Genomic DNA, 144179 nt, shown 5'->3' on the forward strand with positions numbered 1-144179 from the left:
GCAGCTCCCTCCTCAGCTGACTTCCATGTATAAGATGCCCCTCGATTTTCAGTCTAATGATTTTAGAAAAAATAGTGTCTTATACACAGAAAAATACGGTAGATTTCATAGTTTGTCGTTACAGTTCTTCTTTTAAAATGCCCTCAACTCCCTTGCTCATCCTTCCAGTCATTATAGTCACATGACAACAGACCAAACTGGAATGAGCCCAACTTTTCCTTCCTTACAACTTCACCCAAGAGGCTAAATGTGCTGAAGAAATCACTGGTTGTCTTTTTACCCCATTTATGCATTCATTCACCAAATATGTGTTGAGTGTCTGGCATTGTTTTATTATTTTGTTGTTGTTGTTAATCCTCACCCGAGGATATTTTTCTATTGACTTTTTAAAGAGAGTAGAAGAGAGAAGGAGAGACAGGAAGAAACATCGATGTGAGAGACACATCGATTGGTTGCCTCCTGCACACACCCTGACCAGGGCCAGAAAACCTGCAACCAAGGTATGTGCCCTTGACCAGAGTCAAACCCAGGATCCTTCAGTCTGTAGGCTGACGCTCTATCCAATGAGCCAAACCAGCTAGGACATGGCATTGTTTTAGATGCTGGAGAGGCAGAAATGAATATGAGGCCTACATTCTAAATCTGAGTTCCAAGAGGGCAAAGACCATGCTTATGTTTTTCATGTGTTTTCCAAGTGCCTGACACCTACTAGAAGCCCGTAAGTAGTTGTTGAATGACGTGGGTTATAAGGAGGTAGGAAAAAACCAGAGGTCTCAACAGATAAAGGAGAGAGAGGAGCCAGCAGGGAGAAGCTGCTGGACTCCTTCCTTCCAGCAGTTTAGGACTTTCTAAATTCTTTGGCCCCATCAATATTTCAGGGCCTGATAGATCCAGGACTGGTACCTCCTTCCTTCCCCTCCTTATACCCCATAGTCCTCTCCACCTCTTCCCCCAGGGCTTTTCAATCCTGCAAGGCCAGACTGCCATGCCAGCCTGGTTATGAAAGGTTTAAGCATCCAGGCAGCCCTGTTTCAGCAGCTGAGTCCCCAAGCCTTGGCCTTCACCCCAGCCCTTGGCTGCCCCCCAGCCCACTTGGGGTGATGACAGGAAGGCAGCCGTGGTGACTGCCAACTTCTTGTTCCTCCGCTGGTGCACTGCTGGGGTCTCTGTGACTCAGACCCCCCACATACAAAGCTGACCTCTGCTCCCAGCTTCCCAGGGCCTGAGCCCAGGCCACTCCGAACTAGAGGAAATGGCTGTTGCTGCTATGGCAACGAGGCTCTGCACTGTCTGCCCTGAACAAAGAGGGTTTTCTTGTCCCTCTTTAGGTCCCAGAATGGGGGGGAGCAGCTGCTGTAGGGCAGAGGCTGGGAGGATGCTCCATGCTGTCTGACGAGCCCTTTGCCCAGCATGCTGAGAGCACCAGACAGCTAAGAGGAGCCCACTCCCTCCCATTCACTCTGGACACTCGGAACCTGGGAACAACAAATCTCTAGTTGTCTGCCCTCTCTTGTGGCAGACCTCGGAGTAGCATGAGAAAGAGAATGCCGAGTATACAGAAGGCAGCCCCTTCCTCTAGTCCAGCCAATCAAAGACGTGTGACGGGACCCTAGCTCATCCCACAGAACATTCAGAGAGAGGCAGGAATTCTCCTTAAGTCACAGCCAACTTCAACTGGGCTGGAGCTGGCAACTGTTTCTCCTGACTCTCAGTCCAGTCCCCAGCCCAAGCACCCTCCCATCTCCTTCCAGGCACTGATGCCTATGATTCAGTCTCAAGGTCCTTCCTCTGGTTGTCACAGTAACCAGGTGGCTCCTGGACATCCATCCTGACACTGAAGATCCCTGAGGGCCTTGCAGTGCTAGCCAATGCTGACCTCTGAGCATCTAGCACATGCCCCGCTTTGGAACATTATCCAAGTCAGGCAGCGGTGATCCCAAGCGCAGGACAGCCAAGAAGTCCTTGGGTCCAAAAGAGTCACGAGGCAGAAGGATCAAAGATAAGGCCTGAACCTGGAATTGAGGACTGGTGGCAGGATGAGATCCAGAAACCATACAGGAGGTCATCGGGCCCGGGGGGAGCCAGCATGAGCTGCGAGCATTCTGAGTCGGGGGCAGGCTCCACCTCCCTCCAGGCCTCACCTGGTTGCACCAGCCGCCCCCCCAGCCACTGATGGGCAAGAGGCTTCCTTCTGGCACCAATCAAGAGAACTCCGCAGGGAACCCCTGTAAGTGTCTAATTTTGAATGCATGGACAGGAATCGATCCTCTTCTATGATGTTTCTCTGTTGTTTCTAAGTAAACTGCACAGTGAGAAGTTTTCCTGAGCTCTCGTGAAAATAGCAGACCGCTGTGAAACAGGAGAGCATGGTTCCTGCAGCCCCACGCGCATGCTTACGTCACGGCAGCTCTTCCTCGAACTTGCTCATGACTGTGGACAAGACAATTCTTCCCTCGGCCTCATTTTCCTCATCTGTTACATGCAAAGGCCCAGGCGATCGCCTAACTCCCTCCCAGCTCTGAAATTCTGTGGGGCCAGGATTCCAATTGTTTCATTTACAGTTAAAAGTTAAATGATTCAGGTCTGTTTGGGGAACAGTGCCTTAGTATTTAGCTAGGCTGTCTCAAATATTTATATAGTCCTGGGCTTAGGAAATAAACAAATATATGTATTCTCCATACCCCTTCTCTCAGAGGCAACAGCCCATGGGTTCTGAAGTCTGAGCTCATAGCCCGAGTCACTCACTTTCTGGACACATGACCTTGGGCAAATTCACCTTGATCTAATGGGCCTCATTGCCTTCATCTTATTGAATGCAGCTAATGGTGGCTGGCTCACTGGGAGGTCGTGTTTTCAATGTAGTAAAGTAGGTGAAGTTCTCAGCCCAATGTTTGGCAGATAGCAAGCACTCCATAAATAAGAGTGTGACATTCAACACATGTTTAATGAATGAGTGAGGACACTAGGGTCATGGGGTGCTTTGTTGCTAACCCCCACACCTGCAGCTTGGCTCAGGCAGGTAGGACTCTGGGGTGTAACTTCTCCTTCAGGGCTCCCCTATGGGATCAGACTGAAGCCACCCTCTGAGGATTGTGCCTGATGCCACACCTTCCTTTGGCTTCCTCCCTGCCTTGCCCTCCTTCTCCCCTTCCCTTCCTGAAGGGCTCGGGCCTGTTTCTGGATCCTCTGACCCAAGACTCCTTGGCTCAAGGGGCACCCCCCAGCTGCCGTGCATGAGAGAGAACCGCAGAAGGGAGACCCGGCAGGGAGGACCTCAGTGGATGGGTGGGATGGGTGGGGCCCAAGTCACAGAAGTCCAAGGAGGGAAAAGGAAGCCCTATGCCCTGGGGACTGTTCATCACCCTGTGGGTGGGCCACACCCAGTGCCTGTAGGGACAGTCAGACGACCCAAGCGTGGGCAAACGCGTTCTCTCTCCTGAGAAACAGGACTTGGGGATTAGGGCCAGCTAGTTACTTTCTTCACATGTCTGGAACTATATCTGGGGTAAATGAACATCAGACAGGGGCCTGGCAGGGTGGTCAGCCAGGGCACTGAAGCAGGAATTCTGGGGCACAATGCACATGGAGGCCCAGGTGCTGGTCAGAGCCTCCACATGTGGACAGGGGGTCAAGGGCAGGATCCTGAGCCCAGGAAGGAGAGATGGGCAACACAGAGGGAGGCCAGCGGGGGCCTGGGGACAAGGCAGAGTCTCCATGCTAGAACTGGGAAAAAATGCCTAATGTGTCCAAGAGCCTGAGGACCTGGGCTGGGACACAGGGAGAGCCTGGGAGGCCCCACAACCAGGGGACAATGCATGAGTGCTGGTGCCCAACCACCAGGCTCTGGAGTCCTGGGGCAGAGCGGGGCAGAGCCGTCTGTGAGAGGGGGCAGAGCAGCCCCTGGTGCAGAGAGGAGGCTCCAGGGCCAGGACAGGCAGGGAGCCTGAGGATGTCCCCGGCCAGGTGAGACAGCCTGGCCGTCTGGCTCGGGCTGCCTCCTCGGCCCTCCAGGGTCCTCAGCCCAACAGCCTGGAATTATCCTGCCATTAGTGGTGATCCATCCCTTCTGAGCACTGTGCCATTTCATCACACCATCTCAGCATCCAACATTAGGAGATAACTGCGCTCACAACATATGTCATTACTCATTAAGGGACTTTTTCTGGATTATGGCTGGGGCTTAATGACTTGTTAAAGATGTTTAACACTTACAATTTTGTTTTTAATTTAGGAAGCAGCATGATCAAACTGCGCCCTGAGACTCTCTCCTCGATTTGGTGAAATCTGGAGATGGGCCGGCTCCGAGGCTGCCTGTGCAGGGGAGGTGATCTTAAATTGAATTGCAGCCCTCCGAGGGGTGTTTGCCCCGTCAGCGGCTGCCAGGAGCTGACATGTTAATGGGGCTGAGGAAACAATGGGTTTCAGAGGTAATTGCTGAAGCAATGACTTCCAGGCAACATTTGACTTAAAAAGAAGTGTTGCTGCTGCCGCTGCTGCCTCTGCCGCGGCGGGGAGGGGCGGGCCTGTCTCCTGCTCCCAGCCAGGTTTGCTTACCTGCAGAGCCCGGTGGGCTGCCCTCCACGGCAGCCAGGTGCTGGCAGGCAGCTTCTTTCCCACCGGCCTTTGTTCTGTCTGTTGTCCACACTGGGGGTTGTTTCTCAGGGACTGTCCCACAGATGGGGCTGGAATATAAAGTTCCGGTGAAGCCCTCCATAAGGAGTGAGCTCAGATCCAGCAGGGACCGAGTCCCCACTTGTCCCCACTGAGCGGGAGTTACCTCGGTGGGTTGGGTGGGTTGGTTTAAGCTACGTCGTCTCCCAGGCCTCCGTGGGACTCACCTGGTCGCTCCATGGATTTGCTGTGAGGGTTCAGTGCGACCCGCTAGTCAGATGCGTAGCTGTAGATCTGTGCCGTGGTAAGTACGCAGCGAATGATAGGAATGGCCAGCATTTCGGGAGCACTTTCTAGCTCCCGAAGTCCTGTCTGAGCGCTTTGTACATATTAACTCACTGAATCTACCCAGAAACTCTCTGAGGTAGGAAGTAGCATGTCCATTTTACAGGTGAGGTACCCGAGGCTCAGGTGCTGAAGCCAGAAGCCCGCTGACTCCCACGTCCTCGGCCAGCACATTCCAACGGCTATTAGTCAGACTTACTGGTTACGTGGCTCCGGCCAAGCCACTTGGTTTGTCTCCACATCAGGGCAATGGTTAGGCCACAGGCTGGTCCTCCTCACTGTCAGGGCGTGTCAGGGCCTCTTGTAGAGCCCCTGGCCAGCCAGGGGCACCGGGCCTCTGATGGAAGAGCAATCTGGGGTCTTTTCTTTATACTCAGAAAGAAAAAATCTGGGGAAGAAATGTCAGCCGACGTGCAGCGGCCTGCAATAGGAGCTGGGCCAGAAGGACGTCCTGGGCATCAGTGAGTTCACATCGGCCTTAGACAAGGAGATGGGGACGAGGAAAGGACCCGGAGCCTGGCTCCTGGGAACGATGTGCCAGAGTCAAGTTCAGAGGAGCAGACTGGGTTGAGATGAAGGCCCTGAGCGAATCTGAGGCTCACTGGAGACGCGGGAGGAAAAATTCATTAAACCGTTCACATGTGCATTTGGGCATTCATTCGATGAATAGTCACCCTGTACCGACTAAGCATGTGACTCTCTACTGGGCAATGGGAGAAAGGCAGAGGTCCCTGCACTCCTGCAGTCACAGCCTCCCAGCAACCCGCGCTCCCTACGGGCCAATTCCTCCTCACTCTTCTCCTGAGCCTGTCTCGTGCACCTGCCAAGGCCTCAGAGATCGCAGCGATGGCCATGGAGTTTGATGGTCATAGGCCCCCTCACACCCACTGCCCAGAAGAGGAGGAAGTGACTCTTCACCACGATGGCAGCGACCTCCCAGGGCTCGGGTCCAGGCCTGAGGAAAAGTGGGGGAGGTGGCCTCTCAGGGCCCCTCTCCCTTCTTGCTGCCGCTAAGGAGAGGCTACTGGGAACATCAAGGCTGGGACCCAGTTCCAGAGACCTCTGGGTGCGCTTTTCTCTGCCCTGAGCGATGCGGGCGAAGGAGAGCCGCCAGCTTCCCCGCTGTGGGAGCCGCCATCCCATGGATGGCCCAGCCGTGCTTGATGAATCCAAAGGAATTCTCCCAGGTCTCAGGAGACACCACCAAATGAAAGAGTCATGGGTGGTGCCTTCGTGGGGCCTGAACGCTCGAAGCACCCAGGGCAGGGGATCCAGTGGAGGATTCCCTGGAGGAACCCAGACAGAGCCAAACTTCCGGAGGCAGAGGGCAGGGCGGTCCCCATCCATATGCTAACCTCTTCAGGCCCAGTCCCCACCATGCACACACACACACATATACGCACAGATATGCACGCGCATACACATATACACAGGCATGCTCACACCAGACATACATACAGGGACACACACAGACAGACAGACACACAACCACAGACACACAAGCTTAGCGTCTATGCTTTCGTACCTGCTTTCTTTCTTCCTGGGGAGCTTCACTCCCCCTCAGCCACTCCCCGCTCCAGCCACAACTTGATGTCCCCTCCTCTGTGAAGCCTTCCCTGCCCCTGCCTCCTCTGGGTTTTCCTAGGCCTTTGCACCAACATCCGTGACAGGATGTGGCTGTTGGCTTGCAAGCTCACCCCTCCTTCAAGACTCAATCTCCGTGAGAGCAAAGCCCTCACCTTGTCTTTATAGCTCAAGCATCAAGCACAGGCAAACCTGTGTGAAGGAGGCGGGAGGGGAGAAGGAAGGATGCATGGAAGGAAGGAAAGAGAAGGAAGGAGAAAATGGGAAGGGAAAATCAGCAGCAACTGTAACCACCTTCTGCTGTGGGAGTCATGCCATCAGCCCAGAAGATAGCAGTAACCTCATGAAATGCGGGGGGTTGGTGGTTGTACGGAGAGGGCGGGAAGGGCAGGCACACCTGTCAGTGTGTATGGTCCCAGCTCTAGTTCACGGGGGACTCCGGCTCCGCCAGCCACAGTTCTGCCTGGTTTTCCTTTGTTTTTACTTCCCACCTTGATGGGAAAAGAATACATTTAAACTGTCGCAGAGCAAATAGAACTACGACTGCTGTTTGGCTGGTTTTGTGTGTGTTGCAATTTAGAAGGAAAAAGTTCATTTAAACGTGCCGGGTGACAACAATAACGCGCCCTCAAAAAAAACAGCGCCTTGCCTTCGTGGCACACAGCTTCCTTAGGAAGCGTCCGCAACTGCAGTCGCGGCTTTCTGATCAGAGCACGCTGTTCTCGTTGTTCTTGTAGATCTCTTACTGCTCTTTCCTCACTCTTCCTCACTGACTCGTCAAGTCATCTGTCGCCCTATTTCTGAATCCAGTTTCTCCTTTCCTGCTCTTGCTTTTCCCACCGTGACAATTTTTCTCCCTGGCAGTCTGCAGGGCAGGTGCGGACCTGTGCTTCCCACACCCCAGTGAATGCTCTGCTTATGGCCAGAGGGAACCAGAGAACAAATGGTCCCTGGGGAGTCTTCCCTCTGGCCCTGTGGTGGGCAAGGGTGAGGTGCCAGGGGAGGGCGCTGGAGGCCCCAGACACCATCGTCCCACCCAACACCACCCTCTTTGCCCTCAGGGAGCCAAAGGCACCAAAACAGCACACACACAACAGCCTCGGAGAGGAGCCAGAGCGCTCCCGAGAGAAGGGAGTGGGCGTCGTTCTGGCACGGGTGCGAGGTGTTTACCGACATTATTTAATCCCCCAAATAAACCACTTCTACAGGGGAAGAAGCCAAGACTTATAGAGGTTAAAAACACAATAATCATTCAATAAATATGTATCGATGTCCACTATGGAGAGGCACTAGGGATGGAGGTTCAGGGGACAAACAGACAGACCTCTGTTCCTACAGAGCAAGCATTCTAACTGGAGGTGGGGCAATGGAACACGAAACATAATCAATCCACACACTCAGGGCAAGGGGGTTGGGAGACGCCTGTCACGGGATGGGGGAAGGGAGGCCTGAAAAAGGATGGGCAGGGAAGACCTCGCGGAAAAGGTAGCAGGATGGAGGTCAGCGTGTGCACCCTGTGGCTATCTGGAGAATGGTGCTCTAGGCAGTGGAGTGTGAGGTGCAAAGGCCCTGTGGCTGGGGTAGGGAACAAGGGAGAGAGTCTCTGGAGAGGTGGGCGGGGAGATCAAGGGGGGATAATGATCACAGGGTGGGTGATCATGGAGAGCTTCAAGCCATCGCGGACTTCAGTTTGTATTCTGAGAGAAACGGGAGTCGTTGCAAGGCTCTAGGCAGGAGAAGCATGATGTGAGTTGTGTTTTCAAGGCTCTGTCTGTGTTTGGGCTGAATTACACTGGAGAGGGCCCGGGGGGAAGAAGCACAATCAGTTAAGAAGGCTGTTGCAATAATCCAGGTGGGGTAGGAGGGTGGCTTGGAGCAGTGTGCCTGGATGTGACAGGAGAGGGAGAGAGAGAGGAGTCCAGGTCTCCAAGTCTTTTTGGCCTGAGCAACTGGCAGCACGTACTCGGATGAGATGCGATTAGACACCCAAGAGGAGATTTGGGGGACAGTTAGACATCTCAGTCTGGGGTTAGGAGTTACAGTTCCAGGACGGGTGTATACGTTTGGAAGTCATGAACTCAGGGTGGTAATTAAAGACATGAGACCGGACAGGATCACGAGGGGGCGAGGATAAGAGAGGCAGGAGGAGGAGCCAGGGCTGTGGCACTCCACGGTCAGGAGACTGGGATGGAGAGGGTGCACCAGCAAAGAAGACCAGAGGAGCAGCCAGTGAGGAGGAGAAAAGCCGGAAAACTACGCTCAGGGAGCCAAGTGGAAGAAAGTGGTTCAAGGAGGAGAAGGAAGTGGTCAGCTATGTCCAAGGCTGGTGAGATGGGACTAGGGAATGACAGGCAGTAGGGTTGACTCATGTGCCCAAGGTCACCCAGCCAGTGGTCCCTCCACCATCAAACTGCAGGGTTTGCCTAATCCACTCCCTTTCAGAAGGGAACCATTCGAGAAGCCTCCTTTTTCACTCATGCCCGGCTAGGGGTCTCTGCCATTTTAGCCAGACACCAGGAGGCAGTTGAACATAAAGAGCAGACTTTGGGATCAGATGTGCTCTGGCCAAGGCCCCACTACTCCTGGCGCTGGAACACCAGGTCGCTGCACCTCTCTGACCCTTGCTCTCTTCATGGGAAACAGGAATGAGCAGACCTGCCTCTCAGGAGTGATGTCAAATGCTCAGCACAGTGTCCAGGTACCTGGCCAGCAAGAAGAGCTAATGGTCCTGGCCACGTGGCTTGGTTGATTAGAGCATCAACAAAAGGTTGGGGTTTGATTCCTGGTCAGGGCACATGAACAGGAGGCAATGCATCAACGTTTCTCTCTCACATCAATGTTTCTCTCTCTCTCTCCCTCTTCCTCAGATCAATAAAAATATATCCTCAGGTGAGGATTAACAACAACAAAAAAGAATGGCTAAAGGTGACACGGAATCCACCATTATCATTGGGCCTGGGCAGCCCCCGCCTCTTTCCACAAAGGGAGGGAGGAGCCCTGCTCTGTCCTTACAAACACCACAAGTCACTCATGGAGAGCACGTTGGCCATGGGCACTTCCTTAGTGCCCGTTCTGAGCTAAGCTTACACCACTGAGGCCAGTGGGCTGTGGCAGGACAGACCCACACAGACGTCTGGGGGGATGTCCGGACTACGGACAGGCCCTGCAGGGATTTCTGCTCAGAACCACGCCTGGACAGTTGCTGTATGAAGGGTGCCAGTCAGTGGTGCTAGTGTGCATGTCCTGGAGGGGAGGGAGGAGGTGGGGGCCTGGGTTCCTGCCCCCAGAAACATGACACATTCAGGCTCACCCCCAGCCTGTTGGGGGTTGGGGTTGGTGGTCTGTGATTCCAAGATATTTCTAGCCTGAGGGCTATGCATAGGGGTCAATGAACATGTAGGTGCAAATGTATGTTTATGCATGTGTGGTTTTCACATTTACACAAGTGTGGGGTGCACAGGGCGTGGCTGCACTTAGATGTAGCTGTTCATGGGTACTCATGTGTGCTGTGCTGAATGGTATCGGCTAGTCCTTGCACGAGCTGGTTTCCAAAAGAAGTATTAGGCGAAGGCCTGGGGTCTGAGGGCAGCACCCCAAGAGGAGCAATCCCTTGGGAGGAGTCTGCTGGCTGGGCTGTCTCCCGCGTCACACACGGGAATGTGCCTGCCACGGTCCCAGCCGGACAGCAGTGGGTCCGCAGAAGGTGCCCACCTTGGTCTCTATGGCCAAGTCCCAGGAAGCCTGTCTCTGTCCAGACCTGGTGATGGTCTCACAATCTTCGCTGTGAAGCCGCAGCATTTGGAGGAGTGGGAAACACTGGGCCACACCCAGGTGCCAACCAAGGCCACCAAGGCAGGGACTCCATCTACCCCAACAAGCCTGCAGCTCTGTGCCTCCCTCTGCAATAAAGCAAAGTCACAGCTCCCCACCTCCTGCCCTTGGAAATGAATCATTTAAGATTCCCTTTTCATTCTGGAACCTCTCAAACAGCCTCATGAGCTGTGAGCGTGTCTCCCAAGGTAAAATTTAAGGCAGCTGCAAAATGCCTCGATATTTTCAGAGGCCTTATTGTGCTTAAACTCGTTAGAGAGGCCATGGAGTTAATTAGTATATAGATTTTCCCATAGAAAGCTAATCTTCAGAATGATTTGCAGCCACTGGGTCTGTAACAGACTGCAATCTATTTTCTTCTCAACTTCATTTTTCCCAAAGAAAAGCCCAAATTACAGTGACCAGATGACTCCATACCTTAGTGCCAGCCCACCCCCTCAGGGTCCAGAGCCCCCAAAGGCCAGCTGCCTCTCCACAATCCTGTCCAACTCGCCAGCTCTCAGCCAATCACTTTCATGTCCATAGATGCCAGTGCTGGCTGGCTGAGCCAGTGTTGAGCAAGGGGTGCAGAGCAGGGTGGGCTGAGGGCCCCCTAAAATGTTGCACAGTGCAAGGGATAAGTGCCTGAACCTGGGGTCAGGTAGTCCTGGCTCTGACCTTCTGGCAAGTGACCTTCTAGCCCCTCTGTACTTCATTTCCCTCATCAGTAAAATCAGGAGGGTGATCATTGCTTTATAAGGTGCATTATAAGGATCATTATTAACATTGATTCTTTTTTACAAGCAACATTTACTAGTGATTCCAGTGTCCTAAGTCCTGTGCCATAAGTATTTTATATCATCACATCGAATTCTTTTTATCTCTTTATGTCATGGGAGAAAACGCAAGCTCAGAGTGGTTAAGTCAGTGGTCGGCAAACTGTGGCTCGAGAGCCACATGCGGCTCTTTGGCCCCTTGAGTGTGGCTCTTCCACAAAATACCGGCTCTTCTACAAAATACCGACTTCTGCGCATGGGCCACAAAGTTTCAATCGCACTGTATGTGTGCGCCCGCACGTGGTACTTTGTGGAAGAGCCACACTCAAGGGTCCAGAGAGCTGCATGTGGCTCGCGAGCCGTGGTTTGCCGACCACGGGGTTAAGTAATTTGTTTAAGGTCGCACAGCTGGACAGGACACAAGGCTTTGAATCCAAGTCTGCCTGATTCCAGAGCTATAAATAGGTGAAATAACTCAGGAAAAGTAGGAGTTGCTGCTATTAATATTCCTAGGAATACAGCCAGTTCTATTACTTTCCCCCAGGATTCCGAGGCCTCCCTTAGATTTCACAGCAATGAGATTCTGCCACCCCATGCTCCTAATGGCAGAAAAGTAAGAGAATCACAGAGTCTTGGTGCTCAAAAGTCCCTTCGAAATTGTGAAATCCCTCCCTTCCCCATTGGCCAGGTGGGGAAGTTGAGGCCCAGAAAGGTTAACAGATCCACTGAAGTCACCCATGGAGGGCAGGACAGGCCCCAGGTCCGCTGACCGCTGGCCAGTCCTCTTTCTCTGCCAGAGCCTGCTGCTTTGCCGTGTCAGGACTCAAGCGCCTCAGAGCACCTCTCAGAATGCGAAGCCCGCGGATGAGCTGACACCTGACAGCTGGGTGATGCTTTGGATGGTTTCTGAAGCCCTCTGCTGCGTGAAGGCGATATTAGTCATCAGAGAGCTGCACGCGCCTGAGCATCCTTGTCAGAATGTGATGACTTAGTGGACTGAAAATGTATTTCCCTGCCTTATCACACATCTGGAGCTTCAGCACAGCACCCTGGGCTGGGAGGCGGTCAGCTCAGAATTTGCACAGATAGGGCTGTTTATCAGAAGGAGTCCAAATGAAGGCGGAGCAGGGAAGGCGGGGGGTAGGGGGGAGGGGGGAGGGAATCGTTAGAGACCATGCTGAGGGCGATAAGGAAGCAGTACCTGCTCATTGCCCCAGACACCTCTCCCACCACCTCAGACCCACCACCCCGACCACTCCAGGCTCTATGAGGTGGTGACATTTGCTCTTTTGACTAGTCATGGAGAGAAGGAAAATTCTGGTTTCTTTGGGGAGAAGCCAGTAGCTTTCTCAGAACTGGGCATTTATCCCATTGAAATTCCATTTAGCAAATATTTACTGACCACTCAAGAGCCAGGCCTGTGCTGGGGGAGCTCCCACCTTGTGCCCATAAATGCCCCCTTTGTGCCATAACTTAGGAGGGGGGTTACCTGCATATCCCAGGACCTGCATTAGGTAGGCATGTACTATGTGCCAGAGCCTGGTGGCCTCCCATCATGTGCCAGACCCTGTGCTGTGAAGGCACCTCCAGCCTGTGCTATTGTGCCCGGTGCCAGGGCAGAAAGCTCCATCAGGGATCGTCCTGCACTTAGGTGTTGGCAGTTTGGGAAGAAAGACATACGACCCAGTAGCTAAAACACCCTCTGGGCCACCTTTTCCCAGTTGACTTAGAAAGTCTTATAGATGCCTAGCAGTGAGAGATTCGTTCTGCATGGGGCACTGGGGAGCTTGCGGAGAAGGTCGCCTTAAGGCAGGCCTTGAAGGATGAATTGGAGTTTGCCAGACAGGCAACAAGACAAGAGCATTGCAAGAGGAGAGAGCAACTTGAAGAAAGGCAGGGAAGAGTGACAGTGCCTGGCATATTTGGGGGCTGGCAAGTCGGCAGTACTAGGAAGAGAGGGAAAGTGAGGAGATAGCAGGAGATGAAGTTTCAGGGGGAGTCTAGGACCATCTCACGGGGCGTCATCCATGCTCTGGGGGGTCTCATGGGTCTGCAGAAGAACCTTATATGGGGTAGGTTCTGGGGACCCCACTCACACTTCAACAGACAAGCTCCATATTTATTTGTTTCATACTAGTGGCCTGGTGCACGAAATTCATGCACATTAAAAGGGAATTAATTAGAGGAAATATTTTAATATTGCTATTTGCCCTTTCTCTATAATAGAAGTGGCAGAGATAAAAGAAAATTAGTAAAATGTATATGAAAATCTTACTCCTGTCAGAGTCTGGGCCGCACCATGGGAACCAGAGTCAAGTCCCCACCCACCCACGTGCACCTCGAAATTACGTGAGACCCAGACCCAGCTGGCCCCACCCCTGTCAAGCCCCACCAGGCAGGGGGCACAGCCTCAGAGCCCCGGTCCAGCCCTGCTGGGCGGGGGGCACAGCTTCAGGGCCAGCAGTGCACCCTCAGGTCCCCCAGCTTGGCTCCGGGGCAAGGGGTTCAACCTGGGGTCCCCATTCAAGCCCCACCAGGCAGGGGGTGCAGCCTCAGGTCCCCCACCCAGGCCTGGTGCCATGCAGCCTCAGGTCCCTGCTGATCACTCATTACGGCTGGTTACGGGAATCTCACCTCCTGTGGGTGCAGCCTTCTTGTGTTACGGGAACCCTGCCTCCGCTATGGGCGCAGCCATGTTGTGAGGGAGTGATGGAGTAAGGGTCAATTTGCATATTACCTCTTTATTATATAGGATGTTAGGCATCTATGTAACTATACACCTGAACATTAGATTTGGCAACTAAAAAGGAAGGAAGGAAAAAAAGAAGGGAAGGAGGGAGGAAGAGGAAAAATCAAACTCAGTGTCGAGTCCAAATTCCACAGGATATAAAGATGAGGAATATGAGGCCCTAAGAAGTTAATTGACCCATCCACAGTCACATGGAATTCACGGCCAACCTGGAAGTAGAACTCGGATCTGCCAGCTTTCTGTCACTATGTCAGCATTTGATCTTGAGCCTGTCCATGGCATCTGCTGACCATGACGTCCCATTAGGGCAGTGATGGCGAACCTTTTGAGCTCGGCGTGTCAGCATTTTGAAAAACCTTAACTGGTGCCGTGTCACATATAGAAATTTTTTGTTATTTGCAACCATAGTAAAACAAAGACTTATATTTTTGATATTTATTTTCTATATTTAAATGCCATTTAACAAAGAAAAATCAACCAAAAAAATGATTTCGCGTGTCACCTCTGACACGCGTGTCATAGGTTCGCCATCACTGCATTAGGGCACACCTGGTAGGATACAACAGTGTCCATTTCTCCCGGGTCCCTGAAAGCACTAAGCCAGTGGGCAGAATGCTTCCTATTGACAATATTGTTCCCATGAAAGTCTCTTAAGCCTCTGCCGGGTCATGCCTCTGCTCTCCGACAGGCCCAATGCAGATTGAACCCTGAAAGCCAGTTAGAATTTTCCTGGTGTCTGCAGCAGTGACTTCCAGCTACGCTGTCATTTCAGATGAGGAATCTGAGACCCAGAAGGAAGAGGCATCATTTCCAAGGCCCCACAGTGGGCAGTGCAGAGCCAAGGCTCGACACCGGGTCTGTGGGCCTGACCCCCAGTTGTCCCACTGTGTCTGCCACCACCGAGTCCTGGGAGGCCCTGAGGGAGCTTACTGAGTGCTGGTGATGGTGACAGTGAGCATGTCTCATCTTTGTTGCACAGCATGGCTCAGGTAAACCTTTGTGTTAATTAGTCCCCTCTTGGTCCAATCAACCTGCACCAGACACACGAGCATTCCAGGCAAGTTAGGGTTTGATCCACCTTCAATCTGATAGGCTTGAAGGATTTGTTCAGCATTTACTCAGGAAGGAACTGAGTCCTGCCTGATGAAGAATAGACAGGCAGAGGCTTAATGCTTGACCTCTTCTACCTCGTGCTGTCTCCTTCGTTATCCCAGCAATTCCACTCTACCCCATATTTGCCTGCATTCTACTGACCCACCTCCTCCCTTTAAAAGGCAGTTTAGAAGTCATCAATTTTTTCTTTGATCTGGGGGTCACCCATAATTGCTCCCCCTCTTATTACATTTCCAGTGTTTTGGGTGCCATAGCCTTTACCAATAGGAACTACCACAGCAAGGTGGACCAAGCCCTGATCTCAGGAATGAAGGTTTATTGAGCATCTACTATGTGCTGGCAGCTTTCATATCAATTCTCCCTCCAAACTCTCACAATGGCCCCAAGTTATAGGTATTGTCTTTTCAGGTATCCTCATTTCACAGATGAAGAAACCATGGCTCAGAGAGATGTCATCACTTGGGCCTGAGGCCCCATCACTCAGGACCTGGGTTTATTCCCAATTCTGCTATTTCCTTAGCCTGCCCTTGCCCAAGGGGTGGTATTCCTTTTTCCCTCCTTACAAGAGCCCCACTTCCTGGATGATGCAAATTGGCTCTGTGGATATAGACTTGCCTTTGAATCCCTTTGGGCTTGGTTACTCAGCAAACCAGGGTCACTTGAAACTCCAGGATGGGGTGCAGCCCTCACAAGTGCAAGCCAGGTGGGCTTCCTGGAGGCCTCTGCCCTCAAGCCCAGCTCCTCCTTTAGCTCCTCCGTCCCCAGAGACTGGCTCCCTCACTCCCTGACTGCAATTTAGTGCCAGTTCCCCCAAGGGTTAAAAACTAAGAACCAAATAATTTATTTCAAGATCTTCAAAAACAAATTCAAAAAAAAATTTTTAATTATGTCAAATTAAGGCCATTAAAAGTTAAGCTGTGTACCAAGAGCATTTTCCTGAGAAAGGTGCTGTAACATCATTATTTCTCCCCAAAACGCACTTACTGTACATTTCTCAAAGCCATCAGCCTTGATTGAAGGCTAATGAAAAAGCTGTCCTGCGTCAGTTTATTTCTTGTATCCATTAAGAATAATTACGGCTGAACAATTTTTGATGCCTGTAACCTTCGAAAGCGTTGCTAATGGCATTATAAATTGCTCCTTGTCCAATGACTACGGCGAGATGCTTAATTCAAAGGCGCTCTGTCAACAGGACTGATTTGTGTGGCTAATGAGTGCCTTTAAAACAACAGCCTCGGCTCATGCCTCCGAATGTCAATAAGAGGACGAGGTTCAATAAGGAGGCTTGTCCGTAATAATTAGCAGGGACAAGCGCTCCAGATCAGGCCCATGGTGGCTTTCACGGCCCTGTTCTCAAGACATCCCTGGGGTCCCACACAATTCTTCGCTCCTGGGTCGGGGCTGGAACCAGGACCCAGAAGACCAGGGCAGAGGACAAGGGCAGAGGAGGGGGTGTTGGCCAGAGAGCATGTTCAAGGCAGTGATAAGAGGACTAGTTGCTATCTATCAAGCCCTTGGTCATTAATTCTGCAGAAACTTATTGAGCACCTACTGAGTGCAGGTTCTGGGGGATACAGGGGTAAATAGGGCAAACACAGACCCTGGCCTTCCTAAGTTTACCAACTGGTAGGGCTGGCAAACAATGAGCTGCGCCATAACCAGCCAGGCTGGTACGTGCTGTGCTGGGGGAGCAGAGGATGCCGTGAGAACAGCAAGCAGGGTGCCTGAACCAGCCTGGGGCTGGAGGAGGTGGTGTTTAAGATGCAACTAAAGGATTGTTAGGAGTTAGCCAGGCAAGGGGAGGTTGGGGTGGGGTGTGGGGTGGATGCATCCTGCCACCAAGAGAACAATCCATCAGGAGGAAAAGACAGGATGAGGAAACGATAGGAAGCTTCACCTGCTGGAGTGGTGGGAGGTGAGACTGCAGGGGCTAGCAAAGGCCAAGAGATCTAGGAATGGGGGACATGGGGTGTGGGTGGAGGTGGACTGGAGGGATGAAAGCATTTTAATGTGCAAATCTCTCCCGCGTCTCAGAATACCTTCTCCTTTCCCAGTCCTGAAAAGGCTCAGTGCTAATACCATCCCCTCCCCCACCGGGAAGTCTGCCCTGATTTCTCCTTATTTTCTTCTCAATGGATAACCTCCAGCTGGCATTAAGGCTGCATTTGTTAGTACCTCTATGTTTCCTGCATGTCATATCGTCTGTATATCTCCTAAGAATAGAGACAAAGTGTCTTCATTCTCTCTTGCCCCTAAGAGCCAAGTTGATATCTAGATGGCCTCAGTTGGGGCTTGTTAGCTGCTCATTTAACTTATCCTGGTAGTCCCACTCCTACAGCTATTCCCATGGTTAGCCTCCATTGCACAAACACTTATTGGAAATTGGGGTTTGGGGAGGAGTGGGAGGGAAGCTGCCGGAGCTGGAGGAGGCGCTCAGAGATGAGACCAACTGAGCCCTGCCCTCTGGGACCCGCCACCTTCCTCCTGGGCTTGAACGCATGTTTGTTACACAGCACATCTCACCCGGTGCTAGGTGCCAAGTTCTGGGTGAGCGAAGATGAGAAAGGAGGCCTTGAAGGCCCAGCAGCGGCATTTGGCTTTTAATCTGCAGCTGAAGGAAAGCCAGTGTGTGGCTTTAACTTGGCGTGACATCGCAGACAAGGACTATAGAAGATGCCTCTGAGCACATGCTCCCCAGGAGGGGAGGGGAAAGAGAAAATCGCAGGGAAAGCCAGTGCCCGAGAGCTCAGACCCAGCCACCTGGGCTCAAATCCCGGCCCTGCCACTTACAAGCTGTGAGCCTTGGAGCAAGAGTCCCGGGCCCTGTGAGCTTCCGTTTCCTCCTCTGTAAGATGGGAACAGTCATTGAACGCACCTTATGGGCTCATGCTGACGAGTAGATGAGAAGACATGTGTAAAGTGTTGTGTATTCCCTGGCCCTTAATCAGTACTGTTTCAGCTAGTCACTGCATAGCAGGCCCTCTTTAAAAAAAAAACACATGGAAACAAAAAGGCAAAATGGTGAAGTCACTGGCACACTTAGCTAGTACGACGACGTCTGAGAGCGTGGATCCCAAACCAGCACAGTTTCTTCTACCCCAGCTGCCTCCCCAGCACCGCCGGAGGTGGAGTGCAGCAGCCAGGGTGTGCGTGTGCTCGCACGCGTGTGCACGTGTGTGCATGTGTGCATGTGTGTGCAGGTGGCGGGCTGCATAGCGTGAGGGCTGGGCACGGTGCAGCCACACACCGCTGTCAGATGTGGGGCTCTGTCCCAGGACAGCCCTGGGCCTGCCAAGAGGGTTCCAGGTGTTCGCCCGCAGGAGCCGGGGGGAGCAGACGCGGTGGGGCCGCCTCCGCCCGCCGGCCCGGAGCCTCGGGGGGCTCGCCAGGTGCGGGGGCAGCCGGCAGGTTTCAGAGGACAGGCTGTCGGGATCTGTCTCCCCACTTCTGATGACAAGCCTCTGATTTGTATCTCGGCAGAGAGGCGCTAGGGAAATCCCGGGAGGAGCCGATAAGCGGGGTGTTTGTTCCAATCTCTGAAGAGCTATTTCATCCGCAAAGCCCTTCACTCCTGCTCCTGCCAAGAGAACGCGGAAGCGGGTGTTGAGACCTACGCTGGGCGTCCGTTTCTCCCGGGCGGCTGTGCTGGCCCGGCCTCTGCCTCGGTCACTCGGGGACAGATTCTAGTCCTCATCTTAGTGGGCCGCCCTGCAGCATCCGACACTTCTAACCGTCAAACGTCCTCTGCTCTGGTTCCGTGTCAGCGCTCCTGAGTCTCCTCCGGAACCTCTGGCCAATCTCCCTTGGTCCTGCACAGGGATGCCTGCCTCTGCTTCCCAGTTCCTCTCCCGGCCTGGGTTCTCTTCTCACGCTGAGCCTTCTCCTCTGGCAAGTTCAGCCATCCCCGCCCCCCCCCCCCCCCACACACACACACACACACTCACACACCACCCCAGCCTCATTGTCACCTAAAGGCTGCTGGCCCTCAAATTTCCCACTCCAGCCCATGCTCCTCTGCCACAGGCCCATCGAGCCAGTGACCTTTGAACATCTCTGTTCAGGTGACTTACAGGGAACACAGAGGGGGTCAACATGTCCAAAGCAAGTGTCGCCATCGTCCTCCCAAGCCAGCTCTCTTCCCGTGTCCTCATCAACAAAACCATCGCCCACCCAAGTGGCTGAGGCAGAGATTTGGAAGCAAGGCGGTCAGGGTTGAGATGCAGGCTTCTACCAAGTGGCTGTGTGACCCTAGCAAATGACTTAACGTCTCTGAGCCTGTTTCCTCATCTGCAATGATGAGTTAGTGCATGCAATATTAGAAGAGTAATAGCCAATAAGACGCTAACCCAGTGGTTCTCAACCTTCTGGCCCTTTAAATACAGTCCTCATGTTGTGACCCAACCATAAAATGATTTTCGTTGCTACTTCATAACTGTAATGTTGCTACTGTTATGAATCGTAATGTAAATATCTGATATGCAGAATGGTCTTAGGCGACCCCTGTGAAAGGGTCGTTCGACCGCCAAAGGGGTCGCGACCCACAGGTTGAGAACCGCTGCGCTGACCGGATCAGTTCTACCCCTTAAATGTTTCCTGACGCTTCTCTCTCACCACATGGCCGATACTCATGAGTTCAGGACTTACTTCAAAACCACCTAACGAGTCTGCTTCCCGTTGACCTGGCCCCTCTCTTATACCACCAGGTGAGTCCAGAGGACAAATGGAGGGCACCAGAACCTTCCTGTGCCTCCTCATTGCCATTGTGACAGAGTTCAAGGCTCTGAACTTGGCTTTGCCCTTCGGGGGTTTTACCCCTGCTCACTTGCCCAGCCTCGTCTTGTGCCACCCCCTCTGCGCTCTGGGCTTGAACCATGTTACTTGCTCACCTGAATCACCCCTGCTCACTTCAAGTCTGGACATGGGCATCAACCATGCACCCCCAGCACCCCCCTCAGGACCCAGGCACTTAGTCCCCAGCCACCAGGGGCAGAGCACTGGCTGCTCTCAGGTCACCCTCCCTGGCGCGGCTCACAGCCAGGGACTGGTCCATGTGAGAGATGAGGGCCCACAGGTACGGCTTCCAAGAACACTCCCCCAGACACTGTCCCCACGCAAACCTCCCGCCCAGAGTCTGTCTCCAGGGAACCTGACCGAAGATGCCCCTAGAATATCCCTGCACCCCAGGCTGGGTTAGGTTCCTTTCTTGGAGCTCCCAAAGCCTCCTCTGCTTCCCTCTGTCTAAGCTCCTGCAACATGGGCCTCGCCGGTTTGGCTCAGTGGATAGAGTGTCAGCCTGTGGACTGAAGGGTCCTGGGTTCGATTCTGGTCAAGGGCACATGTCCAGGTTGTGGGCTCGATTCCCAAAATGGGGAGTGCAGGAGGCAGCTGATCAATGATTCTCTCTCATTATTGATGTTTCTATCTCTCTCCCTCTCTCTTCCTTCCTGAAATCAATAAAAATATATATTTTTTAAAAAAATAAGCTCCTACAACATGGAATAAAGTTACATGTCCTTGTCCATCCTCCACTAAGTGAAAGCTGCTTAAGCGGGACCACACTTATTTGTCTCTGTTTCTACGGCACCTGGCTTGCTGCCTGGAATGACCCCTAATCCTTAGACTCCGAGGTTTTTCTGTAGCATTTCAAACAGGGATTTTGATATGGTTTATACAACAAATCCTGGAACTCCACTCTGTTGTTACCAAGTGATGGGTCAGATGGACAGCCCAGAGCTTCGTTCCATCCTGAGCCTGAAAGATGGGGGAGGCTTAGGGATAAGAGATGGGAAGTTCCTTGAGAAGAGATGGCAAGACCTGGGAGAGCATAGGGGTGGGGACGGAGATGAGGTTTGGTGGGCCAGGCCTGCTAGCTACTCAACTCAGTAATAGAAAACACCACCTTCACTCTTTGGTGCAGCTGCTTGGGTGGCCAATAGGCACGGCTAATATGCCTGCGCTTTCATTTAGCCTGGCACACGCTCGGTGCTCCCTAAAAGTCTGCTCATTGGCTCCCTGTTGGCCCCTGGAGAAAGCCTGGACTCCTTAGCAAGTCCTATCATGGATCTTTCTCAGCTATAACCCTTCCCTACCTCTTTTTTTAAAATATTTTTATTGATTTCAGAGAGGAAGGAAGACGGAGAGAGATAGAAACATCAGTGATAAGAGAGAACCATTGATTGGCTGTCTCCTGCATGCCCCCTACTGGAGATCAAGCCAGCAACTTGGGCAAGTGCCCTGATTAGGAATCGAACTGTGACCTCTTGGTTCATAGGTCAACGCTCAACCACTGAGCCATGCTGGCCAGGCCCTTCCTTACTTCTCTCAGCCTTGTTTCTTGCCATCCCTCCCTCATATATCTTCTGTTCTGGTCCCTCCTCGAACACACCACCCCTGCCCACATCCTCCTGCCTTTGCACAGGCAGCCCCTGCCTGAAGTGCCCCTCCCCACTTTGCTGCCCAAGGAACTCCTACACAACTGACGTTCTCCCAGGTTTCTCCAGGAGGACCAAGGTGCTTGGTCCATGTCCTGTCCTCCTCCAAGTCCTTTGTACCACTTTGCATTGGGATCATCTGTTGTCTTGTCTCTCTCCCCGAACAAACTGTGAGCTCCGCCCAGGCAGAGAATGTCCAGTTTGTCTGGATCCCCAGCATAGCACTGGTCATCACCCGGGGCAGAAGCTCAGACACTGTCAGTTGATGGGGAGAAAGGACTTTCTCTGCATCGGGAGCTGGCTCAGGGCATAACTGTGGGAAAGATCTCCCGTTCCCTGGAACATGGGTTGAGAAAGCATAGAGGATCCTGGCAGCTCTAGAGAGCACAGAGTTAGGGGCCTGGCCAAAGTCTCCAGAGATGAAGAGAGGAGAAATACTGTGGACTGATGGTCAGAGCCACAGGTTCCTGTTAGATCCACTTGGGGAAGGTGGGGACCAACAGCCTTGACACCCACCTTACATCCATGGTGTCCATAAGGCATCTACCCCAGCATCATCCCAGTCAATGGTAGTGCTACTTCACTATAACCCTGAAGCTACTGTGAATGATAGCCCGATTTTACAAATGGTAACTGAGGCCCAGAGGTCTCCCAGGTTCCTTCCAACTCCAACATTCCTTGACTCAATGACTTTTCCTGGACCTTATGTATGGGTACCAGCCATGAACTTGGCCGTGGAAAGCCATGGAACCCAATACTGGTCCTGGCTCTGTAGTCCTCTGGTGGGAGCCCAGGCCCTGCCCAAGGAGAGAAGACAGGACAAGGGACAGAGGAGGCATCTCTTCCCTTTAGAAGGGCTCATCCTGACCCTCCAAAGTTGATTTGCATCTAGAGACCTGCCAGCCTACCTTTCATTTAGGACAGGACTAAGGCTACACTTGGTTTTATAAACTTCCCAGGGGCCAAAGACCAACCTTGCTGTTTACAGGACAAGTGACATAACATACATGTTTGGGCTTTTGGAATTGCAGGTGTCACAGATGTGGAAGTTATTATTATTGTTGCTGCTGTTGTTGTTCTGTAGTTTTTATTTTTTAAAGAGGTCTCCTGGCATTCCCTTTGTTCATAGAACTATATTCAAGAGTCAGCCTGAACATGAGAGATTTCAAATAAGCCATTGAATAGAATCTGTGATTACTTTAAAAAAATATATATTATTCTTTTTCTAGAAAAATCTGACTTGTCAGAGATTGAAATAGAAAGAGAAATGATCAGGATGCTTTTGGAGTTTTGTTTTATAATTAGCAAGTATAAATATTTTAATTCATAAAACATGTGTGGGTGCCAAGGAAGTAGTGTATGTATACACACACATATGTGCATATATGCACACACATGTGTGCAAGCACTTGTGAGCACATGTTGTAGGCACACATTGGTTGTAATGACTAGATTTTGAGTTCTCCAAGGGCAAGGACTGTGTCTTCTTTCCTGTCCCCCACACAGAGCCTGGCACATGACTGATGCTCAATAATTACTTGTTGAGTGAAAGAAAGTGAAGACAGTCGGTCAATAAGAAAAAGCTGATGTAGCAACCTTCCCCTGGGCAGCGTCTTGATGGGCCAGTGACCTTCTGTCAGTTACCAGCAGTGGGGGTGGGGCAGAGGAAAGAAAGGGATGGAATTGCTAATGCTGCACTTCTGCAAAGTACCAGGAACTATTTCCCAGGATTGTCTCTGCCACCCCCTCATCTCCTCAGAGCTTGGCATCTTCTCAATCCCCCACACTTCACCCCACACACACATATGCACACACACAGCCACTCTTCCGAGGGCCTGCACCGCCTCTGTTCTTTCTGACAGTCGTCTATGGCATGCTGTATCACTCCCCCTCACTCTCTGAAGAACTTAGAACCTGGCTCTTGATCTATATCCTAGAGGAACTTAGAGTTGGAACTGATGATCAATCCAACCCCCTGAATTCTTGAGGCCTTAACTGTGCTAGATTGAAAAGTGGCCACAGTTCTTTTCAGCTCCTCCCATAAAGAAGAGGAGCCAGTATCTCTACTCTTGATTTGGGGCCAGATAGGACTCACTTTGGCCAATTGAATGCAGATGAGGTGATGTTGTACAGTCTCCATCTGGGCCTGAGCTGGATGAGAGACATGATAGCTGGTCGCCTCCAAAACCTTAGTCAACAGCCAGTCAAATCCAAGACTATGAGTGAGGCCATCTTAGACCAGCTAGCTCCAACCAACATGTCAGCTGACCTCAGATACATGAGTGAGCCCAGCCAAGATCAGCCAAGCCTGGCCAAGATCAGCAGAAATTCCCAGCTGACTCTAGACTTGGGAACAAATAATAAATTGTTATTGGTGGTGTGGGGTTTTGTGTTTTTGTTTTTTGTTTTTTTCATTTTAAGTTTTAATGAAAGTTGTATATAAGATTACTTTATTCCTGCATCTTCTCAATTGTTTCTTTCTTGTATTTGCTTTTTTCCTTTCCCACATGGCAAGTTTGGCTTTACGTCCAAGGATCTTTTTACAGACTTTGTCCAGCTTTAGTCTAGTGATATCCACCGTGCTGGGGTGAATGCCCACTTGAACAGTTGTATCATTAACTTTCTCTCACTGTGCTCATTCAGTGTAGATGACATATTTCTTCCAATAAACCTGAACTATTTTGCCAATTTGCTGCCCTTTTTAATGTCTTCACACAAGTTGAACTTCATCATCCTTTCAAATGGGCGTGGATTGAATACAGTACTGTATTTCTGTCTCGGCTCTTTAGAAAGAGAAGACATAGTCTTCCTGTGAATGTGGGAAGTCTCATTGAAATGCCTTTCATGGTTCTTGCTCTGGTCAGAAGTCACAAAGGAATTAAACTTCATTTTGACGCCGGCATTTCTATGATGGCTGCCAAAGGTAAGAAAATGTTGCTGTCTTAAGCCACTATGTCTGGAATGATTTGCTTGCTTTAGTGCATGCAGCCACTGCTCCGTGACACTTATACTGTGCCATTACCCAGAACCCCACATCTCTGAACCAGGCAAATCTGTCCACCCCCTTTGACCTGAGGCTGCTCTTTCTCCAGTCCCCTCACCTTCCTATTTCCACAACATCTGTTCTTCTATTTCATTAAGACCGCCAACATTTTCTTCTCCTTTAATTTTTCCCAATCTGCCCTTCCTGTCTTTCTTTCCTTCCCAACCCCACCAAGATCCCATGGTCTATGACATTATCCACTCTTTTGCCAAAGTCTTCTTTTGACTCTTGTCCTTCCATCACATCCTTAGAGAAACCCACTTCTGGGTCAATCCAACTGCCCATCTTTTATGCCTCGGTACCCATGCTGCCAGGAAAGCGTCCAGCCACATGGGTGGCCCTGCCACAAATTCACCATCATCACCTGGGCCCCATTGTTGCCCCACAGGCCTCCGGTGTTTGCCTGGTTGGCTCTTGTTGCCTGACCTCTGAGACCTCGTCCAAGTCTTCACCCTTCTCCTCCCTCCTTAATGACCTACACACTCCATAGGCAGCGACCTCACCTCCTGCTTCACTAAGAAACGGAGTCACCAACATCCTGCAACCCCCTGTAAACTTGGCTGCATCCCTTGCCCCTGTCTTCATCTTACTTTGCACAATTAGAAAGTTCTCCTTCCTACCTAAGGTCACTCCAGGACAGCCAGTATGTTAAGGTGGTTAGAAGTAGAGGAGTGGAGAAGCAGATTCCAGTGTCAGACAATCTGGGTAGGTAGCAAGTCCCTGCATGTGTGACCTGGACCCTGCCAGGGACAAATGGCCTGGAGAGCTAAGAGTTGAAGGACTCATTCCTCTTCTAACAGAGCATCCCCTTCTGTCTCTGTCTCTCTCTGTCTCTATCTCTCTCCTCTCTTCCTATCTCTCTTGTCTCTATTTCTCTAGTTAAGTGTGTATCCTTCCAGTTCTCATTCTCTGTGTGTATGTGTTTCTCTCTCTCTCTCTCTACACATAGACTCTCACATGCACGTGCGCACGCGCGCGCACGCACACACACACACACACACACACACACACACACACTGTTATGTGAAGAACAGGGGAGTGAAGAGAGATGAGTCTGGAGAGGTGGAAGTGATCTGATCTGGAGTCTGGGATTACTCTTTTTTTAAAAATATATTTTATTGATTTTTTACAGAGAGGAAGGGAGAGGGATAGAGAATTAGAAACATCGATGAGAGAGAAACATCAATCAGCTGCCTCCTGCACACACCCCCACTGGGGATGTGCCCGTAACCAAGGCACATGCCCCTGGCTAGAATTGAACCTGGGACCCCCCCAGTCCGAAGGCTGACACTCTATCTACTGAGCCAAACCAGCCAGGGCTGGGGTTAATCTTGAGAGCAGTGGAACCTTAGCAGATTTTAAGCCAGGGAAGAACATGGTCGAATGCATTTTCGAGAAATTGCTGTGAGAGTAGAGGATGGGGTGACTGAAGACAAATAGCAAGCATGGGGCAGTTCAGGGGTCCCAGCAAGAGATGCTGGGCCTGGACTGGAGTGCGGCAGGCGGGGGGTGGGGAGAGCAGATGCTTTGGAGAGATGTTAGGGAAGGAGAGGGAGCACAAAGATGGAGAAACAGAGGAAAACACATAAGAGACAGAAAGGAAGAGACCAGGATAGAGAAAACAAAAGCTAGTCCACGAGACACAAGAGGTCAGCAAGAGAAACAGAAACAAAACAGACAATGGGGAGAGGATGAGACAGAGCTTCCTTCCCTGAGAGGCAGGTGTCTGAGGGAAACCTCACGGGAAATGTGGGGGCAGGGCTGCACGACTCTTGGCTTCCCCTTCTAGGACCCCCTTCCACCCATCTCTGTGCCAGGCCCTGGGTGCTGAGCCTGAGGGAGGGAGAAGAAGGAGAAAAGAGGAATGAGGTGGGGAGAGGGGGAGGTAGGGCCACCTCCACATAGGCCCGCATAGCCCAGAGGCCACAGCCTCAGTGGGCTCCTTGATGGGCTCGCATCTGCAGTCCTTGATACTGATGTGTAACTAGAAGCATAACTGAGTTTATCAAGCAGGGGAGCAAAGCAGAGTTGGATATTTCTCATTTTGGCGGTCCCCAGAGGCCCGAGTCTCCATTAGTGAACTGGGGAAATTATTGGGGATTCATTCCCCCTCCCTTCCTGGTAAAGAGGCGGGGGAAAGCTGAAGGAGAGAGATGCCCACTTCAGAGACCAACACAAAATGCAACTGGAATTGGCAGTCCAGTTCCAGAGAGGGCAGCCATCCGTCCGGCTGGGGCCAATGACACGGACTCCCTCCTCCACGCCCACACGCCCCACCCAGCACAGCCTCGCCTCCTCTGCTCCCCTCCCGCCCTGGAGCGGAGAGAGACTCCAGTCCAGGCTCCCACAGTGCTAGGAGCGCCTGACCTCTGCGTCAGGCTGGCCTTGCTCACTCTGCCTTCCACTCGCTGGGTGACCCCAGGCAAGTCACTTGGCCCCTCCGAGTTTAATTTTTCCATCTCCAAGAAAAGGGCGAAACCTCGTGGTTGAACCCGTAGGTACCACACGCCAATCACATCTGCTGAAATCACCTACGTGGAAAAGCCCTCTGTGAACTGGAGTGCACAGTATATGTGTGATCCATCTGGGCAAACGAGGAGCTGCCAGAACCCCCCGCCTCCCACAGAGCCTTCTCACCCCAGAAATGGTATCAGACCTCATGCCTTGCCCTTGGCTAACGGTCTCCCTTGTTCTTTCTCAGCTGGATAGATGGAGGGTCGAGGCTCAGGGAGAAAGCCCCGATGCTGAGGGAGAACGTACCTTCGAGCTGCCTCTCCAGCAGCTGGTCAAGGCCGGAGCCCTCTGCCAGGCCAGTGCCAGGGCTGGGGCTGGGCAGGCCTGGGGGAACAGACAGGGGAATCCCGGGGAGACACCAAGTGACAGACACTCGCCTGGGGAGAGCCTGGCCCATTTTCACAAAGGAGAACCAAGCCTGAGACCATCTGCTGGGAGAAGCGTTTAACTGGAGGCCTCTGGCCAGACCCCAAGAAGAACAGCAGCCAAGGAAGGAGACCAGGCTGGTGATTAGCGGCCCGCGGAGGGGCCCTGGGAAGGCGGCCTGCTCCCACCCTCAGCAGATTCTCCGGCAACAAAAGGAACCAACCGGCTGCATTTGGGCCGGTGGGGGCAGGAGGCCTGAGAGGAGTGAGATTCTGTCCATAAACATCTCAATAGCGTGATTAACTGAGCATCGCAAATTGTAACCCTTTCCTTTAATGCACTTTCCCTGAATTACCGCGAGGAGCTGGCGGCGGAGGAGCCCGTACAAATTGCTGGAATGGGCAGTTAAGCGGGGAGGTCGGAGGTTAAATGAACACGGTTGTTTATGAAGACACAGCCCGAATCCATTTGCATTTTAATATTCTCTCAGTGAGACGGAAAGCCACTCTGAGGACAGCTTGTTTGGAAATCCCATTAACGGGTTATTTATGGGGCTCGTGGCTGGGTGACCCTTGCCCTTGTTTTGTTAAACATGAACCAGACATGAATCAGACGGGCAGCGGGCTAGCTGCTATTGTTTCCCGTAGCACAAAATGTCATCCGATTCAATTATTCTGAAGCTGACACTTTCTGAATTATCACCCTCATAATGCTCAATTTTCCCTTTTTCCCCCTTTGCTCAACCTGATTATTTCTGTCTTTGTAGAAAGCTGCCTCTCAGAGCAGCCGTTTCACTGCCATCAACCGTCAAGGGGGCTGGGGATACCACAGTCCGGGGCTGGACAGGCCCGAGAGGCTGCCAGCCTCGGGGGGGGGGGGGGGGGGGCGGGGCTCAGGTGGCACTGGGGAGGGCCCACACCCAGCCAGCTGGCAGCTTCTGCCCTGTACTTCCCAGCCCAGCACCAGCTCGGGGACCTGCACTGCCTCCAGAGCCAAATTCTTGGGCTGTCACCCGGGGCTCTGAACAAGCCTTTTGACCAACATTAAAATAGATTTTTCTGGGGGGAAAAAAAGAAACTGGAAACTTACTGTAAAGGGTTGGGGGGGGGGGGAGCCAAGGAATATTTGGCCTTTGGAGTTTCTTCATGAAAAGTTAAGAAGGCTGGTAGGGACCCCAGGAGGGTCTTCCTGACCCTGAAGATACAGGAGGCAGGGGTACGACTTAGAGACATAGGACATGCCCCGTGCAGAGTTAAGTCTCATGCGCCAGTGTTTGCCACCGGAGAGTAGCACACCAGCTCTCTGAGGGATTCACTTTCAAATGAATGTCATATTTAAAATAAAATGGTGCCCTGATGTCCTGGTCCCCAAGATTAGGCCTGTGGCCTGGGACCATCTCTCTCCAGCACTTGCCGGGGCTCCATTCTGGGCACTGGCAGAGCCAGCAGGACATTCCACGGGCCGGTTCTAGTGGCTTCTCTGCTTCAGGAAACAGGAGCCTGTCCCTGCGGCCAGAGCCCTGCTTCTCCACCCCACACGGCACAGCCAGCTACATACAGCCAAGCCCGGGAGCTGGGGAGGCAAAAGAATGGGTGCCGGGCACCCCTCCACCCTCACCCCCACCATCTAAGCCATTATTTCAGGTCAGGGCAGGACTGCAAAGGGCATCCCAAAATACCTGGGGACCCTGTGAGCCAGAGGAAAGGACAGAAGGAGCTCAAGTTTGCAGTTTGCTGGAGAAAGAGCTGACACTAGAACACAGAGCTTATCAACTCCTTGGGATGACAGCCCTCCCGGCCTGGCACCTGTCTGTCTGGAATGAAAGAAATGCCACAGTGCAAGGAAGCGCTCTTGGGCAGGGCCTGGAATAACAATGCCGGTAGCAGGGTAGCAAATGCCTGTGTCCTTTCCCCTGGAATCCCCTGGACTCCCCTGGACCTCCCTTTTTTTGCCTGCAGGCTTTCTCTGCCTCCTGGAGTTCACCTTGACACCTTGGAGGTAGAGAAAGGCCAGAAACACAAGGACATTAAAACCACCAGGAACAGCCCAGCGAATGACTTTTGGAATTTGATGTATGCATATCCTGACTCCCTCACCTTTCCTGTAAGCTAACACTAAGGTGCATTTCTACACTGCTACCTGAGTTCCTGGGCGGGGTGAAGGTCCACTAGCCCACAGAGGCAGCCACCTTGCCTTGGGCCTCTCCCACCCCTCTCCCTACCTTCACCTTGTATTCACGTCCTGTCTCAGGGTCCTGTTCTGGAAGATCCCAAACTAAGACAGTTACCCTATCTGAGCGCTTCCCGTGTGTCAGGCCCTTTATACGCATCTCCTCTCAAATGATCCATGAAATAGGTGCTATTATTTCTCTATTTGCAGATGATGAGCCTGAGGATGGAAAGTTCTGGTTCAGGGTCACAGAGCTAATTGGGGGAGGGCTGGGCTTCCTATCAGAGCAGCTAAACTGTGCACCTAACAGTTTCATTGGACAGTAAATCCGGGGTCCTCACACATGGGGGCCGAAAGCCCCATTGTCTGAGGGGCATCTGACCTCAACAGTGGGGCCACTCAAGGCCTTACCCACGGGGGTCAGCCAGGGGTGCCCACGAGCAGGCCTCACCTCTCATGCCAGGTGTGCGGACTACAGCCTGAGCACCTGCATTTCCTTGGGAACTCTCTTCCCACCACTTTCTGCAAAAGCCTTGGACCAAGTTTAAAATGGATTTCTCCTTATGATTTGGCCGTCTGAGGAATTCTCCTCCGGTGGTTAATTCAATCTTCATAGAAGCTGATTTTTTTTTTCTCCCAGAAGAACAGGGAACAATACATCTTTAGAACGGGGCTTATAAGTGTCATGATTTTTCTACTAATTTACGCTGCATTCTCTGCTTTAAAATGTGAAATTACCTCATTGTGCCTCTGAATATCCTCTGCGCTTGGGCCTGAAATTAAGCTCGCCATCGAGAAGCCTAAATGACCACAATTTGCTGTGTGAAATGCCCTGATTGCAAGTGCGATCCGGGCCCCAGCGCAGCCCAGCTCTCTCCCCCTCACTGATTGGCTTTCCCCATCGGCTTGGCGGATACACATGGTGCTACCTGACCACATGGGGGAGGGGCAGGGGGAGGGCACACACCAGGCAGCTCTCTTGTCCCCAAAAGCAGATGCTGCCACCCACCTGTGCCACCTGCCAGGAATCAAAAGAGCATATGCTCCCTGCTCAGCCACCGAAACTTGTGTTGGGTAAGCAAGGTGGCCCCACAACCAACACCGCCTATGGATCACCGGGCACTTCCGACCAATACCTTAGAGCCCGGCTGTTTTTCAAATCCTCAAAGACATCACAATTGCCCCCTACGCTTTCTGGGTTGCTCTGTGGTCCCGCTCCCAGCCTCTCATGAGAAGATTTGGTGTCACCTGGTTCCAGGCCCCTGCGATGCCAGTCCTTGGGTGTTGTGGGGTCTTGAATCAGACTCCCCAAGTTCAAATCTAAGCAATACCACTTACTGTCTGTGGGACTGTGGGCAAGTCACTTCACTTCTCTGTGTCTCAGTTTTCCTCACCTGTAAATGCAGACGGTAATGTCACACACAGTGACAGAACTGTCGGTAGGGTTAGTAAAACAGTTAACAAAGTGGCTGTGCTGGGTGGCCAGCAAATATTCATGGGTCTGTGTTTCAGGCCAAATTCAGGTGCATACGAATTTTATTTTTCTACTAGAGGCCCAGTGCACAAAATTCGTGCAGGGAGCGGGGCGGGGGGGGGAGGAGTCCCTCAGCCCGGCCTACACCCTCTGCAATCCGGAACCTCTCAGGGATGTCTGACTGCCTCTCACAATCCGGGACTGCTGGCTCCTAACCGCCCGCCTGCCTGCCTGATTGCCCCTAACCCCTCTGCCTGCCTGCCTGATCGCCCCTAACCACCTCTGCCTGCCTACCTGATCACCCCTAATTGCTCCCCTACTGGCCTGATCACCCCTAACTGCTCCCCTACTGGCCTGATTGCCCCTAACCACCTCTGCCTCACCCCACACCCAGGACCCAGGCTTCCCTCCCTCTGGCCAGGCGCAGGCACCCAGGACCTGGGCCAGCTTCGCCCAGGCCAGCTGCAGCCACAGGGGACCATGGGTGGGCAGCTTTACCTGGGCCCCAGCCCCAGCCACTGGTGCCCGGGACTGCAGGGCAGGCGGCTTGTCCCTCTCCCGGGTCACAGCCCCAGCCACTGGCGCCCGAGACCACAGGGCGGGCGACTTGTCCCTCTCCTGGGCCGCAGCATGGCTGGTCCCCACTCTTCTCTCACGAGCTCATTTGTGCCTGGCTGGTCCCCATTTCTCTCTCCCCAGTGTTGAGAGTCTGAGCCGTATGGCATGACAACCATTTGCATGTTAGCTCTTTATTATATAGGATAATGCACACTGATGTCTATTTCCAGTGGATAAGGTCCTATGTCATTTTTTAAACTTTCATTTGGCGGTAAAACAACTTGACCTAGGAGGTGTCAGGGAGGTTGGTCCAACATATCCACTGTGTTTCATCTGTCCAGAAGCAGACATCCCTGCTCCCAGTTTCTAGGTAGGAATTCCAGGCTCCCCATCCTGAGCCATGGACAGCCCTAAACTCAGCACCGAGCTCTGCCCACTGCAGCTGCCCCTGCCTGGCAGGTACCAAGAATCCTAGAACGTGAGGCATTCTGGTTAGTGTATTGGTTTCCTAAATGGGCTGTAACCAAGTTTCACAGATTGCATGGCTTCAACAACAGAAATGTACTGTCATAGATTGGAGGCTGGAAGTCTGAGATCAAGGTGTCTGTGGGGTTCGTTCCTTCTGAGGCCTGGGAGGACTCCGTGCCTCTCTCCTCCCTTCAGGTGGTGTCCTGGCAATCTTGGGTGGTCCTCGGCTTGTAGAAGCATCACCTTACCTGTGCCTTCATCTCCACATGGCTTCTCCCTGTGGGTGTCTGTGTCGAAACCTCCCCATTTTATAAGGACACCAGTCACACTGCATGAGGGCCCACTCAGATGACCCCATTTTAACTGGATTTCCTCTGTAAAGCTCCTATTTCCAAAGCAGGTCCCATTCTGAGATACTGTTGGGTATAAGACTTCAACATGTGAGTTTGGGGGTAACACAATCCAACCCATCACAGCTAGCTACCCCCACCCTCTTATTTCGTAGATGATGATGTCAATGGCTAAAGGCTAAGGGTTTGCCAAATGCAATCAGCAACCCGGTTACAGGGGTGGGATTCCAACTCCAGACTCTCATACCCTAGTTCTGTCTCTGACTTCTTGACAGCAGAAGCGCAGGGGAGGTTTGAGAGCCTCAAGGAGAAGACTTGGCCATGGCCCAATAGAGCTGACAGCGACAACATCTCTGATGGGTCCCATTCAGACCCAGAAGCTGGGCCCACGCATCCCAGCTCCCAGCTGAGTGTTCCTAATGGTCAATCAGGCCGCACCAAAGAGCTTTTTAACAAACATCATTCATCTTATTCTGATGCCAGTGATGGGCCTGCCTCGCGCACAGGGAACGCAAAGCCTAAATGCAGCATTAAGATGATTTTAATGCTCACCGAGGAGTGCCAAAGCTCAGGGCCCGTCTCCACCGCAGCCCGTCTTGACATGGGAGTTGGGATCCTGAAAGGCAATTTTGTTAATGCTACTGGGAGGAGCATGCAGGTCTGGAAACTCATCCATCATCTTAACACGCTTCGGGATGGACTGGGAAGATAAAGCTTTCATCTTCTCTGCCAGGCGGAGCCTCTTCAATTAGGCTGGGGGTGGTAAGGGGGGAAGCAGGGAAGGCGCCCTGAGGGTGGAGGGAAAGGAGAGCAGGAGATGGAAATTCCTCCTGTGCAGCAGAGCCTGGGTGTTAGGAGTGGGGGCCCCTCTGTCCAGTAAAATAAGGAAGCAGCAAATGGAAAATGGAGGGTGGGGTCTGCCCCAGCTCTAGTCAGAGAGGCAGGGGCCTGAGTTTCAGAGCAGCCCCTGGGAGAGTGAGCAGGAGGCAGGAAGTGGTAACAGAGCGGGGAAAGTGTCTGTCTTCACAGCACCCAGAGTTCATTGGGGTCCCTTCCCCACAGGAAACTGATGGGACAGGAGGGGGTTCTGCCTTAAGCAAACCACTGGTACCCTGGCTGGGTAGCTCAGTTGGTTAGTATCGTCCCAATAAGCCGAGGTTGTGGGTTCGATCCTCTGTCAGAGCACGTGCAAGAAGCAACCATGGATGCATGAATAAGTAGAATAACAAATTGCAACAAAATGATCTCTCTCTCTCTCTCTCTCTCTCTCTCTCTCTCTCTCTCTCTCTCCCTTCCTTTCTTTCCCCCTGCCCAATAAAAAAATAAAATAAAATTTTAAAAAAGAAAACCACTGGCCCCAGCCCTGGCCCCCACAGCGACGTCCGTAATCCAGGGAAGGGTTCCAACCAGCCCAGGGGCAGGGCTGAGAGCAGACTGCAGGAGGTGCCCCCTGACCGCTGCCTAGAGGACACTCCAAGCCACTGGGGTGGGGATGGGGAGGAGGCGAGGGATAATGACTATAGGGCTTGCCTGGCCAGTGTGGCTCAGTGGTTGAGCATTGACCTATGAACCAGGAGGTCGCCGGTTTGATTCCCAGTCAGGGCACATGCCCGGGTTTCGAGTTCGATCCCCAGTAGGGGGTGTGCAGAAGGCAGCTAATTGATAATGCTCTCTCATCATTGATGTTTCTGTCTCTCGCTCCCTCACCCTTCCTCTCTGAAATCAATAAAAACATTTTAAATTTTGTTAAAAGACTCCAGGACTTAAGCACTTTCTAAGCATCCCTTTACCCTGCTGCCACTCGTCCCCAGCCCTCAGACCTGCAGAAGCCCCCGCCCTCACTGTTTGTAGCAGCCTGTCTAGGCAGCAGGAAGTCAGTCCCAATCACCCAACCACCCCACCCAAATGTAGGGCTCTTCCCTCACCCCATAGAGTGGGAGCGGGGACCGGACTCCTTTAGCCTCTGCCCAGAGCTGCAGAGACCACCAGGACTTCCACACGCAGGGATGCACACAGCCTTCTCTCTTCCCCTTGGGGGCAGCCCCCTCCGGGGCATAGACATGGGGAGGACACAGCTGTGCCACAGAGAGGCCACCGGCATCGGAGACTGTGAAGAAGCCAGGAGGACTTTCTCAGGGGACAGGCTAAGTAAAAAGAGAAGTTTACTTGAACTTGAAATTGGGGTTGGGTGATTGTACTGCCACTTATGTCTTTATCCTGACACATTGTCACCTGCCATGGCTGGATTCTCCCAGAGTCGATCGATTATTGATCAAACTGCCGATAAGTCATCTAGGGATTTACTGAGCAGTATCCACCAGGTGCTTAATGGGCCTTGCCCTCTGCCAGTCAGCCACGGAACATTTATTGAAATTCTCCAGTGATGATGATAATAATAATAATAATAATAATAATAATAATAATAATAATAATGGCAGCTACTATTTATTGAGCACTTGCTTTGTTTCCCACATGCTTCCCATGTTCTAATTCACTGCCTTTCTTGCCTGCTCCATCCCTCATCTCTCCCTGCCTCCTCTGTAAGCTCCAGCCACACCGACCTGCCTCCCACGTTGTTTCACATCTCACACCTAATTCCCGGCCCTGAATGCCTGCCCGGCCTTCTCCAGCCCAGCACCCTCCTACTCCTCCACAGATGCAGCTCAGGTCACCTCCCCAGGAGGCTCCCCGAGGCCCAGCTGAGCCCAGAGTCCCTCCTACATGGTCCCAACTGCTCTGCACGCGGCCGGGAAGACAAATGGAGCCTTGGCCTCCCCAGAGCGGGCATCACTAAAGGATGGAGACGCTCTCTGGGAACTGTCAGGGCTCGGTGGGCCATGCCTGCCCGGAGCGCACAGGGTGGGCGATCGGGTCCCATGCGGATGTGCAGCTTAGCTTAATCCCTGGCTCGTGGGAGCACCCATCCTGAGAGGTTGCATTTATCATGTCCCAACCCTGCCTGCCCCTCACCCCACCATGGTCCGTCTGTCACCTTCCTCGGATAGGGGCAGGGGGAGAAGGGGAGGACCTAACAGATGAGAGGACAAAAGAGAGGGGCCATTTCCAGAGAAGAATGTGAAGTAAAAGGCAAGGGAAGGAATGGCGGCATCCTCCGCCCGCAGCTGGGGAAAGTGGGCACCTACCTGTGCCCGGATCAGGGCAAGAGATGGGGTTTCCTGGAGGGACGGGGAGGAGGCCAGGGTGGGGCATGTGGTGTTGGGTTTTTCTGTTCCCTAAACCTTAACGATGTAACTACCACATGCAGATCCTTATCTTCTACCCAGCAAGGCACGAAGTGCTTTGCGTGCACCTACTCTGTCTTCCCATCCTAACCCACACAATGGAGTTGAAATTATTATCCCCATTTACCAGCAGGGAAACTGAGGCCCCGAAGGAGTCCTTTGTCAAATATGGTGATAGGATTCAATGAGGGGGCTTCTTGGCGCCCAGTTCCTCCTCTTCCCCACGGCACACCCTGCCTTTCGGCACCACGGGGGCTAGACTTTGAAAGAAACGCTAGAAGGTGTTGGGAGTGTGAGTGGGTGTTGTGCGGGGGAGGGGTGAGATGGTAGCAGTGAGGGTTGGGGGCTGGGCAGAATGCAAACACAGGCCCCACAAGGGCAGAAGTGGATAAGAAATAAAATTGCTCTAGCAATCAGATAAATAAATACAGACAACTAAGAAGCACCGGCCTGCCCAACACCTCATTCCTTTTTAGCTCAGCCTGGTTTCCCCTCCCTACCCCCACACTTGGCCTGCTGGCCTATCAGAGCTGCCCGCGAGAGGGAGGAAGGGCAGCAGGCTCCCTAATCTCAGGATCCACCCTATCTAGGTGACCGGTGTCTCCTTTTTTCTGAAGGCAAGCTATTCCCTTGTGTTCTATGTAAATGAGCTGTTTGTAAATGTGCATCCATAATGGGAGCTGTCAGGTCAGGCTGGGGTTTAGCTGGGATGGGGAAGGACAATAGATTCCATGCTCTGGGGGAGGGCCTGGGGGAGGGGACTGTGGGGCTCAGGAGGCAGGGAGAGAAGGAGCCAGATGCTGGGTGGGCCTGAGCAGGGTTGGGAGGAGTGATGAGGCCCAACCCAGAGCCTTGCTGAGACCTGGAGCCTCAGGCACAGAGGTGACAGGAGCAGGGAGCCTGTAATGACAGCTGGGGTGGGGGGAGTGCCATGTGCCAGGGTGAGAAGGAGAGGCCTGGGGCTCTGGGGCAGCTGGGGCACCCCCTGGGTGACAGGGAACACCTCAGGGCAGCCTCAGAGCAGCTGCATTGGAAATTGGCAGGGAGTCTGTGTGCTCCGCACAGCACTGTGTGACCAGTGGCTCTGCATGGCCGCGCCTGCAGGAAGTGGCCTGCTCGGGTCCCACGAAGCACGATGAGGCTCAGCACAGCTCCCAATACATATAGCAATGATCAATAAATGGCCGTGCTGATATTTAGACTTTAATTGCAAATAGAAACAAAGCACTCCGGTTAACTTAAGCAGAAAAAAGAAATGTATTGTAAGGCCCTGGGGTATCTGCTGGACCCCACGGGGGAAACAGAGCCAACAGCAGCCTCTCTCCGCTCTCTGCAGGCTCTTGCATCTCCTCCCTGCAGACCAGCTCCTCCGGCTTCTTACCCCTCCGCCCCTGGGTTCGCGGATCTGAATCTCTGCCCCTAGCAGAACCGCACCAGCTCTCAAGCCCAATTCCAAATTATCCGAAGAGAAAAATGCCAGTTCTTTCTGGTCTAGCAGTTGTGGCTGGGAAATGAAGATCATGTAGCAGTCACCCATTTCATCATTCATTCATTCAACAAAAGATTTGTGGAGCAACTACTATGTGCCAAGCTCTGTTGCAGGTGCCAGGGGTAACAGGGAAAGCCCTGCCCTCCTAGGGCTTGCAGTTTAGTTCAGGGAAGAGAGACAAGAAACAGCTAAATGTAGACGATGTCAAGACAACTGGCGGGGGAAAGGGGAAGAGCGCTGGGGTGGGACTGAATAAAGTACTCTTTTATGGAAGGCGGCTAGAGACATGGCTAAAGAGACATCTGACAAGGGGTGGGAGGGAATTAAGGAGACAGGCAGACAGGTTTGTGAGGGATGTTCTGCAGGTGATGAAAAACAGGTACCAGGAGGAGGAGGGGCATGGTGGGTTTGAGGAAAGGCAGGGAGCAAATAAGCCTAGGGGAGAGGTGAGGGGGTGGGGTCCACTGCCTGTGGACGGCAGAGGGGGGACACCCTCTGGTACGCGGGGCTCCACAAATACTAAACTTTGTCCCATGGTTAATGAGAGAGGGACAGGAGGAAGGCGAGGCATTGGGAATGTCCAGTGGCTTCAGGGCTTGATCTGTCATAGGAAGTTACAGAGAGAGGGCTGGCTGCAAAAATAAAACGGCGGGTCCGGGGAAGCTAACTGACAGCTTACGGTGTGCTTTGAAAGCCAGCGGGTCGCATGACATCTTTAAAGGAGACTCATCTCCTACTGCCACTGGGCTGAAGGCTGGGCCCAAGATTTGACTTCACGGTTTGATTATTAAGAGGGAGAGCTGCAAAGTTGGCGCATGCATAGCCTCACGGGTGTCCTTAAAGTCTGTGACAGGTAGAGTGGGACCCTGACACCTGGGATGAGGACATCTGTGGACACAGGTTGAAAATCTTCCACCTGGAGTTCCTCCTGAGCCTCCTGTGGGAGAAGCAGGCCCCCCGCCCTCTGCCTCCTCTCGCCTGGAGACCACCCAACACCACGCAGAAACAGAGGGAGCTGCAAAGAAAAGACAGTGTTTGGAAAGCAGATGCTTGAGGTCTTGGAGGGGACACGGCAATTGGTAAAGGTAAGCACTGATGTCTGGCCATGGCACTGGACAGCCGCGATGAGATGGAGGAAGGGCAGGGCAGCGAGAAGGGAGGCTATGAAGGGTCATCTCTGTGTATGACAATCACCGAGATCTGAGGCGGGGCAGGGTTGGAGAAATGACAGGCCAGGGCTTTTAAATCTGCGCAGATGGGAGTTGGGGGTGACTAGGGGTCCAGAGATACCACAACAAGGAGGAGTACCCAAGGGGCATAATCTGAGGACATGACTTCAACGCAGCAGTTTTGGGGGGACACACAAGAAGGAACAATGACAAGTGGCAATGACCTACCAGGCCTAGCGGTTCAAGGGCTGCGGGGACAAGAAGCCAGCACTAGTGGGGGTAGCAGGAGGCAGTGTCCTCAGAGGGGAGCCTGGTTTCCCTGAGGGCAGGAAGGTGGGGGGATCATTGAGAGACCAGGGGAAGGATGTTTTGCTGATGACTAACCACCGAACGCACAGTGGACAGTGCTCACGAGTAGAGAAGGAGAGGACGGAGTCATATTGGTGGGCACACAACCAAATGAAGAGCAGGGGTGAGGGGTAAACTGGGAGTTTGGGGATTTTTGCGGAGACTAACATCAAAAAGGCTAAAAGGCATAATGAGATTAGTCTGATAGGGTCCAAGGCAGACGGTGTGGTGAGGCTGTGAGTATTGGGAGAGGAAGGGAAGGGGCCTTCCTTTCAGGAGCATGGAGCTCTAAGGTCCTCTCTTTACTCTTGCCAAACACACACAGACCTGGCTGCTGGGGCCCAAGCCTGAAGATAGGGGGGGAGGGGGGAGATCCTAGAGAAAGAGCTGGTAGTCAGGACCTGGGGGTACCTAGGTTCAAACTTCATTCTGCCTTCCCTGGGTGACCTTGGGCCCCTCTGAGCCTGTTTCCTATTCTATACAATGGGGAGATAATACCTACCTCATGGGATCATTATGAGGATTCTATGAGATGGGGCGTGAGGAGCACTGAGCACTGAGCAGAGCCTAGCTCATGTCAAGCCCTGAGGAAGAAGTAGCTGTTTATTTAAAGAATCTGCACACGTGAAGCAGCCAGACTAGTCCAGAACCTTGACTGCAAATCTCAGAAGGTCTCCCCACTTTCAACCCCTTTTTCCTCTGCCGTGTCTGGTATAGTTCTTTGGACCGCACATATTTATTGTTCAAAATGGGTAAGTTGAGAGGAGATGAAACCCACATCGTGGAATAAACTCCATACCATTTTCTAAAATGTTCATTTCCACGTAAATACAGACATGGCACACTCGGGATGCTCTATCGAATAGGTCTGAAGTCTACACCTCGCTCACCGAGGCCTTAGTGACGCCCAAGATAGACATGACTGAGGTCACTGGTATCTGAGGAGGCTCCCTGATATCCAATAGGATTCATTCTAAACCAACCACTTGCTTATATCAAGGTGTGCTCATTCATTCAATAAGTGCTTATTGAGTGCCTACTGTGTGCCAGGAGTTGCATCGAATAGTTGAGTTAGGAAAACAGAAACCATTGTAGGAATTCCAAGAAGGAAGGTACTCATAAAACCGTTGGAAGGGCTGGGAGGGCACACATTCATGATGAAAGGAATTATTTCTTAAGAAGCTGCATGAAACAAGAAAATTCACAGGATGCTTGTAGCTACCTCCAGGACTAAGGCGTATGCTTTGCAAGAAAACACCCAGAGGCCACAGCAAATAGCTCACATGTATAAAAGTCCATGCATCAGCCCATTGCTGCCGGAGGGATAGTATAAATTCAGCTTTTCTTCCACCTTCCAAATCTTGTAGGTGTGCCATTGGCAGAATCACATTTGGAATCCCATTAGCAGAGGTTCCGGGACAATGCAACTCCCAAGCTTCTAGCCCCTGTGATACAAGAGCGTGCATAGCTCTGTTCCCAGTGCTGTGGGTACCGTGGGAAGCAGAGTGCCTGCCTTCTTGGAGCTTCTATTCTAGTGGAGAAGGCAGATGGTAAACAAAATACATTTAGAACATATAATGTCATTAATGACTGTAATGGAGACAGAGCCGGGTAAGAGGGGAGAGACTGACTGAGGAGGTGACTAATATTTTAGCAAAGTCATAAAGGAGATAAGGGGAGGCAGCCGCTCAGTTCTCTAAGTAGGAGTATTTTAGACAAAAAGAACGGTGAATTAAATTCCTGTTGCCACAAACTTAGTGGCTTAAAACAACAGAAATGTGTTCCTTTACAGCTCTGGAGAGCAGAAGTCTGAAACGAGTCTTCTGGGGCAAAGGTGTCAGCAGACTGGCTGCTCTTGGCAGCTCCAGGGGAGAACCCAGTCCTGTCCTCTTCTCGCTGCCGGTAGCTGCCAGCATTCCCTGGCATTCCTTGGTTCGTTGCCACATCGCTGCAATCTCTGCTTCCGTCACCACGTTGCCTTCTCTTTTGTAGTCAAATCTCCCTTCGCCTCCTCTCATAGGAACACTTGTGATTACATTGGGCTCACCCAGCTAATCCAGGATAATGTCCACTTCAACATCCTTAACTGAATCACATCTGCAAAGTCCCTTCTGCTACATAAGGCGACATTCACAGATTCCAAGAATTAGGACAGGGATATATTCTGAAGGGCCGTTATTCAAACGACCACATATAGCAAGTGCAAAGGGCCTGAGGCAGGAGCTTGTCTGGGGACAAGTGCGACTAGTGAAGACAACTCAAGAGAGGACATTGGGAGATGAGACAGGAGGTGTGGTAGAATCAGAACCTCTGCATGGGTCAGAGTCAACACTCACTGTTGTGTTACTAACTCCTCCAAAATCTCAGAGGCATAAAGAGGAAAGGTATGTTTCTCTCACATCCAGCCTGATGTGGGCCCAGCTCATCTTCCCAGTGTCTCCTGGATCCCCCAGATCTCAGAGTGCTATTTGGGGTCCCCCACATCCATCTGGCAACAGGAGGAGAGAAACAGTGGGAACCCTCTAGAAATTTTAGGCCCCAGACCCAGAAGAGGTGGACATCACTTCTGTCCACTCTCCAGTGGCCAGAGCCAGTCACATGGCCCCACCTAGATGCAGGGACAATAAGAAACACAGCCTTCCTTTGTGCCCAGGAGGAAAATGAACAGTTGGATAAACACGCAGCCTTTCCCTGGCCCAGCACTTACTGTAGGACATTGTGTGAACTTCGACTTTTACTTAAGGGAGATGGGAACCCTTAGAGCATGTCAAGCAGAAGAATGACATGATTCAGCTTAAAATTGTTATTAAAAACACACACATGGAAATGTTCCATATCTTGATTGTGCTGGTGGTGGTGAACTTGACTGTTTACATGTGTCAAAACTCATCGAATCGTATGCTTAAAATTAGTGAATTTTATTTGTGATCATTATACCCCAATAGAGCTGATTTTTTAAGATCGAAATATGGTGGGGAGGCGCAGGAATAAAAGCAGGGAGACTAGTTGGCAAGTGTAGCTGTGGTAGGAAGTTGGGTTGAGGGAGTGGGTTTCAGGTAGAAACAAACAGGATTTGCTGACATAACAGCTATAACGAAGGGGTGACTCCACCACTTAATGGTGATCATGGGCAAGTATCTCAATATCTCTAAGCCTTAGGTTCCTCCTCTACAAAATGAGAATAATAGAAACGGCTTTATAGATTCTTTGGAAGGTTGAAAGGAGATAATGTATGGAAAATCTTGAGCACAGAGCCTGGCACAACGTGAGCCCTTGATACATTTCCATAGCAACAGAAAGCACCCTGGACTGAGTGCATACCAAGCCAGGTACTGTACAGAAATGCTTTCCATTCCTTATCTCTTGGTGTGATGGCCCAAGGGCCAGTTCCCATGCTTTTTTTGGCCCCAGGCTAAAGTGACCAGAGCTGGTGACTTCACCGGCCAAAACCAGGGGTCAGAGTTCCCAGCTCAGACCCCATGAAGGTTGTAGACAGCACCTCCAGAGAGATCCAGACCCCCTGTCAAGGGCAGAATTCAGGCCAGCCACCCAGCCATGAGGACCACAGCACTCCTTGGTAGAAAACACACAATTTTACAACATACTCTTAGAGGTTTAAAATAAAACACCCTTTAGGAGACAGTGGGGACTTGTCCCTTTGATTGCGAGGCCAAGGTTCTCCAGAAGCGGCTCAGGGAGAGGCCGCCGTTAGCATCCTCTGAGCACCTGTGCTGTTCCAGGCCCTACATAAAGAGCTTTCACAATCCCATGCAGCCTCACAAAAGCCCTGCATGGTAACTGTCACCATTCCCATTGCCTGCTAAGGAAGCCAGAGTTCAGAGAGGCTAGGTGACTTGCCTGAGATCGCACAGCTGAGAGGCTGCAGCGGGTAGCATGTGCCATGGTATGAGGACCATAAAGGTGATGTCGTACACGGCTGGTCATACAGTGGTGGGCAGTGGACGCTGGAGCACACTGCCTGGGTTTGCAGCCCGCTCCACCTCTTACAGGCTGAATGAACCTGTGTGAGGTACTTAGCCTGCCTGTGCCTCAGTGGCCTTATAATAATAATATCCGTACCCACTTCATAAGATTATTGTGAGCATTAAAGGAATTACTATTAATAAAGAGCTTGGAAAGGTGCCCGGCACATAGCAAGAGTTATGTAAGATTTAACTCATTATTATTGATTACAGCAGGTCCTGGTGCCAGTGACCAGCCCAGCATGGTCACTAAAGGGACAAGAAAAGAATCATAACGTTTCTAATGAGAAGAGCCTAGGACAAGGGTTGGCAAATTATGACCTGCACTGGCCCCCCATCTGTGTCTATAAATAAAGTTTTATTGGAACACAGCCACACCCATTACTTTATATCCTTCCTTTGGCTGCTTTTGCTCTACAAGAATAGAACTGAGTAGTTGGGACAGAGACTGTGTACAGCGTGCAAAGTCTAAAAATTGGACTTCCTGGTCCTTTACCAAAAAAGTTTGCTGACCCACCTAGAAGACAGCTAGTCTAATTCCTTATCATCTAAATCACCTCCCCAATTGGTCTTGATTGAACACCTTCAGGAATGGGCCATTCTTTCCCTCCTGCGGCAGCTCAGACATTTTTCAGATAACTTGAATGCTTAGAAGGTTCTTCCCTAAATTGATGTAATCCATCTCCCTGTGACTTGAAATCATAAAGCATGACAAGGTCCTTCCTGTCGCAGGGAGGCAGGAGGCTGCCCAGAGCACACAGAGCCAGGCAGCAGCGCGGGATGCAGCTCACTTCTCCTGCGCGCTTCCCTGCTCGGCTAGAGGCCTTACCGCAGACTGGGGTCTGGAACCCAGTTCTGAGTCACTAACAAAAGTTATGTCCCATGTGCTCTGTTTCCCAAGACAGAGAAATACGTGATTATATTTGAGGAAAACTTTTACCTTCCAAAACGATTTTAAGTTTACAGGTTCGGTGCGCATAGGAGTAAAACGCCTGCTATTGGTAAAGCTAACCTCACAAGAATGACTCCTTTTAAACATACAAGATCAGAGACGTTTTCTGAAAGGGTAGATAGGACAGGAAAAGAGGGTATTTAAGGGCCAGGATGTAGGGGTCAGACAGACCTGGCTTTCAGTCCTGGGGCCACCACACAATCCACACAAGACTCTGGGTAATTCTCTTCTCTGAGCCTCAGTTTGCCCTCTGTGAGCAGCGGCAAGAGTGCGCATCGCATCATAGGGTTGTCATGAAGATGTGACGATGCATCGCAGGCAAAGCACTTAGCCCAGTCCTAGCGCTATGCATCTGCTCAATAAAATGCGCCACTAGGATAACTGAAAATGTGCTGTGTGGCTCTCTCTGGCCTTCTTTCCTCCTACTTCCCTTCCCTTCCCCAACTTGGCATAAAAATTATTTCCGTTTCCTCGTCTCCAATTAGCTATTGATTAGAGTATCTGATTGAGAATGAGCACTTAATAAAAGTAAATAAGTTCTGACATTTTATTTTTACTCTGGAATAAAAATGCTCACCGTCCCCCTGAAAATGAGCCGTCACATTTTATTTAACAGCAGAAAAGATTTGTACATTTGGCCCTGCAGGAGCTGAGGAATCTATTTTCATTATAACAAACATTGATTTTGCATTAAAAAGTCTCATTATTTGAGATAATGACTGCTGGGCTCCTTCGTTATTTTTTTGGTTCCTAAATCATTAGAACTCTCGCATTTAAAGAGCAAATGGGACCGCAGTGGCTCCCAAATTATCTCCAACCAGTTGTTCCCTCTGTGCCCAGTCCCTGAAAAGATTCAAGACCTACAGAGACCCTGAAACACGCACGGCTAAGTCTGGTTCTTTCTCAGGGACAGAATGGCAAGTTTTCACATTTCAAATCAGACTTGTTCCTTTAAAACCTATTTACAAAAAGAAAAAGGAGGAGAAAAAAACACAGAAAACCCCTCTGGTCTCCATATTCACATTCGACCCATTCTTAGAACAAATCTTAATTCTAAAGGAGCTGGAAAGAGGGAGGAGGCAGTGCCTGTCCCCAGGCCTGGGAGCTGGGTGGCATTTGGGGCGGCCGTGATGGCGGCAGAGGTACGGGGTTGCCCTGCCCTGCACCACCAGCAGGATAAATTATTGACTCCAGAGGTATTCCCTGGCGGATGGTTCTCCGTGGTTCTCCTCTCTGATCCTGGGCATTGGTGCTGCATGAGGCCTGGCTGGACACCTCATTGACAAGCCACGTGTGACACAAGTGAGTTCTGCAGAATTTCAACCACATGCACCGATTTGGGTAATGTATTCCTTCAGAAGCCAGCGCTGAGCTTTAAACAAAGCGTAATCCTGCCTGCATATCAATTTCCCCAGGACTGCGAGGAGGGAAAGGAAAAAAAACCCAGAGCCGCGATGCTTTCAGCAACAGCATTTTCATTTGGGGCTTAGCGGTGGGGACGTCCGAGCCGTCTTCGCCGTCTCCAGGTTCATTAACAGGAACACAGGGAAGGAAGGGGGGAAAGGTGGGGGGCGAATCATAAAATATGAAAGGGCTTCCCTGGAAATTGGCATCAATGTGATTTATTCAATCCAGACCTGAACTCAACTATTTGAAAATAATTGAATAGTTGATACCCACTGCCACTTGCACGTGATGAGAACATGGGCTGGGGGGTAACGAAGGGAGGTGCTGGAGGAATTTGAGATTTGAGATGCCTGATCTTGGGCCTGCCCCTCCCCTCCCCGACCCCCACCCTAGCCACCGGTCACACCTCCTTTTTCCACCCCCCATCCACTCAGAGGCAGGTTAAAACCACTGTGTGTAAACGATTTTACCTCCTACCCTTTGGCTTTGGCATTGTGTTGTAAGCATTTTCTCTTTCTAAAAAGTATTGGTTTTTTTAAAAAAAAAAAAATTATATAAGCAATACACACAGTAAGACATTCAAACAATACAGACACATGACATTAAAAGGGAACATGGCCCCCACGTATAGACCCCGTCCTCTAAGATTGACACTATTTACAATCTAGGTTTGTCCTTCCTGGTATTTTTCCGTCTCTAAACACACACATACACACAGACATGTACACTTTCAAACTTCTTTACGAAAAATAAAGAGATCCTGTCTTGCAACTTTTCCCTTTCACGGTGTTGTGGACACATCTCCATGTCAGTGTACAGACGCCCTTCGGCCTTTGTATCAGCTAGGTAATCTCCTTGCTTATTCTACTCATCCCTCCACTGCCAGGCAACCAGGGTATTGCCAATGTTCGTCCCAAGCAGCGCTCAGTGCCACCGTACATGGGTGTTCGTACATCTGTGCCAGACTTGGTTCCTGAAGCCAGGGGACAGGATCTTAGCATGGGCCCTGCAAGCATTTTCCATGTTGTCTCAGGCATCCCAGTTATCACTTTTGATAGCTGCACAACCACCTTTTGAACCCAGCTTAGCCAACTGGCATAGCAGAAAGCAGACCCTCTTTAAAGCCAGCCTATCTGTAGGTGCCTTCATGGAGAGAAAGGCAAAGACTCGGTGAAATCCGAGAGAGTTGAATTATGCCTGGAATTTGGGGTTTCCCAAAGGCCCGGGGAGGGGCGGGATGTATTGGGGAGTTTGTGAAGGGAGCAATGCCAGCCATAGGACAGAGGACTCGGGGTCCTCTCACTCAGAGTGTGGTTTGTGCCGTGCTGTCATCAGTGTGTGCTGACACAGGCTTAAGGACCAACTGATTGGTTTGCTGACTCCCCAGGTGTAAATATTTCTACCTCGATGTGGTAAAAATAAATGCCCCCAGAAAGCCCTGTAAACCACTGACAAAAGCCTGCTCCACCCACAGCCTCAGCCGGTGCAAGTGTCCGGGAGCAGGGTCCATCTTGGGTGAGTCAATCGACAAGTGAGGATGGGGCCGCTGGGCCCAGGAGTGGGTTTGGAGGCCAGCTACAGTGCTGAGTAGAAGGATAACACGCCCCCACCCACCCCCGGCTGTCTTGGGAACCCATGAGGATGCTCTGGGGATTGCACTGTGGGGGAAAGTTTGGAGTTGTTTTTTCAGATGTGAAAGTGACCCCAGAAGGCTGGCGGAGGTGGGGATCCCTGGGCCTCACTTCGAGTTACTTCCCACACTGCTTTTTCAGCTCATGCTGGGTGGACGCCTTTAGGTTCCATTCAGGGCTCTGCAAGCTAGTCCTCACTCCTTTTCTACCTCACCCCTTCCTCTCCTACCACCACGCCACACTCCTTCCCTGCCGCCCACACACTGCACCCTCCCAGCAGCAGGCCTTGCCCTGCCCGTCCTCTTCCCCTCTCTGGGGGGCTCTTCCCCTCCATCGGGGCTAATCACAGCAACACCCCTTCCTCAGGCCCCGATTCACACGCTCCCTCCTGGGCAAGCCCTCGTCTCACCTCCTCCTCCCCCGGAGCCCCACCACGTCTGTGTAAACAGCTTCCATAGCGTGGACCGTGGAGCGTCTCCTCACCGGCTAGAGAGCTCCTGGAAGAGGATTCCTGCGCTTCCCCTCGCCCTGTCCGCAGCGCTGCACGTTAGCTCCCGCAGAGCCAGCTCTGAGTCGCCGTCTAAGAAACCTGCCGCTCACCCTGCAGCCTCCAACGGCCTCTGTGATGGCCACCTCGCAGGTGGAAAGGGTTGTCCCTATTGTACAGGGGAAGAAACCGGGCTCGGAGAGACTTGGCACCTTGCTCGGTCTCCCAGAGGGAGGTGGTGTCTGCAAGACGATCTGCTCAGGTGCTGGGGCCTCGGAGTTGGAAGGACCTGCAGATTAATTTCAAGACCTCACATCCATGGGCAAGCAAAGGGGAGAGGAGGAACCCATGCCTCTTTGCCTCTTTCTTTGTTTGCTTTTTCGTTGTTGGTTTCTGGGTGTGTGTGTGTGTGTGTGTGTGTGTGTGTGTGTGTGTGTGTTAAAATAGGAAGCTCTGAGGAGTCCATCCTTTCATTTTACAGATGAAGAAACTGAGACTCAGAGAGGAACAAGGTCGTGGCCAAAATCATGCAGTGAGTGCAGGGCCTTTGTGCTGCGTCAGCCCAGCAAAGCTGGAACACTCCTTCCCAGAATTCCCTCCCACACGGTTCTGGGTTAGGGGTGGCCACAAGAGAAATTTGCATGGGATCTGGAAGGTGGGAGGGGAGCAGCAGCCACATTGCACTCAGGTCTGCGTGGGGTCAGGCAGCGGCACAGCTCACGCACCTGTTGCCTCCCTGCTGGCTGACCTGTTGGCTTGGGCCAGCAGCCGGACTTGCGGCAACTCCAGATCCCACTTCTTCAGCTTCTCCAAACTCTGGGCCAGGTTTGTGAGCAGCGTCATGGGGAAGCGACCAGCCCCGCAGGTCACCCACGCCATCACCACATGACCACATCAGCAGACCACTCACATGGTCAGTGGGAGGGCTGGAGGTGGTGGGACACCAACCAGGTCTCAGTGAGAGGCAGGTGAGTCCCAGTGTGTCTTTGTGGGTCCAAAGGCATCCTTTGGGGTTCTACTCTGTCCTTGTTCGCCAACTTTTCATGTCCACCCTCCCCTCCCAGGAAGTCCTACTGACCCCAGGCTGGAGTGGACACGTGGGTCCAGACGGACACCCCTGCCCACCAGCTCCCATGATCACAAAGCCACATTCCCCGCAGGAAGCCCTCAGATCACCCCCAGCGGGTGTCTCTCCGGAGGAGCCCTAACTGATTCAGTGAGCTGAGTGCCAGGCTCTGGCCCTGCTCCTGGTTCCTTGCACTCTCGGGAACCAGAGAGAGGCAGCCCGAGCCCCAGGCCCCAGCCCCACCCCAGGGAGGCCACTGCCTCCACCCACAGGACTGAGTCTCTCAGAGCTGTTTCCCCAGGCCAGGGCCGAGGCAGAGACTTGTGTCCGGCCCATGCCCAGACCATCACAGCGTCCCTGCCAGGCTCCAGGGACGCCCAGGCCCGCCCACTTGCCTCACACAGCCCTGGAGGACAGACTCCTTACCTGGGCTCCACATCCTCCCCCGACCAGGCTGGGGCCTTTGAAGGCTATTTCTTTCTCCTGGTCCCCAGGCCCATAACCTCAGAGCTGCCTCGGATGCCTGCTGTCCCCAGGGCCCTATTAATCAGACAGTAAAGATGTCACACTACCAGCTTGGTCCATTGCCCACGCAAGCCCTGGGCTGGCCCGTCCTCGCAGTCACTGCCTCCACATGCTGAGCTGGGACTTATTTCTGCTCACCACACCCAGGACCCAGCCAGCTGTGTCGGGACAGAATTCCTCCACACTGCGGCACTGAGGGAGGCATTCAGGACCAGCTGTTCTCTGCTTCCCTCACCTCTAAGGGTCCAAGGTGGCCCAGAAAAATCTCCTTTTTCAGAAGCTGCCTCTGAGGGGAAAAGTGATAGCGAAGCTGCAGAACTAGATGGACCTGTATTGAAGTTTCTCCACTGCCACTGCCGCTTACCAGCTGCGTGACCTTAGAAAAGTCACATAACCTCTCTGAGCCTTAAGCACCTTATCCATAAAATAGGATATTCACTTCATAGGAATGTTGTGAGGATTGAAAAAGGTACTATATGTAAAGCACTGGGCCCAGACTCTGGCACATAGTAATGCACTTTGTAAATGGAAGCTATCATCATTATTATTATTGCCATTGCTTTATCATTACAGCCACTAAACTGCATCCTCCTTGAGGATTGGGTCAGACTTGTCCTCTCCACTGCCTAGAGGTGCAGTGCATACGCTAGCACTCGATACCTATTTGTCGAATGACTGAACCAATGAATGACTGAATGCTCATTGGCTAGGCCCAGTGTATGTCATGGATAAAGTACCTAGGACTAAAGAACATTGAAGACTTCCGTAGGAAGGTTCTGTTAGAGCCTCACTTGTCAAGTCTAACCATCTGTGTCCTCTTTAACGTTTTTCTCTGACCACTTGCCTACTGCTGACCCCCATGCTGAGATGGCACTGGAATCCCCCATGGGGTCAGAGCTTCCTCGCCTGCCAGGGAGCAGACCCAAGCAGACCTATTTTATGGATACGAGCTCAGAGAGGTTATGTGACTTTCCTAAGGTCACACAGCTAGTAAGTGGCAGTGGAGGAACTTCAATATGCCTGCAGCTGCTGCGCCCACAATTAGGGACCTCTGACCCAGAGCACAGCTCTCCCTCACAACAGAACACAGACAGGCTTTTATCTACTTAAAAGGGACAGCCCTGTTACTAGCCTCCATTGAACAGATGAGGAAACTGAGGCCCAGAAATAACTTGCCCAGGGTCTCATGGCTGGTAAGTGCTGAAAGTAGCACTTACTGCCTCTTATGTACAGATCATATACAGATCTCAGATGCTCTGTACGGTAGCTATCAATACCTTCATGTTCATATAAGGAAACTGAGGCTCAGACAGGACTAGTAACTCGCCCAAAGCCACACAGCTAGTACAGTGAACTTATATGGGCATTAGGTTCTAAAATTGGTGGATAGGCGAAAGTTGCACAAGTTCAAATTGCCCTTGAAATTCCTTACATCGTCTGCCAAGGTTTCTTTTTCTATCGGCCAGCACAGTCATTTTTACCCAAACACATTCAAGTTTGAGAGTGGATGATCTGAACTGAGGGGAAGACCAGAAGGAAAGTGTGAAGATGTCAGGACATCCAATTATTAAACCATAGAGCAGGTTAGAGAATTGGGCGGAAGGAGGATTCTGGGTGTTGCTGCCAGGCTCACTTAATTGTGATTTAATGTTGGTGGCCTTCGCTCTTTATATATGTGCACAGACTTCATCGCTGAGCTGATTAAATGGGAAGCATCTATAAAAGCACCTGCACAGCGACTGGCGTGGAGTAGGTGCTCAACAGATGTGTGCTAGACTTGAGCCTTTTAAAATCATTCATTCAATCAATAAACATGAACCACATTGCTGCTGGGTGTCGGGCCCTGTGCTAGGCATCAGGGGAACAGCCCCAAAGCAGACAGACCAGATCCCTGGCCTTACAGAGCAGACATTCTGGTGGGGAGACATATAATAAGCAAGTACACCAATAGCTATACGACAAGATGTCAAGTAGTGCTCAGTGATGGGAAGATAAATCAAAGCGGACGGGGGGCTAGAGAGCAGAGGGGGTGACTTTTAGGCAGGGAAGGCCTCCCTGAGGAGGGGCCACCTGAGCAAAGAACTGGTCTGGCCTGGGCACACTGACCCATGCACCCATGCCTTTCTTGGTCAAGTACATGTGATCACCTGCTCCCTACCTTTCCAGATCAGCATGTATTTTGTGGCCTCCACTGACCATCAGTCCCGGGCCCCAGGCATTGGGCTCATGCCCCCTCACCATGCAGGGGACAGGTGCAGAGAGGCCGAATGTGACTCCTCCGTACAGGTGAATGGGCTCAAACCCTGTCCTGCCGACTCCAGGGCCCAGGATCTGTGCGCCACAACACAGCTCCCATGCTAGAAGAGACATGACTCGGAAGAGTTGATTCTAGAACCCCATGATGCTTCTGTTCCCCAGGGACCTAGAGGCAGGAAGGGTTCTCCGGTACGCGCTGCACTCTACACTCTCTAACACAGCGGTTCTCAACCTGTGGGTCACGACCCCTTTGGGGGTCGAACGACCCTTTCACAGGGGTCGCCTAAGACCATCGGAAAACACATATATAATTACATATTGTTTTTGTGATTAACCACTATGCTTTAATTATGTTCAATTTGTAACAATGAAATTGGGGGTCACCACAACATGAGGAACTGTATTAAAGGGTTGCGGCATTAGGAAGGTTGAGAACCACTGCTCTAAGCGATTGGTGTTCATCTTCTCACTTGATTACTTCCCTTCTTCTACTGGGAGGGAAACAGGTCCAGAGGTCTCAGGACTCTTCCCCACCACAGAGAATCAGGGTGAAGGTCAGAACTCAGATCTCGGTGTTCTTCACGCCTAGTAAACGTTGCTGCTCATGGGTAACCCAAGGCGTGAGCGTGCTCTGTCTGGGGCCGTCCACACAGAAGAACACGGGACTCTGGGGACCTGGCTCCCAGGGGAATATGATGCTGATGGAGAAGACGAGGGCCACCTGCAGGTTGAGGACACTCTATCCCAGGGGTGGGCAAACTTTTTGACTTGAGGGCCACAATGGGTTCTTAAACTGGACCGGAGGGCCGGAACAAAAGCATGGATGGAGTGTTTGTGTGAACTAATATAAATTCAAAGTAAACATCATTACATAAAAGGGTACGGTCTTTTTTTTTTTTTTTTTTAGTTTTATTCATTTCAAACGGGCCGGATCCGGCCCACGGGCCGTAGTTTGCCCACGGCTGCTCTGGAGAGAGGGGGCGAGACGGTCAGGTGTGCCCATGGAGCCCAGGAGACTGATCCCAGCACAGGGCAGTAGGGTGGGGACAGAGGGGCAGAGCCTCCTGCAGTGACAGCGGCGAAGCTGAAAAGGGAGCAGCGGGAGGCCACTCTCTCTTCACCTGCTTGGCCTTTGCACCACGTACATTTGGGGCCCAAGCTGCCTGCATTTCATCCCCAGCTCTGAGGGGGGTTAGGGGGGCCTTTCACTCTCGAAGGGCACTTCTCCTTTCTTATTTAATTTCCTTCCCAGCACAACCCTGTGAGTTGGTAACTCTTGTTCCCATTTTACAGATGGGCCCCAAGGCTCAATGTCGGACCGTGTACACAGCAGCTGCCCTCTGCCCTCTAGCCCAAGGTCACCAGGGAGTGGCCTAGCTGAGAGTCCAGCCCAGTCCTGTGAGCGCCGAGAGGCCGTGGCAGGGAGACCATGGCAGGCCAGGCCGTTTGGGAGCGAGGCTGAGTTCCCCACAGCCTGTCACCCCCTCCCTGCCAGGCCCAGGCTGCTGCTCTGGGCGCAGGCAGGGAGCGAGGCTGGGCGCTAATTTACACTTGTTTAACTACAGCTGCCGCCCTCCCGCCATGTGTCTACCCGCCATTTATTGCGCTTGCCAAAGCCCTGCCCGGCACTCAGGGGCATTTCCTGCCTGCGCTAATGGAGAATAGACGCATTATATGTGAATAATGGATTATGATGATACAATTTGGGTCTCTTAGCTCTCACCGAGCCTAGGCTGGCCTTGCATTATTGATAACTTACACACACCTTCCCGAGCGTGTTTATGTAAATATTTAATAGGGAAAGCAAGTTAACCCGTTGGTTTCAGCCATTTCCAGAGCACCGGCCGTAAAGGCTGTGAGGGGCGACGAGAGGACCCCCAACAGGAGGAGGTGGCCAGTCAGATCCCTTTGGCAAAGTCGGAAAGTTCCCATCATGCTCGTTGGGTCACAAGAAGTTTGTGGCCTCAAAGGCTCAGGGCTTCCCAAGAACCAAGAGAGAAGGTAGGTCTGCCTCCCCATGGACAGCCACCTGGGTCCAGAAGATGAGTGGCCAGCACAGAAGGAGCCTGCTGAGGGTGTTGGGGGGTCAGGTTACAGAAATGCTGCAGTACGGGTCTCCCCTCTGAACGAACAGACCATTGCTTCCTCTTCACATGGCCGATTTCCTATGCTTGCACAGGCTCCCCCGTTTCACACTCCATTTCCTGTCAGAAGACAATGCTTAAGAGACTGCCTGGGTTTCAACCTGGGCCCCCCACCAGGAGCTGGATGGAGAGTTACTCAGTCTCTGAGTTCGTCAGCTGGTGCAAGAATTCAATGAGATAATATATCTGAAGTGGACTGCATAGGGCCCAGCACACGGTAAGGGTCCCCTACCGCCCTGGGATCACATAGCAGCAATTTTTAAAATGCACAGGTTTTCACATGAGTCTCAAAATAAATGCCAGGGTATATGTTAACTGGCAGTGTTTCTTGGTAGTATGGAAAATAATGTATATCTTTTTTTTAAAATTCTTACCCAACGATATTTTTCTATTGATTTTTAGAGAGACGGGGAGAGAGAGGGGAAGACAGAGAGAAATATCAATTTGAGAGAAGCACATAGATTGGTTGCCTCCTGCATGAGACCCAACCAGGCTTGGGCCAGGGAGGAGCTTACAACTGAGGTACATGCCCTTGACCGGAATCGAACCCGGGAACCTTCGATCCGCAGGCCAATGCTCTATCCACTGAGCCAAACCGGCTACCGCTAAATAGTGTGTATCTCAGATGCATTGAAATATGGCTGTTATTTTGCTTATATTGTTGTTTCAGGCACTTAGACCTCCCCTGCCCCTCTGGGAAGTCACGGCGGTGGGAATGTGGCCCGTCTGCTTATGCTGAGAGTAGAGGCCCAGGCAGAATTGAGACCTAGGCGGGCCTGGTCCACACCCACCACCAGCACCCTGCCTCCTCTCGGACTCATCTCCCTCACACTGACAGCCTTCTCCCCCCCTCTCCCCAATATACTTCCTCGCGCTGCCCAGCCTTTGGGGGTACCTGCTCCTCTACCTGAGTGCCCCTTTCTTCCTGGAACCCCGACCACCTCGGGGCATGGCTCAGTCTCACCTCCTCCCTAAAGCCTTCCCTGCCTGAGCTCATCTTGAAATTGAGATGGCCCGTTTGTTCTTCTGCCTGCCCCACTTCCTCCCCACCCCGACTTCCAGTCTAAAGTCCCAGAGGCAGGGGCTGTGACTGGCTGATTCATCTCTGTGCGCCCAGGCCCTGGCGCTCATGCAGTCGGCACCTCCTCCAGCAGGGCCCTGTGCTGGGTGGTGTGGGAATGCAGCCTGGATAACAGACTGCAGGCTGGAGGGGAGGGGCCGACAAAGGCACAAGAAATAAGAAACTGGAGTATGTAAGAAGATGGTAAACGCAATAGGGGAAGGAAGGAGCAATGACGAATACCAGAGGGAGTATACTTTTTTTGTCCCATTTGAGACCATATTGTATCCCCCCCCCCCCCTCCTATCATTACCCATCACGGAAATGACTGTGTAGATGCCTGTCGCAACATAGTCCAGCTGCTATGGCACGATGGTACTTACCTCTCGCTGTGGTCGCTGCCACTTGCCATAGTTCCCAGCAGGGTAGCTGCTTCTCTCGAAAGTGCCTGGCCAGGTAGCCGCCTCTCGCGATACTGGCTGACTCTCGAGATAGTATCTGCCTCTCGCGATGGTACCTGGCTGGGCAGCTGCCTCTCGTGATATTGGCTGCCTATTGCAATAGAACCCAGCCAGGTAGCTGCCTGTCCCAATATTGTCCGGCCCAGTAGTTGCCTGTCATGTTATTGTCTGTCCCCGAAGCTGTATGTCACGAGATTTAAGGGATTCTAAGGAAATATATGTTTTTTAATTGAATTTATTGGGGTTCCATTGGTTAATAAAATTATATAGGTTTAAGGTGAACAGTTCTATAATACACTATCTGTACACTGTATTATGTGTTCACCTCCCCAAATCATGTCTCTTTCCATCACCATGTATCCCCCCTTTATTCTCTCTTGCCTCCCCACACTTGCATTTCCCTCTGGTAATAACCATTGACAGTGTTCTGTCAATGAGGATATTTTGTTTTTTATTTTGGGTTTTTTTGTTTGTTTGTTTTTGTTTGTTTCCTTTATCCTTTCACCTTTCTCACCTAGCCCCCTTAACCCCTTCTCTCTGACAGCTGCGAGTCTGTTTCTATTTTGTTTGTTTATTCTATTCATTAGACTCCACGTGTAAGTGAAATCCCATGGCACCTGTCACCCTCTGATGGGCCCACCCCACCCAGAGCAATACTCTGCAGGTCCATCCGCGTCGCTGCAGAAGGCAAGCTTTCCTCCCCTGCCCGGCTGAGTGGTATTCCATTGTGCAAAGGCACCACAGCTGCTTCATCCACTCATCTACTGAGGGGCACTTGTGCTTCTTCCAAATCTTGGCTATTGTACATAACGCTGCACTGAACATAGGGGTGCCTATATTCTTTCAAATTAGTGATTCCGGTTTCTCTGGATCAATTTCCGGAAGTGAAATCGCTGGGTCATAAGGCAGTTCCATTTTTAGTTTTTTGAGGTAATTCCATACTGTTTTCCACAGAGGCTGCACCAACCTGCATTCCCACCAGCAGTGCGTGAGGGTTAAGGGAGTGTGTTTTCAGCAGATGGTCAAGGTGAGCCTCATTGAGAAGGTAGCATCTGAGCTGAGAAGCAGGGTGAACAGCCTGTGCCAGGACCCTGGGGTGGGAGGGAGCCTGGAGTGTCCCCGGAAGCGATGCGGTGGGTGTGGCTGGCACAGGGGAAGGAGGCAGGGCTGGACAGGGCCTGGTGGTCATGGTGAAGACTCTGCCTCTGGCTACAGGGAGGCCGGAAGCTGCTGGAGGATTAGGAACAGAGGAGTGGTGGAGTCTGACTTTGTTTTTAAAGGATGGTTCTGGCTGCTATGTGGGGCCTAGAGCCCAGGGGTGAGGTCCTGGAGCAAGGACACTAATTAGGAGGCAAGAATCCAGGCAAGACAGGGTGCCTTGTCCTAGGGCAGGAGCAGGGGAAGGGAGGCGATATGGCCAGGTGGTCAGGTTCTACCAGAAATGGAGGGTGGGGCTGACCAGACTTCCTGATGGTTTAGGCATTTGATGTGAAAGAAAGAGCAGACTCGAGGATGACTCCAAGTTGCCATCACTGACTGGAGGGTGGAATGGCCATGAACAGAGGGGGCAGGTTTGTGGAAGGAAGGTCAAGAATTCGTTGGGGGATGTGTTTTTAGATATTTTAGATTTGACATGTCTATTAGACATCTGAGGGGAGAGTTTGAATGGGCAACTGGATAAGGAGTTTGGATTTTAAGCGAGAGATCTAGGCTAGAGTTATAAGTGCAGGAGTCATCAGCATACAGACAGGTGAGAACACAAGGGTGAGAGTGTAAAGAAACAAAGAGACAACAGGGCCCTGCAGGGAGTAGGGGTTGGAAGAAAGGAGAACCAGCAATCGGGGCAGTGAAGAGGTGCCTGTGAGGGAGGAGCTACATTTGTTTGTTGAAACTTCAGTTGTAATAAGCAACTTTGTTATAAACAATTGTAATGAAATCGCTACCATTAATTGAGCACTTACTCTGTGCTAGACACTTCACATGAAGTTTCTCCCATGATCCTGAGATTTAGGAATTCTCATTCCCATTTTACAGATAAGAAAACTGAGGCTCAGAAAGGTTAAGCTGACCAAAATTTTACATTTTACAGAGAGTAAATTGTAAAGCAGCAATAAACCCAAGCTTGGCTCAGCTCAACTAATGTTTATTGACCATCTACTAAGAACTGGGTGGGTTGTTTTGGGGTTTTTTTGTTGTTGTTGTTTTTAAATCCTCACCTGAGGATATGTACATCGATTTAGAGAGAGAGAGAGAGAGAGAGAGAGAGAGAGAGAGAGAGAGAGAGAGAAACATTGATCAGTCACCTCCCATGCATGCCCCAATCAGGTATCAAACCTGCAACCTAGGTCTGTAGCCTGACCAGGAATCAAACCCACAACCTTTTTGTGTACAGAACAACACTCCAATTAACTGAACCACCTGGCCAGGGCAAGAACTGGGTTTTTTTTTTAATAAACATTATTTTATTTAACACTCTCAACACCTTTGTGTTGCAAAGTAGATGTCATTCCCATCCACTTTACAAATGTGGAAACTGAGGCCTATCCAACGTTACCCAAGTTAGAAATGGCAGGCAGGGATTTGAGTCCTGATCTCCTGTCTTCCTTTAGGCACTGAGGATTCTCCCACACCTGCATTTAGGGACGGGAACAGGGGTGAGGGGTTAACTATAGCTGCTCAGCTTGAAGTCCTAGGCCTCCTTCAGGGACCAGATGTCAGGCTGGTGCCACCAGAGCCTCTGCTGAGTCCTAGGCTGGAAGCAGGGAGGGAGGGGTCTCCGTTACCAAAGCCTAGGCTGGGTGCTCCCAGGGAGTCCCCTTCTTCCCGCCTGCCCAGCATCTGCCCTCCGCCAGCCCCTGCCTGGCTGCCAGATGTGCCAGCTGTGGCTCCGCTCTGCAGAGAGCCTCATTTATTAATTAACATGGATGCCAAGGGGGCATCTTCTCAGGCCCAGCCTCAGAGCAGATCTTGGCACATTTTTCAGACTTTGTTTAATAATTTATCATCTTTTAATCATAAAAATAATTAGCACAAGAGTGATAATCTGTACTCTGCCGAGAGCAGACTGGCGGAGGAGTTTTCAGACGGTGCCAGAGCCCAGAGAGCCAAGCTTTGGCAGCGGAGAGAGGGGGGTGCTGGCTCAGGGCCCGTTGTCCACTCCAGCGCTGAGGGCTCCAGGGCGCTGGAGGTCAGGGTGTCAGAGGCACCGCCTGGCTCTAAGAGGACCTCGAGGACCCATGAGGCTTTCCTAGGAATTGAGGTTCCTGCTCCTGTCTGACCTGACTCACTGGCTAACCCTCTGGGAAGTTCCTTCTCTTCTCTGGACCTTAATTTTCCCATCTGTAAAATGGGAGTTAGATTAGATGATCCCCAAGGGCCTTTTTGCTCAAGATGCCATAATCCAAAGAGGCAGCAAATGTAGAAGCAATTAAGAGAGTGAGCTGGAGAGCCTAGAGAGCCAGGAAGCCGTTATGGTCCCCCAGGCACGTGTGCTCTCTCCTTTCTCTGCATCCCCCACAGCTCACTGAGCCCTGGGAACAAGACAGTGCGGGGGACAGCAGGCATAAGCTGTGTGGCCTGGGCAAGCCCTCCCCTCTCGAGTTTACCCAAAATCACATCCCAAAATCTCCCACAGGAGATCCAACCGAGGGGGGACAGGCCCTTGGGAAACATGGACCCCATCTGTCCTGAACTGAATTGCATGCCCTGTCAGACTGCTGGGCCTGGGAACAGCACAGGGATGCCTCATTCCGCTGGTGGTGAATGAATAAGCTAAGTGTTCTGCCAATTCCAGGAACCTGCCTAGAGGTTCTTGGACCCGTGCAGACAGACACCTCCTCCCCCAGCAGTGTCCGTGGCTCCGAAAAAGACCACAGCAGGTCAAGAAGGCAGTGCAGCCTCTTCAGGTGGGCTGTGCACAAGCTGCTTGGCCTCCAGGGCCTCAGTCTCCTCATCCGTCAATGGGATACGTGCCTGAGGTTGGGGCCCCAGATGCACATCCTGAGACGAGAACTCCAGAGCAAGTCATGGATTTGGGAAGATTTCCAGAAGCCCCAGGAGGGAGTCAAGAGGTGAGACAGGAAAAAGGAGGAGGCCAACCATGGGGCCCCTGGGGCTCCATCCTGCTGGGGACCTCGTGGGGGCACTGCAGGCTGCAGCCCGTGGGCCCAGTCCAGCCTGCCTCCTGTTTCTGTGAAGAGAGCTCCCACAGTGTCCGCACTCAAGCCCTTTCGTCTGGGTGCTGTCTGTGGCCCCTTTCTTTGACACAACAAAATTGAGTAGTTTCCACAGAGACCAGGTGGGTCTCAAAGCCTAAACTAGTCCCTCCCTGGCTGCCTGGCTTCTGCAGGAAAGTGTGTGTCCCCTGGTCGAGGAGAGGGTGCAGAACTTACCTTAAAATTGTCTCCTTGAAGGAGAGGCAGCTGGGCTATTTATCCACAAATGCCAGTCTATTGGCTGCTCCCAGAGGCCCTAAAACTACTCCCATAACACACACCCCCAGGTGCGGGGCGACACACTCCCACGGACAGAGGAGCCCTCGGGAAGAGCTGGGCTGAGGAGAGGTTGGGCCCAGGACACCGAGCGGGGATGAGGACTAGATGAGATAACACATGGAGTACCAAGAACAGGGAGTGCCCCAGGTTAGGAACTTTGACCATCACTTTCAGCCCCCTGGCCCATTCCAAAGGGAGCTGCCTCTGCCTCCTCAGCTCCACTCCTTTCTGAGCCCGCGTTCCGCGGGTCCCGGGAGAGCGTTCCTGCCCAGGCCCAGTTCGGCCTGTCCGGAAGAACAGACAGGTAAGCCCAGGGCCGCCTGCACGAGCATTGGTCCTGCCCAGCCCTGACTCGGAATCCCTGCCTTTCCTACTTCTCCCGAGGCCCCGTGCCTCCTGCCTCCTCACACCCTGTGAGCCAGGCACTGGGGCTCTAGCCTCAGGCCTGACTTTTGGACCTGCCCTGGGGGACTGCCCTCTGGTCTCCATCACAGCAACTCCCCTCTCCCTGGTTAGTTCTGCACCCCAGAGGGCCAGTGCTCCTGATCCTCGCTGCTCTGGTTCTCCTGGGCCCTCCAGCGGCTGTCCGCTCCCGCCGCACCCCATCCTTCCCAGGAAGTACGTATTCTGGGCAGTCAGCTTGGAGTTTGGTTAGAGAGCAGTTGAAATCATCAGGGTTCAGTGGGGGGCTGGGATCAGGGCTCCGTCTGCTCTATCTAAGACCAGGTTCAAGGCTCATGTAGGAGGGGCCAGTCAGAACTCAGTCTGGGTTCAGGTTCAGGTTCAGGATTCAGTCTAAGGCTGGAGTCAAGGAAAAGCCTGGGATCAGGATCAGGACCATGCAGGGCCAGGGTCCAGGGGTCAGTGCAACCATGGAGCCCCGCACACCCACCTGGTTGACCTGACCACCCAGCCCAGGCCATGCACCTGCCCCTGGCTCAGCATCCTGGTTGCCTCTGGGAGCCTCCAGCCCGTCCCTCACCACGGGGGCGCCTACATTCCCATTGATGTGTACACCCTCCTGGCCAGGCTGCAAGGATCCCCAGGTCCATCTGTCTGCTGAGCTGTCGTGGGAACCAAGCTCGGCAAATGGGCCCAAGCCTGTCTCCCTCCGGAGCCTGCCTCCAGACTGTTGGCGTTCACGGCTCTGCCTCGCAGCCTCCGAGCTGGGCTCGCACTGCCGAGTCCAAACGCCGTCCACTGCTCAGTTCCAGCCAGCCACCACGCACTCCCCAGATGGGCAGGGACCGCCGTGCCTGCCTGCCTGCCTCCGGCACTGCTCATTCCCTGCCAGGGGCCCAGGGGAGGTGCCCACTCCCCAGGCTCACAGCCCTGGGCCCCGCAGGGCAGGAGAAGGGCAGGCCCTCAGCCTCTTCTAACCAGTGATTCCCTCCAGCCCTGACCGCGATCCTGGTGAGACCTGGCCTTTCTCCCACCAGCTTCCTAGTAGCCTCCGTCCTCTGACCACAGAAGTGCCGGAGGACTCGGGGGACGCACGGTGAGCCTTGGTCAGCATGCTCCTCCAGGGCATCTGTCCGAGAAGCTCCAGGCAGCATAGAGCTTCAGAGTTAGGCAGCCCTGACTGTCAATCTCAGCAGTGACACTGCAGGTTGTATGAACTTAGATCCATCAGCCTGTGCCTCAGTGTCCTCACTGATAAATGGGCACAATACTTCCTAGGTTGTGGTGGGGGTTTAATAGGCTAGAAGGTGTAAAGCCCCAGGCACAGGAAAGGAGTTGTGGTGACATCTGTCACATTTGTCTGCTCAGCACCCTGGCCCTCGTTCTTCTAGCCACGGCACCCCGCTCCTACGCAGACCTGGCCCGTCTCCACCACACATGGCTCTGGCGGGGCAGTGAGTCCCAGGACCCGGCGCCCTGGCCCAGAGTGGGCACAAGCTGCCTCGCAGATGGAAGCAGAACAGAGAGAGCAGAGCGCAAGTAAATAAACGAATGGCGAGCCTAGCGACATTGTTGAGAGCCCCCAGAATTCCTGCGGCCAGACCCCACACTGAACTGCCCAGTCACTGAGCCAATAAACTCCTTTTAGCTGAAGCTGTGGGATTCAGGCTTCTGTTTCTGGCAACAAAGTTCAGAAACAAAGAGTAAATGCATGTCATGGTCAAGAGCCTTGACCTGAAGCCAAACTGTAGGAGTTCATATCCCAGCTCTGCCACTCATTAGCGCTGTCATCTCAGGTAAGTTACCCAGCCTCACCTGTAAAGTGGGGGTGATACTGGTACCTGCCTTCCAGGGTTGTGGTGAGCATCCAATTAATGAATTTATATAAAACACTGGGAAGAAGTCCTGGCATTCGCTGTATGAGTATTTGCTAGTATATTATTATTTAATTCCCTGCTTCTCTACCCAGCTCCTCTCTTCTGCAGCCTGGGAGCCATCCTTTTTCCTTCTCTCTCCTTCATCCTCATCAATCACTTTCCGAGTGACTACTACCTCCTAAATAGCCCTCACTTCTCTATAATCCAGGCAACTCTCATCACTCTCTAATACCTGCTTACCCACTGGTGTCCATGCTGGGCTCCTCCTCCAATTCCAATGACCTCACAGCACCCAGAGTGCTCTTCTCAAAACACAAACCTTTCTCTCTGCCTCTTGGCCTTGCTCCTGAGCTCCAGGTGGTGGTAAAATGGCTGCCACAGCTCCAACCCTCATATCCTCTGCCTTTTGGTCCAATTGTCTCTTATCCAGAGTTCCCTGCGAAGTCCCAGAGCCTCTCAATAGCTCTAAACGGACCTATCCTGAAACCATTGCTATGGTCAGAGGGATTCAATGTGGTGAGTGGCTTCCCGTGGGTGATGTGCCACTCCTGGAATGGAGGAATCGACCCCCAATTAAACCACGTGAACTAAAACACTGGGGAGTGCTGGGTCTCCAGATACCTGGTTCTTCAAGGAGAACCCAAGGCTGCCGTACACCAAGAAAGAGATGGTGTCCACGTGGTATATCGGTATTTCCTAGAGTGTGTGCAGTGGAATGCTAACCTCTCAAAATCCTCTGGGATAAGGGCTGGGTGAGAAAAAGATATTCATGGGTAAATAAGTTTGGGAAAAAATTGAATTCCAGCCCCGCAGCCCTTCGAGATGCATAGTGCATATTAGCATATTAAGGGCACTAAGATCTCCTGCAGCAAGAAATCTGTCTGGCTTCCTTTCACCCAGCGTTTCCTAAGTACATTTGAGTGTACACCTCTTTCCCCCCCACATGGTGCTATGAAATTCACTCTGAAAAACCTCACTCCATTGAGTCCTTTCATCTGCTTTTAGGGTTTTTCTCTCTTCCCTCACTCTTAGCTGTGGTTTTCTGCGGCTCTGTGTGGTTTTGCTTCTCGAAGCCACTCCCCACCTCTTCTTTCTCCTTCGCAGACCTCTGTAGGCTGGACAAACAATCCTAGAGATTGTCCAACGTAGAGAAAGGAGCTCTGGTGGCTTCCGTGCACCCCCTGTGTGTTGGTTCTGTCTCTGTGGTTCTGACTGTCTTAGCTCAGAGCCCTCGGCTGCCTTCGGGAAAGGTGGGCCTGTCTGAGAGCGCGTTCTAAATGTGAGCCTGCTCCTTTGCACCGATCCCTCTCGGTAATGCAGTCCTCTGGCCAGGAGACGGGGAAGTGTTGTAGGGCAAGGAGGCAGCAGGGCTGGCCTGAATACCTCCAGGTAGTTCCTGTCATGTAACACCGAGGCAGCAGCCAGAACAGCCCGGGGACACCCAGACAGGCTCAGCTCTGAATGCTGAAGGTGCATGTCAACAAGACAGCCCTCAGCCAGGCTGCAGCTGCGGAGGGATTCATCTGGAAAGGGGACAGAGCAGCCAACAGGAGGGATGGCTGTAGAGGAGAGTCCAAGAGAGATTCTGTAGGCGTGTGTGTGTGTGTGTGTGTGTGTGTGTGTGTGTGTAAGGATGCATGCAAGCATATGCACATAAGAAAGGGTGCCTTTGGAGGAACACATATGAACACATACAGGGAGTCCCACATATGTGTGTAAGAAAAAAGCAGAAAGAGAATTGACCCAGTCTGACCAGAAGAAGGTACTCAGATAAACACAGGGCAGGCATTGTAGCGTCAATATTTCCTGATTCCTTCAGCAGGAGTTGCGGGCTGCTCTGCGGTCTGATGTGTGGGTTTCTCTCCATGCACGATCTGATGCATACTCTGACCCACGGCCTGCCCTGTGGTCTGACTTGTGGTCTGCCAATGTGGTCTGTCACAGCTCCACGCGAGACGGCACGTCCAGATCGGGCCGGACGCGGGACACCCGGGTGGCCTGGGCCGGGCTGCACAGACCTGCTGCCGTCTGCCCAGGCCCCCTTTACACCAGAGAGGCGTTGGCGGCCCCCGTGAGTTATGACTTTTATTATGCAGAAAACAGGCACATTAACTTCAGGTCCTTTGAAAAATGTGGTCCTGTAATCAGAGGCTGTGTCTGTCCTGATGCACGGTGGCACCGGGCCAGAGAAGTGCAGAGATGAAATAAACATTTAGAAAGACAACTGCATTTGCAGATCTAAGAATTGAGTTATATTCATTTCTGACAGCTTCCTGAATCACAGCCCACGTCTCCGCCCGGCAACACTGGGACCTGGCCCTTTAACTAGACTCCATTTCACATAATTAAAGACTCACAAAATTAAATGGCCTGCATGGAAAGTGCCTTTCAGTGGACTAAATGCCGGGAGCAATCTCCTCGCCAGAGTGGAGAAGTGACACTAGCTTGCAGATCAATATCATCTCTGTTATTAATATCAAAAGCACATTACTTTGTTTTTGCCTGGCTCCCCTCCAAGCCTCCGGCCCCGCCGCGGAGCAGCCATTTGCTCGGGCCATAATTTACTTTGGTGAGTTTTTAAGGTATTGTTTTGTCAGGACCAATCACCGTGACGTTATAAATGGCTGGGAGGGCTTGCACTCCCCCTCGGTGGCATATGCAGCGAAATTAATTTTTTAAAGTTTCACGTCAATTACTCCCGTCCTTGAGTTATGCAAGGGGACAAAGGAGCAGAGACGTAAGGACGTGAGTGATCTCAAACAGATGAGGTAACGACACACAGAAGCCGGGGCTGCAGACCAGAGCAGACATTACACTATCTTTAATTGATGCATTGAATTAAACAATCCTAAAGCCAAATAAATATTGACCACTTAGCAAAAGAACCATTGATTTTTATGATGGACAACAATGCGGTCCTCCGCTTGCCTGGTTGGGGGGTTTCGAGCTGGGGTCGTGTCGCCTGCAGAACAGCCACTTGGCCGGACTGCACTGAGAGAGGCCATTGCTCTTTGGTGGAACTTGGCGAAGCGGGTGTAAATGTTCTCACTGTTGCTTGCTCTGTCTGGCTTGTGTCTTTCATTCGGGTCTACCCATGTCGTCTCCGTTGGCTTGTTCCAAAGGAGAGCCCAGGCTGGGCCCTGCCTCCCTCTGCTTCAGGGTCCGCATCCAGACCAGGGGCGCCAGGCTCCTTTCACCAGAGAGCTCACGTGTCCCATCCTCCTCCTCCTTTGCCTCCCCAGCCGGCTGCCCAGGACCCAACGATGTAGCTCACCCCCAGAAGATGTGTAGGACAGTGAAATGCTCTGTCTGGTACTGTAATGATGGACATGCCGTTGTACACGGGGGATGTTGATAATGGGGAATGTTATGCAGCGTGGGGGCAGGGTTGTCTGGGAAATCTCTGTACCTTCCTCTTAATGTTGCTGTGAACCTAAAACTATTCTAAAAATCATTAACTCTTTAAAAAATAGAAGTGGCTCACCTTCAGCCCTGAGCCCAAAAAGCATCTCTCACCTCCCGCTCTGCCTGAAAATCAGGGCAGGGAGGCGGAGACAGGAAGGCGGACACAGGAGGGTCTGTGTCTGGAAAAAGAAAGGAACCTCCAGCTTACGAAGCCCCAGGACGTGCCCGGCGCCGTACCGGACACTATGCAGACATTGTCCTCGCTGATTCTCTCAGAGACACGAAAGATGGGTGTGTCAGGGTCAGACTTAAAGATGGACACTGACTTCAGGGGGTGGCTAAAGCCTGTGGGCCTTAGAATGAGACTCCCTCACCTCACCATCCCCAGCTGCCTGTGGGTCTCAACCCAAAGGTCCACCCTTCTCCCACTAGAATTCAGGTTCCATGAAGGCAGGGACTCGTCTGTCTTTTTCCGATGGGTCCCCAGTGCCTGGCCCGGTACTTGCACATGGCAGGTGTGAGTGAGTGTGGGATGAATGAATATTACAAGAGAGGCCATGGGAGGTAAAATTTAACATCGTCATTTAAGAGGGATGGGTGACCGTTTGGAACCCAGTCCCACAGAGCCACCTGTCAGGCTGCCTTCCACCTGGATCGGGGAAGCAAGGAATAGGTCAGGTAGCAGCTGCGCTCAAGCCAGGCGGACTCTTAGGCTGTTGGCACTGGAGTTAGAACTACAGAATCTGGTCTGGCCATGAAACCTCCCATCATGATGGGCTCTGAGATGCCTGAGTGAAGCAACCAGAATTGAGACCGGTCCCTTTTCTTGTTTCTTTACTCAGATGTCAAAGGCCAAGGAAGGATGGAGGCAGCCAGCAGTCAAACAGGGCACTGGGCTTTGGAGAGTCTCCTGACAAGCATTATGATCCCCATTCCACAGATGAGAAAAGTGAAGCTCAAAGAAGTTGTCCGTAGCATCTTCACCCAATGGTCTAAAGACAATTGCACATTTCAATTATCCAATTGTTACCCCATATCTCAAAGCTGGGCTTTGCAGTGACCAGGTATGCAGATCTTGAGACACGGATTTAGCATTTACCCAGAGGGTCCAGGCCTTGCGCACGTAGCCCAATCTGTGCCATGCCCACAGGGCTGCCCTCTGCAGGCAATTCTTGGAGACTATGGTTCAGTGCCCAGGTTGGACTGAGGGTGAGCTAGGTGGCCCCCTGCACTGAAATGCATAGCCCTCACTCAAGGCCACACTCTGCATGTGGCGGAGGCAGGGGCTGTTGAGTTGTAGAGGCAGTTCTGTCCTGAGAGTGTCAAAGGCTCGCCTGTTCCTCTATCAACAAGCATCGGATGCCTTCTCTGTGGCAGGTGGGAGTCAGGCTGGAGATGGGTCAGCAAACGAGGCTGCAGTGCCCTTGCCCTCATCCGGCGTACGGTTGGTGGAGAGTGAGACGCTGCCCTGTTTCAAAAGTCTGTAGTCTTCATTTGCATAAATCTCACACAAGGAAGACAGCTTTTAAATCTATGCCTCGCTTAATAAGAAAATGCATTGTTCCTCCATACGAGTAGGTTAATCAGAACCAAAGCAGGCAGCATTGCAGCGTCCAGTGACACCCCCAGGGTCACAACTGTAAGCTGACTGAGTACTTACAGATGTGCCCTCACAAAGGTATTCTTTCAAGCACCAGTATTTACAAGAAGCATTTGAACAAATGTGTTCTCCTTTAACAAGCATTCAGAGTCTCAAGGTAACAAGAGAACAAACCTTGAGAGACAGCTATTCAAGGTTTACCTATCACAGACTACTGCTGCTTTTAGTAAATACTTAGGAACTTAACCTCCAGATGTCAAAATTCCTAGGAAGTATAGACTTAATGTAAATATTATGGTAAATAGCATGCTGGCATACTTCTAAGCTTATTGTCCGCTTAAACAAAGGATGCTTGCTCACCTAGTGCTTTGTCGAGGACTTGGTGCTCAGAGAGTTCTTGTCGACCCGAAAGCATTTGTCAGGCACCCACCCTGGGCCGGCTGTGCGGGGACCCTGGCTCTCAGAGCGAAGACAGCCACAGTCCTGGTGCCCGAGGAGCTCCTTGTCCAGCGGGGAGAGGGACGCGGGAACAGACAGCACGGTGTCTGGAACGGGGTAATGTCCATGAGGACGTGGATTTACCCTGCCTGCTGCGGAGGGAAAGGAGTCACACACAGGAAGGGTGTCTGAGAGCTGAATCCTAAGAGGGAAACGACCGCTCTAAGAAGCCAAGGGAAAGCCATTCTTGCCAGAAGGATTTGCAGATGCAAACACTTGGAGGTCCAACCGAATACGGTGTAAGTGGAGAAGAGTCTGGTGTGGGTTAGGAGTCGTGGCTGTCAAGATAATCTACTCTCTGTTCCCAACACGAAAGGCAGAGTGGTCCTCTGCAAATGTTAACTGGATCCTGTGTCTTCCCTGAGCCAATCCGCCAAGACCTTCTCGCTGCATTTGAGGGTGAAATCTAAAGTCTGACCATGGCCTACGGGCCTCTGCACAGTCTGACTCCTGCCCACCTCTCTCCCCCAGGCCGCCTGCCACTCTGCCCCTCGCTCTGCAAGCTCCAGCCTCATTCCTTGAGTTGGTTCAGCTGCTTCTTCCCTCGAGGCCGCTGCACTTCTTGCTCCCTTGGTGTGGGATGATCTTCCTCCGGTTGGCTTCTTCTCATTAAAATATGGGTTCAGATGTCCCCTCTTTGGAGCAGATTTCCCTCCATGCTCATGTAAGCAGCACCCACACACGCCCTCAGTCACTTCCTATCACACCAACTTGCTTTCCTGACATCAAGGCACATGTCACTCTAAAATCATCTTGTTTATCCACGTGTTCATGGTGACTTCCATGAGGACAATGGCCTGACTGTCGTGTGTTGTGTTCAGCCCCTAGAACAGTACCCAGAACATACTAGGTACTCAAAAAAAAATGTTGGATGAATGAAAGCATGAGTAAAAAGCCTGGGGAAGTCTTTGTTCTTCAGCTCTTAGAACATCTGAGAGGCAAGGAAAGCAGAAAGGAGGCTCCTTCACCCGCCATGCCCTGGCTGTAGGGAGGAAGGGAGAAATCCCTAATACACAGATGGAGGGCAGAGGCAAGTCTGAGACACTGGATCGAATCCAAGTGGCACCGATTTATCCATCACAGGCAGCAGCAAGCAGCTCTCCACTTCTGGTGCTAAAAGGAGGTGAGCAGGCCTGACCACGAAGAGAGAAGAGGGAGTGTGGGTAGAGCTGATGGGGACCTTGGGGAGCAGATGGCCCACAGCCTACCTGTTCCTCTCTTACCTCGAACATCTCTGCAACTCAGGGGGGCAGATTGGGACGTCTGAGGCCAGAGAACTCAGGACTGCCTCTGGCCAGACTCACTGGTCACATTCTTCAACCGGCCTTGCCCTTTCTTGCCTCCGTACCGTTCCCCCCGCCTGGAAGATGATTTCCCTTTGTTTATCTGGCAAAGCCCCGCTCATCCTCCGAATGTCAGTTTACAAATCACCTCCTCTAGGAAGCCTTCCCCACACCCTCTGCCCCTCGCCCCCCGCCCCCGCCAGGCTGGACTTGGAGACCTTTCCCCATTAGAGCAATCATCCTGTGTTATAATTGCCCACCTCTGGACTCACACACCCCCCACTTGAGTTTCAGCTCAGTCAATGGCTGCTCAACCTCTTGGAGCCTCAGTTTCCATGTCTATAAAATGAGGCAAATAACACCGATCTTGCAAGTATGTTGGGAGGATTGTTTGGCACGGTACTTGGTAGCTGGTGAGTAATGGGTATTTCATAAATATTAGATACGATCATGATGAAAAAGAAAAATTTCTGAATCCACCCCAAAAGCCTAACAGGTGGGCAGCTGGGCTGTGGTTAAAAACACACACACACAACGTAAGAACTTGGAATTGAAAATCCTGGCTCTGCCACTATGAGTGTGATTTGAGTAGGTGTCAAATTCCCTCTTAGCTTCCAATTCCTCCTCTGCAAGATGAAATGCCTGTTACCTTCCTCGTGGGGTTGTTGTGAGGATTAAATTGACTCAATCATTTTCCAACTTTGTAAATAGCAGCTATTAGTGCCCCTACTAGGGCTGGGGAGAAGGCAAACGCAGTCTGATCCTTGTACTCACTGGGGGTGAGGGGGAGCAGGTAGGGACAGCATTAGACTAGTCATGGCAGCAGTATGGCTCATGCATGCTTGCATTCAGAAGCATGTATTGACCGCCTACTATCTGCCAAGCTGGGAGTAAAAGAGATAAGGCTCCTGCCATAATAGGATTAAAAAGAATAGCTAATATTCACTGAGCATTTATTGCATGACCTTGAGCTAAAGTTCATTCAGCTTCCTAACACACAGGCACAACTAATGGCTACCTCATAGGGTGGCAGCAAAGATTATAGGTATTAGTGCACGTGACGCTCAGAGCAGAGGTCTTGGCACCTCATACGTGGTCAGCAAATGGGGTCCCTAAGTCCACTTATTAGCTCACTAGGTAGCAGCCTTGTGTTTAGAGATTTACATGTTTTATCTCATTTAATCTGGGGTGATAAGTACTAAGACGCTACCTGTGAAATCGCCTATAAACTTAAAAGCCCTCGTACGTGTATTTGTTAATGTTTGGGGGAGCCAGCCTAGGACTGTGGAAATGTGATGAAGCAGTCAGCGTGGGGCAAGATCAGATAGAAACGCTTTGGGGAAGGTGAGCCTGGAGGAGGTGGGGGGCAGCGGGGATGAGTGGGGCGAAGCATGAGAGGGCAGGGGGCAGCCGCTCGCCTGCAAACCCGGCCGCTGTGGCGGTTCAGCTGCTGCGGAAGGCCAGATTCTAACAGGGCAATTTAAAAACATGTAAAAGGCATAAAGCGAGAGCAGCTGTGCACAGCTGCCGCCGAGCGCTCCATCGCTGCCTCGCCGTGGACTCTAAATGACAATAAACCTTCCACCCCTTATAAATTAAGCAGACTTTCAAAAAAACCATATCTCCTCCTGCAACTTTTTATGGCTGTTTGGCAACTTTAATCATTTTGCAAAATGCAATTCCTGACCATAAATTCTCTCCCAAGTACAGATTTAGGGAGATCTAGAGGACTGCGGCGGGTTGATAGGTAAGTTTTAATCTGACAAGGCCAAAAAGTCTATTAGATTTATAGGGAGGCAGCAGATACCCTGTAATTACACCAGGCCCGACCTCCAGGGAATCGCGAATGTAAGGGGTGGGGGAAGAGAGTGGGAAGGAAGCAGCTGGGACAGCAGCAAGGACAGGCGAGAACCCCCTTGGCTGCCAGCCTCTGCCCCAGCCTTTTGGTCACAGGTCATGGTGATTTCCTACAAAGGTGCAAAGACCTTGGGTTCTGAGTCACTGAAGCCCGTGATTGAGGCCAGTGTGCACACGCACACACATGCACTCGCGCTCCGTACCTGTGTCCGTGGCTGGCGCTTGTCAAGAGAAGCTTAGCTCTTCAGAAGGAGGCTACAGACCCCTGAACAGGGTGAGAGTGAGCGAGAAGGCACTGGATAGAAGGCACTGGATTTTATTCAATCACACGCGCAACTGATATCTAATCCACATATGTGTTGTGAGTCATGCACATGCATGAAGTGCATGCACATGTATGGGTCATGCATATGTATGAGGTGCTGAGGACAGGACCATGGACAGTGTGCAGGCTATGCCCGGCACGAGCACCTGGCTAGAGTGGGGCTGACATCTGCCTGCACAGGCTGCACTGGCCCAGACAAGGAGACCTTTCCCTGACCGGGCTGTCCAGTGCGTGCCCCTGCCTCTCACTGAGGTGCAGGCCCTGCAGCCCAGCTCAGATCCCAGGGACTTATAACCTAACAGGACCCCCAGGAGCATACGGCAGCCTGCAGGCTGAATATGGCCACAGAAGGTTTTATTGAACCAGAACAATGTTTTAAAATGTTTGCATTTGAAGCAGGGTTTCTTATGCCACAGTGCTACCGCTCATTATCATACACTCAGAGAATTCATTAGTATTAACTCCTGGCCCCTGAGGGCCTGTGAGTTTGAGAAAAAGGCTAAATAAAGGTGGCAATGGAGAAGTGAAGGATGCCAGGTGGGAACTGGGTACAGCACCCAACTTGGACCGCCCTAAGGAAGTGTGATGGGCAGATCGATTCATCCCCCCAAGATAGCCATGTCTGTCTTAGTCTATTTGGGCTACTCTAACAAAAGAACATAGACCATGTGGTTTAAACAACAGAAACGTATTTCTCAGTTCTGGAGGCTGGAAGACCAAGGTCATGGTGCTGCCAGGTTCAGTGCCTGGTGACGGTCCACTTCCTGGTTTGTAGAACGGTCTTCTCACTGTGTCCTCACCTGGTAGAAGGGATGAGGGAGCTCTCTGAGGTCTCCTTTATAAGGGCACTAATCCCATTTATGAGGACTCAACCCTCATGACCTCATGCAATCCTAATTACGTTCCAAAAACTCCTAATATCATCGCACTGGAATTTCAACATACGAATTTGGGGAAGGGGGACACAAACATTCAGTCCACAACAATGACCTAATCCCCCAAACTTTGAGTATGCTACGTGACAAATGGGGAACTATGGTCGCAGATGGAATTAAGTGTGCTAATCAGAGGACTGTAAAGTAGAGAGGTTATTCTGGATCATCCATGTGGGCCCAGTATAATCACAAGGGTCCTTAAAAGTGGAATCAGGAGACAGAAAAAGCTGGGATCAGAGTGAGGCGGTATAAGAAAGGCTGAATTGGCCTTTGCTGACTTTGAAGATGGAGGAAGGCACCACAAGCCAAGAAATGCAGGTGGCTCTAGAAACTTGGAAATAAAAAAAACAAACAAACAGAAAATAGGCCCTAGATCATCTAGAAGAAAACTTAGCACTTTGATTATGGCACAGTGAGACCCAGCCCAGACTTCCGACTGTATATATAATAAGTGTGTGTTGTTTTTATTTCAGTTGTTACAGCTGCTATAGGAAACAGTGACTTTTAAGCTGAGGCCTGAAAGATTACTAGCTTTGGGCTGGGCATGTTTCAGGTAAAGGAAACACACACAATGTCACTTTGCCATCTCCCCACTTTGCCTCCTGTGCTCTGGCGCTGGGGTCCAGTTACTCTGGGGATGTGAAGCGCTGTGGTTCTAGCCTGCACATGGGTGCAGGGTGCAAGCAGAGGCTGCCAAAGAAGGCTGAGCCACAAGTGAGTTATCTGGGGGTAATGTTTAGTAGGTCGTGCACCAGGACCTGTATTCGGCATCTTCTGTGCATTCGTAGTGGCTAAGGTTCTATGGCCTGGAACCAGAGTGCATGGCTCACATTGAAACTCTACCTGCTACTAACTATATAGCTGTTACTTAACCTCTTGTGTTGCCATTTCTTCCTCAATAGAGTGGTGATAGTGACAGCACATCATGGGGTTGTTTTGAAGATCAAAAGAGGTAGCTCATGGAAAGCACTTAGAACAGTGTTTGTCCCTGAGTAGATGCAAGCTGTCACTGTCAGGAATGGTGGACAGACTCACAGGTGATCCCCATCTCCTGGTCTTCATGCCTTCAAGCAATCCCCTCCCATGAGTGACTTGCTTCTAACCCATAGAATATGGCAAAGTTGATGGATGGTTATGTCACATTACATAAGATTTCATCTTTGCAGATTGAAGTTGGAGGCTTTCCTTGAAGGCTTGATGAAGTAAGTGGCCATACTGGAGAAACATGTGTGGCCAGCAATTGTGGTGACAGCTAGGAGATAAGGCCCATCTCTAACAGACAACCAACTAAAAGCCAGAGCCTTTGGTCCTACAACAGCAAAGAATTAAAGTCTGCCAACAATCTGAGTGAGCTTGGAAGCAGATTCTTCCCCAGTTGTGCCTCCAGCTGAGAACACATCCCGCTGACACCTTGATTGTAGCCGATGAGTCCTTCAGATGTCCCAACTAAGCTGTGCCCAAACTCCTGACCCATGGAAATGATGAGAAATGTGTATTAAATCCATGAAGTTGGTGGTAATTTATTAAAATTTATGCAGAAATAGACAACTAATAATATATCAGTTAAGTACTATTATTGTTCCCATTTTACAAATGGAAAGCTAAGGTTTGAAGAAGGTAGCATCATTCCCCAGGTCACACATCTAATTAGAGGCACAGCCTGAACTCAAGCCGAGGATTGTCTAGTTTCAGAACCCTTGCTGTTAATCCCCACACCGGGCTGCCTCCAGGGTAGCCAGCTTATCCTGTCACCAGCCCCTTCAGGTCCTTTCCTCTGTTTCTTGTCTTTCCTCTTCTTCCTTCTCCTCTTCATCCTCCTTCAACCTCTTGTCCTTCTCCCTCAACTTCCTTTCTCCCATTCTCCCCCTTCTTCCCTTTCTTCCTCTTCCCCACTCTGGGGTAGTTGCTTTGTAACAGTCCCTAACTTCCCAAACCTCTCCCTGCAGGGCGCTCCCTAGGCTCATCCTTAACAGAAACAAGTAGTGGGTCTACAGCACCTCCAGCCCACCTGGCTGGGACCTAGATTCCCTCAGCCCTCTCCCCTGACTCAACAGAGAGCCTGGGTTCTTCTTCCAAAGAGCCAGAGGCAGAGCTACCCAAGGCAGAGCTCCAAGGCTCAAGGACAGCCCATCACACTTGCCCCAAGCCCGTGCCTGCAGCTCGGGGCACAGAACAGGGAAGCAGTCTCCAACCCCCTCAGCTCCCCTCTGCTCCAGGCTCTCTGCAGGTCTCTGGCCCCACCTCCCTTAGCAGGAAAGAAAGAGGCACCTCTCTAAAGATGGAACAGAATAAAATATAGATAAGCATTAGTCAAATGAAATTAATGCCTCCAATATTGTTTTGGGCTTGCTCATATGCATCAGGCGTTTATGAAATTGCAGTTTATCATAGGGGGATATTGCAGTTATATATTAGCTGACTGTCTGGTGGCCACTCCAACAGCTCTCTCTGGACCCCGGGTCGCCCTTCACAGGCAAAGTCAGCGTTGCTGACATCCATCTCCTTCCTCTGCCGGCACATCCCCAGATGCTGATAAAAGGCCTTGCCCCCAACAACATATGAATATTTAAATGACAGTTAATTATTCAGCATATAATGATATTATTAGCACCTACTTCATTGCTGGCTGTGGGCCCAGCTCAGCCTTGCCCCACACTAAGGGGTGCCATGGAAAAGCCAAAACCCAGGCTAGCCCCATGTCCACTGCTTCTTTAGGGCCCATTATTATTTGGGGGAGATATCAACTCACAAACATGGTTGTCAGAATCTTCCCTACCTGCTCTGTGTCAAGCCATGTGCTGGGTCCAGGGAGGAGATTTAACCAACATAGTCTCCATTCACAAAGTGCTTACAGCCTGTGGGATTCCCATTCACCCTGCCCAGCATTTCACATGAGCATCATGGGATTTGCAGAACAACCTTATGAAGTCGGGACCATCGCTAACCCTCTTTCCTTGCAAATGAGGAAACCAAAGCTTAGAGAGGGGGCATGGCATGCACAAGGTCACACAGTAAACGACGGAGCTGGATTCAAACCTGGGCAGCCTGACTCCAGAGCCCTCGCCCTACTAGCCGTGAGCAAGCTTCTGCTCCCAGAGGACAGGGAAGAAGTGCTGCAACAAAGGCACAAGAAAGGCTCTGAGACCCGGAAGTGGGGATGAATTCGGATGCAGATGAAGCAGGAGAGGCTTCTGGGAAAAGCAGCATTGCAGCTGGACCTTGAGCAATGAATGGGCATGAGGTAGGGGTGGGAGTGGAGAAGACATCCCAGAAAGGGGGAACAGCACATGCAAAGGTGCAGAGGAGGGAAGATGCTTTGAAAATAGTGAGACTCTGGAATGAAGAAAGCACAAGACTTGTATGGGGTCAACAACAGGAAGGCAGTTTGGGAGCAAGTCACAAAAGGCATTGAGAACAAGCTAAAGAATTTTATCCTGAGGACACTGGGATTGTGGTAGGCTGCAAAAATAGTGACAAATTGTCCCTTCCCATAATGAGGTGGAGTCTGTTTCTCCACCATTACAGCTGGGCATGGTCGCATGACTTGCTGAGCGAGTGCTTCCTTTAGCAAAGATGATGCAAGCAGAAGTTTGTCAAGTGCTCACATACTGGAGCTTGCCTTCTTGCTGCTCTTGGAACACATCAAGAAGCAAGCCTAAGAAGCCACGTGGAGAAAAAATGAGGTGTCCCAGCTGAGCCCTGTCCCAATTACGACCATCCAGGATCATGCAGCCACCAGCAGCCAGCAGCTAACCTGCCAGCAGGCATGTGAGGGATCCCAGGTCATCCAAGCTGGCCCAGACCAGAACAGCCACCCATTTGACCAATGGAGTCATAAGCTAAAAATACAGTTGTGGTTATTGTAAGCCACTATGTTTTGTTAGGCAGTAACAGCTAACATAAGGGTTTAAACAGGGGTGACCTGGCCAGAGTGTGTTTTAAAGAGGTAACTCATGGTGCAGAGGACAGTTTAGAAGTGGTGAAACGGGATGCATGAGGAGGCTGATGTCAGAGTCCCACGTGAGAAGATGAAGGTCTAATCAAGGCCATGGGGATGGGCAGAATGAGATTTGTCCCCGTGTCTCCCAGGAAGACACAATGATGTGAGGGAAGCACACCTTTGAGGCTATTCCTACGACACACATTCACACAGATACACAACACACTGCCTATACCCCACACCCTTGGTTACCTTGGAGGCCCCACACCCAGAGAGTCAATATCCTCCTGCCTGTGTTGTTTTCTCTCTGCCTACTTCCACCTCCACTTACTAGTAGTTCTCCTGCTCCAGCTCCTTCTCCACTCCGAGAAGGAATTACATAAACAATGAAGGCAACTGAATGGAAACTATGCAAAGAGCACTGGACAAGGAGTCCAGACTCCCACTTGCGCTCTACTCCCAGATGCACCTCTGACTGGCTGTGACCTGAGGCAAGCCTCTGCCCTGCTTTGGGCCATGGTTCCCCCAAATGACCCTCTGCTTAGATTCTAGTTTGGTGACCTGGTACTTTGGAGTCCCAGGATCAGGAGGGCCTCCTCGGGCCTCACCACCACACCTGTTCCATCTGTGCTTGAGTTCTAGGGAGAGGCAGAAGATGTGCCCACTCACCCACCCACCCCTGCCCTGGCCCTGGCAAGGCCACCAGGAGACTGAAAGAGACAGCCATTGGCCAAAAGCATCTTCCTCAAAGGCCCAACTCAGCATCCAGCACCTCAGAGTCCTTTCCCAGGGCCTCACTGCCCAGGAGAATCAGCTTCCCAGGCTTGCACAGCACGACCGATCTGAGCAGCAGACTAATTCATCCGTTGGATAAGCAGAATCCTGAAGACAGGATCCAGGGAGAGGGGCAGCATGGTTGGGCAGAAAGAATTCAAGATCTGAGCTCTGGGAACAAGAAGATCTATGAAGATAGCTGTGCCACTTAATTGACTTTGTGACCTCAGGCAAGCCCCTGACCGCCCCTCCATGAAGTGGGAATCACAGCGCAGATAGCAAATACCTGGCTCTGTGCCTGGCCCCTGCCAGTTACTCTACACATATTCATTTCTTCCCAGGCCGAAGTCGCAGTTCTTCATCTGTAATACAGGGATGTTGATCTCCTCCCTCCAAATTGTTTTTTGAGTCCAGATTAGATAGCTGTGCAATTACTTGACATAGAATACTCGACTGCCCGGCCAGTGTTGCTCAGTGGTTGAGTGTCGACCTATGAACCGGGAGGTCATGGTTCGATTCCCCATCAGGGCACATGCCCAGGTTGTGGGCTTGATCACCAGTGTAGGATGCAGCTGATCAATGATTCTCATCACTGATGTTTCTATCGCTATCTCTCCCTCTCCCTTCCTCTCTGAAATCAATAAAATATATTTTTTTTAAAAGAGAGAGAATACATCACCACTAAACCTTATTTCATTCTTTCAATGTGAACTTCAAGAAAAATTCTAAGAAATTAGGATGCATTTCTGATATGTTACAATGTTAAGGTGCAGCCCCAGGATATATTCTTGCAAACAATGTTTGATTTGAATTGAATTAAGCTTTTAGAACTAACTTCCAGTTTACAGGACAAATGGGTGAAGGAGAAACAAGTTAAATGACACCAGGAGGAGACAATCAGATAAATTTGGCATCTAGAATTTTCTACAAGAAAACAAGTCTCCGCTCTTCAAAAGTTAACGTGACAAGAAGAAAAGAAAAAAGCTAAGAGAATGATCATAGATTCTAAAAGACCAAATGCAAAACATATACTTTGATTAGATTCTAGCTCAAATTTTCTTTTAAAAAAATTGGACAATTGGAAAACATGAACATGAACTGGAAACTGACTGATGGCATGGAATTACTGTTAATTTCTCATGTGCGATAACGGTAGTGTGGGTATGGAGAAGCACACCCTTCTTCTCAGTAGAAGCACAATAGCACTGAGGGGTGAGGTGTCATGGCGCCTACAACTTATTCTCAAATACCATCCCAAAGAGAGAGATGGAGCAAATGTGGCGAAATGCTGACCTAGATGCGAGATTTGTAGATAATAATTGAACTATTCTTTCAGCTTGTCTATAAGTTTGAAAACTTCCAAAGTAAAATGCTAGGGGTTGGGGTAGGGTCGGAGAGAAAACCCAGAGAGTAGATCGAGAGCTTCGGAAGCAAACTCAGCCAGCTACGGAGCCCTGCCTGGCCCCATGTGGCCGGCCAGGCAGGGAGGGCGAGGTCTGCATCACTGCTGGAAGCAATCCTTCCGGCTCTGGCTTTAGCTGGGGAGGGCAGGAGGGCAAAGGGTTGGGGCCCAGCTGCAGCCTTCCTCCCCCACCCCACCCCCTCTCGGAAAAATCAGCTCCCCAAGCATCAAGGAGGGCCCTGTCCCCGGGAAGGCCGGAGCAAGAAGCATCCTGTGAAGTTCACTGCTCCCTGGCCAGGAGGTGACCATGACCACCAGCTCCTTGGGACAAACATGCTTTTGTTTTGGCTCGCCTGAGCTTTTGGTCCCTGGTGTGAGAGATGCTGTTGGTTCCCATTTCCAAATGCTCCTGCAGCAACTTCCCACCTCGTTATTTCTGCAGGATGGTGGGGGAACTGCTGTCTGGACCAAGGGGCTCTTTTTGGGAATTGGGGAAATGTTTAGGAGTCACAGCGGTAGAACCTAGCTAAGAACTTGGGACACAGCAGATGAGAGAGGGCTGCTGGGCCTGGGTAAACTCTGTGAAGGGAGAGGTTATCATGGAATTTCATCTGTCTAAGAGGCTGCTGGAGGCTCCATGCAGCCTGGGTCCCTGAGGCATCAGCCAACTCTCAGAATCCATGGGAGGAGCTAGGGGACCCACTGATCTAGGGTCCTTGACGACCTGCATGAAGACACATAAAGAGGCTGGACCAATGCAGCTGAGAGCCCATGGCAGTTCAGTATTTGTTGAGCCCTTCCAAAGGGCCAGGCCCTCTGCTCAGTGTGGTCCATGCGTTACCTCATGCAGTTGTGTGAACAGTCCTGCTTAAGCTCCTTAATTGTAATCAGAGGATGTGGACCATCTTTCTCCTGTGGCTGGGGATGGACAAATAAACATGGAGGAAATAAAAAACAGTGTCTATCTCAGGAAGCACGGTGAACTAGAACCTCCACCCAAATGGATGGCCACTCCTGTCCACACAGAGGACAATATTTTCCTCTGAAGATTGTGCTGGCTCCAACCCAACACGTAGACAAACGGGCCATCAAAACTTCAAGTGTGGGCCATAGAGAAAGTTTCCCACGGTGGAGCTCATTGGACGTGTTTCCCATAAGACAGTCCATGAAAAGGGATTCTGAGATTAAATGAGTTTAGGAAGCTCCACCGACTTCATTTCCCTCTTGGAGAGTCACAGGAGGGCTCAGCAGCTCAAAGGCTCTGAAAAGTCCTGGAGTAAAGAAGCCTGTTTAACCCAAAGCTTCTCAGAACTGATGCCCTCCAAACCCCCTTTCCTACCTAACCCCCATGAAAGCTCCTGCCATAATATATTGGAACACTTAGGAAAGCCTGCTATGGAGCCATCACGTTAGCCTGTGGAACAAATCTAGCTTCTGGAGCACCTCATCCACTTAAATTTTTCCCCAATATGTGAGCCAAACTAATTCAGTGAGATGCAGACGTGAAGTCACCCCAAAGGCCTGGGAAGGGCAGACATGGAAAAAAGAGCCCTTCGAGATGGGACCCTGAGCTGGGATGGGGAGGGGGAGTCTGGGGGGCTCGTTGGCAGTTCAGAGGGATTTTTCAGGCATGAGTCCAGTTGTTCTCAACAAATCCTCCCTTTTTTATACATATTTTTATTGATTTCGGAGAGGAAGGGAGAGGGAGAGAAAGACAGAAACATCAATGATGAGAGAAAATCATTGATCGGCTGCCTCCTGCATGCCACACACTGGGGATTGAGCCTGCAACCTGGGCATATGCCACAACCAGGAATTGAACGGTGACCTCCTCGTTCATTGGTCGACGCTCAACCGCTGAGCCAAGCCAGCCAGGCCAGATCCTCCCCTTTTTAAATCAGACCCCACCCAACCTGAACAACAAAAATGATCGTATGACTCAAAATCTAACCAGGAAAACAGAAGCTGCCTTCAGAATGTCTAACAGAAGGAATTTAATGCAGGAAATTGGTCACAGAGGCAACAGAAACCCAGCCAGGCGGCAGTGAGGCAACTAGAGGTTAGTTAGCAGGAAGCCACTGTCACCTGGAGAGACGGAGGAGGAGGTTGTGTCTCTGGACCACCCAGGGCCACCCAGCAGAACCCAGCAGAACTGGAGTCACAGTTGCTGTGGTTGTGGTTGTTGTTTTATACATCTCATATAAATTGAAAGAAAAGAGGGTCTGAATCAAGGAATGCCTCATTCACCCAATGACACTGGTGATACCCAAAAATTCATCTTGTTACATGAAGAAATGAGGTGTCCTCATATGTGGGTTTATAAGCCAGTTTGTATTGGAAGCATTCTGCCCCCAAAAAGATGTGGGGTTTGAAAGCATTCTGCCCAAAAAAAAGGGGGTGTTTAAAAAAAAAACAAAAAAAACCTTCTTTTAAACAGTGATTAGCCAGCAAAACCAGCTGTTTATCACAGACACTCCCAAGTTGCTAAAATAAAACCATGTCAATAGCATCTAGGAAATTGCTGCTCTTTCTTTTCCTTTGGAGGTGAGGGGACAACCACCTAGCAGCCTAGAAGCCAGAGCAAGCATTTGGATAGAAATTAGCATAATGAGTGGGTCAGAAACTGATGTTCTAGCCCTGATCAGTCCTGCCAACCTCCCCTCTTGGCTGTAGCAGAAGCTGGTCAGGCTTGACCCAATGCGATGGCTGTTGATGAAGACTTCAGACCTTGGCCTTAAAAACACGGACTTCCTTCCACAAAGATCTTTTTCAGGCCAGGCTATATCTGGAAATGACATTGTCCTGTGAAAACTATGCCCCCTTCCCCACAGCCCAGTCAGGCCAACCACAATCCAACCATCAGACAGAAATCTGTACATAGACTAGACCCCCAGGTAAACAGAGAGATGGTATTTCTCCAGTTAAACAAACTACCAGCAACACCTCGGAGGAAAATCACCTCCTTAGAAATACAGTTGACCCCGGTGCTGTAGCTGAAATGTGAGCTTTTCAGAACAGGCCTGGGAATGCTCTGCCGTCAGTACTAAAAGAAGTGACCCTCTTGGTGCCAAAGCGTGAGACTTGATTGTCAAGCAGCACAGAGAGGAAAGTCAACGGAAGGCAAGGACCGTGCCTTCGTTCAAGTTCAGCCGTCTATTTACAGAGCACCTGCCATGTGTCGGGCACTCAGAATACAATGGTGAGCAGAGAGACGGGCCTTCCTCACAGGGCCCACAGGCCAAGCTAACACAGACTGAAACAGCTCACGTCACAGATAGAAGGCGCACTGTCACGCACTTCGTAAGGGAACGCCAGTGACTGACAACTTCTGACAGCAGACCTGACCCAGCCCGGGGAGTCAGGGACCAGCACAGACATACTCCCATTAGCTAGGGGCTTCCCTATATATTGTCTATTTGCCTGCATCCCATATGCATTTATATAAATATACACTATGCATGGATGCTTGACTTAACCATATAGTAAACTGTATGTCACTTCATTTCAGAACAGACTGTGCTGGTCTCCATTAATCCTGTTGACTTTCTACATAGCAAGTTCCTTTGGATGTTACTTATGATCATGGGTGTCCAGAGTGAGCAGGATAGAACAGGACCCGAGTCAGGGAGATTCTGTCCAGATGTACCAGATGTTACACCTGCTTTGGAGAGCATGTATGAATTTGGACAGGGATGTGCCTGCAGGCCTGTGAGGGAGGCCATGAGGGCACGTGAGGATCCCTGTGTGCCTCACTGTGTGCGTGTATGTGTATGTGTGTGCATGCTTGTGCATATGTGTGTCACAGGGGCTCATGTGTGTATTTTTGGATGCTCAGAGTTCTGCCAAGTTGGGGGTGGAGGGGAGAGCCTTGTTTTCCTGGATCGGCAGTTTTGTGGCTCAGTGCCTCTGGGAGTCAGGCGCTCAGGCACGTCCCGGTGTTCCTCACAGCCGTTTTGCCTGCAGCGGTCACACAGTTGAAAAATCTGGGTCTGTGTGACTGCTCAGAGACTGTGCAAAGGCAAACAAGTAGGATTCGTGGCCATTTTGCAATCCCTGCTCATTAGACATGTCTGGGGCCTTGTGAGCGAGCTCTGAGGATAAATAAGTATAAATATTATATTTGCCTCCAGGTTATCTTTAAAAATGTATTTCCCTCTCCCTCTACCTGCACCCTCCCAGCCCCACCAGCAACTGTCAGTGCCTCCTGAAAACTCCTGGGCATCAGAAGTGCCAAGTGAGGGTCTAGATCTTCGAAAGTTGTTTGCTCTCCCTGAGCTGGCCCCCATCACCCAGTCCAGAGGGTGGCCAGAGGCAGCAAGGCACCCTGTGAGCTTCTTGGTGCCCCCTCTGGGGTGGGGCGGAGGGGCATGAATGTCCCCTATGTGCTGAAAGTCTCAGCCACCAAGCAACACCACACACGGAGATGACAAGGGACTTGTTCTTCACCAGCTGTGCCTGTTGACATGGCCAGGACCACAAAGGAATTGGAGTCAGAGCCAAGGCCTATGTGTGCCAACCCTCAGCTGCCATGATGCCACCCCTTAGGAACTTGGGCCCCTATGTCGGGTACCTCCGATTTGTGGGTCCTTAGTTTTAAGAAAGCAAGACCTATTCCAATAACTCAAGGAAAAGGAGGGATTGAGGCCAGTATATGGGGATTCTGTGCTTGCCTCGCCCCATGACCTGCTGGATCAGCAGTGTTTTCATGAGTGGGACTCAGGAGGTGGTGTTTTTAGAAAACTGCCTGTGATTCTGGTGTTCAGCCAGAGCTGAGAGGCACAATGAGAAGAGAATGGTGGGCAGAGCCCTGCTCATCAAGCTCTGGGCCTTCTCTAGACACCCACAGTCCTGTCAGGGTCACTTGGGGGGGGAGGGTGCAAGTCCCTTCTTTCCCAGACCCTCCCTCGTCCTTTGTACTCTGACTGTTTCTCTTTATTTCCACCTAGAACTGATTGTAACTGCCCTTCAATGAGTTCAGTTAGAATTTTGTCTCCTGAACACTGACAGTTATGTTGCATGAAACAAACAGGCGTCCTCGGCCCCAGGCTGGCTCTGGCTGGTGGGGAGCAACCACTTTGGAGGGAGTGGGGAGAGTTGGGCATCAGAAAAACCCCAGCTCTGCACTGGCCTCAGAGCCATTCATCAGAGGCTGACAGTCCTCCATGGCTGGCCCGGGCCCAGAGGAGTGAGTGGCTCATTTCAGTTGCATTACAGTTTGAGTCCATATGCAAACCAGAGGGCTGTGTCTATAAATAAGATATTATAGTTAAATCAATATTGATTATTAGGAGTTAGTGTTATATTTAAAGCCATAAAACTGAATAAATATTATGGTAAAAGTGTCCTAAATCTCATGGGCAAAAGCACCGAGCAAGGCAGAGACACGGGCCTTAGACGGATGGAAACTTAACCCCATTTCCTCACCCCCCTAAAAGGGACTGCCAAGCAGACGGCTGTCCCTGGCAGGGGCAAGGAAAAGGCAATTTGGGGACAGTAGAGATGTCCTTCCACCCACTTCTCAGCTGCATTCTCGGCTTTGTTCAGACCTGTGTTGCATGTCACTCGGTATATGCTCAGCTGACTCTCATGACTGATAGCAGAAAGGTAGCTTTTTCACAATAATGACAATTGTACTCACCAAGTTATTTTTCCTAAGAAAACCTTTTTCTAATTAAAATATATTTCATCTGTATTATAGAAACTATAGAAAAGACAAGATAATCAAAAAGAAGAAAATAAAATCCACCCAGAATCTTAATACCCAGAGACAGTCCTCAACATTTTGGAATATATCCTTCCAATCACTTTTCTGTGTGTGTCTCTGTGTGAGAGAGAAGAGAGGAGAGAGAGAGAGAGAGAGAGAGAGAGAGAGAGAGAGAGAGAGAGAAAGGCGGAGAATTTTAATAGGTTTGGAATAGCTAGACTGTTTTTGCAATCTGGACTGATTCTATTGTATATACCAAAATGTATTTAATCAATCCCTTATTATTATATATTTAGATTGCTTCCATACTAATTAAATCACTTTAAGTTTTATTCATTCCTTTTATAAGTAGAACTAAAAGGTGCTTATCTTTAGGAAATAAGCCTTTATTTTTTCCAGCTGACTAGGGAACAGCGCACCGTGTCCAGTAGAAACAGGAAGCCACCGATGGCAGCACGTGCCTTCGCGCGGAGCAGAGGCAGAAGCACACAGTGATGGGCCCCAGTGGAAAGTGAGGTCAGTGTGGCCGCCCACCTCAGTCTCTGCCACACATCTCCTCGCCTGGCAGAGCCTGGTGTCTCCCGAGGTCCCGCGCTGCCCCATCACAGAACTGCTCAGTCTGGAGATCTGAGGGTGCTCTCCTCATTAGTGAGCAGGGGCTGGCAATAGTCGTCATCGTACAGAGCCATGGCAGAAAGTAATGCCCGGTGTTCGCTGCCCACTGCTCATCACTAACTATGCACATAAAAAGTCATATCCTTAATCTCTTTGAGGAACTGTGGGGAGATGTGACCTAAAGTTGGCTGGTCAGAATTCTGAGTCTTGAGCAATTGCCATTAGGATCATGGGGCCATTCGAAGGTTAATCTCCACAGTGGCAGAAACAGCCTTGGCATCAGCAGCCATGTCCTCTCCCACCTGCTCTAACCGACAACCAGCTCCTCAGCTTCCTGCTTCCTGAAGCCCAGGATTCTACAGCCTCCTTGATTCCTGCTTTCCCAGACCTGGTCTCCCAGCCTCCTGTTGATTAGTTACGTGGAGTTGATTCTGTTGTTTGCACACAAGAGTTCTATCTGAAACCTACTTCCTCTCCACTCCACTCACCCATCCTTCAAGGCTCAGGTCAAATGTCACCTCTCTGAAACCTTCCCCATGTGCTCTAAATGCAATCAATATTATCTTTCTGCTTCAATTCCACAGCCCTTTGTTCATAACTCTTACAGCACTTATTTTCTCCTGACTGGAATGATGGGTCGTTTTTAACCTGACACAGAGCCAGGGTTGTGTCCCCCACAGTAACCAGAGGAGCTTGCTGAATGAAGGAAGGAATATGCATATCTATAAGAAAAGGAAAACATACTTAGTGTTCAACCATCAACCAATGAACCAATGCTAACAGAGACATTGGATATTGTTCAGTATTTAGTTCAAATGAAAAGTCATTTACAGCCCTAGCCAGCATTGGCCCTCACACTGAAGGGTTACAAGTTCGATTTCCAGTCAAGGGCATGTACCTCAGTTGCAGATTTGATCCCCAGCCCTGGTCGGGACCCATGTGAGAGGCAACCAGTCGATGTCTCTCTCACATCAATGTTTCTCCACCCCACCCCACCCCCACCCCCCTGCTCCTCGCCTCTTCCTCCTCCTTCCCTTTCACTCTCTCTAAAAATCAATGGGGAAAAAATATCCTTGAGTGAGGGTTTTAAAAAAAAGAAAAGAGAAAAGTCATTTCCATCTTCTGCAGCTGTGAACAATGAAGTTGACCTGGTAAGTTAAGTTGGGAACACATGTACATTCAACCATAGATGTCTCCTAGTGCTTTGTGTTTGCATTCAGCATTAGTCGGTGCACCTGGCTATTGTTAGCCCCAACTGTGCCTCAGGTCCCTCTGTGATTCTATATCAGGCATCGCTAAGCGGCCACCCGCAGGCCAAATGCCTCCTGCAGCTTTGTTGGTCCACAGTGGTATGTTTTTTTAAGTTGATTTAGTTGCCAACATTTCAGATTCAGGATATTTCACATAAAACTCCAGATTTCTGACTTTTCTTGAAAACTCAGAAGCTCCGACAACAGCAGGTTTAACTTCCTGCCTGTAAACAACCTGCTGGAGCTGAGCAGGGGCCACTCTGTGCCCGGCTCCCACCCTTCATGTGGGACATAAACTCTCCGCAATGCCCACCTCACTTATCACCTGTGCTCTCTGAAGACATTGTTACTCTTGGCCTCTGTTCACGAAGGTTGGTCATTAGAGGTAGAAAGATGGCTGGGTGGGAAGTTACAGAAGGGAATGTCCTTCTGTTGAGTCAGTTTCCAGGTTATCATAGTCAGGAAATGCATAGTTAGAAGATTCTAGAAAACTATCCTCCTCCTTTTAATTGCCACCTTCCCCCATGGAGGACTTGCCTGCTTCTGTGATGCTAAAACCAAGCTCCTCTTTTCTCTTTTAGCCTCTAGAGCAGTGGTTCTCAACCTTCCTAATGCCGCGACCCTTTAATACAGTTCCTCATGTTGTGGTGACCCCTAATTTCATTGTTACAAATTGAACATAATTAAAACATAGTGATTAATCACAAAAACAATATGTAAATATATATGTGTTTTCCGATGGTCTTAGGCTACCCCTGTGAAAGGGTCGTTCGACCCCCATAGGGGTCGTGACCCACAGGTTGAAAACCGCTGCTCTAGAGGCACAAATCTATCCTCCCCAACAGGCCAGAGAGGGGAATTCTGACACCCAGAGTCTCCAAAGCCCAAAACGGAGCTAGTTGAGACCACACCTTTCCATTCTGCCACATGCGGTGTAAACCACAGCCCAGTGGCACCACAGGACTCATCAGCCTTCAAGGCCGAGTGACAAGCATCTCCCACCACTTGCCTGGCTAAGACAGGGTAACAGGGATGAGGGCTGATAGCTCTTCAGCTTGGTTGCTCTCAGGACAAAGCCAGGCGGGAATGGGAGAATGGGAATAAGCCTGGCTGGGATCACCCCCCTCCCCATGGCTCACTTCATGATCAAGGCCCACCTGTCAGCTCATCTCGAGGCCAGGCTGCCCCCAGGCAAGATGAGTTTGACCCTCAGCCCCTTTCTGAGTGTTGTCAGTAAGCATAAGGACGGGACAGAGTTAGAATTCTTGTCCAGGGCCTCTATTTTCTCATAATGAGGTACAGGGAGGGAGGAGGACTGAGGTCTTAAGGAGACATCCTTGCTTGCTCTTTCTCTCGCCCCTCACATCCGATCCATTTGCAAGCCTGATGGCTCTCCTCCAAAACAAATCTTGACTCCGCCACATCTCTTCCCATCCTAGCCACACGGCTGCAATGGCCTCCTAACCATGCCCCTGCCTTCACCCTTGACCCCATGCGACCCATTGTCAACAGAGCAACCAGAGTGGGCTTTCTAACTTGTAAATCAGGTCTCATTTGCTTAAAACTCTCCCAAAGGCTTCTCATCACTCTTAGAATAAAAGTCTATTCTCTACCATGGCCTATAAGGCCCAGTATGCTGTGACCTTCACCTACCTCTTGAAATGCATGTCCTACTGGTCTTCCCCAAACTCACCACACTCCCGCTGGCCATGGGCTTCTTTGTTTGTGGGGTGTTTTTGTTTGTTTGTTTGTTTGTTTGTTTGTTTGTTTGTTTGTTTGTTTTGGTTCCTTGAACCCAGCCAGGCTTATTCCCATCCGAGGGTCTCCCCCTGCTTGGAACACTCACACACCTTTGTATGGCTGCTCTTTCCTGTCATCCAGGTCTTCGTTCAAATATCACCTCCTCAGAGAGTCCTTCCTAATCCTCAGTCTAAAGGAGTTCACCTCTGGTGACTTTCATTTACATCACCCAATTTTGTTTTTGCTTTTTTGTTTTTTCATAAGACCAACATTACCTGAAATTATTTTATTTAAGCATGTGCTTTCTTGTTTACCGAGGATTTCCCCCTACTAAGAATCTGAGTCCAAGAGAGCGCCAGTGTCTGTCTCGTGTGATACTGCTTCCCCCAGAAGCACATAGTAATATGCAATAAATAGTTGCTGAATTCATTAACCAATTAATTATCCAGTGTTGCACTGAGAGTGAAATAGAGAGAATATATGTGAGGTATTTAAGAACCAGAATCAACAGGGCCAGTTCTAAATAAGACATGAGACAGCAAAAGCCTCAGGCTCTAACAGCTTGGTGGGTGGCGAGGTAACTCATCAATATTGGTAATTTATGGGAGGAGTAGGTTTGGAGGGAACAATGAACTCAGCATTGGGAAGTTGATTTTGAAGCACCTGCGGGACATCTGGGTGATGTCCAGTTGTGCATATATTTTGGAGATTTAGGCAGCTGGTTGAGATTTGGGGGAATCCTGGGAGGTAGATGATAGGTAGTCAGAGCTGTGGCCTGAGCCTGAGTGCAATAAGAGGACCAAGGGTGCAGCTCCAGGCAACTTAAAATTTAACAGGGCAGACAAAGCAGAAGCAGAATAGAAGCCTGAGAAAGAACGTCTGGAGAGGCAAGAGAAGGGCCAGGAAATGTTGCTAGGGAGAAACATTTCAAGGAGAAGGGAGTGGTCAACAATTTTAAAGGCAAGAGAGATACTGAAGATACAGGCTGGAAAGTACTGCCCTTGCAATTTGGGCATCCTTAGGAGCCTTCTTGGAACAGTTTCAGTGACAGGCTCTGGATGGGCGCCAGGACAGAATGGGTTGAGGGTAAATGAGTGGGAAGTACATGGAGACAATGATGGAGTAGAAACTCCTTCAATCAATCTGTCTTTGAATGGCAGCTCAAGGATATGCTAATAGCCAGGGAGGACAAGGGATCGAAGAATGATTTTTAATTGGGAAAGACTGGCATATATGCAGCCCAAACCTTTGATTGTGTATGAGTCTGTAATGTGGTTTAAGTTCTTTCCCAATGGGCTGCTAATGACCATGGGAATCACTGACTGCAGTGTGTTCTAGGTACTCAGCAGTGGCTGTGGCAGGAAAGAATAATGAAATTGTCTAAGAAAAGAAGCCCGTGAGCCAGGTACCAAGTTCTTCCACCAACATGGGAGAGTAAAAGGAAGAGATGACTGTGGGAAAGAAGTAATAAGTGGTGCAGTGGACAATATAACCTTCCAAGACTTGGGGGGGCGGGGAGGTGATGAAGCTAAGCAGAACAATGTAATAAGAACAACAAAAGGACATGTCCCTGAAACATGTATCTGGATTCTACTTCCAGCTTTATCACCAACAACATGCCCCCTCCTCAGTCCTGTTTCCCATCTGTACTTAAGGGACATTGACCTAGAGCTTCTCTGAGAAGCCATCACCTCTGACACTATCCCTGGGGCCAAAATACCAGGATTGAAATCCCAGCTCTACTGTACTCTACCTGTGTGACCTTAGGTGAGTCACTTAACTTTTCTGGGTCCTGTTTTCCTCATTTTTAAAACGAGGTTAATCATCCTACTTCCTCAAGTCATTGTGAGGATGAAATGAATATCTCTCTCTCACAGCCTTAGAATAGTGTCAGGGACCTAGAAGGGCACTATAGAGGCATTAGCTAGTATTATTATGGCAGCCACTCAGTTCAGGAGAGACCCCTAAGTGAGTGCGTAAAGCATTCTGGTCTCATTGAGAAGGGTAGGAGAGAGAAGACTCTAGAACAGGATGGGAAAACTTCTGTAAAGAACTAGATAGCCCTAGCCAGTTTGGCTCAGTGGATAGAGCATTGGCCTGTGGACTGAAGGGTCCCAGGTTCGATTCCAGTCAAGGGCACATTCCCCGGGTTGCAGGCTTGATCCCCAGTAGGGAGCATGCAGGAGGTAGCCAATGAATGATTCTCTCTCCTCATTGATGTTTCCATCTCTCTTTCCCTCTCCCTTTCTCTCTGAAATCAATAAAAATTTATTTCTTTTAAAAAAGAAATAGATAATAACCCTAACCAGTTTGGCTCAGTGGATAGAGCGTCAGCCTGCGGACTCAAGGGTCCCAGGTTCGATTCCGGTCAAGGGCATGTACCTTGGTTGAGGGCACATACCCAGTAGGAGGTGTGCAGGAGGCAGCTGATCGATGTTTCTCTCTCATAGATGTTTCTAACTCTCTATCCCTCTCCCTTCCTCTCTGTAAAAAAAATCAATAAAATATATTTTTTAAATAAATAAAAATTAAAAAAGAAATAGATAATAAATATTTTAGGCTTTGTGGGCTTTCTGGCCTCTGTCACAACAACTCAACTCTGTCATTGTAGTAGAAAATAGCTGCAGATAGCATATAAACAAATGGGTGTGACTGTTTTCCAATAAAACTTTATTTACAAAAAAAGGGAAGATTTTCAGACCCCTGTTCTCAAACCAGGGACCCTGGAAAGAGAGATGGTGGATAGAACTAAGAATTTTCATGCATTCAGACCTAGGCCAGAGGTCTGACCACTGCTGGCTGTAGACTCGCCAAGAAAGTAAAGCTCCCAACTCACAGAACAAGCAAATAATAAACGAGTTTTGAAAATAATTAAAATTGAAAATTGATTGTCTGGGCCAGAGCAGATTTATGCAAAGGGGCCCTGCTCCACAGGGAGTGGAAGAAGGGTTTCTAAGCTCTGTGTTGAACAAGCTAAGCATTTTTTCAGATTATTCCCAGCATAATATGCCAAAGGGAATAGGCTCCATTTATTATTTCCTTAAAAAAATCAATGAGCTGAAACATTCCCTCTAGACCTATAATATTTATTTCAATGTTCTGTCAATAAATATAACAAGGTTAGCTTTCTATCAGTTTAGTTGGAAGAATCATTTGAGGGAAGTTCTATTTGTTAAGCTCGATTACAGAAAGCAATCAATAGGGGAAAATTCCCTGGTCACTATAGGCAAGAAATATAGAGCTCAGAGGAGCCATCCCAGGAAGGAGATTGATGCCACTACCCCATAATCCCTCCCTCCTCCTCCCAGAAGTAGGAGATGTGGGTGCAACTTTAAGTTATAGAGTGCCAGGCTGCCCTAGTTTCCATCTGGTGCTGATAGGCAAACTGAGGCCCAGAGAGAGAAAATGAATTATTCAGAATCATGGGTCACAGAATCTAAACTAAAATCTAGATATTCTGATCTCAGATTTCTCCCAGGTCTTGCATTATTTGGTTGACTCAGGTTGGACAATGGGATACAGAGACTCAGGGAGAAAATTATTTTCTCTTTCATTTGAATTCAGCTCCATTGCATAGAGCTTTCCAAATGATGAATAAGGTTAGGTAGATATATCAGCAATCCATTGTATTATGGAAATGGTACATTTGAGTCAGATCTGAACTGTAAGTATACTCACAGGTGGCTTAGCCTCCCATGTCACCTACCTTTGTAGAGCAAACAGCTTCTTCTCATTGATGAGACATGGCTTTGGGAAATGTCCACAAAGCACTCAACTCACTGAGGTCAAGGTTATGAAGACCTGGACATGGGAGATGAAGACCCACACACATTAGGACTCAGCCTTTCTGAATGAGGTGGTGACTGGGGAATGAGATGAGGTGACGAAGGCAACTTCCTCCTGGACCAGGACCTACTGTAATTTTGATTGTAGGGTGATAAGTACAGATTTTTGAGTTGAATAACTTGAGTTCAAATTTTCACTCCACCATTTCCTGGCTTTGTGACCTTGGGCAAGTTACTTAACCTCCAAGGTTGAGCAATGACCTATGAACAGGAGGTCACATGCCCTGGTCAGGGCACATGCTCGGATCGTGGGCTCGATCCCCAGTAAGGGGCATGCAGGAGGCAGCCGATCCATGATTTTCTCTTATCATGGATGTTTCTATCTCTCTCTCCCTCTCCCTTCCTCTCTGAAATCAATAAAAATACATTAAAAAGAAGGAGTAGAGGTAAGAGGACTATTTGTAAAGCATGCCACTGTGCCAACTCTATCCCACAAATTACCACACTGGAGACTTCAGAAGACATCTCCTGTTTGGTCAGAGTCAAGGCCAAGAAATAGTATCATGTCTGAGAAAGAACTCCATATCTGAAGTCTAGAGGATGGATTCTGGGCCTGACTCAGCCACTCACTGGCCCTTAGTCTTGTCAGCTCTCTGTATCTTGGTTTTTGCATCTGAATGTAATTCCTATTTCCCAAGCCATATAAGCCAGAGGTCAGAACTAGAGCAAATAATAGCCCAAAAGACACAGAAATGGATGCACCATCACTGATGGCAATGCCGCTGCCACTAGAATTGTCACTAAGCCACTATTGGCACCATTCAGTCATTCATGTAGCCCAGATATCTTACATGTGCTGGGAACACAAGCACAGCAAGGATATCATGGCCCCCGCTCTTCTAGAACTTACATTCTACTGGAAGAAACAAACTTTCATCTGATAATCAAATAAATTAGTGTATAGTTACAAACTGACATAAATATTCTGAAGGGAGGCAAACCATATTATGAGAACAAATAAAGAGTAAGTTGGCTTAAATGATTCTCCAAGGACATAACACTTGCACTGACATCTGAAGCATGAGTAGGCGTTAACCAGGCAAAAAAAGAGAGGGTGGAGGAAGAACATTCCAAACAGATGGTATAACAGGTGCCAAGGCTCTGTGATGGGGGAGAGGGACATGAAAGTGTTGGTGGAATAAAAGGCAGGCATGGAGGGATCACAGAGGCCAAGAGGAGACTGCCATGAAATGAGGCTGGGGAGGCAGGCAGGGGCCAGGCCCTGTGGGCCTTCAGACACCATTAAAGATTTTGGTCTTCCTGGTAAGACCAATAGGCAGCCAGTGAAGAGGGGAATAACATGACCAGATGGGTGTTTGGAAAAGGTTGGCTGTGATGGAAACAATGGATTGGAAGCAGCAAGAGTAGAAGGAAAAAGACAAATGAGGAGCCCTTCACAGTAATCCATGCAAGAGAAATGAAGGCTTACGACCATGGGTGTAAAATCAACAGGACTTGGGTGATGGGCGGATATGCCACTTGCATATTATGGGTTGGTTGGGGCTCTGCTCCATGTCTTCTCACTAAATGGATGGAGCAGACACAATTCCAACATTGCCAGTGACCAAGGCAGAGAGAAAGAGAACTCCAGAGAGGGCTTCACACAGCAATTCAATGCCCAGACATGGCACAAGTCACTTCCACTCACAACTCATTGGCCAGAACCAATCACCAGGTTTCACCCAACCACAATAGGGCCAAGAAGTACAATCCTTCCATGTGTTCAGCAGGTGCATAGCCAGAAATATTTGACAAACAACACTAATGACTTCCACATGCTCTAAATGTACAATGACGAGAGAGGGGAGAGAGGAACTTTAATTATTAAGTCTGTGTTTGGATCCCAGGCCCTATACAAGCATGTGGCTGAATAAAATGTGCCCCACTCATGCCCTAGGGGGCAGAGTCTATGCCCAGAAATAGCTTCCCAGACAGTATTTGGATCAGCTATCTTGGAAATTAAAGAGGCAGCTGACAGCCTAAGGCTTGGCTCTACTACCTCTCTACCCCCGTCCTCTGGTTCTAGGGGGACCAGACACAGCATGAGGATTGTTGGAGTTGGAACCCACTCTCACAAAAAAATCTCTGACAACTCTTGGAAATACCTGGGTTAGGGGCAATGGATATACCACTGAATTCTTATCCTCAGTGAACTCCTGGCATAATGACTGTTATATGCTGTAGTCGACAGTCTCCAAATATGGTCATCAACCACTCTCTCTCATCCCTAGACACAAACAATGCTCTTCCCACCAACAGGTGGAGTCTAGTTGCCCTCCCCCTTGAATCTGGCAAGCCTTGTGACTTGCTTTGACGCATTGAATGCAACAGAAGTGAGGTTCTAAACTTTCTAAGTCCAAGTCTTAAAAGAAATGGCCATTTGTAGTTCTTTCCCCTTGAAGCCCAGCCACCATACTGTCAGGAAGTCAAAACTAGACTATTGAATGATTAGAGGCCACACAGAGGGAGGCCCTGGCAGCCACGCAAGTGAGCTAAGCTACACCAGACGGAGCAGAACTGCCCAACTGAATGAGGCCAGTCAATCCATAAAATCATGCAAGAAAAAGCCATAATTATCTGAAGCCACTAAGCTGGGGACGGTGATGGGGGGATTGTTACACAGCAAAACGTAAGTGAAAAACACACAATATCAGGTAGATATGCACAGTTCTGAGGGAGCCCAGAGAAAGAGGATTTAAGAACACTTTAAGAGGTGTTTTCAGCTGGGTTCTCTGGAAGCAGACTTTGAAACAGAGTTGCATGAGGTTTATTGGGAGTGTTGGGAGGAGGTGCGCGGCGAGCTGTACCTATGAAGAAGTGAGAAGGCTAGGATTGGACCAGCAATGTGGCTGCAACCGAGGCCTCAGCCCATCAAGCAGCTCTGGAGGGAGAAGGAAATTCGGAGTTATCTCAGACTGAGGCAAGGGACCTGGACCTTTCTCCCCGCTTCAACTGGCATCGTATGTGGGCTGGCCCCAGAGTGGCATCACCTTAGGCAAGGTGGCTCTCTGCAGCTGAGGACAGTCCCCATGGAGGAGTGCAGCTGTGAGCCCTCGGAGCCAATATTCTCAGGAGCAGAGGGTAGAGATGCCGGCCCTGAAGAGGCAGCTGGGAGAACACAGCGTCCTCCACCGAAGGTGATTGGTGGCGCCTGAATGAGGACAGGGAAGAGCCTGGTAAAGGGAGGAAGGCGAGGGAGTTTTTGAGCAAAAGAAACAGCAAAAGCAACCTCAGATGTGGGAAAATGCATGGCAGATACAGAAAGAATGCATAGCAAAGGGGGTGAGGGAGAGGGCCACGCCAAGCACAAAAATATGGACTTTATCCAGCGGCACTAAGGAGCAACTCAGCAGGCAGGGACGTAAGGAGATGATTTCAGAAAGATTCCCTTAGGGGCAACATGGAAGGTGAGGCAGCAGATAGAGATTAGAAGCAGAGAGACCATCAGGGATGCAGGAGGAAGATAGAGTTAAGCTCCTGGCTCCTGCTTGTGCACACTGACTAAGTTCTGAAGCAACTTAACAGGCAGGTTATGGTGAGTTGCAAAAAGGGGAGGGGGGAGGTCCTGGAGTCAGGGGGTGGGGGCATCACATGATGCCTGGCACCTTGCAAGTTAGAAGCCTCTGCATCGTCTTCAAGCATGAGGAAGGCCAAGGACACTGTGCCCGGTGTGACCTGGGGTTTCAGACGTTCAAGTGCATCAACCCAGAAGTCCCTGTCCCAAATGTTAGGCCTCCCCTCCTTCCCAATCAAGGCCCTGAATGATCAAGCATACCCAACTTGTTCTGCTGAGAATTCCATTTTCTCTGGAAATCTGCTACCCTTATAATTAATTTCTGGGCCAAACTTTAGTTTTTTCCTGCCCTCCGGCTTCAGAACAAAGTCTCTTTATCTGATGTCAAGGAGGTCCTCCGACTTTCACACTTTACCTTAAGTTGGTGATTAATCACCCTCTTAGCCTTTCGTTGTCTTTTTCCAACTTTACTGCTTCCCCTGAGCCTCTCAATGTCTGTTCCCTTCCATCAGTGTCCCATCCCAAGCTGACCGCTGGTAAAAGTTTAATTCACCGCTAGAACATGTCGAGGGACATTAGTACTTCCACCCACCACCAGTGATGGGGGTCTCATTACCAACTGGCCAGTAGGTGATGCAACTCCAAATCCCATTTGAGAGCCTGTTTCCTAGGAACCGCTCCTAGCACCAACTGTAGTAGTAGGTCAGGTTTCCCAGAAACAGATCACAAATGGAGATTTGCATGCAGAGGACTTATTGGAGATTGATCTCAGTAATACCACCTGTGAAAGATGGGGGGCAACAGGACGGGGCAAAGGGTGAAATTGAACTCTGAAGCATGTGCAATAGAGGACTCAGCGGGTCCAATCTCTAGAGCAGGTATGGCCCTTTAGAGTTGTCCCTAAATGAGGCTAGAATAATCAGTCAGTCATTGAATTAGAACTGCCTCCAGAGAGGGCCATAACCTTGGGAGAGGCCTTCCCCTTTGGCCCAAGAGAATTCTTGGGGAGAGACTCAGCTGAATGCTGTTGGCTACCCATGCTCCCATTGGCTGGGAGAATGAGTACCTCAATCCTGAGGGAGGTGCCTGGGGCCCATATCACAGCATCCTCTATACCCAGAGAATGATCTTAGCCAACACAAGATGGAGAGTGGTGATCAGTATCAGTCGTTGCTGAGGTCAAGTAGGCATCCACTGGATTTGACCGCAAGGAGCTCACTGGAGATGGTGAAGCAAGTTCATTCAGGGGAGCAATGAGGGAGAATTCCATGCACGAAGGAAAGATTAAACAAAGGGTAAAGAAGAGATGACTCTTTTGACCCCTCCAGAGCCCACTAATGGCTGGTGTGGATGAAAAAAGGGGGTTTATGGAAAGTAACCTTACAGGGTGAACTGATCATAAATTCTTAACAGGACAGGTCATGGTGGGTAGTCATGCCAGGTCTATCTTTGCCTTAAGCAAGCCCTGCCCATTGTTTCATCTAGGTTAACACACCTTTGAAATAAGCCACAACCACCCTCAGTAGAGCAAATCATCTTAACTATCCTGTAATTCAACCCCTGCCTTGCTTCCTCCCACCTCCATCTAATCTCTCTTACTTTCCTACCTTAATTTCAAATGCATGAAAGAAGCTGCAAAACTGTTATTCTGCAGAGCATTTGAGATCTTGCATATGTCATCAATTTGGCTCAAAGAAACTCTTATAAAAACTCTCTACAGCACCCTGGCCGGTGTGGCTGGGTTGGTTGGAGCATCAGCCAGTGCTGCAAAGGATATCGGGTTCAATTCCCGGTCAGGGTGCATACCCAGGGGTGGGATTCAATCCCCTGTTGGGGCGGGTACAAGAGGTAACCGATCAATGTTTCTCTCTCTCTCTCTCTCTCTCTCTCTCTCTCTCTCTCTCTCTCTCTCTCTCTCTCTCTCTCTCCCTCTCTAGAATCAATGAAAAATATATCCTCAGGTAAGGATTTAAAAAAAAATGCTCTGCAGATTTGGACGCTTATTATGCTGACCCTGGCTTCCTATGTGGGGCCTAATACTTAAAAACAACTTATCCTTTAGGAATGTACAGCTTTGAGTACTGTTTGCATTATCTCCACACAAACATACACAGACACACATACACCTTCAGGTATTTGTTGAGATTTCCGTGGCTTGTGATCAGATCTCTGTCATCAGCCAAAACCAGAGCCCTGCAAATCAGCCTTGTAGGAACAGAGCCCTCCTCCACCTTTAGACCTGTAGGTACCCCAATTTGGTCTCGCTTTGTCTTTAAGACTGATCAGAATTCTGGCAGCAACCCAAAACAAGGAGGGCCCAAGACATTAACAACAGCATTAACAGCAGATAACACTTATTGATTACCAGTGTTAGGGAGGAAAATTTTTTTGCCTCTACCCTTCTAAGTTCTTCTGGCTAGTCTAAGAATTAAATTGACATGAGACAGATTAATAGAAGAAAATCAAATTTAAGTATGTATGTATGGGGAATTCACATAACCATGAGAGAATCCAGAAACAGTCAGGCAAAGTGAGGCTTGCATGCCATTTTGCGCTAAGGAGAAGGGGGTGTCAAAGGGAAGGAAAGCAATTCACGGGAAGGTGAAAAGAGTAAATGTTTGGTGAGCAAATGTTGGCTGGGCCATGCAGAAACAATGGGACATGGAGAGGAGTTTGAGCAAATAGACTGCTGGGTTCCTCCCTGTCTACCACACCTAGTACATATTACTAGAAAGTTATCTATGGTGACAGCTCCCTTCCTGCAGAAGGTCCCCTGTCTGTAGTCTGTTAGGCAAAAAGGGGAAAGGTCAAGTCCTTCCTGATTCTTTTGTTTCTTAAAAATAATCAGCCTAAAATAATCCTCATGCCTTCTCTCCCATCATTGATGTTTCTCTCTCTCCCTCTCCCTTCCTCTCTGAAATCAATAAAAATACATCCTATCTTATAAAAGAGAAAAATGGTAATTGGCGTACAACGATACCCTTTTCATTGGCTAATCAGGACTATATGCAAATTAACTGCCAACTAAGATTGGCAGTTAACTGCCAACAAGATGGCGGTTAATTTGCATATGTAGGCACAATGCAGAGGCGAAAGGGAAAGCAGGAAGAAGCCCCCTGCCACTGACAATGATCGGAAACCCAGGGGGGAGCTAAGAGCTGGGGGGCAGGGCAAAGGCGGCCCCAGGGCCGCCTTTGCCCTGCCCCCCAGCCATGATCGGAGAATCAGGTGCCTTTGCCGCCCTGGCCAGTGATAGCAGGAAGTAGGGGTGGAGCCAGCGATGGGAGCTGGGCACGGTCGAAGCTAGCAGTCCCGGGAGCTAGGGGTCCCTTGCCTGGGCCTAAAGCGAAGCCCACGATCGCGGGGCCGCTGCAGCTGCGGGTCCCCGCTTCCCCGGGCCGGACGCCTCGGCCAGAGGCGTTAGGCCTGGGCAGGGGCGGAGCCTGCAACCACGGGGAGCTGGGGGTCCCCTGCCCAGGCCTGACACCTCTGCCAGAGGCCTCAGGCCTGGTCAAGGGGCTGATCCGGTGATTGGTGATCGGAGGGTGATGAGGGTCAACTCCTCTGGCCGAGGCATCAGGCCTGGGCGGGGGGCTGAGCTGGGGATTGGGGGGATATGATGGTCCCCTTGCCCAGGCCTGAAGCCTGGGTCAGAGGCGTCAGGCTTGGGCGGGGGGTGGAGCAAGCGATCAGAGGGAGATGGGGGTCCCCTGCCCAGGCATGATTCCTGGGCCAGAGGCCTCAGGCCTGGGTAGGGGCCAGAGCCAGTGATCGGGGGGAGATGGGGGTCCTCTGTCCAAGCCTGACACCTCTGGCAGAGGCGTCAGGCCTGGGCAAGGGGCTGATCAGGTGATCAGAGGGTGATGGGGGTCTACGCCTCTGGCCGAGGCATCAGGCCTGGGCTGGGGGCAGAACCAGTGATGGGGGGAAATGAGGGTCCCCTGCCCAGGCCTGACGCCTCTGTCAGAGGCATCAGGCCTGGGCAAGGGGCCGATCCTGCGATTGGAGGGTGATGGGGGTTAACGCCTGAGGGCTCCCAGTATGTGAGAGGGGGCAGGCTGGGCTGAGGGACACTCCCCCCCACACACACACACACACACACACCCAATGCACGAATTTCGTGCACCGGGCCCCTAGTTTTAAAATAATAAGAAGAATCCTCACGCCAAAGAAACACATCTTGGGGTGGCAAATGTTGCTCCCCTACACCAGCTTTGATCCAGGCACCTGTTAAGAGCTTTACAAGCATTAACTCATTTCATCCTCTCCAAACGCCATGAGGAAGGTACTTCTATTATTCCATTTTACAGGTGAAGAAGCAAAGCTCCAAGAAGTTAGACAACTTGCCCACTGGGATTCTGGTTCTAATAAGGCTGATGACATAGACAAACAGGATTGATCATGGGAGGACTCATTTACTCACTCAGCAAATATTTACGAGTCAAAACTGTTCTAGGCACTTAGGAAACACCAGGGGGCTCATTTTCTAGCAGGAAAAATAGACATAATAACTATCATACAGTTACATTAATTCATGTATGTATGTATGTTAAAAGGTGTAGAGGATGCTGTGGTATGGCGCCCAGATTCCCCAGTTCTGAACTGGGAGTGCTGTGGCCCAGGGCATTCAGCTTAGTCACTCCCCTCCAGTACTGCCCTCAGAGAAGACACCTGTTTCACCAAGGTTACGCCCCTCCGTTAGGGCACCCCATCACCAATATCTGGTAAAGAAGGGGTTATGAATGCCCTAGTTCTCTAGCCTCCTCTGGGTTTCTGGCAGAGTTCCTGAAACCGGTAGAATTTCCTCCTAAGTGATGAGAACAATAAAGATGTCTTTTGTTATGTCAATGAGATGACTTTTGGAAAGCCCCTCGGTAACCTAAGGATGGGGGCTGGTTGCCAGGGAAACCAACCACGTGATTAGAGGGTTAGAACTTTCAGCCCAACCCCCATCTCCATGGAGGGAAGAGGGGCTGGAGACTGAGTTCCATCACCAATGGCCAACGGTTGAACCAGTTGATACCTATAATGAAGCCTCCATAAAACCCAGAAAGGATGAATTCTGAGAGCTTCTGGGTGGTGAGCATACGGAGGTGCTGGGAGTGTGCCCCTCAAAAGGCCGTGGGAGCTCGTGCGCTTTCCCCATACCTTGCCCTGTATGTCTGCTCCATCTGGCCGTTCCTGAGTTACATTCTTCTACAATAAACTGGTCATCTAGTAAGTAAACTAGTTTCCTGAGTTCTGTGAGCCACCCTCACAAATTAATTGAACCCAAGGAAGGGGTTGTGGGAACCTATGATTTATAGCTAATTGGTCAGAAACACAGGTAACAACTGGAAGTAGCAAGTGGCATCTGAACTGGGGGCAGTCTGGTGGGTTTGAGCCCTTAACCTGTGAAGTCCGATGCTATCTCCGGGTAGGTGGTGTCAGGATTGAGTTGAATTGTAAGACATCCAGCTGGTATCAGAGAATCGCTGGTGGTATAGAATTGGTATCAGAACTGGAGGTGGTGGTTGTTTTTCCTGAGCAATGCAAGGGAGGGCTTGCCAAGAGCAGAACTACTACAGATAAGGGAAATTTTCGGGCAGATCAGGAGCTCCATTTTGGACGCGTTGAGTTTGAGATTTACAGAAAAACAACCCCAGAACTGAGTAGCAGGCTGAGCTCTGTGACACAGTACAATCCAATTGGGTGTGACAGATAGGGTTAAAGGGCACAGTGGAAGTGGGGGGGAGTCCGATGGCACAGGGATCTGACTCTATAATCCTGTCATCTGACATTACCAGATCTACTCCAAGCTTCTATGGCAGCCTAATTCAGTGAATGGCAGACAGACATATAGACAGAGAAAGCTCCATGTGGCAATGAATAAAAGTCCAACTGTACATGTGTAGGACTGAGTTGAGGTAAGAGCAGGGGGTCTATGCAAACAGAGTTTGTCCCTGGGTGTGAAAGTGTTGATTGTGAATATACATGAGTGCTTATGTGTGTGCGTGCGCGCCGCGTGCCTGCTTCTGTAAATGTGCGCATGTGTGTATGTGTACATGCTTCTTGGAGTGTGTGTGTGCATGCTTCTACGAGTGTGTGCATGCATATATGCTTCTTGGAGTGTGTGTATGCGTATGCATGCTTGTGTGAGTGTGCGTTTGTGTGTGTGCGTGCCCATGCTCCTATGAGTGTATGTGGGTGTGGCAGTGTAGGTCCAGGGGCTGGGCACACTCTGAAGTGTGCATATGAGTGTCACAGTGGTCCTAGCAGCTGGTAGTACACTAATGTGAGGAAATGATACCAACTCAGGGCCTGCCACGCTATACTTGTGAAATGTGTCAAATAAACAAATAGCTGTGTTCCATCAGTGTCTGGAACACAGCATGTGAGTCACTGGACAGTGGGGGTAGAAGCCCCCTTACCCCCCCCCCAGAGCCACCCAGGTTCCTCGAAGCCCTGCACAGACCATTCCGGGGCATGGAGGTCCCTGCAGCTTCCCCATTCCATGCCCTTCTGCTCCCCTGCTGCCTTTGGCAGGGCTGGGAAAACTGCCGACACAGCTCAGGGGAGAGAAGGTGGTTAACTCTCCATTGCCATTAAACATAATCAGGAAGAAATCCTCCGTGTGGAGCCTGCTGCTCTGGCTGCTAAGTGATTCCCCAGAACAACAGATAAAAGCCTGGCACTAAAGTGCAGCCAGAAACGATGTGTAATTGGGATGAAAGAATTCTTAAATCTGCATGCTGCTTTTAACATGGGAGGCTTAAATTACAATTAATAGTTCCCTAGAAGAAGGCAGGAGGGGAAATAGAGAAATTCCAAGGCCTTGAGCTCAGAGCCCTGTGCCCCATCCTCAGTTCTTCAGTGTTCAGGGGAGTGCTGGGGGTGGGCAGGGGATATGAAGAAGGGAGGAGAAAGCTGGGAGGAGGAGGACATTTTCAGGCTCTCGGGCTTCCTGATGGGCTGTATCCTTTAGAAGTTCCAGACCCACCAGTCCCCACATAAGCTCATCTGAGCTTCTGGACCTTGGCCCAGCCCCACTCACATTCCTAGGATGTAGCCAACATCAAAAACCATCGTCCCCATTCTGCAGATGGACAAACTAAGGAGACACTAATCCACCTGCATCTCCAAAACTAGGAGGGGCCTAAGAGCTCATCCCTCCTATGATTCACTGGGGTGCAGAGGCCCCGAGATGAGAAGGTGTTCGCTCACCATCACGCAGGACAGCAGAGTAGAGTTAGCACTAGAACCCAGGCCTTCTGACTCCAGTGGCTGTTCCTTCCTTAGCCACACACACCCTCCCTTCCCCTACCTACTCCGGGGAGGGGTGGGAACGGAGCCCTGACTGCTTACCTGGGGAAGGTTGGCAGTCCTCCTGGAACCTGGGCCTGGGCCTGCCCCCTCCATCTTTTCTTGGCCAGGTCTAGGCCGCCCCCCTCCAACCAGGACACACACACTTGCCAACGCTCCCTCTGCCAGAGACTTCCTGCTTTCTGCTCCGGTGCCACGCCCTGGGCTTTTCCTAGGGGGTCTGGCAGACAGGTGTGCAGCTGGGCAGCAGCTCGGCACAAAGCGGAATCGTGACGCTGTCTACCTGTCCTCCAGGAATGAGGGTTTGAGCCCTCAGACGACATGAACAGATAGTCAGAGGGACCTTGAAAACTCCCCGGGCATTCCCAGGGCTGGCTTCGTGGCTGGCCTCGTGGCTGGCCCTGCCACTAGCCCCGGAGCACAGGCTCCTGTGTTGGCCAGGATTCTGAAGCTCCCTCGCATGAGCTCACGGGTGGCTGGGTGCCCAAGCCTGCATTCATGGCTTTGGAATGTGTTCTCTGGGCCGGCCGGCTGCAGTGCCCCCATCTCGCCACTGCAAGAGCGGCTGCCTGCTCTCGGCCCTTCAAAGCCAGGCAAATTCCACAGAGGGCTCTTTTCTAAGCCTGCCAAATCGTGCAAGCTATGCATGCACATGCGTGTGTGTGTGCATGTGTGTGTGTGCGCAAGCCCCCTGCACACAAGCATCTGTGTGCGTGGGTTAGTCATGTGCATCAGTCTGTATGCATGAGTGAACATAACATGTGCATATTTGTGTGCATATGTGTATATTCTGTGTGCGTTCTGTGCATGAGTCGTTTTCAAAGAATGCAGCAGGATCCACTGGGGGCCTGCGTGGCTGAGCCTTATTTATAGCTCTCCTCTGTCTGGTTCGTTTCCTCTAACTTCCCTGCAGAATGATATGAATGAAAATGACACTATTGACTATCTTGGTAACCATAAAAGACCTTATAGAAATAAGATTTTTATAGTTTGTGGACTGGGAGAATCAAAAGACTAAGAGTTATGGACTCAGAGAATACAAGAGAATCGAGCTGAGGCGGTAGGAGAGGTCCCCGCGGTGGATCGTCTGTGGGTTTTTTTAAAACAAACTCATATAAATAAAGTGATTGTCTTGAAAGAGTTATGAGAGCCCTGAAGCCGGTGGGCCATAGCTCCGTGGCCTCTGCAAAGGCGGGAGGGTGGGCATGCCGTCCGCCTGAGAGGAGGCCCTCGCTCCTTCCGAGTTCTGCTCCTGGCCTCCCAAGAGAGGCAAGGAGGCTGCAGCAGGACCCATGCTGCCCCTTTTCTCCCGGAGACCTACGGCATTTGGGAGAAGAGCCCCAGCGCTGGCCCCCCGCTAGCTCGTGTGGGTCTGTGGAGCCTGCCTAAGAACTGAGCCTGCAGATTCCAGAGCGGCAGCCCCTCCAAGCTTGAATGGAAAGACTCCCCCCGATAAAATCTGAGCATCAAACCCTGCACAGCAACTTCCCAGCCCACACCATCACCAGCGACAAAACCCCTGCAGAGAGGCTCCTGCAGCTCCCAAGCTGAGTCTGAGCAGACCTTTTTTAGCAAAATCCAAACCCAGTTCCACAAATCTTCCCGTGTCCACTTTGCATTTGTACCTTCATAGATAAAAGGACTCCACCCTGCCCTCTAGGAGCCCTCCATCTGGGAGGATGCAGAGGGAAAGTGAGGGCAGGAAGGCATACCCACACAGGACACGGGGATGCAGGTGAGCGGTGTGGAACTTGGTAATGAAACTTCTGATTTTATTCACCCCAACAAAATAGGTGCTGGGCCCTGGGCACACAGCGCTAAATCAGACTGGGCCCCAGCCCTAGAGGAGACTCTCACGGCTGGAGGGGGGACGGGGGGAAGGGAAGGTGACAGGGACAGTGATTTTAACAATCACAGTACAAATGGTAAGGGCTGAACTGTACCAGCTGCCCAGGGATCACCTCTGTCTGGGGTCAGGGAAGGCTCCTTAAAAGAGGGGATGTTTCTGCTGAGCCTTGGAAGGACAGGGAGGAGCTGACTGGAAAGATGAGGAAGAAAGGGCAGGCATGCCTAGCAGGTGGAATGACAAATGCAAAGGTTTGGAGGTGAGAAAAGACAAAGTGTCTTTGGGAAACTGCTCCAGTGTGCAGGATTGCTGGCTAGGGGGTTGGCTGGGGAGAAGGGGGGGGGGGGGGGGTTGAAAGGACTATTGGTGCAGGTGGTGATTATTTGCCAGGATTCATTTTCTGTGGACAACGAGCAGCACAGAAGCACTTTAGGGAGGAGAAGTTATGGTCAGATTCAGGTTTTTGAAAGGTCACAGTGGACATAGAGGTCATGGAGGAGGGGTGACCCAGAGTGGCAGTCACCTTAGAGAGAGTCATGTCAGAGGAAGATAGGAAAGGCTCCTCCTCAACTTTGCATCTGAAAGACTGTTCCCTACCAGCCAAAGGATCTCAGGCACAGAGCAGGATGGCACACTTAGTAGCAGAGCAGCCAGCGCCCGGCTCCCCTGGTGCCTCTCCTTCCTCGTTCCAGCCGCTCCCAACCCCCTACCTGTTCTCAGCCCTCCGGAGCAACGCCGGGCCTCTCCCACTGTGAAAGGGGCAATTCCAAAAACCAGACAGAAACCACTCCATCTGGTTGGGCAGGTCATTGGAAATAATCTAGCCAGGGCTGAGGGGCCATCCAGCCTCTGGTCTCCTCCCCCCTCCCCCACCCCACCCCCCAGGGACCTGGGGACATAGGGTGAAGGCCAAGGCGCGCAGGTGGCACGTATCAGCGCCCTGACGCCTTGTCTGCAGGCATCGATTTCTCTCCTTCCTGACCTTTAGGGGGAGAGGCGCCCTGAATTCAAAGCCAGTCATTGCAGCACCGGTGGTGGAGACTCTGAGAGACCCAGCCCCCCTCCTGCAGCCCCTCCAGGACGGATGCTTCTGGGCAGGCAGCCCGACCACCGACCCCACCGACCACCGCTGTCAGCCAGCCTGAGCGCATCTGAATCCAGGCGAGCCAAGCAGGGCTGGATTCCTACCGACTGGAGCTTCGAGGCGAGTTTATGGTTCTTGATTACACCCAGCAGGGAGGCCTTCTTAGTGATGAGAGAGAAAATATTCAACAACCTGTCTTTGCAATGTGCTGATCTCTTGGAGAGAGGGAGAGCGAGCAGGAGGGCGTGGGGGAGGGGTTGAGAGAAAGAGAGAGAGTGATTGATGATTTATGAGAGAGGAGAAGGGTTGCTTTTAATCCAGGGCTCCCCAAAACTGCCTCAGCGCCTCCTCTTTCTCATCATTTGGTTTTTGCCTTGGTGTCATTTTGAGGGAAAGTGATGCCGTCCCTGTGAACCTCCACAAGGCAGTGGAAAGCTGAGCAGGACGTGGGCCCCTGAGCCCTCACTGAGCCCTAGCCCGAAGCTGGCAGGGAGGGGACGCCAGCGCTGCCCCCTTCTCTCCGCCACAGCCCTTTTCCTATTCTTTCTGATACTCATACTGCCTCTGCTTGTGCTTGGCATGCAGGCGCGGGGTCTGGCTCCTAGTTGGTGCTAATAAATGAAAAACAGAGGCCTGGGTATGTTAACTGTTCCCCCTCCCTCGGCAGAGAGTGCGGGTGCCTCCCCCACCCCCCGTCCAGGAACTTGAACAAAGTCAGCACTGACTATGTGTTTTGAATAGATGAGTGAGTGAATAATAGACTCCACACCCTACAGGGCTCCCGGGCTCTGGCTGAGCTGCCCTTTGCTCTGCATGCCCCACCTCTGGGGTTCACGCTGGTCTTAAATGATACATCCTATGCCCCGCCCCCCCGCCCCCAGAAAATGGGAGTCTGGGAAGAGAGTGGGCTTTATTTGGAGATTACATTTTTAGTTGCTTCTCAATAATTCATAGGAACTAGAGTTTTAAATCACTGGATCTGAAAGCACCTCCCAGTGGATGGCCAAGGGCGGTGGGGGGCGGGGGGGGTCCCTCAGTCTCAGGAAGAACCCCAAGCTCTTCCTTCCGAAGGTTTCAGAAAACAGTCCGGGGCTGATCATGTCTTCCTTTCTCCTCTCCTTCAGGTCTTCTCTCCACTGCCCTCAACTCCCCGAGGTCTCTTAAGACCCTGCCGGTTCCTCTTCTAACCCAGTCGCCTTACCTGAGGGATGGAGGCAACTCAGGTGGAAAAGAAGGCACCGCTGACTTTACAGAAACAGCAAGATTTCAGCCTCCACTGTGTGTGTGTGTGTGTGTGTGTGTGTGTGTGTGTGTGTGTGTGTCTGGGAATGGGGGGGGGGCAGGAGCCAGAGGCCCAGCTGGGGAGGGGTGGGTGAGTGACGAGCCAGCCACCACCAGCAGGAGAGTGGAGCCTCTCACGCAGGACCAGCCCCTGGAGGGAACTTTGCAAGATCTTCAAAGCCTGCAAATTCGGTGTCTGCAGGGGAGTTAGGCTTTGGGCCTCTGGTCACCCCGAGGCGGGTGGGGTCGCGCCTGCCCTGCCCTCCTTCCCGGGACTGACCCCTGCGGCTGCAGCCAGCTCCCCTGGCCTCTGGCTCTGTAAACCGCGGTCCCCACCAAAGCGGAGGCGGGCTGCGCCGCCAGGACGATGCCCGCAGCTCTGAAACTTTACACTGAAAGTTAATCCACTGAAGCGTAGCCCAGAATAAGCGCGCTGCCTAATGTGCCGGGAAGTGCCGGTCGCAAGGCCAGACTGCGAGCGGATGTCTGTGCTTCTCCGCCCAGAGCCCGCATTTAGCGCCAGCGAGGGAGTCTGGGCTGGAGCGCTGCTTCACGCCGGCTCGAGCCGGCAGTTTATGGATCTTGATTGCACCCAGCAGGGAATCCTTTTTAGTGATGAGAGAAAAAATATTCAACAACCTGTCTTTGCATTGGGTGTGTTGGACACACTTCCCTGCTTCGGAATCAGACATATGCACGTTGTGGGAGTGAAACTGCTGTCAGCAGGCCAGAAACGCGCTCTCCTCTCCTCTCCTCTTCTCTCCTCTCCTCGGCCCGTCCCCGGAGGGGGCGGGGAGCCCAGAGGGGTTGTGGACACCCCAGTTCCCCCCGGGAGGAAAGGCAGCCCTCCCCACACCCCCAGCGAGGCTCCCACCTCGGCCGCCCGCCTCCTCGCAGCCTGGCCTCCGCCTCCCTCCTGGGCCCCGCAGTGCGCGCGCCTGGGCGGTCCTCGGGGAGCCGGCGCCCGCGTGGGGCCCGCTGACAGCGAGCCCAGTAGAATATTGTATTAGTTGGTTGTGAGCTGTGTTCTCGTCAGGGTATCTGAGTTTCACAGAACAGACGGGGTGAGAGTTTTTGTGCTATATCCAGATTGGCTTAAAATAATGTCGGTTTTGTAGCTTATTAAACCACAGAAACTACACCAAAGTCATCTCGGCTGCTGCCAGCAAACTCTCAGAGCTGGGGTTGGGGTTGGGGTTGGGGTAGGATCTGAGCTCAGCCAGGGGCCTGGCCCCTTGGGGAGTCAGAGAACAGGGGTTGACAGGGGAGCAGAGGGAGGCGGCCATCTCCCCTTGCCTTCTTTGGGAACCAGGCTGAGGGATCTGCAGCAACTCTGGCCCCTGCCCTGACCCCCAGACCCACTGTGGGCATCTGTGGGAGCTCAGGGAGGGGGCTTGCAGGCACAGCAGCTGCCTGAGGAGCGGAGGAGGTGGACTGAGGCTGAAGCAGGCACTGCCTACAGCAAGGAAACGGCAGGTCCTCTCCTGGGCAGGGGTGATGGGCAGCTGAGGGGCAGCCCCTGTCTGGGGTTTCAGTCTTGCTCCAGGACTGCAGGAGAAAGGCAGTGTGGGGAAATGGGCAGGAGCCTGGCAGACAAAGGGCGCCGGGCAGTAAAGGCTCAGGGGCGCCCCTCCCTGGCGTAAAGGCTTCCCCCTTCTTGTCTGGCAGACTTCCTCGCTCCCAGTCCCCAAAGAATGGCTATGTCCCTACCTGTGGGGAGAGTAGGGACCGGGGAAAGGGCTCCTCTGAGACTTGAGCAAGGAGAAATGCCAAAACATTGTTCTATATGTCATCCTGGCAGATCTGAAAAATCTAACTAGAGCTGCTGGTAGTCGTTTATCTAATATAACCTTCACAACAGCCCGCGAGGCATGTGCTTTCGGGGTCCCGGATTGCCAGATGAGGAAACCAAGGCTCGGGCAGGTAGGGTGATTTGCCCAAGAACACACAGCTACAGAGTTGGAATTTGAGCCCCCAAATGACCACAGAGTGAGAGTTGTAACCACTGAACCTCAGGGCCCTCGGTATTGGACACTTAAGAACATAGCTCTATTTTCTCCCACTCCCTGTGTGAATGCTTTAGAAATGGGAGCATCTGAAGGAAATAAAAAATACTCCAGGAGAAATCAATGCCCCTCCCCACTTCCTGAGGTGCCAGGCCTCAGACCTCCTGCCTCCTCAGCCTCTGATGTCCACCTGGAGACAATCCAGGGCCAATCCAAACCTCTCCAGGGCCTGGCAATACCCTGCCACCCTTCCGGGCACCAGGCTGGGCCAGCGGGGCCGCAGGCTCCCCTCCCTCCTGAGGGACCCCCGGCTGTGGCGAGAGCTGCTCTCCTCCCCCGGCCTCCACCCACCCAGGTGCCGGGAAGCCAGGAGTCAGTCATTCTCCACAACTGCTTCCTCCTCACACCCCACCCCAGGTCCAGTCTACTGCCAAGTACTGAGGCTTCCACCTCCTACATCCACCCTGTCCCGCCATCTCCTAGCCCAGCCAAGGGCTTATCCCCGCCCGCCCTCCGCCGGGCAGTAAGGCTCAGGGATGTGTCTGCAGTATTTCCTCCCTCTGCGCACCAGCCTCCCTGCCTCCAGTCTCTCCAGTTCACGCTGCGGCCAGATTGGGCCTTCCCGGGGGACCACGCCACTCTCCTGTGTGAGACCTTCTCGGGGAACCCACCACCCATGCTGTAGGACGGAGGTCTCCCCCACATCCGCACACTTGTCTATGCCCAGATTTGTATATGAGGATGCACACACGCACACGCACACGCACACGCACACACACACACACATACCTACTAGCACCCTCACGCTCACACCAGCCTCCCACCCTCAAAACTCTTGTCTCCCCTGAGGTCCTCTGCAGCCACGGAGTCCGGGCTCTGAGCTCGACCTCTTTGCCCTTTGCCACATCAGAATCCAAGTCAGGAGCTCCCAAGAGTCCTCCCCAGGTTCCTCCCACAGCCAGAGGACTAGGCACACCGGACCCCCCCCCCCCACTGGAACCTGGCCCTCATGCTGCCGGTGCGGGGGTGCCGGTGCCCAGGGAAAAGAGGAGTGAGGCTAGTGGGGATGGTCTCTGGCAGGATGAGGTGTTTTCCCCCAAAGGATCTCAGCTCAGCAGTGATGCCTGCCTGTCCAGCTCCTGCTCCAGCAGACCCCGGCCAGCCCTCCACGCCACACCCAGGGCAGGGGGCCCCTCCAGAAAGAGAAACACCTGTTTCCTGGGTCTTTGTTGTGGTCTGCTCTGCAAAGTGCCGAGGGCACCTCCAGGTCTTCATTCGTGAGCGGCAGGCAGAACTTCCCACAGCCTCTCAGGGACCTCTCCTAACAGCCAGCTCAGGCTGACACTTGTATACATGCATCCACACCTCTGTTTGGGGTTGGGCGGGGGGCAGGGGGAGATTTGGACTGAGGGAGACCTGAGATCAAATCCATAACCTCCCTACGGTGAGATTTCCGGGACATCGCTCCGCTTCTCTGAGCCTGTTCCCTCCTGAAGACAAGAATCTGTACTTGGGCTGTTATGGAGAGTGGCAAGGAAAATGAATAAGAATCTGCTAGAAAAATCCCGAAGCATCCATGCAAGTTGTTCGGCACCTTGGGGCTGTGCTAGCCACTCTCCGTGTGCCATCCCAGACCCATTTCCTGCCTGCACTGTGCCCCAGGAGCCCCACCATCGTGAAGGGGGTCACCCAGGCTCCTGCACCTGCCGGCTTCCAGTCCCACCCAGCCCCTGTGCAGCACCAGCAGGCGGTGCGGGCAGGGGAGGAGAGGACTATGTCCCCGCTTCTTTCTAACTCGCTGCTTCTGACACTGCGCCCAGTGGCCCCTCTGTCCCTCCTTCTCTTGCCCTTCAGCTAAGAGTCGCCATTGCTTCCTTCTTCCCACACTGGCATCCAGATGCTTCCCCACTCTCTGCCTGCCTCTCCCTCTCAAGTCGAATCCCCCTCCGTGAACCCTTCTTGGGGTGTCACCTTCCCAAGCTGACCCCAGTGCAGGTCAGAACTGACCTCCCAGCATCTCCCAGGCTCACCGGGCTGCCTTGGGTCTTGAAGACACCTGGGTGCCCAGCTCCGCCACCCCCATCTGCTGCATCCCTGTGGCTTCGGGTCACTGAGGACTCACAGGGTGACGCTGGAGAAAAAAGGGACTGGAATGATTCCACGAGGGCTGTCCCCTGGCACCTGCAGCAGGAGAAGCCTCATCTCCGCCTCACTCCCTGCAGGCAGCACACGGGCCGCTGGGGAAGACCTGACCGGCCGCCGCCCAGGGCCGCCCCTGGGAGACTCAGCCAGGAGTGGCCTTTGTCCCCACACCCGGAGCTCAGCACCGCCTTTGCCTGCGTTGTGGAAGCTCCGCTTTCATTAAGGATCTAAGGAGAAAATTCTCTCTTGTTGTTTTCTGAATAAATTAAGGAAGTAACTTTGATGCAATATCATTTTCATCTAATCAGGAACATTCTGAAATTACCATATTGTTTTCCATGAGAAGCCCCGTCAGCCCCCAGATCAGATAACCAGGCTGGTGGCTGCCAAGGCCCCTGTGTCCCGGGGCAGGCGCGTGCTGCGGAGAGAAAGGGATACAGAGGGACTTGCCGCTCCGACCACCCCACCATCCCTTGTTGAGTTCTTGAAAGTACTCGTGGCTCTCAGCCCTGGCTAGGGCTGGGGCGGGGTCCCCCGGCCGAGGCAAAGGGGGACCTAGGAAGGCTCGCACAGGGGGTTGGATCTGATCAGAACCAGCCCAGGAGCTTTTGGCAGTTCTGCTGGGAAGGAGGAGCGATCAGGCTCTTTATCTTGAGCCCCCACTCCCACCCCAGGCACCCTCACAAGGAAGGGGGCTCATTGGATGCCAGCTGGCTCCAGGGGTGGGGGGAGAAGCGAGGCCCGGGATCCAGCATCTGAGAAAAGGCTGAAGACCGCCCACACGAGGTGGGGCCAGAGGCTGCTGGGAATTTACGAAATTTTCCAGCAAAGCTGATTCTCTGTCTCTGACGAAGCTCCCTGAAGGCTTGAGCAGAGGCAGGGGCCGTGGAGGGGAGACGGGAGGGTTTCTGTGCTGGACCACCCTGCCCTGAGCCTCACTGCCACTGTCCAGGGCCTCCTCCTCCCCGAGGGCGCTCCCCAACCCATCTCATGGGGAGGAGAGCTGAGGCCAGTGAGAGTCCAGGGCATGAGCTCAGACCCCTTTCCTGAGGACCATTGCAGGGCTGTGCAGTCCTGGGCTGAGACAGACCCAAGTCCACCCTGAAGAAGAGAGGGTGGTGTGGCTTTTCTAGAAGGGCCTGTGATTGGGTCAGAATCTCTTTCTGTTGGTCAGTTTGTCTCAGTTACTTTTCTCAGTTTCTATACCTTAGTCTCTCTCTCTCTCTCTCTCTCTCTCTCTCTCTCTCTCTCTCCCCCCCTTTCCCTCCCTCCCTTTCTCATTTCCTCTCTTCTCTTCTCTACCCTTCCTCTCACTTCTCCTCCCCTCTTTTTTCCTCCCCCCTTCTCCCTCTCTTTCTCTCTCTCTCTCTCTCTCTCTCTCTCTCTCCCTCTCTCCCTTTCTCATTTCCTCTCTTCTCTTCTCTACCCTTCCTCTCACTTCTCCTCCCCTCTTTTTTCCTCCCCCTCCTCTCTCTCTCTCTCTTCCTCTCTCTCTCTCTCTCTCTCTCTCTCTCTCTCTCTCTCTCTCTCCCTCCCTCTCTTTCCTGTGTCTTACTTCCCACCATGCTTCAGGTCTCCAAGAAGCCAACAGCCTTACCCAGAACCCAGTGGGGACAACCTTCCCCCCACCCCTGGGTTCCACCTGGCTCTGCATCTCCCGAGAGCCACAGCTGGACAGTGAGGGATGGGAGACGCCAGGGAGGAATCTGAGCCTCTCCACACACTCCTGGGGCCGCCCCCAAACCAAGAGGACATGGCCAGGCGATGTCAGGTGCCATCCACCCAAAGCGAGTGTGAAGGAGGAAAACAAGGGAGTGGACGAGAACAAGGAGGAGGTGGGCGGCTGGCACCTGGCAGATAAAAGTGTGTGAGGGTGGATGGGAGAGGGAACAGGTGGGGAAGGGTCCAGGGAGGGTGGAACTCCAGGACCGAGTGGGAGCCAGCCTGAGGGTCTTGCTCAGCCACAGAGGTCCTTTGAAAGTGGTGCGTTATTCTCCTTGCCTCTGGGCCCCGGAGCTGAGCAGAGGGCCAGGCCCATGGAACGCCCAGGAAACGTTTGCTGACCTGAATAAAACACTCAGAGAACATGCCCTGCAATGCAGCCATGTCCTGGGTAGGCACAGGGAGGAAAGGGGGCTCTGGGGCAGCTTGGATTCACAAGGCGGGGAAAGGCAGCCACCAGGAGGCTCTCTGGAGAGCGGGTCTGTGGCCCTGTCCCTGGGGCAAATGCTGTCTGCCCGGCTGGGTTTGGTCCTCTTGAGCCCACAGACGCAGAGCATGGCCAGAAAAGGCCAGCAGCCCACAGATGGACCTGTTCATCCATTACACAAAGGCGTCCCACATGGCTGTTTGGGCAACGCTCCTGGGTGAGGTCCCTGGCCTCCCTGTGAGTGATGCGCATGGAGGTGGTGGGCACAAGCGACAGGAGATCAGGAGTGGGTGCAGCTGTCGATCAAGTGGGACGACGAGCGTGTGTGGGAAGGACTCGAACGTGTTTGCAGGCTTCAGTGGGAACCACTGAGGGACAGGGCAGAACTGGGACAGGGGGAGGGTCCAAGGGCAGCCCCCAGCCAGCAGGCTCAGGGCCAGTGGCCACTACTGCTGCTGAGCTCACTTCCTGCTCCAGCCACTCAAGGGGGGGGGGGGGGGGACTTTCTCCTAGAGACCTGGCCCTGGGATTTCCAGGATGCTCACAGCTCCCGGGGGGCCGCCCGCTGAGCCCACAGTCAACCACTGGACAGCCTCTTTCTTACCGCGAATGGCTCCATCTGAAGTTACCAAGAGGTGTTTCGATATATTTGGTTCCGTGACTACTTCCCAGAGTCTCTTCTAGGCTTTTCTGGCTTTGATTTCCAAATCAGCTCTTGCTAACACGTGGCCTGACACACGGTAGGTGCCTCTGCTGGATCTCCGGACCTACCTCTTCCGGATCTCCACCTCCCACCCGAGCTGACAGGTGTCCACGCGCCCTTGGTCACTCGGCAGTCACAACTTTCCTTCATTCTGGACCACAATTGAGTCTAGCACTCAGGTTCATCCTGAACCGTGCTCCCCAGCCCCAGCCCTCCCTCCCTGCTGCTCCTCCAAATACCCCAGCCCCCAAGGGCCAGAGAAGAGCTGGGATCCCCTTAAAGACCCCAGCATTCACCCCCCAGGCAGCCTACAGGCTGCTCCCAGAAGAAGCACCAGGTCCTGGCTTGAGCCCTGGCTGGGACCCAGCCCAGCGCGTAGGGACGCCCCTGCCATGGCTGGCTGAAGCTTGTTGTCTGAGGCGGCCTGGGATGCCTGGGAGTGGGCAGGGAGGGTGGCCTGGCAGGGCTCAGAGAGCAGGCACACCCTGGGTGAGGTCATGCCTGCCTCACACCTCTGGTATTCCGGCTGATCTCTATCTCCTCCCCCAGCCCTCGGGTTACTCCTCAGAGATGCAGGTAAAAGAGGTGCTGATATTGCAGATCAGGCCGGAGGCAAGACAGGGCTGTAGCCAAGCCAGGCCTGCCTGTCTGAGGCTCCCGCCGCCACCTCTGCCCTACCTCCTGCCACCCACCGGGTGGACAGACAGACAGAGGAGGCTGGCGACCCCATGAGAGAGACGTCTGCTCCCCCGTATGGCACCTTCATCAGGCTGGGTGTCCTGGGAAGTTCCTCCTCCCACTCCTCCCCCAGGGAGCCAGGCCAGGAGGAGGGAGCCTGGGGGGTGGGAAGGGGAGCAGGTTCCCAACGGGCTTTCCCCTTGGGAACTCACTTAGTCACCTCCCACCCCACCCTCTGGGCCTCCTCACCTCCAAGGTAACCAAACCTCAGTAATTCCAGGAGTCATTATCAGTAGCGACCATATGATTTATCACGCAAACTTTTGAGAATGAAAGGATGAGATTGTTCCGGGCAAACGAGTATACAGGTGCCCTGATTCTTGAGCCCCTGCTGCACCCCAAGAAGGTACGTGAGCATTTTGACGAGAAAGCCTGATCCTTCCCTGGCCTGGGTTTCCCCAAAACCAGAACAGCGTTCATCCCTGGATCCTTCTTTGTAACAGAATGGGGGGGGGGGGGCAGGCTCCCTAGGGACCAGAAAGGGGGGACAAATGCCAGCAGCTTTCGGGAGACTGACTGATGCTTCTTAGTCCCTCTACCACCCTCATCCCTAGACTGGTCGCTGAGTGAAGGAAATGGAGGCCGGAGGAGGATGGCAGGCCACACGGGTGGGGAGCTGAGACATCCTCTCCCCTCCCATCCCATCTTCATGCCCCAACGCACCCCAGAGCTAAGCCAGTGGTTCTCAACGTGTGGTCCCCGGATCAGCGTCGGTATCACCTGGGAACCTGTTAGAAAAGCACATGCTTAGGCCCCACCCAGACCTACTGAGTCAGAAACTCAGATCTGGAGCAGCCAGAAGCACTGCTATACTCCTCGGTCTTTACCAGGTGTGCGACCCCCGGGAACCCTCTTAAAGCACAGATCACGGAAGGGGGTTAGATTATGGTTCAGGAGGTCTGGGCGGGGGGGGGGGCTGATCATCTGCATTTCTTAAAAGCTCCCAGGTAAGGCCGATGCTGCTGGTCCACACACTACACTGGGACCAGCAGGGCCCGGACACCCCGGTTCTCCACTCTAGCTGCACCTAGAATCACCTGGGGGCCTTTAAAAAACACCAGGGCCTGGGCTGTGCTTGCAGAGATTCTGATTTCACTGATCTGAGGTGAGACTGGGGCATGGGTGGTTTTTAATATCTCCCTGGCGAGTCTAACACACCAAGTGCTCAGCCCACGGTAGTGAGAAGTGCTTGATACACATGCACCCCATGTCCCCACTCACCCTCTGGGCTCCCCGCTCCCGTCAGTCTTCCTATTCCCTCCCACATCTGCTTGCCCACATCTGCAGACATTTGGCACACATGAGCGCAAGCACACGGACACCCAGAGACGTGCAAAGACAGAGCCTCAGACGCACACAGAGGTGGGCAGGCGGGCGTAGGCTGCAGGCATGCGTGTGCACACCCAGGCGAACCAGACGTGGACGACCCATTTGTTGCAACACCCACAGGTGTATATAGCTAGATGGACACACACACAAACACACCACACCTGCAGGAGCACACAGCAGCCGCCAAGGACTCAGAGTCCTCCTCCATCTGTCTCCACGTGTGACTCTTTGTCCTGTTGCTCTGGGCGAAGGGACCCAGCTCTGTCCCTGACAATACGGAAAACAGCAAGCCTGTGCTTAGGCTCCCCTCCTCTCACTCAGCACGGGCCTCCCCGGGAGCCATCATTATACCCGCCAGGCCCGCTCAGCCTCGGGATCTCAGAGGGGGGATCTCGGAGGAGTCCCGCCCGCCCCCGGCGCCCAGGCTGGCCATGAAGGGGCACGGCCTTCACGTGCCCCTTTTCCGGGGTCTGTGGCTGTCTTCTGCCCCTCAGCTCCTCACAGTGCTGCCGTGTTGGGGCCTCCTTTGAGTTTAAAATCCTGCGCCCCACCCTACACCCCACCCCGAGAGCTGGGCCCTCCCCAGACAGGCCTGATTGATGACTCAGGGGGACCGCGGCTGCTGCAGGCCTGTTTTATGATGTCATTAGGCGGCTTCGGCAGCGGGAAGGAATCCCTCCTGACATCATAAAGGACTTGATATTTCGCTAATGTTATCTTGGCGGCGTGTCGCCCTGACATTTTCTCTTTGCTGCGCTCCCCCCAGGACCAGGAGTTGTCTAACGACAGCCTGGAAAAAAATGCAAAATAGACACATGCACCCTCGGGGGACAGCAGGGGAAAACTAATAGACCAGCCCCGGCTCCCCGCCCACGGAGGTGGTGTAGGTGGGAAGCATGATGTGTTTGTCAAAGGGGACCCCAGCTGTCTTCCTCCTGCAGCCTCTCCCCGCTTGGGCCGCCTCTGCTCGACATTGGGAAGAGGTCGGGCCCTGAGATTCCAGAACCTGCTCTGCACCCAGAGGTTCTGTGGCTTGGGCCAAGCCCTTGCCCTCTGGGCCTCAGTTTCCCCATCCACACCACAGGGGGTTGGGTCCAGAAAATTTCAAAAACTGTCTTGGACTCTGTTGAGGGCTTGAAGCTGTGAGGTTGGGGGTGAGGGGGGGAAACAATGGTGCCACAGAGATAAGAGAGAGGGACCCCATCCTAGGCTGGGACAGCTGGGGAAGCTGGGTTTACAATCCCCCACCCCCAGGAATGGTTTTGTGGGACAGACTCAGAATAGCAAGAGGTTTCCCCATCCCAAAGCCCAATGTCTTCAAAGACCAAGACCAACTGCTGATTCTGAGGCAAATTCCTTGCACAGGCCAGGCAAGCAGAGGCCCACAGAGCGTGACCATTCTCTCATTCCCAGGGTGGCTTGGGAGCTGGGGAAGGAGATAGAGCCAACAGTCACCGGTACCTCCTAGACCCACCTCCAGAAGGACCTTGGGTTCAATCAATCCCAATCCTCTCCCCCAGCAGCAATCACCCATACCACCTCCCCCAGAATCCCGCAAAGATGGGCCTCCAGCTCATCGCCTCCAGGGATGGGGTGCTCGCCCCTCCCCGCAGGCAGCCCAGCCATCCCCTTCCCTGTGGCTCTCACACAAAGGTCCAAACTCCTCCTCCTGGGCATGGTGGGACATGGCCGCTCCCTCCACGCCAGGACCCTGCAAAGACATGCCAAACGCCTTCCCCTGACCCCAACCCTCCACATGTGCAGGAGAAGCCAGTGGTAACCTTTGATTGCCCGAGTTGATAGACAGCCACTCCTAAGCTTTGGTATCTCCACAATGATGAACAGTTCATTGATTCAACAAATATTTATTGAGTGCCCATGATTTGTTAGGCTCTATTCCAGATGGTGGAGACAAAGACAAAAATCCCTGCTCTCAAAGAGCTTACATTCTCTTGGGGAGTGACAAGCAACATAGAAAATAAAGAAGTAAAAATGCGATAGGGTCTACTAGAGGGTGATAGGTGCCACAGATAAAGATAAATCAGGAAGAGCAGGGAGTTCCTCAGAGAAGGTGACATTTGAGTAAAGACCTGAAGGGAAGGCGAGAGGGAGCCATAAAGATATCTGGGAGAAGGGCCTTCCAGTAAAGGAACAGAGCATGTGCAAAGGTCCTGAGGCAGAAATGCGGCTGACATGTTTGGGGAACAACAGGAGGGTAGTGTGGTTAGAGGGAGTGAGATAGGGAAGAAGAGCAGAGACAGTGAGTGACAGGTGCCGAGGTTGATCTTGTGGGGCCTGGGGCCACTGTGATGACCTTGGCTTCTACTCCAGGTGAGATGGGAACCATTGGTGGTTTTGTACAGACAAGTGATGTGATGTGACTTGAATGTCAATAGAATCACTGTGGCTGCCGTGTAGAGAACAGGCCACTGGGGAGTGGAGGGCAGATGGCACACATGAGCACAAGCACATGGATACCCAGTGGAGGTGGAGGGAAGTAGTTGGGTTCTGGGTATCTTCTGAGGCTGGAATGACACACTCCAGGCATTGCCCCTGGCCCTATGCACCATTTTCTCTCATCCTTATAACAGCCTATGAAGTAGGTCGTTTATTCCTGCTGTACAGAAAAGAAAACGGAGTTCAGGAAGGTCACACAGCCAGGAAGTGAGAGATTCATCCCAGGCTTACCCGAGCCTGAAGCCCAAGTTCTTTGCACCCCGCCTCCGTGCCTGCCTGTCAGGGTTCCAACAGGGAGAGCATCCAGCCGCAGACCCCAAGAGAGGGGGACAAAGCCAGCACACTGACCAGCTCATTTGGAAATGTCCATAAAATGTCATCTTAGCGTGCTTTCTCTTTTTATGAAAGCTCAAATGATACATATTGGTGCTAAGTGTTTTTACTTTCATTTCTACAGTTTCCAACTTTTAATCATTCTTTTTGTTTTACATTCCATCCGAAATCATCAGTGAATGGCGAAAACAATAAGGAGAAGGAAGAATCATTGAATATATGAGCAAGAGCACCTTGTTTCTTCCCATCAGCACTCCTGTCCCAACACTGCTGTGGGCCAGGCCCTGGCCAGGGAGGCTGGGCAGGCAGGGGGGAATCTGACCCGCCCTGCAGGGTGGAATAGAAGAGACCTTACAACCAGCGAGCAGAACCCTATCCAGGATGAGGCTGCCTGGGAGCGACCTGGGTAACTGAGCAGAGAGGTCCGGCCAGGGAAGGCTGGCATCTGAGCACAGACAGGAGGAAGGGGAGCCCCAAGTCAAATACCAGAAAAGGTCCAGTAACAGAAGAAGAGACGTCGACAGGCAAACAGTTGAGCTGGACAGAGGTGCTCTGTGCCTGAGCCAGCAGGTCTTGCTGCAGGGGGTGGCTGTGCTGGGCCAGCCCTGGAGGAAGGCTTAGAGGGGACTCCTCAGAAAGGAAGGACAGGAAGTCAGGGGTTCTGGCTCTGCACCGCTTCTGGTGCAAATAATAACACACACACACACAAAAAAAAAAAAAAAATGCCGTTCAGCCCTAACCGGTTTGGCTCAGTGGATAGAGCATCGGCCTGTGGACTGAAAGGTCCCAGGTTCAATTCCGATCAAGGGCATGTACCTTGGTTGCGGGCACATCCCCAGTAGGAGGTGTGCAGGAGGTAGCTGATAGATGTTTCTCTCTTATCGATGTTTCTAACTCTCTATCTCTCTCCCTTCTCTCTGTGAAAAATCATAAAATATATTTTTTAAAAATGCAGTTCAGTGGAGGGAAGGTGGGGGAGAGGGGTGAGGATTCAACAAAGACCTTGTGTGCATATATGCATAACCCACAGACAATAGGGTGGTGAAGGCATGGGGCAGGGGACAGGGATGGCTGGAGAGGATCAATGGGGAGGGAAAGGGGACATATGCCGGGGTCCAGCCCCAGCAGGTCCAGGGGTCCCCAAAGGTGTAGACGGAGTCGGCAAAGAAGGAAGGACACGGAGACAGCGTTCAGTTGATCAGCAGCCTAGCCAGGATCTCCAGCCAAGTTCTGGTCTTGATCTCCAGAGAGGCTCTGCTGAGGATCTCCAGAGAGGTTCTGTCCAAGTTCTCCAGTCAGGTTCAGTCACCAGGTTCTAGTCAGGTTCTCTTGCCAATTTCTGTAGTCAGGTTCAGTCCAGGATCTTTTGCCATGTTCTCTCCAGCGAAGTTCTTCTGTCTCTAGAGAACGTTCTGTGTAGGTTCTGTGTTCTGAATTCTGTCTGTTGTTGTCTTGTTGCATCTGTATTTATACCAGTTGATTCAATCCTATCAATCTCTATTACAAAGGTTAGGGCGTTTCTTATCTCCATTCCAGGGAGTAAAGATTATGTAGCTTAAGCATGATTGTTCGTAGTTAAAGTGATTAATTACCTGCCTGGCACTTAGTTGAGGGGTTTTATTCCCTCCCTAACTTCAGGGGAAAATCCCTACCTGGGGATTCAACCTTTCTCGGAGAGGTGACCTTGGTTAAAACACAGCGCCAAGAAGGTGAGCAAACATATTAAGAACCGTATGCCATATATGCCAGGTCCTTTGAAACAGCAAGGATGGACCGGCTCCCGGCAGACATATGTAATACTTTCAATGATAAAGAATTATTTTTAAAAATAATAATAAAATAAAAATGCAGTTCAGGCCATAGCCAGTTTTCTCAGTGATTAGAGTGTTGGCCTGTGGACCAAAGGATCACGGGTTTGACTCCGGTCAAGGGCACATACCTCGGTTGCAGGTTCCATCCCCCACCCTGGTCCGAGAGCATACGGAAGGCAACCAATTGATGTGTCTCTATCACATCGATGTGTTCTCTGCCTCTCCCCTCCCTTCCACTCTCTCTAACAATCAATGGGAAAAATGGCCTCCAGTGAGCATTAACAACAACAAATATAATCAAATAAAATGTAGTGTGGGATGCAACGATCTTAATTCAAAGAGCTCAGGAGTCTGTGTGTCTCTGTGGCTCAGTCCACATGGGGGGTGAGGGGTGGGCGTGGGGGACCCTCTCTAGAGGCTGAAGTGAAATTCTGAGGCTCATCTGTCACCTCCACAGCGGCCCAGGGCCAAGTCACTTCAAGCAAGCTGCGAGAAGGGAAGGAAAGAATGGAGAGAGAAAAGGGATGAAGGAAGAAAAGAAGAGGGCAAGAAGACGAGATAAGGGAAAAGTGAAGGGAGAGGTAAGTAAGTCCTAAAGGTGGGCAGGTCCTTCTCCGCAAGCACACGCCCTGGTCTGGTCAGGGGCAGCAGCCTGGGAACCCAAGAGAAAGCTTCCCTTCAACATTGCAAAGGGGCAGGAGAATCCAGACGGCTGCAGCCACACAGGAAAGACAAGTGAGCACCTGGCGCTGCTGCAGCCACATGGAAGGTTCCATCCTGCTCACCTGATACAACTGTACCTGTGTCCTGAGGTGATACCACCATCCTCACAGGTAGACGTGCACACCCAGAAAAGTACCCACATAGGGGCACAGCCGTTAACTGACGCATGTACAGGGGCAGGCTTACAGATGTGTATGACACAGAGAGGCACTGGAAGGAACACACATGCTGTACAGTGATGAGTGACGCTTGTGTGGACGCCAACAGAAAGACGAGGACCCACATCCACAGGTACAGATGGTAAGACACGCACCAACATGGACAGGCCTGTGCAGACATTGAGAGGTGTGTACAAATGGACATCGCAAAAACGGACAGAAATATACAGACACACATACACGATACTGACAGATGGGTGCCTGCAAGAAGTTCACTCACATGTAGATGTGCAGGCACACATACGCAGGTGCACACTGACACACCTTGACACACAGATGTGGACAACTGCATGGATGCACCTATTCTTGTACTGATATGCGATGCACATACACACATTTATCAGGACACGTGGGCCCCGATGTGTGCCCAGACACATGCACACACACAAAGGCACGCTCAGGGACACCGGCCCGCATGCTCAGGCATTGCCAGCAGCCAGGATCGTGAACACGACGGGGCTCTGTTCTGACCTCAGGCTCCAGCTCTCAGCGTCCCTGAGCCGGCTGTCCTCAAGCCAAGTCCTCTCGTGCCCCACTCCTGCCAGCTGCCTGGCTCTGGCTCTGGCTCGCTCCCGGGATCAGTCCCTCCTCCATCCCTTCATCTGCCCACTGGCCTTCGCCCAGGCCCCAGGCTCCAGGATGGCAATTGCCCCATTCTCCCAGATGCCGACTCAGCCAAATTTTACACCCAGAAGTGGAGGCAGGCCAGCAGGGCTTGTTGCAGCCCGCTTGGGACATCATGGAGGGGGCGGCGGGAGGGAGCCAGGATCCTGTAGTGGCAGAAAGGAGAGCAGCCCCAGCTGCCGTGCAGGCCTGCCTGGCAAGCTGCAGGCTTCCTCTTCTCCACGTCATCCACCCTCTGCAGGCCTCAGGCTCCTCACCTCGGAAATGAGACCATATCCTTGCCCCAGTGACATGTCAACTCAACATATACATCGCCCAGATAACAGAAGCCCACTGCCCAGCCTTCCCTTGTTTTATCTTTATAATAACTCTAATATCTATCTTATTTCCCCTGTTTTAGACTGCATGGCTCCTAAAGAGTGAATCACTTATTCAAGGGAGCAGACAAGACTGGGACCCAGGTTCCTGCTCCATCTTCCACGCATGAGCTTCCTCGGCCCAATCACTTGCCCACAGCAGACATCACTAATCGATCACAGTCTCCTTTGGGGTGAAACCAGACTTGGCCTCAGAATCCTTCTCAACGTGGCACTCCAGGCAAACATCGATAATCGGCCAGAGGCAGCACACAGGATGAAACCATGCCATCCTGTCACTACGTCTGACTCCTCCAATTCAGAGGGTGGATGTGGCAATTCAGTGAAATCAAGGGCAGAAAGCACTTTAGAAGAGCACCGTGACATGCCTATCCGAGGAGTTTTCGTACGGTTTCCAAAGGCTGTTCACACCCCAGTCCTCCCAAGTCCCCACTACACTGGGGAGAGGATTAAGGCGAAGACGGTCACTATCATTGCTCCACTTTGCAGAAGAAGAGACTGAGGCTTGGGCAAGTGAGTCCTGAGCCACCCAGCTAAGAGTCAGAGGTGGGCCTGGGATGCAACATTGGCCCCTGTTTCAGTGCTCCCCCAAAGTCCACAGCTCCAGCCCCATGGGCCCGGCCAGAGTGTGTGGGCATGGGGGCGCCAGGGCCGGGAGCAGAGCAAGAGGGCCCAGTCTTCTCCCAGCAGAGAGGAATCGACCCTAGGACTAATTGGTTCAGAGTGCTTCTTTTGACCCTAATTAGCTATTTGTCATGTCTCCATTTGCATACCAGAAAAGATGCAAATTTGCATATTTGTAAATGAGGCCGGGCCTGGATGTGGGTTCTGGAAGAGCTTGGCAGTTGCTGGCAGGCAGGGAGGCAGCTGGCTCTTGCCACTGAAGCATGGGCCGTGGAACGAGGAGATTTGGAAGACAGCTCCTTGGCTCCGGGCTCAAGGGGCTCTCAAAGGGGGTCACACGAGACGGCCTGCCTGCCCTCTCCCCTGGGGCTGAGTGGTGGGCACCGAGAATGGATGAGCCCAAGGCTGCTATTTTGTTTAGATGAGACTGGGAGGGGGGAATATAAAGTAATTTCAGGACGCTCTGTGCTGGGAAGCCTTCTGTTCCCGTCCTTGGATAGAATCTGTAACACTTGCAAAGTGGGGGACGCCCCCCTCCACCTCGCAAGAGAGGAAAAGGTTTGGGAGGGAAGGAAGGTCAGGAAAGAACTGCACCCTAACTCTCTCTCTCTCTGTCTCTCTTACTTTCTCTCTGTCCCCCTCCCCCCAGACTCTCAGAGGCACATATACACTTTACACACATCTACAACTGACACATACACGTTCACATACACACAGACACACACACACAGCCTGCGCCCTCACCCCGTCCCCTCCCCCCGGAGCACCCTCACATGCAGCACCCCAGACCCAGAGATGCACGTGCAACTCTCATTGGAGAGGCACATTCGCACATACAGACATTCCCAGACTTCCCGCCACATACACATTCACGCCCTTACACATACAGACACACACTCAAACACTTGAACATAGATGTAGGCATACAGACTCACTTAAGCTGTGCGTAAATATTTACATACACACACACACACACACACACACATACACACACACAAGCCATACATGAGCACATCCTTGCTAAGACCCAATTCCCAGGCAAATTCTGGGAACTCTAACTCCTCTGCCGAGTTCCCAACACCTCTGCAGAAAGAGACAAAGAAGGCTAGGTAGCCTGCCTTCCTAGAAAGGGGGCGGTCTGTCCCCAAGAATTGGAGCCCAGGTAGGGATCGGTGTCTTCTCTAGGAGAGCAATGTCTAGGGCACGCCCCGGTGCCTTCTGGGCTCTGATCTAGGGCTTGGAGCAGGGTCTGGGTGGGCCTTGACAAACAGGAGGGCCCGGGAGGCAGGAGCAGGGGCAGGGAGTGGAGCCTGGCCTGTGCATGGAGCAGGAAAGCCTCAAAATTTCCATGTTGACCTCAGGGGCTGGTGTGGAACGGGTGGCACAGGCTGCTGCACCTTCGGGCAGGCGGGCACCAAGACGCCAAGCTCAAAGGGAGTCCCAGGCCCAGGAGACTTCCCAGGATGGGGACCCAGGTGCTGACTCTAAGACCTGGACAGCCAGGGTCAAGGACCAAATGCCTCCACCACGGTTCCCACTGCCAGCGCCTCCTCCCCAATGCCTGCATCTCAAAAGGCAAGCTAAATAGCTCCGTATTTGTAAATTAAATATAGCTGCACTCCAGCTTTCCAAAGAGCTGGGAAGGAGAGAAGGAGAGAGAAAAGACAGAGAGGAAGAGAAGAAAAGCTGCCGCCCTCAGGAAAGTCTGGCTGGTACAGATTGCCTGAGTCATGAATATTCATCTGGCGAATGAGGAGAGCGGGAGTTTGCATAACAGCTCCACCCACCCAACTGAAAGAAATGTCACCGCCTTTGCCAATAAAGTGCCAAAGGAAGCCGGTGGAGGCTGCCAGCCAGACGGTGCCAAACTGCTGACTTCCACTCCCAGGCGTGGAGAAAGCACATTGTTTCCGGCCCAGGGAGCCGCCACTCGGGGCCGGGGGAATGGAGCTGGCTGCTGGGAGCGAACCAGGAGGAAAAGTTCCACTCACCGCCCCCGGGAAGCCTGGTGGGTAGGGCGCCTGGGCCACAACCCCTCCAAAGAGAGCTCAACCCGGCGATCGAAGGCACCCACTCTGCCCAACCACCAAGGGCCCAAAGGAGAGAGCTCCGTGCTTGGGCCTCCCTTACAGAAATCTCAAGAGGGTCCTCATGGGTCCTGGGTGGTTACCAGAGACCGAGAGGCAAGGGGACAAACTAAATGTCACTTGGGGCCTCGATGTCCACCGTAACCTTGGCCCCATCTTGCAGAAGGGAGCACCCCAGCCATAGGTGACTCTTTCCTGTCTGGGTCACACTCACTTCCAAGGCCCATCCTGCTGTCTCTCGTTCCAAAAAGCCTCGATGCCCTTCCCCAAGACAGCGTCTGCCTCTCTGTCCTCGGCACCCCCGTCCTGAAAGTTTACCGTGATGCCAGCCTTCTCCCTGCCCGTGGCTGCTTCCTCCCCCAGGCTGGGAGCTCTGAGGTCAAGGGCTGATCAGCCGGTCTAGGTGTCCCAGCCCAGCTCGAGACTCAGGAAGGCATCTTGAGCAATGTGTTGAACGGAGCTTCCATCCACTCCCATCCCCCTGCCTGTACGGTACTGGCCCTGGGTCCTCTCTGCCACCCTGAGTCCTGCTTGTCAAGCCCCTGGGAGGTGCCGAATCCTGACCCGGTGGCTCAGTCTGGACCCATTGGGATCGGGACCAGTGCTCTGAGGCTGCCCGCCGCCACCACACCCCCATCCTCAGGCCCCACGCCCCATGAAGAAAGCCGAGCGGCTGCAGCTCCCCGTGGCATCCCATCCTCACGGCGGCACCCACTCAGTGGTGTTACAAACCCGCCTGCCCGCCCGTCTGCCGCAGCTGGCTCCTTCCAGTAATTACCTAAATGAATGGAAGAAGCAGAGCTGGAGAGAGGAGGTTCTCTTCGTACAGAAAAGCAATTAGGGCCGTGGGCGTCTCCAGCTGCTGCTCCTGTTATGTAAAGTTTGGGATGTGTATTTGGGACTTAATGAGGATATTTATGTGTTCACATCTTACCTTCGCAGGCTGTTCATTTCAAGCAACCCAAGGATTCTTGGGCCAAGCACGCAGCCATATAAGCCAGGCGACAGGCTCCCGGGGAACAGTACCACCTCTGGGCGGCCAAAGAGCCCCTCTCCCAGGGCTCATGGAACCTCGGAAATCAAGGATGACACCCCCCTGGAGCCTGGCTCCCTTCTGCAGCAGCCCTGACGAGTCCACACTCTGCTCGGGGTCTCCAGGGATTGGAATTCCTTTCCTGTCTCTGTCGTGATTAAAGTATCTGCAGTTATTGCAAAGTTCTTCCTTGAACTGGGCCAAAATTTGTCTCTTTGCAACATCTCCACATCAGGGTAAACACGGTTCTGGGGACCGCATGGCACATGTCCCTCCCTCTGCCTCCGATCAGCTACTCGTCCTGCAGGAGCTAAATTGGTGTGAAAATTGAAAAAACTTCTGTGGCTGAATAAATCTGAAAAAGTTCTAGATCAAAGTTTCTTTGCTGCAGGACTCCTCCGGCCTGTCCTGTGCTCTCGTGCACTGAGCTGTGGGTGCTACCTTTCATGGAACCAGAACCCTTTTCTGTGGAACAACCTCAAGAAACTGGAATTCCAAAGAGCTGTTTTGGGGAACGCTGCCTCCGTGGGCTGAAAGCAAGTGGCTAATCCTTGGCCTGAGCTGCTTCAAGCGTTCCTCGTAGATGGGACGTGATGCCTGGGCCTCTCCCCACCACGGTCATTTCCTGTAGGCGAGCTCGGCCCTGGGATCCGTGCTCCTCCACTGCCTCAGACAAGCTCTGGCCACCGGAGTGCAGAAGAGCCTCTGCCTCCTATGCCCAGGACCCCATGCTTCCACTGGTGTTCTCGAAACACCATTGGAGACACGGCAGCTGAATCGCACTGAGTGTCTTTCCTAAACGTCCTCCCAACGAGCCAGGACGGAACTGCAACTCCTCAGTCTGCTCTCCGGCCGCGTGGGAACCTCAGGCCGACGCCCTCCAGGCCAGGTATTCCAGACAATGGGCTTCCTGCTCTGCCTTCCAAGGACAGACGGACAGTGAGCCACAGTGAGCCCCCACATGTCTGCCCACCAACTAGCAATTCACACACAATGGGGCTTTTTTCACAGCACCGCCCAAAGCATCAATTTGTCCTAGGTTCTCATCACCTCAGACTCACGGATGAACTTTCCAATCATCCTGGGCTCCAGGCCCAGAAGTCTTCCCAGACCGAGCCATCGTCCACATCTGCACTGGGAGGTCCCGATCCACCAGGCCTCCTTCCTCCTGCGCCTTTAGCCACCCCGTCCATGCCTTCCTTCTCATCATCCTGCAGGCATGTGGTCAAGCCCAGGCATGGCCAACAGGTTCATCTCCTTGGCCAAGTCCATCAGACAGCGAGTGGCTCCCTGGCCTGGCTGTCGGGAGGGAGATTTGAGGCTTCCTCTGGGCTTGGCAGAATGATTAGTGATGCCTGCCCATGTCGGGGAGCAGACAGGGTGGCTCATATGCCAGTTATTGGCGTCCCTGATTAAGACTCAGTCCCTTTCCCTGAAACCTGCTCCCCCAAAGCTGCAACCCTCCTTTCTCACATGACAAAGTGTCCCCTACTCCCCACCACACACACACACACACGCTCCCACCGCCACTGCTCTCTCCGAAGTCACCAACAAACTCCTATTTGTCCAGTCCGGTGCCCCCTCTTGGTCTCTGTGCCTTTGCTGCATTAGATATGGTTGACCTTTCTCTGGAAATCCGCCCCCGCCCCCACGGGATTCTGAGGCATCCATGCCCCTGGTCCCTCGCCTTCCTGACCACTCATCCTGTTCTTTCTCCCATCTCGTAGCTGTGGCCGTGTTCCAGGGCCCGGTTCAGCCCTCTCCTGTGCTTGCTCATGCTCTCCCTCCCTCCGAGGTCTCTTGCCCTTGGGAGAGGAGCCCCCTCTGATTAGCCTCCTAAGCCACAGCCCTGCGGCCCGCCAGCCCCTGCCACCAGCCCCTGCCACCAGCCTGTGCTCTGAAACCCCAGCGCCTCCTCTCGCCTCCTGCTCCGGGTTTTCCAGCACGCACAAGGATCAAATCCTCAGCTTTCCTCTTGACTCCTTCTCCGCATCTATTAAACCACAGCGTGCTGATTCCTCTTAGTTAACATTTATCAAATTTCCAAAATGAAAAGAGTTTTATTGTTTGTTCTGATTGAAAAACATATCCTCATTATTTAAAAAAAAAATTCAAACCAATACTTAAAAGTATGAAAAAGAAAGTAAAAGTCACCCAAAATCCTACCTCCCAGCTAGAACCACTCCTGGCATTTTGGTGAACAGCCTTCCAGACATATCTCCATGCATATATACACACAGGAATCTATGTATATAATTTTATAGGCGAGGGCTTGTATTATACATACTGTTCTCACTTGACACCTACTTTTCTCTCTCAACAATATGTCATAGACATCTTTCCGTGTCAATAAATAGAGCTCTACAAAATTATTTTAATCCCGTCATAGTATTTCATTGGATGCATGTATCATACTTTGTGTCTCTATTGATCGTTTAGAATGTTGTCAAGATTTTACTCTCCTAAACAATGTTGTGATAAATAGCCATGTGCATCTCTCCTTGCTCATTTTTGCAATTATCTCCTTAGAATAAAATCCTGCAAATAGATTGCTGCAATAAGGGTGCGCTGTTCCTAATCTTGTCAGCCTGCCCTTCAGAAAACTTACAATGGGCTTCCCATCAACAGTGCTCTAGCCCTTGCCTGCCCGCACCCCCGCCAACCCGGGGTTCTAACATTTGGCCAAATCAACAGAAGGCAATTGACACTCATTTTTATTGGCATTGCTTAGATTAGTGAGAGGAAATGAATATCTTTGCATGTGTTTTGGGCATTTATAATGATTTTCTCGGTGAATAGCCTCTGTTCATGTCCTTTACCCATTTTTTAATGAGATAATTATCTTTTTCTGGATGAGTTGTAAGAGGTCTTTGTACATTTGAGATCAGATTAAACATTTGTCTATCATATATGCTTTCTCTCTTTTTTTTTTTTTTCATGGTCTTTCAGGTATTAAATTTTTAATTTTTATATATCCAAATTTATTATTCTTTTATGGTTTCTAGATATCATATTATGATTAAAAGGATCTTCCCCACCTTAAAAATGACCAAAAAACTCATTCCTGTTTATATCTCTGGGGTCTTCCTGGTTTGAAAAACCAGTTTGTGTTGTAATGGCTGGCCCATTATCCCAACATCACTTATAAAACACCTCATATATTCCCAACTCAAAAGAAACACCATTTTATCATATATAAAATCCCCTTAAATGTTTGGATCCATTTCTGGGACTCCTTTTTGTCCCAATGATCTGACATTCTTACACAGACTTTTAATGATTGTCCCTTTGTAAACATTTTAATATCTGATAGAGTAAACATTCTTTCTTTCTTTTTTCCAGAACTTTCCTGGTTGCTCTCATTTTTTATTCTTCAGATTAGTTTTATAGTAATTTTGCCAAATTCAAAAAAAAGGATCCTGTTGGTGTCTTGATTGCATTGCCTTCATTTTGTACATCCATTTAAGGAGAATTGACATCCTGGTAGTATTACATCTTTCCACCCAGGAACGAGGTATGTGTCAGATTTATTCAAGTTCTCTCATATCCCTCAGGAAAACTTTCTGGTTTTCTTCATGTAAACTCTAAATGTTTCTTATAAAGTTTATTTCCAGGTATTTTGTATTATTGTTCTATTCTTGCCACTGTGGATGGGATCTTCTATTTTACCTTCTAGATAGTCATTTTATAAATTTTAAAAAAGCTATTTGTTTTTGTTCATTGTTTTGTTACTAGTCATTTTACAAAACTTTTATTTTTTTAATTATTTTTGGGGGGAAACCAGCTTTTTCAGATGAATAATCATCTTATCTGAAAAGTATGATTATTTGCTCTCCTCCCCCAGTATTTACACTTTTTATTTCATCTTCTTGTCTAACTGCAACATCTATCATTTAGGGAAAGTTTTTTGAAATATTGATAACAACAGCTACTCTGTCTAATTCCTGACTCTAGTCTAATAAGAATACATCTAGGGTTTCACCAGCCTAATGCCTGTTGCCCATCCTCCCTACTCCTGTGACCACTATTCTAGTCCGGCCCATATTAATTTGCCATCTGTTTTATCACAAACATGAGAAATTAGCGTGCAGAGCCTCAAGGCAGACGATCTGTGTTCAAGTCCTGACTGCCATTTACTAACTACATAATCTAGTCAAGTTACTCAAGATCTTTGAAACACAGTTTTAAAAAATAAAAAGAGGGGTGGTTGTAAGAATTAAGTGAAAAAAATGCGAACATTATGTATGGTATCAGGAAATAATATTTTTTTAGTTTCCGCCCCCAAATTCTCCTTCCAACCCAACCTATATCCCACTCATAGGTTGATCTTCCCAAAATACCACTGTTCACATGGCTCTATCACTCCCCCCTGCTCACAATCTTTCACTATTCCCCATTACCAACAGAATCAAGTGCAAACTCTTAAACTTGTGTCCGAGCCCTTTCGTCATTCAACTCCAAGCTTCCCTTTAGCCTTATTTCCCATAGCCGCCTGCTGCCCCGCCCATCACACCCCTCCCTGCCCTTCACTCCAGCCAGGACATTCTCCTCACTAGCGGCCTGCCTACGGCTCAGTGGGTCCCACTCCCCAGGTTACTGTCACAGCGCCCTTCAGCGGCTCCTTTACCAGCTTTCAGTTGCAAGGAATACAAACATGAAATCCCAACTGGTTTAAAAAGTGGATCCTAGTATATTAGCTCACTCGACTAAGTAGTCCAGATGCAATGGCTTCAGGCACAGTTTGAGCAGGACTGGGATGCCATTTTTCGTGATTTTCTAGCCTCTTCCCACCTCCCATGTTGACAGTAGTCTCACGTGGTGTTCCTAGTCACAAAATGACTGCCAGGATTTAGGGCCTTGTGCTTCCTCATCTGAATACAGACAGAGAGATTGGATGTCTTTCCTCGGCCTCTAACAAAAGTTCTAAGACTCTTGTCTGATCAGGCCAACCTAAACCAAGCCCTATGACCAGGGGACTATGTCTACTGATTGGTTTACAACCAACCAACGTGCCAAGGTAGCAGCGGGTGGATTATTTTGACTGGCTCAGCCACTCAGCATTCATCTCCAGAGCCACACACACTCGCTGTTGGAGATGGATGGGGCACTGACAACAACCAATTGCACTACAATCTCTTCCGCTTCACTTTCCTGGGAGTTGGGCTCCCTTTAAGGCCCAAGTCAAACCCCAGACCTCTGATACGAGCCCCAGAGGCCATACTCCCTGCTCAACACATGGCAACCACGGCCATATATAACTTACTCCTATAAGAGTGTGTCTGTTCTGCCCATGAATAATCACAGAACTGATGAAAGTCTGCAAAAGCCCTTTACACAAGCTGGCCCTTTTGACCTTCACAATAATCGTCTGACGCTCAGAGAGGTTACGTGACTTGCCCTATGTCACACAGCCAGAGACAACATGATGACATTGCCCCAGAGGCCTCTTCAATATGTTACACACACACACACACACACACACACACACACACACACACACGCGCGCGCCCTCCTCCTCCTCCACTCCCCAGCTCAGGCCTGACCTGAAGATACAGAAGCCCCTGGCACCACCTCCTTTTCCCGACTTCACCTCAATTTCTAGAGCTCTGAAACTTCCTCCAAAAAGTACAAAGTTTTCTTGCCAGACAGCAGTTTCTAAGATTTGTGTGACAAGGCCGGGTAAAATTCAAATGACTCTGGGTGATTTAATCTGCTTGAGGCTGGGGTGGTAAATCAGCTCAGCCCAGGCTGCCGCAGCCGCCCCAGAAAGCCACAAGCCGAGCGGGTGATAGGAGTCTATCTGCTGATCTGCAGGTGAGGGCCCTGCAAGCGTGAACTGCGGCCTGGGAGTTCCCCTCCACTGCTCTCGGAATACATTTGGAGGGTCCTATAGCCCACAGCCCCTCCCGGCCTACATGTTCCACCAGCCAGCATCTCTCCCAAGGATGCAGCCCTAATTCCTCCCTCCCCCACCCCCCGTCGCCAGAGCTGTCTCCCCGGTCCACACGGGAGGTTGTAGGGGAGGAGGCCAGCATTGGTCAAGCTTTCACTGAAACTGAGGCCTCGGTGCCAGGTCCTTGTGCACCCACACACCCATTACCTCATTTCATCTTCACAACAACTTAATGAGGGAGGCTTGTCCATCCTCGGCTTACAGGTGACTTAATTGAGGCTCTGGGTGATTAAAAAACTTGCCCAGGGTTATTACATAGCTAGCAGGCAGCAGAGCCAAGATTCAAACCTAGATTCATGAGACTCTGAAATTCTCGTGCCTTTCTCTCCACCCCTCTGTGGAGGCTGAAGGGAGATGGCAGCTTTCGCTGGAACCCCGTGGTCTGAGATAAGAGAGGGGACAGCCCCTGGTTAAAGGGGAGTTGTTATTCTGAACAAATGAAACAGTAGTTTTTCCCGCACCAGGGAAATGTCAAAGCAGAAGGTAGTCACGCTATGACGTACCCCCTGTGTGTACCTACGTAGGACCAGGTGCTCAACACCCATCCACCTAACCATCACTGTGTAAGCAGTGGGATGCTGGTAAATATGTGCCAGCCAGCGATCTGGAGGAAAAGGCAAGCCCGGGTTTATAGCGTTTGCCAATTCCTGTGGTGTCAATGTTCCCACTAGGGTCCACTGCAGGCTACCAGTGGGATGTCACTGAACACAGAGTTGGGAAGGGACGCCCTCCATCAGTTCTCTAAGCCAATGGGAGAACAGCATAGGGAATAGAGCCAATGATGCTGTGATAACTGTGTGTGGTGGGTACTAGGCTTACTAGTAACGGCGGAATCGCTTCATGAGTTATATAAATGTCTAACCCTAGAGTAGGCCCTAGACTGTATACCTGAAATTAACATCATATTGAATAGGAAAACAAACAAGCCAGTAGGAACCGACTCCAGCACACCACTGCCTGTCAGAGAGGTTTTATTAAACCCACTTAACAAATGAGGCCGCACAGAGAGGCACTCCGGCTGAAATCCATCTCTTTACAACTGTCTGAAGTCCGCATTCTCTCCACAGCTCCATGTTCCCTGAGCCAGAGGTGATGTGGGGAGCCACGCTCACCGGTGTCTGAAGGACGGTACCCTCCTGAGAGGTCCTGAGGGCAGAAGAAAGCCAGTGGGTAGAAATCCAGCAGACGCAGGTTCAGCTTAGGAAAACTGCCTAGATGGACAGCTCCAGGAAGGTGGTACCCAGCTACGCCTGGCACACAGTAAGTGCTCAATAAACAATGGCTCAATGAATGAATGAAAGCAAGCAAGAAAATGGCCATTACATGCATATTCTGTTGATACCTCAAACTCATCTAATCCATTACTGAGCTCATCATCTTTCCCCAAAAAAGCCTATCCCCCCTCCTGTGTTTCCTGTCTCAGGGAATTTCGCCAAGCCAGGAACTTGGGAGTCCTGACTCTCCCTCCCCCTGACCATCTCCACATCCAATCAATCGCCAAGCCCTATCTGTTCCTCTGGAGCAGAGGCTGCCCTCAACCTACCCACTCTGCTCCTGCTCAGACGGTCACCCTCTCACCAGAGCTTCCTCACCGGTCTTTCTGCTCTCGTCCCTTGCCTGGACCCACCGCCAGCCCCTGTCTAATCCATCATCAAGGAAACTGCCAAAGCGATCTTTCAAAACTGCCCCTCGGAGTGTGTCCCACCCCTTCAATGGCCTCCCATGGCCCAGAGGACGGAACCGAAGCCTCCTGGTCCTCCAAGGTCTGGCCCCATCTCCCTCACCTGTCTGAGCGCTTGGCTCTTCCTCCACCCACAGAGTTATTTATTCAACATCATTCGTGCCTTTGCTCGCACTATACCCTCCGCTGGAAATGCTCTTTATTCTCTCTCCCACCTCCTTTCCCTCACCTGGAAAACAAACACTCACCCTTTAAGACATAAAGGAAGGTGGTTCAGCCGATGATTCCTTTTCGCACTAACATTTCATGATTCTGACGCTAAGAAGGCTTTTTAGATTCTGCTGTCACCTCTCTTCCTGGGACCCTATGTTGGGGATCCTCGTGTTCAACTCCATGGTTTTATGGGCAGACAATCCAAGGCCCTGAGAGGAAAGGGGCTTGCCCGCGATCTCACAGCAAGCCAGTGGCAGAGCCAGGGCAAGACCCAGACTCCTGCCTCCCAGCTCAGGGCTCTGCCTTTGCAACAGACTCCCCAACTTGATCCCCTCCTTGCACTTCAACACTTATATTCTCATTACAACCATCACTACCCCACCCTGACTCACCTCCTCACACCCAAGGCGGCTCTCACCTTTCCTGCCTGTGCTCACACTGCTGCAAGGCCAGGACCTGCCCCCTCCAGGAAGCCCATCCTGGTTATCCAACCAAACCCATCCACACCCCACACCCTCCCCCAAATCACCCACCAGTATTTGTCAGGACACAACGCCTGGGGCTTCGTTCACTCACAGTGGTCAGCATCTTGTGTTATCTCGCCAGGCAGGATGTCCGCTCCTCCATCTTCTTTCTTCTCATTCTCCTCCTCCTTGTACAGCCCCAGCTCCAAACACAACTGCTTAGGGTAACAAAGTATGGCGAAAAGAGGGTGACATCTGAGGTCAGATAGATGGAGGTTCAAATCCCAGCTCTGTAATATCCCTGACTGGTTGCCCAAATCCACTTGAGCCTCAACTTCCTTTATCTAAAAGAATGAGCTCACCCGTACTCCACGCCCAGCACTTAGTAGGCTCTTGATAAGTGAGAGTTCCCTTCCCAGGTGAAACCCCAAGTCACTTGGAGAAGACAGCTCCCGAGGGCTGGGAGGTGAGCAGAGTCCTGAAATCTCACACCCACCCTCACCGGGCTGGGAGCAGCCTGTGTGCAGAAACGTGGGGCGTAGCCAACCCCCCGTCCCCACCCCCAACAATCTGCTTTAACCTTCCTATCACAAATGCCTTGTTTATTTCAATATCATCCGTTTTACTTTTCCGTTCATGCAAAAAAAAAAAAATTTTTTTTTGTACAAAAACAGATTTAAGAGGAAAAGAAGTCTTTAATGAGTAAAACTGTCTGCAGCCCTGTTTCTTTCTCAGGAAAAAGTGGCTGTGATTCTGGCATGAGAGGGAAGCTCAACAGCTTCCCTTCGCTGCAGCTGCCAGGAGAAGTGCATTTCGGAGGAACAGAACCTCCACATTAAACAGTGCGCCTTGGAGCCAGGCGCTTCCTGTGCCGAATTCCGCTTGGCAGGTGACACCCCAGCTCAAGCGGGGATCCAGCCCCGCTGCGAGCAGAGCAGCCGCAAGGCTCTCCGTTCCTGCCCGCCTCCAGCCTGGAAGAGGCCGCCCTGCCAGGCCCTGGCCAACCACTGACCACCGGGATAAAGGCTCTGAGACAGGGAGGAGACAGCTGGGAAGGGGGTGGCTATGCCTGGCCAGTGGCCAAGAGGACGAGGACCTCTCCCCGTGTCAGAGCATCAGGGACCAGCACTTTCTCTCCCCCAAATGAGGGCAGCGTGACATAAAGATCAGGCCTAAGACTCGCTGCTCAAACACAAGTTCAGAAAATCTGCAACTTCATTCTCTGCTTCAAAGGTGTCATTTCAGAGGGCCGCTCTGGAGGGGACCCAAGGGTCAAACTCTAGAAGGGCTCTGTTCCTCTAAGAACCCCCCGCCCGCCCCCACCCCCACCCCCAAAAAGAGGAAGAACTGAAGAAAAAACAGAAAAGCACACCTGACCTTCAAATATGAACAATAGTGACTGCCCCAAGTCAGGATGGTGGTCTCCTCCCTTATCCCAAACCTCATACTTCTATTAATGTAGCCCGCTGACTCATCATGAGCCTAATGGCCCATGACTTCTAAATCTCTTTCTTAGGAGCTGCTGCTCCTCTCTACAATCTTCCCTGTAGTTGAGATGGGCCCCAGCATTTATCCCTGTGACATATCCTTGTCACGAGAGCCCATTGAGATCCTTCGGGGTCCTGATTCTGCTATCTGACCTTTTCTCTGTTCTGCCACCTCCTCCTGTTAGAGACCTGCACCCCTTATGTCTTCTTCTGGATCCTTGGCATACATTGGTCAGAACAGGGTAGAAGGCAGAGCCCCATAGACCTTTACAGACTGACCTGGTTCCACTCATATGCACATTTCGTGGCTGTTGTTCGGCCAGATGGGAAGTCCCTCTGTGCCCTCACAGCCACTATCATGTCCTCAAAAGCCATGAGAGGCCCTGTCCTGTGTCTTAGGAGGCAGCGTGACCTGACAGAAAGGATTGAATAGATCCAGGCCTGAATCCCAGCTCCACTGGTCTTGGCCAAGTCACTTAACTTCCCGGAGAGTCCGTTGCTCACCTGCAAAACGGAGACTGTCATAGCTCGTGCACAAGGGTGTGAAGATTAAGGCAATGTATTGAAGTATCTGGCACACAGTAGGTGCTCGACATATAGATTCTGCTCCATCCACTCAAGCTCATATTCTTCACCCACCAGTCACTGAGCTGTTGCGATGGAACTGAGCTGTTTTGGGTGAACTGATGAGGGCTCCAGGGGTCCCTGCCTTCTTCTCTGAGCGTCACTGATTTCACCTCCATACCAGGCTCTCACACTAATTTGAGGCCTTTATGATGTGAATTCCTGTCAAGGCAATCTTCCCTTCCTGGATCCGTTCAGTCTTTTAAATAAAATAATAACAAGAATAATAACAGCTCAATCCTTTCAATCCCACCATGAAATAAAAACTACCTCCATTTTGCCTATGAGGAAACTGGGGTTCCGAAAAGTTAAATAACCTTTCCAAGGTCACACAGCCGGCAGATGTGAAAGCTAAGCAGAGTTCTGTCTGACCCTGAACAGCAGACGCTCAACATTAGGCAATATTTCCTAAATGTTGGCCTCACGGGGGGACTGAGTCTCTGGCCCTACTGCACTTGTCTTTGGGACCTCAGTCCGAGTTCCCTTGGGTGAGTGCCTTTTGGGTCCTGATACTGTCATCATGGGGTGGCCGCTCCTCACCCCCATCTCCCGGCGGCTCTGTGCCCACCACCTCCACATAAAGTGGACGGAGGCGCAGGCCCATTGCTCCTTGAAGACCGGGATCAGTGGGTTGATCTCCGCATGCGCATCAACCTAAGCTCTTGACACCTGGGGCCTTGCCTCCCCCGCAGCCTAAGCACAAGGCAGCCTGGACCCTCTTCCCCTGCCCTTCATCAGGACCCAGTCACCTGCTGCAGAACCCTGAGGCCTCTGGACTGCCCACTGCCTCCTAGACCCCGAATGGCCAGGATCCCCAACTGTCAAGGGGAACCCCACGGCCCCTTCTCCCAATCATGTGTCCACACTATCTAGAATCTAGATTCTAGATGCTGAGTCCAGCCACCAGCACGGCTGTCCTCCATCACTGAGCACCAGTCCTCGCCTTCCCTCAAGCCTGGTGTCCAGGTCTGCCCCTGGGGAAAGGAGGGAGTGGACCCAGGAAGCTGCCAGTGGACCCGGGGCTCAGGCCCGTGGCCACCACGGGGGCCGCCAGTCAAGGAGAGGACCCTAAGGGATTCCAAAGGAAGCCATCTGTGGGTCGGTTTGCAAACCTTAACAACATCCACGTAGGGTGCCCAGAACCTGAGGCCCATGTCAGAAAACTGCCCCTGGGGCCTCAGAGGACAGAGCTTGGGAGCAGCTCACTCTCCTCCCAAACACAGTCACCCCCACAGCTGAAACACAGCCTGGACGGTCACACCACCACGAGCACTCGCTCCACAAGCCCATTCATAAAAAGGACACTCACAAGTCCACTCATGCCCTCGCCCCAGAGACAGAAAGCCTCCCCCCCATTCAGTCACTATGGATCAAGCCCCTGCTCCGTGCCAGGCATGCTTCGAGGCACGTGGGATACATCCGTGGCCAAGACAAAGGTCCGATCCCGAGGGAGGTCTTTCATTCCAACTGGAAGGCCAACAGCACAAAGCAAACCTAAAGGACTAAGTCATTTAGTGCGCAGGCGGGTGGTGAGGACAAACGGAAAAGGAGAGCTAGGAATGGGGTGCTGGGAGGGGGCGGTAGCAGCTTTAAGTGGGGTGGCTGGGGCTTCATCAGGAAAGTGACGCTCAGAGTGCTCAGCAGCCACCTGGGCACGGCCAGTGGCTCTGGGACGGGGCAGCCCGTTTTCCCTCAATGTTCACTCCCCCATTACGTTAGATCCGCCCTGTCACAAACCCGAAGACCTGCTGAAGCTACCAAATACCGCGCGCCTGGGACCCCCCCTCCCCCCCCCCCCCCGGCAGGAAGGCTGATCAATGTCACCACGTCAGGGGAGCGATCATGGGATCCCACCGCCTCTCCCAGCGATTGCGATTTTTCCTTCTTCCTCCAAGTGCTGTCTAAACCAGTGACGGCGAGCCTTTTGAGCTTGGCGTGTCAGCATTTTGAAAAACCCTAACTTAACTCTGGTGCCGTGTCACATATAGAAATGTTTTGATATTTGCAACCATAGTCAAACAAAGATGTATATTTTTTATATTTATTTTATATATTTAAATGCCACTTAACAAAGAAAAATCCACCAAAAAAATGAGTTCGCGTGTCACCTCTGACACGCGTGTCATAGGTTCACCATCACAGGTAAACCTTCTGTCTTCTCCGCCTCCCTTCCTGACACCCTAAAATCTGTGCTCCCACCCTCAGGGCTCCATCAAGACGGTGCCTGGAAAGATAAGCAACACTCTGTGAAAGTACCTTCCCTTTCACCTGGCTTTTCCTGTACTTTGGTGATACCAGCTCCTCCGGGTCCACACACGGTAATTGTATGATTAACCGCATTTCCAGAGAAAAAGGAAGTGACGCTGAAGGGAACTCTTGAAGAAGGTGTTTAAGTTATTTGCTCCTTCATTCAATAAATATTTATTGAACATCCCCAGTGCCACTGTGTGCCAGAGATTGTCCTTACAGTGGGGGTACAGACATGAACAACACAGCTGAAATTCCTGCCCTCCTAGCGTTCACATTCTGGCAGGGGAAAGAGAAACCATAAACAAAATAGATACAGCAGTCCCCCCCTTACCTGAGGTTTCGTTTTCCACGGTTTCAGCTATCCGTGGTCAACCATGATCTGAAAATATTAAATGGAAAATTCCAGAAACAAGCAACTAATGGGTTTTAAATGCATGTCTCTTTGAGGCCCCCTCTCCCCTTTGTCCAGCAGAGTCACACTGTGTACACTCGCTGCCGGTAGCCACAGTTATCAGACGGCTGTCCTGTCGTTGTATCGCAGTGCTTGTGTTCAAGTAACCCTTATTTTACTTACTAGTGGCCCCACAGCGAGGAGTAGTGATGCTGGCAGTTCAGATGGGCCAAAGAGAAGCCATAATGTGAATGTGCACACAGGGAGACGCATAGTATATGTAGGCTGCAGTATGATCTGCAGTTTCAGGCACCCACTGGGGGCCTTGGAATGCATGCCCCCGGGTAAGGGGGCCCACTCTAAGTAAATACATGGTGTGTTCAATGGTGATCAATGTTAATGGAGATTAAAGCAGAGAAGGAGTAAGAAGGGAGGAGGGTTTAAGCAAGGATGGCCTCCTGTCCTCACCTCAAATTTTTCCACTGCACAAAACACACCCCAGAATATTTCCAAGACACCGTCACACACTCACACTAGACTCCACACAGACATAGGCACGTGGACCTCCTCTCTGCTATGAAAAGGGCACTCACACAAACACACACGTACACACAGACACACACAACACGCCTAGGCATGCACATGCTCACGAGCATACTCCGCGCGCGCGCACACACGCACACACACACACACACACACACACCAGCCCTCTCACTCAAACCTAAGAGAAACACATCCTCCAGATCACACAAAGAGGCTAGGGCGTCGAAACCAGCAGGACCCTCGCAGCCAGAAGGCACCATGCACACCCACTCCCCTGTCCACAGGCCGTCAACCTCAGCACCCAACAAAGGCACCCCCACTTGTGAACACCTACCGCTAAGCACACAGTCTTATGCACAGGGACTCACACGCAGGCACACACATGCACACATTCCCTCATTCCCCTCTTCCAGACAACAAGGTGGGGTGAGACTTGAAGGGCCTCTTGCAATTTCGGCACCACTTGTCCCCGTCACCCTCTCGCACCCACCCCACAGGTTCCAGCTGTTCCAGCCACCACCACCCGCTCCCCCTGCCCCAGCCTGTGGTCCGGAGCTCTCTGGATGGCATGTGTGTGCACACAAAAGGATCCTACGTGAATGGATACACATGTGATTTGCAAATGGGGTGGACACGTTTGTGTGCAAGTATTCACGCATGGGGACTTGACAATGTGTGAGCGCCTTTATGTGTGTGCGCAGGTGTGTGTCTGTGCACATGTGTGTGCATGTTCCCAGGGAGACAGAGAAATTTATCATCTAAATCTGGCTTCTCCGGGGGATGAAAGCAAAGCAAAGTTCAGGTTTAAATCACACCGGCACGGGCAGGAGGGCTCCCTGGCCTTACATGATTATCTGCTGTGTGCAGCGGAACGGGCTGGCAGGCAGGAGGCAGCCAGCAACCCGTCAGCGGGGAGTCATTTGTTGTCTCCAGGCCCCTGGGACCTGCTATGACTGCTCCAGGAGCGGGAGACCTGGGAGTGCAGCAGCGACAATCACATGCCCGTCCCAGGTGCTGGGGGAGGGGCGGGCGCAGGCTGGCACCGGCTCGGGCTTCCTTGTGCTGTAGAAAAGCAGAGGGAGCAAAGGCAGGGACCCACAGGCCAGAAGGAAGCCCAGGCCTTTCTTGGCCTGGATGGAGAGAGAGGGGCCAGGCAAGAGGCAGCCCTGGCCCCAGGGCAGACGCCACCCTGCCACCCTCATCGCTGGCCAGGAAAACATCCTCTGGGCTCCAGGAGGTCAGAGCCGCGGGCACCCTGAGTTCTCCTGGCTCTCGTCTCTCCGTGACAGTCACCTCTGCCCTCCTCTCCACCTCGCCCCCTTTCTTTTGTTTCTGTGTGTTTGCTCTTTGTCTCTCCCTCTCTCTCTGTCTGGGATTCTTTTATGTGTATGTCGGACTGTCCGGCCTTCTCTCTCCATCTGTCCCTCTATCAACCCAAATCTCAAGACTCCCTTTGCTGACCCCCGCCACCTGTAACCTTGCTCGTAACACATCACACACCGCCCAGACATGTGATCACCTTTGAGCTTCTAGTCATTTGGGGGAGGCTGGAGAAGTAGGGAGTAGAAATCCCATTTTACAGGTGAGGACATTGAGCCCCCAGAAGGCTTGCCCAAGTCCACACAGCTGGTGTGGAATTAAAAATCCAGGCATGTTTCCACTGCATGACCAGCCTCCCATAGCTCCACATCACCTGGAAGCAGGGGCAGTTCTCCCCAGGACCCCAAACCTTAAAAGGAAGAGAAGTTAAGGACCCAGTGCCACAAAGCAGCTCACCCAACCCAACCACTAAAACTGCCTTCCACTCACAACAGGTCCTAGGAAACATAAAGGCTGAGATAGGAGGCATGAGCGCTCTATGTGTCCCCCAAGGATGCCCCATCCCAGCCCCGCTCTCCCCGAATCTGAGTATCTCTAAGTTCCACATTCCCCGGGCCCACCGGGGATGAATGAGCTTCCTGCTTCCTGAATAGGTGCCTCTTGAGGCCTCAGTCTTCCCATCTGTACAATGGGGATGAGGAGGTTGTAATGCTCACACTGCTGAGCTAGGCCCCTGCTCCAACAAACACAGCAGCTCCTCTCCCTGAAAGGACCCTGATCCCTGAAAGACCTCTGGCTTCAGCCACCAAGAGCCCGTGGACACCTCTAGTGATCGTTGTGGTTTCGCGGGCCCAAATCGCCTTTGCCCACCGGGGCAGCTTGGGCAGCAAACGTGAAGCCGCGGGCCCAGAGACGGAGCCCCATCCTCAGCAAAGTCCAACAGCCTCCTAAAGCCTCCACCGCTGCCTCCGGCCCCCACCCGAGAGGCGTCAGCACCAACGACCCGCCAGGGCCTGCCCATTTTCCTTTCTTTTCATTGCCGGCTCCGGGCGCAGTTATAGAACCAGGTCTCCACAGGGTAATTTACTGGCAGAATCTCTCCCAGAATCCAGCTTGAAACCAAGCTGTAAAAACAGCTTCGAGTGTAAATAATTCATGCAGACAATATGACTTTTTTATGTAAATTCGGTGCATTAACCCTCTATTATAATGATGGACGACAGATAGGGGCGACGTTGCCTTGGTAAGAGCTAATGGATGGCCGCCATAAATTCACTGCACATTTTATTGTGTTGCTGGAAATTGTGCCTTCAGGCAATGCTGTTTACTTTTATGTAAAACTCTAGGTTCCCTAAATATTACAAATATTTTACATCCAGCTCCTCAGCATTTGGGCTCGGCCCACAAATCAAGCTTTCTCCATGTGAGTTGTAATTAAAGGTTTGTTGTTTTTTATTTTTTTTCCTGGGACAATTATCTCCTACTATAAAGAGAAATATTTTTCCCCTTTAGATGTTCCGTCATTGACTTATTAACCAATCCTTTGAAGGAGGAGGCTGCAAGCGACTCGCTGTGCACTTGGCACGAGTGGGTCGCAGGGATGGAGCGCTGTGGGTACAAGAGCTCGGTGGCTGGCTTTTATGTCTGGCCGCCACTCCAGTGTATTTACACATATGATCTTCTGGGTCTTCCTCCCCCCTCTTCCTTTCTATAATTCATGACCACTTTAGCAGGGTAATTCCTCCAGCCACCTTTGCAAGAGACTGGCCCTTTGCAAGCCCCCTGCCCGGGCTCCTCATGGGATGTCGAGGCTGGGCCTGATGCCCAGGAGGGTCAGCAGTGGAGTCTTCACAGCTGGCTGCCCGTACGCAGCCCCGCACCGCTCACCGAGCCCCTCGCACGGGGATTTCCCGCATTGATTCTCCTACGATCCAAAGTGCCGGAGGTGCCCTTGGCTCTGCCCCTGCCCAAGCAGAACCCATGGGGATGGCACTGAGTCTTGCACCAGGTCCGGGGAGAGGAAGGCAGAGAAACTCAAAAGCTTCTTCAAGAAGGGAGGCAACAGCTGGAGCAGCAGCCCTCTCTCAAAATAACCCTCGCACTTGTTTATTATTGTCATTAATATTAATGACCATGCTGTTAATATTCAGATAGCTGCCTTACTATCATCCAGGAGCACCTGGGATCTCTAAGCGCCCCTAATGGCACGTGGGTTCTGCCTCCAGGGCCTCTGCAGGTCACTCCCCACGGGCATGGCACCCATCCTACCCAGGTTTCAAAACACCCTCCTCTCTGATTGGCACCTGCCACGGGGAACCCAGAGCCACACGGAACGTGGAGCTGCCTCGAAGTCCCAGGGCCTCTGCAGGGACAAAGGGACTACAGGCCAAGGACCTGGACATGTCCAAGGGTCACAGGAAGGTGTCTGACAAAGGTGACTTAAGAAAGAAAGATAGTTCATTTCCCCTCAACCGCTCAATTTCCTGCAAAGTCAAAAAGAGACACGTTGGTTAAAAACAAAAATGAGATATCACTTTTCTTGACTAGATTGGCGAAGATAATTGTAATAATAATGGCAAACACAGGGGCCGGCTCGCTTCCTGTGCGCAAGTGTTATGCTGAACCCTAATCTCCATGGCATCCCCTCATGTACCCTTGACAGGATCGTAAATTCGTAAAACCTTCGTGAAGAGCAACTTACAAAGTGAGACTACATGCAAACTCTGCTCACCCCATGACCCAACCATTTCATTTTCAGGAATTTCCTGTATGTTAATTATTGAAACAACTCTCCTTCTAATTGAACTCCTCTTTTGGCTCCCCTCTGTACCCACCCATCCCTTCCCCCTCCACCCATAACCTTGCCTCTTGTACACTCATCTGTCAACCTGCATGTCATCTCCTTCCCACCTCCCCTGCCTAAGTGACCTGCTCTTATTCTCGCACAGCCCGTACACTTCCTTCGCCCTACGGGCACTTCTCCTTTGCACTCCGTAACCACCTGTTCATTGGGTAGTTATTTGTGTAAATCCTTGAGACACAAGTCCATGGCAAAAAGTTACTGTCTGGCCTGCTGGCAGGGGCTGGGTGTCCTGTCTTGCCACTACATCATAAACTCTGTAAAAGCAGGCACCGACCTATGTTTTATTCATCATTTCTATCCCCAACCTGGCACTAGACTGGTATGTAGCACACACTCCATAAACATTTATAGCATGAATGAATGAATGAGTGAGTGAATGCAATGCACAGAGAGATATATACATTGACGTTGACTGCAGGGATGTTAATAAGAGCAAAACAATTGGGGAAACATGTATGGCCATCAGCCGGGGCCTGGGTAAGTGGAGTGCGGTTTAGCCATACATATAACGCAGGCATTAAAATTACGAGATGGATCTATATGTATTGACATGAAGGACGTCCGTGACATATTGCTGAGTGGGGAAGAAAACAGGTGACAGAACAGCATGTGCTGTCTGATCTCGCTCGGGGTAGAATTGCATACATGGAATCTATTTGTGTGTATTTATGCACCGAGCAAAGTCTGGAAGGACGTTCACCAAAATGCTGCGTGGTTATCTCTGGATGGTGAAATCTGAGGTGATTTTTACATTTTTCTTTGAACTTTTCCATCTTGTCTGAAATGTTGGCAATGCGCGTATGTATCCTTTTTTACAAAATGATGAAGCTGCTTTCAAAAGAAAAAAATATATAGATACATTGGGAAAGGAGGGGATGTGTGGCGAGGGGTCCAACCTGAGGCCAGGTGAATGGACAGAAGCTGAGCCCGGGGGCTGCAGGGCTGTGTCCTCTCTGGGGGGGCTGGGCACACCCCCCCCCTTAGGCTACAGGGGAGGGCATTTAGGGCTGAGCCGCTGTCCCCGTCCTTTCTGCAGGCACCTCATGCCTGTCCAGCGTGGAGCTTTACCGCCTCGGAGCTGTTTTGCAAAACTCATAGCAGTTTCCACAGGCTCCGGGCTTCCTGGGACCGATTCCATTTTGAACAATAGCAGAGTGTCTGCCTGCGGGCGCGGTCAGCCCACCCCAGAGCAGCCTCCCAGCCGCCGTGAGCTGCGACTGCGGGGCTTGAGTGTCGAGGCCACGGCATGAAAATACATGAGCTTGCCCGTGTCCTCGAACTCACCCTCCTGCCACCCAGATGGAAGGATGGAGGTGGCTGCCCCCCCTTCCTGGCCCTCCCATGCCCTGAGGGGACTCTCCCCCAAAGAGGTAAGTGACACAAGGTCCTTCCCAACACCCCCCCTTTCTTCCTGGATCACCCCCGCTGGTTCTCTTTACCCAAGCACCACCTAAAGCCCTAGAAGCTAGTTGACTTGGCCAAG

Source organism: Myotis daubentonii, chromosome 3 (assembly GCF_963259705.1).
Source record: "Myotis daubentonii chromosome 3, mMyoDau2.1, whole genome shotgun sequence".
Classification (NCBI taxonomy): Eukaryota; Metazoa; Chordata; class Mammalia; order Chiroptera; family Vespertilionidae; genus Myotis; species Myotis daubentonii.